Below are 121,896 nucleotides of genomic sequence, written 5' to 3' on the forward strand. Positions count from 1 at the left end.
GACACACGTCAGCTAAAAGCACAATATCACTATATTTCACCTGCTTGGCAGTAATGTTAGCTGACCAGACGAAGGTCTCTCCATGAATCAATGCTGATACTAGTGTTGGCTTTTCCTGCTTCAGCCTCCCGACTAGGCCGTAGGAAACAGGGAAAACACCGGCACCCGGTCGGAGACGATGACGTTTCTCGCTGCGGAGCCCCGTCACTTCACAAGACACGGGAAACCTCTGTTGGTCTGGAGGAGCTGCAGCAGTTATTTCTGCACAAACGTCCACTGTACATTCACTAGATATTCTCAGAGCTAAACTAACTCTTCTGTAGTGTGTAATGTGCGCGCATGAACGTGAGGTGGAGCGAGAACGCGCACGTTGTGTGAGTGAAGACAAGCAGGCAGAGTCTTGTCTGAACAGCGTAGCCACACGCGAGCACGCATGGGACACCGACCCGGTAGATTTATACCTGTAAAAAGTTATAAACAGTCCCTTTAAAGGGTTAATTATAGGCATTGGTGCACCTCCTGTATGTTGAATTATATATATTCAATACAGCTAAGTTATAATTCTTCATAAGCATTCACTATTCATACACAAGAATAAGTGTGTGACTTTCTTTCTTTCTTTCTTTCAGTCTATCTGTTATCTGTCTGGCAGATTGACCTCCAATATCATCCCCTGTCTCAGGTGTGACTTTCTCACACACTGTCTTGCACACAAATATTGTATTATACACACACACACACACTTGAGAGCTATATTGCATTAATTACTGTAATCTCACTTTACAGAGCTGACGAAATTCATCACTTTACAACTAAGTCTTCATTAAATTTTATTGGCTGCTAAGGTTGACGGAAACCCAACGGTTGTTATCAGCGGTTGCCGCTATGATTATGGGTCATCACCACACCAGGGAGCAGATAAAGAGGCCGTAAACTGACGGAGAGCAAACTCATTTTCTCTGCCTGCAGACGGACACAAAGTATGGACAGGTGACACAACATCCGGTAGCGATTGTCTGCGTTTGCTCCATCACTATACACATTATAATGAGCTTCAGACATGTGCATATAGTAGCCCATAACTTGATGAAACTGTACATTCAGCTTTGCAGAAGACATCTTCCTGTCAACCTAAGCTGAAAGATACCTCAATAAGGCTTCAGGTGGACCTATACAGTTTGACTGGCAGCGTCCAAACTGCATCTATCTGCCCCAGTTTAACCAGTGGTGATTTTCGGCTGGTTTATACAGGACTGATAAGAGACAGTCAGAGGCCTGGGAAAACAAACCGCTCTCACATCAAAGACAAACACACCAACACCTGTTCAGCTACCCAACAACATATAAACTTAACGACGACCTACGGATGTGTGTGCAGGCATGTGCGTATACGTGAAATGTATCCCGAGTATTATTATTATATGACATCGAGATTGTTCAGAAATCAAAGTTCTCCAAGTTGCAGAATAGATATTAGATAGAATTGCTGTAACGGCATGATTGTAGCACGATCAGCATTTGTAGACAAGTAGACTTTAAGAGTTTTATGAACTCCTAAGTGCTGATTTGACCAACGATAACGAGACTTTGATGTTCCATGTTTAAAGTCATCTCCCAGGAGACACACGTTAATAATTTACAAGTTCAGTCATCAATCATTACTAAGAACAATGGTGGAAGAAGTACTTAAATCCTTTACTAGAGTAAAAGTAGAAATACCATAATCCAAAAATACTCCATTACAATTAAAAGTCCTGAATTTTAACATGTTACTTAAGTACAAGTACAGAAGTATTACAAGCAAAATGTACTTAAAGTATCAAAAGTAAAAGTACTCAGTATGCAGAATGGCACCAGTGTCACCTGGGATCAACTCCAGCCCCCCTGCGACCCTGAATAGGATTAGCGGTTACAGATAATGGATGGATGGATGTTTTTATCACTAACAAATGAGAATATTTTAATGTTGCAGTTCATTAACGTGCAGCCAATTTGAGATGCTTTGTATACCACTGGGTAGATTAATAGCACTGCATCATTTCATACAAGCATTGCATGTTTTTATGAGAAAAGTAACTATGAGTGTCAGATAAATGTAGTGGAATAAAAAGTACAATATTTGCCTCTGAAGTGTAGTGGGGTAGAAGTAAAGTATGTCAAAATTGTACTGAAGTGCAGAACTGAGTAAATGTACTTAGTTATATTCCACCACTGACTAAGAATCACATAGGCCACAGTAGAGTAAAAAAGAAAAGCTATATAGAAGACATGGCTGCAGAAAGGGGTCAGACTGGATACTCTGCAAAAACACGTTTCTCATTTGTCAATCTGGTAATGTTATTATGCTGCTGTTGACATCTTTGAAATATATATTATACAATATATGGAAACAATGCATTGCTTGCTAAACAAAAAACAATAAGAAAATCTGCTTTTATCTGTCATTACACGGTGAAAGTAACTTTTGATTTACAAAGTCCATAAAGCAGCTTTTACCTACATGAAGCATACCAGTTTCTAAAATCTCTTTTCTTTTTGTTTTTTAGCTAGAACAGTGTTTCCCAAACTTTTTTTCCTGGAGACCGACTTTTTAAAAAAAATGACCCACCATTGCTATACAATCCCCAATCGTCTATAAATGTAATTTGTGCATAAATGAACGTTCCTGACCATTTTCACTACCATTTCCGCATTTCACCTTATATTACCATGAATAGGTAAAGCCACCATGTCGAAGAGATACGTTTGATAAATCAAATAAATGTATTTAGGCAGAGTTAACAGTCTCTTTCCTTCCTCTCATCAGTAAAACAAACCAAATGTACGCTAGCCTTTCATATTAAATTAAACGTTATAAGTAGGCTACGTTTATCAGAACAATACGAAGATTCAGACTCCCACATGTGGCTCAAAGGTGTACTGCAGATATTAAAAGCTCTGGAAGAAATTCTGCAAATAAAATTTCCTGCGACCCCACCTGTGGGTCGCGACCCAGTCTTTGGGAAGCTAGAGGAAGTTATTAAATTGCAAATTAAAGGTTATCAAATTCTACACGGCATTATTTAAGTAAAAATGAATGCTTTATTCGTCAGCGATCAGGCCATGTGTTTCCATGCCCTTGATAGTCAGACAGGTCACAGGGATGTGTGAAGAACCAGGTGAGGACTGAGGTTGTAAAAGCCAGCTGTAAAATAATTAATACTCTGTGATCTGTTCTCCGTTAGATAAAGGAAGACGTATCTCACCGCTTAATAACGTTTGTACAGCATATTTTGATAACCCAGCACAAATATCACATTGTTTGAGATAAGGTTCCGCGGATATAAAGGAAACAGCATTTGAAATTTCACACCACTGGGAGATGTTATGTTTGGTAATAATATATTGGAATTGTGATTTATGGTTATTACATTGCCATGTTAACAACCCTTAACAAAAGAGTCTTTGTATTCACATAACCCATGCACATAGCTTTTATCTATTCACAAATAGATAGCAGTCATAACCTGATACTTTGTACAGTAATATACTCCAGTCTGAGGATGGAACGATCAGTAGGAAGAAGTCAACATATCTATATACGTATGTCTGATTAAAATGGAAACAATATTCATCAATGGCATTCCTTCATCTACAGCAGCGCTTATTAAACCAGACGTCAGGAGTCAGGGCCCTTTTAACTAATATGTTTAAGTAAATCAACTATATTGTGGTTATTTGCAGTCTGAATGTTTTTGCTAGGTGCCTGGTGGTTCACATTATTCACGTTCATTTTGAAATCAATACGATCCATTGATTTAATCTATTAAATTGATTTACAATCTAATACATTATAGAATATGTGATTTATAGATGGCTTATACCAAGTCAAACGCTGTGACGGCAGTTACTGATGCTCTGCTCATGAGCTAGTTACGTTAGCTTTAGCAGGAGTTTAGCAAGGTTTTTATTCTTCATCTTCTTAATCTACTTGCCAACCTTGAGACCTCAAAAATAGGGAGGATTTCAAAACCAAAGTGGGGGGTCTGGGGGTCATTTTTAGACTTTGTTTCTTGCAATCAGGTGGCTTTTTATAAATGAAAATAAAAAGATAAGTGCACTGCAACAGCAATGTTTTGTTAAATAGGCCTACTTTTAATTTAATCTTTAATTTTACTTTCAATTCTCATGAAAGAAAACTGAATAATTCACCCCTCTGGCGTGAACTTGTGTAAATCTCTGGTATAAACTAGGCTAATATTCATCAGTTTTCATTCATTCATTCATTTTCTGTGGCAGACGGCTTGTAGATTACCAAACCAGATTGCAGTCAGACCTACTGCAGCCTGGGCACCAATATAAAGTCTAAATGCAGGACAAAAGTTCAGGTTATATTTCTTTCTTTCTTTTCTTCTCTTCTCTTTTTTTTTACACCGAGCATTGACGAGTATTTGAGTTTTGGTTTGATTGAAATTACTAAAAAAAAAAAAAACCTACTAAATGTCAATTAAAATAATCTTTTACAATTTGAGCACTCAGGCTACTCTATTTTTTTTGAAGATGCACACCTCTACAGTCAGGAAAGAACTCAAACACATATTTGCTTGCACACACAGACAAGAGCAACAATGCAAACCACGGAGTCAAAATAGACACAAGAGCAAGTCTGGGAGACACAGAGCAGCTACTCAGGCCAAAGCTCCTCTCTACCCTCCGCTGTAAAAGAACCATTCATGTTGCTTCTATTCATACACAAATGGACGAGAGGTTAACCCAGTGGGCGACTCTGTCAGGCCTCCCCATAGTCAAGAGGCAAAAAGGTTACGCCTCTCTGGCATGATGGTGCACATGAAGGAAGCTAAATCAGAGCTGATTTGATTTCACTGATGTGATCACAAAAGCTTGTTTTTTATGAATCACATGAATTGCATATTTCATATTTTTGGAACATTGGCTATTACTGCTCATCAGCACATATTCTGTTTATTCCTAATGTACTTTGCTGCTGCCAGACATGTACAATCAACTCCTGTTAAAGAACATTTTTCCGAAGCAAAATGTTTCAAAATGAGGTATTTAACCATGATATTGACTTTAGTGACTCCTTTTTAGCAGATGTAACAGATTAATAGGGCCAGTGGGTTAGTAAAGTCAAATATGACTACGTATCCCAGGAGACATAAAGGCCAGAAGAAAATCCCCAACAGATAGAGTATAATAAAGCCTGTTGTTCTCCTGCTGTCTGTGTCCTATTGTGCCGTCTAGTCTCATATCTGCTTTTGGTTGTTATTGTTCTATCTATTGTCGTGCCCCAGTTTGGCTCTGATTGGCCTAATGGACCGCAGGGGAATAGAACGTTTCCTGGTTGAGCAGCGGTGGGTGTTCAGGGTTGCAAGGTTCAACGTCGTTCAAAATGAGTTGATTAATGACGGCCGTCACAACTGAGACCGGATCATAATGAGGAGGACAAGAGGGAGGAGCGGAGGAGGAGAAGAGGGGAGGCAGGAGGAGGAGAGTTGAGATTGGATGATTATTACTTAGCATGGTAAACAGCGAGATGACAGTACAATGAGATGAGGCTTCAGGGGTAAAGAAGTGGAGGGGAGAGGAGAGGAGGCACAGAGCTAATTAGTCCTAAACAGAGGTGAGTGAATGAGAGGAGGAGGCAGACACACGTAGAGCTGGTTAACATACAAAGAGCGGGACAGTGACGGGGCGGCAGGGTGGTGGCTGCACAGAGTAGTTAAACATCTGTTGCTCTGTGGGACACCCAGACTGCTCTGCAGGGTCAGGCTCCCAAAATACTCATTACCCAAATATGTTCTTCCTTTAGCGCAAATACATGAAACTAGTTTGAACCCTTCTTCAAATTGGTCTTCTCTGTAAGAAGATTTGTGTGAAGATTTCTGTATATATAATGCATACCAGGGATCTCCAACAAGTAGCTCGCTACCCGTTTCTGAGTGGCTCCCTAAAGGTTCAAAGAACACATACATTTGATAACAAAGTCACTTTGTGAACATTTTTAAATTTCTATCCAACCACATTCACAGACATATCACCCCCTTCTGTCACAAAATGATTATTTAGCAGACTAGCAAGCACACACCACATTTGACAATGACCGCAGAAAATAGTCAGGCCAATAAAAAGGCAAAAAAAAGATACTATTTTCATGACGAATTGGTAAGAAAGTTGTGTTTTTCACAAACGTGAATGACAAATTGTGTGTAAGATGTAACGTTCGCTAACACATCACATCCTAACGAAACACACAAAGCCCTTCGCCTATGGCGGGGTTGTAATAGAGGCGATGACTGCGGTGGCTGAAACGTTATTAAAGGAACATAATTAAAGAGAGAAATTATGTTTGCTATAGAGCGCTCCAGGGATGACGTATTTTTGTAGGCCAACCAGGAAGTTAGATTCGCACGGGTTCCCTCAACAAAAAGCCAATGGGATTTTCCCATTGGGTTTTGGATTATTGCAAAAAAATAAACTCACATTTTGTTCAGCAAAATAATCTTCACAAGTGAACACCACTTTTATGATTTTTGAAGTGTGAATGCAATCGTCAGAAGTAAAAAGCTAACTTTAGGCTATAAACAAACTACACCACGGTCGCATGAATGTGAGTATACACAACGAGACTGTGAAGACGGGATGTGTCAGCGTGATGACGTATTGTAGTTTCATTGAGCCACTTGTTAGCAACTGCCTTTTTGAAGACATAGAAGATTAAAACATTTTTAAAAAGATGTATTTTATATCGTACAACAAAACATTAAATTCTCTTATGCTTTCAGGCATTCAACTAAAAACCTGTTCACAAAACCATTGACTTCCAGATGAGGGAAACGGAAGTGCTAAAATGTGAACTCATTTCCAGGTCTTAAGACTAATTCCTGTAGCACTCTACTCATCAAACCGTTGCTGAGATATTTCAGTGTGGACCAAAGTGGATCGACCGACCAACATTGCCTACAAGAAAATAAAATCCAACAATGTGGAATCATGTAGCATGGACACATAACAGGACAGCATTTTGTTCAGACATGACTATAAACCTCTGACAAAGGACAGACTGAATGATAACTCCTGTCCCCATCAGTTGCTTCCTTTCTATGACTATTACTCCTGCTTGTTTAATCTAGTCCTCATCATTCTCCCCATAACCCTCCATCCTGTTGGAGTGGAGACAGTTCAATTAGCCTTGTGGTCCACGGACACTCCCACCAATCCATGTTTGTGGGGTTTAATCAGATCGGTCTATGTGCGCGTGTTTGCATGCATGTGTGTGCGTAAAGGTTAGGGTTAGGTGATGAAGGGGAAACTCATAATTCTTTATCACCGCCCCACCTGACACCGCCATCATCACCTCTCATTCTCCTGTTTTTTATTTCTCCTCTCGTTGCTCCAAAACCTGAAGAATTCAGATGAAAAATAACCCACATTGTTCAAGTGAGGACGATTAAATAAAAAGGGAATGGAGGGAATGAGAGTTACAGGTTTCTAGAAGTCATTGCATTGTAGTCTGTGGTGATGTTGCTACAGCCCGTATGTAAGAGAGTACTGAAATGACCTGCATAGTGATTTATGGCTTTAAAGCAATTTGGATAAAAGAGGCAATAAGCAACATTGGTGACATTGGTGTCCTCTACAATGACATCTTTGTTCCTGGATTATATGTAAAGATATTTGGCTTATATAGTGCTTTTGTCGACTGAAAAATCAACCCAGTCTCATGTGAAGGAGTATAAATACTACAACATTAGACGTGCTTATTGAACTCTAAACGCCTTGCACATTGTCGTGGCATTTATACGCCTTTTTGTGCAAACGGGCTGGAAAAATGTCCATGCTGCTTCTGGTCATTTGAAGGGGTATAACATATAAAATAGCTGAAATTCAAGAACCCTATTCTGTATGTATTATAGCTAACGCCATCAGTTAACATCAATTCTGTCTCATAAAATGCGGAAAAACGGTTAAATTGCTTGGAGAGAAATAGTAAGAATGCCTCTTGAGCAACAAAACATGATGAGAAAACAGGAAAAACATTATTTTTTGGCCTCCATAACACAACAATTTCACTTAATGATAGAATGAAAAACAAAGTCAGTTCACTGCCAATTATTCGAACTGTTTGAGAACAGCTTGTACTGGATTAAAAAGCATAATTCAGTTTATAAAATACAGAAAACACACAGAAATAGAACTGTGTGCAGCTTACATGTGTTTGATTGACTGAGCTCTTGTATACAGGAGGAGGTTGTGTCAGAGAGGCTATCCAGGGGTTAACGGGCGGATTAGCTTTGCTTTAATTGGTCGTTTTGACTGAGGCGGGACTGACAGGCTTAGAGGCGGAGCTGTCACTGCTTGATGTATGTCGTCCCACACTGAAGATGAGATTTAATTTCCCTAATTGAGCCCCCCCTCGCCTTCACTTTACACCTTCTTGTTCTGCTCTACCTTCTGCCAGTATCCCCCCCCCCGTTTCTACTCTGCCTTCGCTTCCTTTCAATGCCCCCCTCACCCCAGATGTTGCTTGTCTAATGGCGGTCTGAACAATTTTATTAGTTACAGTGATATGCAATGAAAAAAACAGTTGTTGAACTGATTATCGTCATTACAGGCCATATGAACTGCTTAATGAAGAATAATTGTCTTTACTGTGAGAAGCCTCTGGACTAACTGTAAAAGTCTGTTTTTCACCTCTGTCGGCCAAAACATGAACAGCTATTCAGCCCCAGTGGTGGAACGTAACTAAGGACAGTGAGTTAAGTACTGTACTTAAGTACAATTTTAAGGTACTTGTACTTTGAGTATTTCCATTTTCTGGTACTTTATACTTCTATTCCCCTACGTCTCAGAGGCAAATATTGCACTGTTGACTCCACTACATTCATTTTATAACTTTACTTTGCAGATTCAGATTAATATTGCAATATATTATCAACAAATAAAGTATGATTTATTAACTTGGATAAAGTTAGGACTTTATTGATCCCTTGGTAAAAAATTACAAGCTGCCCCGCAGCGTATATGTTAAAAAATAAGCTCCACCTTTACCATCTGCAAAATTTAAGTAATGTACATTTCAATGCATCAATAATTATTATTCAATAATATATAATGTATATTATTTGCGAATGGGCCATTCTGCATAATAAGTAATTTTACAAGTATATTTTGGTGTTAATAGCTTTGACTTGAGTAACATTTAGAATTTGGGAATTCATTATTTCCGCACCGTGGTACTGCCACGTTTACTTAATTAAAACATCAGAGTACTTCTTCTACCACTGTTTCAACCCCCAAGATAATTAAGGGTGTATACACTGAAGAGCCATGACTTTTAGTCTGATTTTGGGTATTATTCCTGAAGGGTTAGCACTTGTTTTTCACAAATGAAATTTCAGGGATCTCTAAACTAACATGAAAAGAGGGTAGGTGGCCTTGGGGCTATTGGAAAACATCACATTTTCTAGCTTTTATTTAGGTTTGTTCCTGCCACGACTAGATGTACTGTAATCATGGCAAAGAGCACAAAGAGGAGAGCAGTAGAAAGCAAAGAAGAACTAGATGGGAAGAGGAAGAATTGACAACATTATGGCACATGGGATGGCAATTTCCTACATTCACAAGTCTGGGATGTTGAGCAGACATACTCACTCTCACACATGCTTGTTCAGATGCCGGCGCTCCAGCCTATAATGTCTGTAAATGAGCACCTAATGATGTGTGTGCAGCTATTTGCTTATCCATATCAGTGCCGCAGCTGCTTGTGTTCACACGTACATGCAGACGTACACACGGACTCACTCAAGCACACACAGATCCAGTCACTTCTGTTGGTGCAATGATGATTGAGCATAAAGATAGTGATGATTTATTATTTACTTGTTCAAACTTAGTGCCGCAAGTGTTCCTTCTGCAGAAAAAACATCTGTTTACTTAGCCTACTGGTGTTTCTTCATTTTTTAAAAGACGTAGAAAAGCCCTCTACTACACAAGAGTGAGGGATAGAGCAATTTCAATGAACACTTTGGTACTACAAGATTTAATTGTTAGTAGATGTGACCACCAATGCTCAGTTAATAGTTCATTTTGAAAGTTTAGGGCACAAAAACTCACACAAACTAAAGCCGGTATTATTTTAAATGCATCAGAAAAAAATCCACTGTGTCCAGTCAACGATTATTTTACATTTTTAATGATAATCATTCAACTTTATTAATTTAGCTGTGAGCTGCTCTGAAGCTCTGCAAGGGTCTTAAACGTATATCAATCTTAGCTTAAGTTGTCAAATATTTGCCATTGTATATCAGCTAAAGTAAAGTTTTGGTAATAAAATTATAGTTATAAGCACTCAAATATTCATAATGCTTTATAACAATAATCACAACACATTATAAAGCATTTTATAATGACTTATATGGTCAAGTAACATAATACTTCATAATTGCTGGTCACTTACTGACATTTTTTTTTGTTGCAAGGGACAATTCCCATTGCTGTGATTACATTATAATCTTTTTATGAAGAAAAAGCGTTCAGGAGACATGACATGTTTTGTAATATAAGCCCTGCCCGCAGCATTTTAGCAAACGTTGAAGGGCAGCTATAGCAAAACTGTATGGAACATTAAAAATCAGAAAACGCAATTATTTCCAGCTTGGTCCAGAGATGTTCTGTACCACATTTGGTGACGATTGCTCAAAATTTGTAGAAGAAGCAACGACAAAAAAAAAAACAGAACAAAAAAGAATTTTGTTTCTGAGCCTTTTTGGTTAAAAAGTTACAGGTCAAACTGTAGAGTTCATTGTTATAGCGCCACCATCTGGCCAAATTACACCATATTCGACACTGCACTCCCTTGGGTCCCCAGCAATACAACCGCCAAGTGTGAAGTAGTTCGGATGAATGGTTCTCGAGGTATGCGAAGGATATACGGAAAGACAGACAGAGATTCCTCCTTGTATATTTAGATGTGCGTCATAGAAAGTATTACCAAACTATTTTTTTCTTTTGGCAAGCAACTATGTAAAATGTGTGTAACAATTTGAGTTGGAATACAGAACAATAAGCACTGCAACATATTTATAGTTAGTTAGTAATATACCTTTGGCCACATTCATCTCCCGCTTATATTTTCACATTTTCTACATGTTGCTATATATAGGGGATTTATAAAGTGATGACTTCTTGCTTCACCCTTGCTCAGCTATCCACAGATGGCGCAGCAGAAGCCTCTTTTTTCCTCTCAATCCTTTACTCTCCTCCTCCTCCATTCTCTCCTATTGACGTGATAATGGCTACAAATTGATGAAGCCATTGAGTGTGCTGGTGACACGAGGGTGAGTGGGGACACAAACTCTCCACCACCCAGTAACCCTCATTAATCAGACCTCTTCCAGCCCCCCGTCCCCTCCCTCCAGACTGCCTGACACACTGCCAGGGGCAGTAATGGAATACTCTGGGTGTCTGTCCCCGTCTCTGGGTGTCCCTCCCTGTCTGTCTGCCTTTATGGGTACCTCCTCATTTATGTATTCTTCTTCTCTCTATGTCTTTGTGTCAGCATCAGTCACCACAGTGCAGATTCATAATATAGAGAGTGCAATTGAAAAATGATGCTTCCAGAAAACTCTGATAAATCAAAATTATTATTGTTATTAGAAACGTAAGACAAAAAGACAAAACTAATCAACTAAAACTAATCAACCATTTGGAGAAATGACCTGCAGGATGTTCTTGCAGGTCATTTCTTCTCTCAAAGATTTTTTTATGTAGACAAATATTAGATCACAGTTGCTCACAGAATGATGGAAGAAGGCCAAATGTTTCCTGACTTCTTTATTAAAACAACAATAGTTTGTTTTGCTGGTCCCAGTATTCTGAAATCTTACTTATTGCCACTTTAACTCGGTTATAAAACGACATGATTCAAGGCAAAAGAAGAAGGTGAGAAGAACACAAAAATGACCTCCTTCACCTTATTAATCCCACATGGAAGCTACACAAAATGATTTTTCAGTCCGTTTCCGCTCTTGATGGGTGGTTTCATTTAAATCACAGCATAGATTTATGTCAAAGTAAATCAGCAGCCTGGTGGCCAATGTGTTGACATCTACATCCTAAACTCCCTCACTCAATAATGAAATCAGCCTTGGCGCTGTGACAGTTCAATACAGTCAATACGGTTAACTAACCTCCAGCACAAAAGGGATGTGTCTGTAACGTATCTGACTTGCAAAAAAAAAGCTATTTTCACAGCGTGAGTCGGTGAGAAAGTAATTGATCTTTCCTCAATTTCTGAAAATGAGTGACATTCTTGCTATTGTGGAGCTGGCGTTCGCTGTCATTGCCAACCAAAGTGCTGGAAAACAAATCGAGCTCCGACTACAAACAGCATCAGAATAGATGGTTATCAGAGCAGTCAGAGAAAAGCTTCTGATCTCCCTGGAGACGTATTTCCCAGAGGCAGACGGTACGCTTATTAAATCACAACAGTAAAAACACAATATGGCAATATCTCATGGTCCTATATTTTATGTAGAAAGGACGTCACTCATGAAGATTTCATCTCTAATAATATGCAACATTAAATTAATGGCAGGAACAAAAGAAAGGAAGGTTGGGAGAAGGAGAAAGGTGGGAGGGAGGGAGGGCTGGATGTTGAATTTAGAGATTCATTAGTTCACACTGAACTTTGATCGTATTGACTCTTGACGGCAGTAAATCCAGGACTTGGAAAAACCCCTGGTAGCCAGCCAGGGGCATAAAAATGGCAGCTTCATCGGTTTAACGTTATTTGGGTTTCCTTGGTGACCCTACAGTGCAAACTGCAGTCACGATTAACATAGTTCTAGCTGTGCCTTTACACTAAAGTGGCAAGGATTAATCGATTAATCAATTAGTTGTCAACTATTAAATTAATCGCTAACTCTTTGTTCAAGAAAAACAAGTCTAAATTCTCTGGTTCCAGCTTGTTAAATGTGAATATTTTCTGGTTTCTTTACTCCTCTATGACAGTAGTCTGAATATCTTTGAGTTGTGGACAAAACAAGACATTTGAGGACGTCATCTTTGGCTTTTGGGAAACACTGATCGACATTTTTCACCATTTTCTGTCATTTTATAGACCGAAAACAACTTATCGACTAATTGAGAAAATAGATTAATCAACAATGAAAATAATTGTTATTGCAGCCCCAGTTTACACTGTTGCATTGTGGGGGAGGCCAGTAGGTGGTCTTTATTAAGCAGTGGTCCATTGCTTCTCGAGTTGAAGCAGGTCAAACATGCAAACTTCAAGCCTCCTCTGGTAAGCCTGATGAGTATTATGCATTGTTTATCCATGGACTCTTTGAGAAGATATCACATCAACATCAAATACACCTATGTAAAACTGACAATAGCAAGATCCTAACAGTTTTATTAGTGTCTTGTAGGGCTGCAAAATTAATCAATTTTATCAAAATCGTAATTTGCGTCCTGCAATTGTCAAAATGGGTGTCAAAATACCATTTTTATCAAATATTGTGGTGCTGCAAAGATGCCTACACATCATATTCTACAGACTTAAGAAAACTTTGTTTGGCACAGATTCCCGCAAAAATGACACCGCATTCTGATGTTTTTCAATGAAAATTAGAATATTAACGAAAAATTCCCTTTAATATTGCATCAAAATAATTGCAATTAGATATTTTTCTTCAAAATCATTCAGCTGTCAAAGGACCTCTGGGCCTGAAATGTCCTCCGTTCAGACCACCTCTGAAAATCAGTGCTTCCAAAGGGAAGTTATTGTTGGCTCCACAAACTGAATTTGACTGGCCCCTAGTGTCTGTGCTAGAACTACACAAATACTAAAAATCCCAGTGGCAGTGCCAGCCGCCATGTCAGGCCTGTTTATATTCAGGAGCAACAAGTGCTAAAACTCCACAGTCACAAGACCTGACTTTGAACATTTGATGATGCAAACATCACGATATATTAAAGACTCTTTAAAATTACTTCAATAAGAAATTAAATATATCCTTTCTGTTGAAATGTCTGAGAAAAAAAATTGGCAATCTTGATTGCCAGCAGCACCACAGTCCACTGCAGCCGAGTAGATTCTGGACAGGATGTGAAATCCCCTCAGAACAGTTCCTCAAACTCATCCTGTTGTCCATCTGCCTGGTCAGAACACATGAGAGGAAACTGAGGCATTTATTTGGAAAATGGTTTTGAGTCTAAACGATGATGCTTTGGTAGCAGATGTAGGATAGAGAGCACACCAGACAGAGCTGAGGTCCACAATTCTTCTTTTTTATTAAAGGTTCCATATCGTGCTCATTTTCAGGTTCATACTTGTATTTTATGTTTCTACTAGAACATGTTAACATGCTGTAATGTTCTAAAAAACATTTATTTTCCTCATACTGTCAGCCTGAATATACCTGTATTTACCCTCTGTCTGAAACGCTCCGTTTTAGCGCATTTTGACGAAATTGCAACATAATTGCGTTGCTAGGCAACAGCTTGGGTCCATGTACTTCCTGTCAGTTGATGACATTCACATCCACTGCAACCAGGAATGAACTGAGACACATTTAGAATGTTTACGTTTAAAATTGTGTCAAGGGTCTAAATATTGTATATTCATGACATCACGAATGGGCAGTAATCCTGACAGCTTGTTTCAAATGCAGAGTTTCTGAATACGGGCTGTGTGTATTTCCCTGTGGATTGAGTGTTTCGATACTTTCACAGTATTTATATAACACTTAAGCCTGCTTTATAATAATAAAAAAAACGTGAAAATCTCACTTTTTTATAATATGGGACCTTTAAAGTAATTTTGAGGAGAAATACAGTAGAAACACGTATACAGCTATAAATGTATGGAGGACCACAAGAGTCACAGAAATAGTAATAAAGCATTTAATTGATTAATAACGAATTGTACAATAAAAATAGGCATTAATACATTTGTTAACAAATTAATGAATTCATCTTTGAATAAATGGACTAAATTACAAAGTAATCATTATTTGACATTTTAATGGGCAATAAAAAATAATTATAAAAATAATTTAAAATTAAATATTAATTCATCAATAAATAGTTCACATTAAAAAGGGATTTACAAAAACACCAGATAACAGTCAGCAAGTACATCATTTAAAATTACATTAATTAATTCATAATCATACCTGCACTTAAACAGGGGACAACAGAAAATGAGAAAATACTGATGAACAACTCGACCAACTCTCTCACCTCTAACACACAACCTGGAAACAACTCTGTATTCTAGTGACATCAAAATCAGATGAAAACAAATTAAATCCACAAACTATCATAACTCAAGACAGAGAGTGATCCTTACACACATCATCTTACCTTACAGGTGAGTCCACAAATATTTGATTAAACCGGCCTCTCAGAAAGGTGCGTCACTTAATTATGTCCCACCTGCAAAAAGGTAGTGGCACTTCTTCTTCTTCTTCTTCTTCTTCTGGCATCCAGCTTATCGGTGCTTTACCGCCACCTTCTGCTCCAGAGGGTGCGTCAAATAGTAGACTTACTAGTTATGCATACCCCCTAACATGTATGTTATCCTCCATGTTTTACAATCTAATCCTCCTATAAAATCCCTATCCATGTCAGCCACCTTAGCACCCTATTCCTGCTTATCCATCATATCATATAAAACCCCAATGTGTCCCTTAAGAAAGCTAAAAGCTCTTTTACTCATCTATCTACCTATTTATTTATTTTTTATTTTTAAATATTTATTTATTCATTTATTTACCTATTATTTATTTTATTTTATTTATATGTTTTTTTATCTGTTTTTATTTGTTTTGTTTTACTCATATTTAATTTAATTTAATTTATTTTAGTTATAAGAAGAAGAAGGAAAAAAAAAAAAAACTACTCAACTGGCCGGGTATGGGATCTGCTGCCTCTCTACCGAGTGGCCTCCTCCTCCATCTCCTCTCTCCTCCCTCCATCAATGACTGCTCACTGATGGATAGAAAAGGGCAAACGCCCAGAGCTATCTACCAGGCTCACGACCTTCTACCAAGAAAGCTAAAAGCACCCTGCCCTGTGCTCTCTCATGCTCAGTAATCCTTTTAATGTGAATTCCTGTACCCCTAATTCCCTCAGATTGTCTCTCATCATCTCTCTGTGTGTCTCATATTCTCTACGACTCAAAAGTACATGCTCTACTGACTCCTCTTCCTGACATCATCACACAATCCTGCCTGGTGTTTCCCATCTTATCATTTTCAGTGTTTTGTTTAGTTTTGTTTAGAGCCCCAACCTTGTCAACACAGTTTCCTCTCTCTTGTGTCCCCCATACCTACCCTAGTATCTTTGACACTCTTTTAGGTTAGTGGAACTGCAGATTGAAATAAAATCACATACATAAAATAAATTAAATTAAATACAAGTTTGAACAGTTCTCAAACAATTAAATTAAATATTGATACATAATGAAATAACGATTGAGCTACACTTTATTCAGAAAAACATTTGTTCAAAGTTCTGGCTGGCAATATAAAAGCAAAAATATAATGTAGCATTAAAAAATAACACAGTATATCAACTTATTTACAGTTTACTTAATTCATAGTCTTACATTTTGTTTAGCATTTAAAATACAGTGAACTATGCTTAAGGGAATAGAAAACAATATTTGCTTTGCAACACATTCATTTAAAACAAGCATCACAGAAAGACTCCGCTTAACTTGTTCTTACTGCAGACCTTTAAGGTTAACTCAGTATTCCTTTATGCATTATTAGAGAAAATGTATTATTATTATTTATGTATTTATTTATTTATTCAATTATTTATTTATTTATTTACTTATTTATTTATTTATTTATCTTTTTATCAGAGTAAATGTAGTTAAGTCAGATTATTTTCATCCAGGGAATTGCAAAAGAAAAACACCTCTGTAGTTTACATAGAACTGTAGAGTAAAGTTATATGTATATAAACAAAAAAGTTGCAAGTAATGTTTTTCTAATGCTTAATTGTTCATTTATTAAGGTTTTATATATCAGTAAAAAGCCATCACTTAGGAAATTTTCTCTGTTGTGTATCCTCCTCCAGTGCCCTCTCTGTCTTTTTATTGTAATGTCATCTAATATCCATGGGATGTCACCAAAGACTACCCAATCCCAATCTCAAAAGCAGCATGGTTCTACCTCCCATATGCCCCCACTCTGTCAGATGGTACTGTATGTTGACCTCTCAGTGGAACATGTCAATATCATTAGGATCTTTCACTAATATAACTCAACTGCATGTCTCAAGTGGTCCTCCCAGTCTACATCAAATAAGATAAATAAAGGAAATTTGATAAATACTTGCTGTGATTTGAAGATATTAAAAAGTCATTAAATGACACGACTCCTTATTTTTCTGTGGATCATCTGGTGCAACAACAAGGACCTATTGCCCCGTTGTGCTGCTTTGATGCAGATCTGCATCACAGTTTGAACAGTTTTTACAGGATATGTGATTGTTCGTTGTACAATTCCAGCTCCCACTGAGGGTTGAGTATCCACTGGGAGGCTGGGACTCCTCCTTCCTTTCCCAGCCTGCAGAGTGGTGGGAACCGGGTACCGGGCAGCCCAAAATGGTATGCTATTTATACCACTCTGTGCTCAATCTGAGGGCTGCTCCCTGGAGACCTGTTGCCGGCAGCTCTCCCCAAGCCGCGGAATTTAACCCTAGGACAGCTCTCCCCAGATGTGATGGAAAACATCTGGCCAGATGCTTGACTACAAGGCCTGGCCGTCCAACCTCGATGCTAGGAACCCCCAGAAGACTTTTCAGTCCTGGCCAACCCCCCTGTTGATACTGCTGATAAAGAGCAAGCAAGTCCCTCACAGGAATGTAAGATTCAATAATCTGATGGCTGATTTCTGCCTGCACACTGAGGCTACATCTGTTAAAAAGCCTCTGAAACATCATGCATCCTTCATTCAGTATTGATTCATGGGTAGGTGTGGATGATGACAAAGTAGAATTGCTGGAATAAATGAACGTCAGCACAATAGCAATGAAAAAAAAGAGTCCCAGAATCCCAGAATAACATTTATTTATTACAGATTTTTATTTAATTTAAAAAAAACTTTTACTTGTAAATGTTACACTGAGCTCTATTGAAACATTTCCATGTTGTGTCTCTCAGCACATTTAGGCACACAAGAATGCAGACATCATTTTGCAGCTCTAGCCATTGTTCAAAATACGAAACAGAGAAGAGCAAGAGAGGGGGAGGAAGATGCCACTTTAGCAGAACTGCATTCAAACTGTGCAGCGCCAAAGGAAGAAAATACATCAAATACCGGCGTTCAGCTCGATCGTTCCCGCAGCGAGGGACAGCAACAACTGATTTCTCACGTCCCTGTGTCGTGTGTGACATTAAAAAATACAAAAAAACGTTCAAACCCAGGTACCCTGAACATGACTAGACCAAGTTTGGCTGGGTTACTCCCTCACAGTCACCAGAGAAGAATCTGGTTGACTTAGAAACCAACAGTACGAAACCCACAACCAGTACATCCAAAAAAAAAAAAAAGATTATAGTCAGTATACCTGAAGATATAGCACTCTAATCTTCTTCTTTGACAATCAAATTTGGCTTGCGTGTAAATATACGTGCACCAAACGTGTACGTGAGTGTACTAGAAGGTGTAACTGGTCGTCAGATACATCAAGAATCTATGGTCATGTGTGCTTAATATTTGGTCTTTCCCCTTGAAAAATACACATTACGTCAGAGGGGGGTCAAGCACTACGATTACTCAAAGCTGCAGTGGCAAGAACGTCTATTTCACAAACACAGCAATTAGAATTAGGATACTAAGGAAACCCTTTGTCCATGCCAGGGCTCCAGCCTACAGAGCCTATGTACAGCGTACGGTACAGTGAGGGCGACTGCTATGGGGTTCTCACTACGGTTTTGTTGGAGAATAATCGAGACAAAGCATTTTATTTATTGCACACAACAGAAAAGATCAATAGCAGGGGTTTCGCTTTGAACCTGGTGAAGACGTTACGGAAGGTAATTTTCTTCCCACTGGGATGTCTGTATTGCCTTTGTCAATAGCTTTAATCGTGTCCCTCATGAAGCTAGAGGGTCTTCTTTGATTCATACATGACATCCTAAGGATATGTATTCAGTTTACAATGACTCTTTGTAGATATAAAGCTCGGGAAATGATGGAAGTTGATCACATGTGTAGTGCTGTCAAAACTTACAAGAAAATCGCCACCACAGGTTGATAAGATCCCTCTATTCAAACATTTTTTTGGCAAGGATGTCATGAAGAACAGGGTCCATCAATCACCTACATGTTTTTTTTCTATGTTTGTATTTGTACACCGTACACGTGACAAGTCGTGGGACCTGTTCAATGGCACATACAGGAGGATACAAAAAAGTGGTTTTACAATTATCTAGCAAATTACATTTGACTTCTCAACTGCCCACTGGTTCTTTGTTTCAGAGAAAATATATATATATAGAAAATAAAACATACAATCAAATTCATTTTCAGCTCATCCTCTTTTGGTTACACCGAGGTGAAAACAAGTGCAGTATTTTAAGTTCTTCAGAGAAACTAAATCCGACGGGCCGAGCCCAAAAGTTCCCAGTTCATCTCAAAATTGTAAGCCGTCCGCTTAAAGCCGGAGGCGATTATAAATGGATGAGTCAAGGCCAGTTGAGGCTGGAGCTCGTCACAAAGTTCTCATAAATTCTCTGAAGACTAATTCAACATACAGGCAGAACAATCATTATCAACATCGCCACTGGTTTACAGAAATCTCTTGTGCTCCACCAAGATTTTTTTTTTCCAACTCTTTACAACAGTTTTACAAAACACCAGTGAAACATTTTACCAAACTTCTGTGGCATGCAACCCAGATGAGGGTTTTCTTTGCCAAAAAAAGTTGCACATGGTTACAGCTATAGTGGTGCCATAGTAAATCTGATAAAAAGAGAAAACAAAAACACAAGCCAAATAACTGCACTGTCATTTCTCGGCTCAGGGTGGGCACTGGGGTGATGGTTCTTGAGTCCAGAGATCCGGTGTTGGAGTGGGGTGGTGGTTTTCGGTGTTTTAAATCGTCCCCAGATCTGGCGAGGGAGCTGCTTTATGCTGTTGTGGGCACCGACACCTCCAGCAGGCGGTTGTTCTTGCGCTTGCAGGACACGCTGTTTCCGTTCTTGGGGGCTCCCTGGATGAATTTCACGCATACTTTGTCGTGCTTGAACTGCACCAGGAACCTGCCACACAGAAACATTATGCCTCGTCATTAAACATCATCCGGGTGAAATCGCGTCCTTTGACCTGAATAACAGGATTTAACTCGTGCGTGCAATCTTACTCGTCTGAGATGTCGATGTTGAGCTGCTCGCTGTCTGCGGCCGTGGCCCCGGTGCGGTGGAGTTTGGTGATGATTTCAATCAGGTGTTCGCTGCTGAGTAAGAAGTCTCCTTTGACGGCTGAGGCCGACCCCTGAAGCAAAATGACACGATGACAGTTGAATAAAAAAAACAACTCAAGTTCAGTCCACTGTAATCGTAAACTTTGATGCGAGTAAACTGCACACAACATTAAATAAAAAGTGTTGATTTGAACTATTATTCTTATTAGTTCATAATTTTTCTATTACTTTCTTCTCATATGTTTTGTTCCATATATCCAACTGCTTAAATTGAATGTACAGCCATCTTGGTTTGTTTTGTGTTTTCATTAGGGCTGTCAAACTTAATGTGATAATAATGTGTTAACGCAAATTCATTTTAACGCCACTCATTTCTTTAGTTAAATAGCTTAGCTTAATAGCTCGTCATGAAGGAGGATAAATAACGCTCCAAACTTGGGCTAAATTTTATCAAGGAAAAACTGTCATGTCCATTTTCAAAGGGGTTCCTTCACCTCTGACTTCAAGATATGTGAATGTAAATGGGTTCTATGGGTACCCACGAGTCTCCCCTTTACAGACATGCCCACTTTATGATAATCACATACAGTTTTGGGCAAGTCATATTCAAGTCAGCACACTGACACACTGACAGCTGTTGTTGCCTGCTGGGCTGCAGTTTGTTATGTTATGATTTGAGCATATTTCTTTATGCTAAATTCAGTACCTGTGAGGGTTTCTGGACAATATTTGTCATTGTTTTGTGTTGTTAATTGATTTTTAATAATAAATATATACATACATTTGCATAAAGTAATCATATTTGCCCACTCCCATGTTGATAAGAGTGTCAAATACTTGACTAATCTCCCTTTAAGGTACATTTTGAACAGATAAAAAATGTGCGATTAACTTGCGATTATAATGCGATTAATCACGATTAACTATTTTAATCGATTGGCAGCCCTAGTATACATGTGCAGGTATGAGCTGTAGCCTGTGTTTTGTGTCAGCCAGGTGCCTGAAGTTGGGTTAACATGAAAAACATAACTCTTGTAAAATGTGTATTAGTTGTGTTTCTCATTGATATTCGACAAAAAACAAAACCTTTGAAAGAAAGTTTTGAATCAGTACGTCCTGTAGCCAGGGATCTCCCAACAGCATTTAAACAAACAGCATAATTTCATTTAGGCAAACAGGAAATTAACTTCAGCAAGTAGAAGTTAGGCACATTACTGCAGGCTCACTTCCACTGAGTACAAAAAATGCTGTCTAGTGCAACTTCTCAGTTTAGTGTCCATGGATATTTCAATAAACCTAACAACACAAGTGCACAATTGACTGCCGTTTAACGACTTAAATGTCTCAACGGGCCTTAAAGGGGTAGTTCGACATTTTTGGAAAACCTCTTACTTGCTGAGAGCTAGATGAGAAGATCGATACTGAATCATACCAGCCCTAAAACAGGTCTCCCTCACCTCTTTGAGTTTGAGAGCAAAGAAGCCGTCGCTCTGTGTGCTGACCGACACGCTGGTGAGGTCCGGCAGGGGAACGCTGGCCTTCACCTGGCCGGTCTTCTGGTCAGCCAGGACGACGCTCTTCTTAGTCAGCAGGAAGATTCGAGCCGTACCCTGCAAACAGGAGCAGAAAACTGTCTGTCATCCTAAATATTGTGAAAGCATTTGACCAAAATGTCCTTTTTAGGTGCATTTTTTTTCTCTGGTCTTGAAACTGGGACAGCGTTAAGAGTAAAACACAATACACGTGTCCCAACGTGTCTGCTATCTGCTGGAACAAAAATAATGCCGGTTGTTAAGATGTCAGAAAACATCAGATTGCTGCACAGCGGGGTGAAATACCCATCAAAACAACTTAATAGCGTTGTGCTCCACGAGGCCTGTGTTGAAAAGTGGAGCTAAACTCTAAACGGCAGGGTCACGATGTAATCACAGCTTAGATTTTGGACTCAATGCTCCATTTAGCTTGTGTAGGAGCTGAACATATTGTAGTGTGAGTGATCTTTTCTTACCTTGCCATTGGCCCTGTTAATCTTGTTGACCACATCAGCCAGCAGAACCTTCTCATCCATGGCGGTGCTGAGTTTCTGATATTTGGGGTTCTTGCTGATCTCCAGGTAGTCTCCTATGAAGGGCTGGCTCACGCTGAGACAAAGACATTCACATCACTTAACTGAAATTAAGAGATTCACTAATCTCCTTATACATCTAGATATTACTTTCATATACCATGAAACAAAGAGCACAGTGAATGTCAGGTACCTGCTCGGGTAGAGAGCCTTCTTATCCTTGAAGATCTTACTGGCCTCCAGCTTCTCCTCATAAACCGCCTTCTTCTCCTCTGTGAACTGGCTCCTGTATTTCTTGCACTGAACACACATAATAGCAGCAGTTCAAACAAAGGCTGTAGTATCAAATATTACATATTTTGTATTGCCCCTATAGTGGAAGAAGTACTCAGATCCTTTACTTAAGTAAAAGTAGAAATACCGTTGTCTAAAAATACTCCATTACAAGTCCTGAATTCAAAATGTTACTCAAGTAACAGAAGTATTATCAGCAAAATGTATTAAAAGTATCAGAAGTAAAGGTACTCATTATGCAGAATGGCTCCTTTCAAGTGTTATGTTATTTACATATTATTTTCTATTAAATTTAGTTTCCCTTAGAGAGGTTAATTCTTCTTCTAGATTACCGGTACTCTGTTTTTATCACTAACAAATACATGTATGAGCATTTTTAATGTTGTAGTTCGTCAATGTGGAGCTACTTTTAAATACTCTGTGTACTACTGGGTATTTTTATATGTAAAAAGTAACAAGTAACTAGAACTGTCAAATACATTTAGTGGAGTAAAAAGTACAATATTTCCTTCTGAGATGCAGTGCGGTAGAAGTAGGAAGTATCAGAAAACGGAAATACTCAAGTAAAGTACTAGTATGTCAAAATTGTACTCAAGTACAGTAAATTAAGTAAATATACTTTCCACCACTGGTATTGCCTATCCAGTGGTTTCTATTTTCAGGTTTCTAGTGTGTCTCGTTCTCTGTACTGATTTGACCTTTTTTTGATTGGTTGTTGCAGCCTGTGGCTCCGATTTGGTTTTATATTGTGAGTTGAATGCTTGACTAAAGTCGATGACCATAATGCTCACATCATTCTACTACCTGTCTACCAGGTGTGCATTAGGCAATATTCACAGTATAAATCATGAAATGAGAGAATAATTAAATATGGTTGAAGGGGACAGAAAGAGGTGAGGGACTCTGGTTATTTGTGACCGACCCTCCAGAGATGGAAGATTCTCCTCAGCTCTGTGTGGACTCCCTCCAGAAAGCGGTAAGGCCTGGCGGGCCAGCTCTTGTCTATGGGTGACATGGAGGGCATGGTCTTCTTCAGGCCCAGGAAGTATTTTTGCATCTGGACAAAACGGACATAAATGCAGGTTTATAACATTCACGCAAATCTTTGATGAAAAACATCAAAAGAAATTATCCTTTATCTCATATCATGAGAACAAGTCTTTCCATTTTTACACATTTATTCAAGCAAGTAAATATTCAAGTCCTGATAGACAGGAAGGCAATCCCGGCTCTCCAAAATATTAAAAGAGGTGGCAAACAAGGAAGGAAATATATTAAAAAGCCTTTATTATAGTGACTAAATCATTGAAAAAGCAAACATGTTTAGACCTCTGTAGGTCTTCGTCAGGGCTTAAAACAAACATGTTGGCTTTTTTAATGATTTAGCAACCATAATAAAGGCTTTTTAATATTATTTCATCCTCGTTTGCCACTTGTTTTAAAATGTTGGAGTGCCTGGATTGCCTTCCTGTCTATACAGATTTTTCTCTCTTTCAAAATATTCAAGTCCTACTTACAATTCTCTGGACGGTGAAGTCATAGATCTTCTTGCCTGCGTTTGCCCGGAAGAATTTTCTGTACTCTCTGCGGACCTTTTACAGAAATAAGGGAAAGGAATAAACAAACTGTCAGTCACCTCCTGCCACCCATTAGTTTGATGTGACACAGGAAAGAAAAGGAGTACACTGATAGGAGGATGACAGTATACACAGACGGCACACTAGAACAACAGACGTTTGGTTAGTCACAAACAACGAACACCTGGAACAGACAAAGTCAACTCCAAGCTGCTGGAATTAATTAAAATTACAGCGATTACTGGATTGTAATTACTGAAGAGTCAATGATGGTTATGACAAATGACCTTCATGCTGACCTTAATTGCACAAATTGAGATGTGAACAGGTGCATTGTGGTCAATTAACACAATGAAGAGATTAACATTGAAACAAATGACCAGTGGGACGAGTAAAAACCAGAGAGACACGCAACAGATAAGCACCACAAAGTAGGACACACGTACACACTTTACACACCTAAATACAAAGAAATAACAAGTGAAACAAATACTGTTGGGTACACGAAGCGGTGCTGCTTTATATCGAATTAGTCGCACAGATGCAGAGGAAGCAGACAGAGGGAGACATTTAGAGAAGAACAGATCAGAGAGAGAGAGACAGACAGCCTCTGTCGTGTCAGTCAGGCTCTGTTGGTTTAAATCTTCAGTATTAAATACCAAAGCGAGGAAAATAGCAGCTGTCCCTAAATAATTATCTCAAATGTAACTAAAACTGTGGGATTACGGGAGGGAGTTAACCTTAAAGGTCTAATTGATAACATTTTTTTAAAATAAAATATCTACAGTGTTTAGAAAGGTGCCGAATAAAATCATGGCTTTTCCTGAAAAAAATATTATAAATGCGAATTAATCATTTAAAAAATGTTGGCAGGTTCAAAATTAATATTTTGTTTATCTCTGTGGAAGATATCGGACGTTTGGTTCCCACTTCTAACAAGGCTTGTGAGTCAATAGTAAAACAACGCTGGTGTCATTTGGTATCTCTGTCGTCAGTTAGTGTGGAAAAAACGGATAAATGGCTGACATTAACGGTAAGTGCCTGGCAGTGACTTGTTGTGAAGTAAATGCAATGGCACGGGGAGGGAGAGTGCGACATCTGGTGGCTGAATGTTATCAATTCACCTTTAAATTACCTTGTCACATCTTCACTAACTATTTCCTACTAAAGAAATGATTCTAATGAAAATTGTTGATGTGAGCGCTGTGGATTGTTTTGAGTAACCAGTGCCTGGATTCATTGTTTCAAATGCAACTTTTCAATGTGTTTGAACGCCTCGAATAATATTAATTTCACCTCCATTACACTGGAGTGGTGGAAGAAGTCTCAAAACCTCTGCAAATAAAACCATCTGCATTGCTAGAAAGATTTAGATTTAGGTGGACTACCCCTTTAAGATGAGATCACAGTTATTGCGTTAAATACATTTCTCTGTGCCGCACAGGTGATGCAGGGGGAAATGCTGAAGAACGGTAAGTCCTGCAAGTCCCGCAAGGAGTGCACTGCAATGGGGATTGGGATTTCCATATTGGAGGAAAACAGGGGAAAAAACTATTATGTGATATAATTATTCCAAATAGCAAAAATTGGATAAGAGTCTTGTGGTCTTGTAATCTTTGTAGAAGTACTATATGTTGCGGTGGTGTAGCATAATTCTCTGTTTATTATGCATAAAACCAAAAGTTGTATTGTTTTGATGGTGGGATTTGCAACAGAAGTTGATGTATAATAAACACGTCTAACCACTCATGTTCCAATGTGCATAACCTCTGGGATCTAAAACAATGTTATCGTGGATAAAGTGTGACCACAGCACTAGGGAGTGCCTGGCTTCCTGTAGAAGCTGGCATATAGCAGATGGTTGAGGAGGATGAAGAGGGTCAGGGGGTGATGAGTAGGTGGCAGACTTGGTGATGGCTGTGCCGTGGGGCTGGTAGGTACCTTGAGTCCCTGCCAGTAGGCCCAAATCACAGCGACAGCATGCTTACGCCTGGCCTCTTCCTTCAGTCTCCTCAGCTCCCTGCGAGCCTGTTCAGGGGGTTGGCGGGAAGACACACAGAGAGCGGGAACAAATGAAGCAACAGAAGATGAGAGGAAGAAGAGGGAGACACTGTTTTTTGCCTGAGGTCAGCAAACATCAAATTCACACACACACACGTACGCACTGCACACCAGCACTGTGTGACCATGGAGAGACTGTAAAAAGTACAGCTCTACTGCTCCAGACTTCAGAAACAAAATTTGGCGCACATTTATCAGAGGGGAACTTCTGGAACGGAAACAGACTTTTTTAGTGGGACTTTAAGAGCGAAAGTCACAACTCAGGCAGCAGAGGTCACCTCAAAGGATCCAAACAGTTCCATCTAAAAAAAGACAAACAGCACTGCAATGCAAAGAGTAAACATGCATTAACTACACAAGAAGGAAGAGGTCATGCAGAGGGCAGGCAGCATGCTCTGGTGAGGCATGGACCTTAGAGGAAGAAGCTGAAAACACACTCCAAACATGACCTTTCTGGCCTTGGTTTGTGTGACTGTTATCTTACTGGAAATGGGTTTGCCAATGTAACCTTGAGTCACTTACATTAGCAAAATTATAATATCACCCGTCAGACTGAGCTGTAAAGAGAGGCTTCGGTTAAAACGGCCATCGTCCTTTCACTACAGCATCCAGTGGACGAGTGTATATGTGAGAGGGTGTCTGGTAAACTGCCTTACATGGTACATGAAATGCTTGGATTGGGTTGAGCAGAATGATGGGTATGTTGAGTTTTTTTTGGGGGGGGATGGGATGGGATGGGAGGGTCGATGGAGGCGGCAAGTCACGGCAAGTCAAGTCAACAGGCTTCCTAAATACCTTGGTGCCCTGCCAGCCGGCCCAAATGACCGATACGGCATGTTTATTCCTCGCCTCCTCCTTCAGCTGACGCAGCTCTCTCCGGGCCTGATGGAAAGCGGTGGCAGTTGCGGGGGAGGTTAATTTCAGTGACAATCAAAACTTAATTGTCGCAGGAGAGGTACTGAGTAGGTGTGGAAAAAAGGCATTATGAGGAAACATTGACGGAAGACAACAAAGGATGTCAAGAGATGGGGAGGTGAACATCAACATGCGAGCAGCTTTCAGCGGCGCTCACGTTTTGTGACTCTCGTGCTTTAGAGGAAAACAGTGGGAGAGTGTGGATTATCATAACGTTATCTAGAGCTTCATAAAAGATGAAAGATTTATGTTTGCTAAGAACAAAGTCCGCACACAACACGGAATAATCTTTAACGGTATCTATAATGAGTCAGAACTGATAGTCATCGGCAGGCTGTGAAACCATGAAATAAAATATTGATCATTAACAACCAAAGATATGTCAAATGATAACGCTGTTGAGTAAATGCTGATAAGATGTTACACATGCAGACTACAAAGTCTGCAAAGTGGCTTTGATTATACACAGCCACTGAGGTTTTATAAAGTAGCAACATATGTGCCGTCGTATTGACATAATTCCCTGCTTATTCATTTTGTTGTCAGCATATCAGTATTTTAAAAAGAGACGTCACAGCTGGAGTAAACAACAGTGAAAATCATCTGCGTGGTGGGCACTGCAGGGTTGAAAAAAGATTGGGTTTCATGTGTGTAGAAATCTTGTTTTGGTTTGCAACACCATAACAGAAATAAAATATTCCACGACAACCAAAACAGAGAGACAATTGTACGTGTGAGAGCTACAAAACAGAAAACAGGACGAACAACAATGAGGCACATTAGTCAGGCCAGTGGGTAACGGAAGGACGGGGGTCGAGGTCCATTCAGAGGGGGGCTGCTACTCTATTAGGCTGTTTTCATAGTGGGAATAGGGTGGGACGGGGGACATGGTGAACAGGGATGACAAGACAGCTGGTACAGAGACACACTCCGGCTGGGTGGAAATACCTTGGTTCCCTGCCAGTATGCCCAAATTACTGTCACAGCGTGTTTATTCCGCGCTTCTTGTTTTAGACGCCTCAGCTCCATCCGAGCCTGGTGGGACGTGGTGGGCGTTAGGTACGACAGGTTGAGGATGTGAGAAGGAAAAAGAATCGAGAAAGGAAAGGAGGAGTGAGGGGGGGGGGAAAGAAAAAGAGAAGTGGCAAGTTGTGTGATCAGCAAAAGAAGCAGCACCAAAAGGGAGAAACAGCAGCAATAACATCAAGGAGAGCTTTGTTAAAGAACAGATTTTTTTTGTAATACTGGTGGGGCAATCAGGCAGGAACACTGGATAAGATGAAAAATCAAGTGTTTAAGGAAATACTGTTAAGACTTCAAGAGCAGCTTCCCCCCCCGCCAACATGAATAAAAAAGCCCTGTATCAAACCCAGGCTGATGCTGCGTGGAGGTAAAAACCTCCCTCTCTGATATCCCTCTGCACTTTCATGTGTCAGTACCTGGGTGCCGTGCCAGAAGGCTGAGATGGTGGTCACTGCCTCTTCACATCTCTTCTGATATTTCAGCTCTCTCAGAAGTTTGCGGGCCTGATGGAAATATAACAAGCAAACATTTGTGAGTTTTTTTTTTTTCTGATTTCCGCATGGCGTCCTGAGACATTTTCCTCTAAACGGAGTGAATTCACAGGGAGGTGCACACCTGCCATCCTCTGGTGTAGGACTGCACCACGGTGGTGGCGCTCTTGATCTTCTGGTATTTCTTTTGTTGCTGTGAGATGAGAAAAAGGAAAAAGAAAAATAGGGAATTAACTACACTTCACGCATCAGTGCCATCTGTCAATCTGTTTATTTTTGCTTTGTGTGTGATTTTGAGCATTTCCCCCAAAGAGCCCTCACCGCGTATCGGCGGTACCATGCTGCCACCACTATCTGACTCTTCTTCAGCAGCAGGAAGTGGCTGCGGCACTTCCAGCCACGGTAGATCTTCTGAATGAGTGTGGCCAGGTCTTGCAGGCATTGCCTCCTCCTCTCCTCCAAGGTGAAGAGCTGCATGAGGCAACAAGAAAACACCTTTACTCCACATACAGTGGTGATGTCAGTTGTTAATAATCAACATCAATTTTCTTTTGGCAAGGACAGTGTCTTTTTAACCTCTGTTATAAGGTCATAGGGGAAGCAAAGTTGTTATAAAGGAAACTTCTCCCTCTATAAGATCAATAGAAATGTTTTTTTTTATCTGAGCAAATACTGATTCAGCGATATCACGCACAAAGTCCAATCTATCTGCAGGAGGGAATGTAACCCTTTCCTGCCTGGGCTCACAGCGAGACAATAAAAAAACGACCTAAGTGAATTGACTTATCTTCAGCAGGGATGTGAGTACAACTTTTTATTGTCCTGCTGTAAGCCAATGCAATTTGTTCATTTGCAGGCTGCGTATCATGGGTCTTTTTTATATCACTGCTTTGCATAAACGTTGGAAAACCGAATTTCTCAACGCCTAACTTTTTAACTCATTAACTTTTTTTAATCATGCTTTTTATGGTTTCCTTAAGAAAAATTACTACAACAAACTAAACCATAACAAATAAAATAATACATACATATAATAACAGACAGTAACTGTAAATTAAAAAACAAAGTATTTGAAAACAAGGGAGAATTTTTTTAAATACTACTACTACTACTACTAATAATAATAATAACTACTATTAATAATAATAATAATAAAATAAAACTAATAAATAAGAATAAAAATATAAAACAATACAATTAAAATTATAATAAATTAAATGTATGTAATGTATTTTAAAAGAAAATAATAATAATAATAATAATAATAATAATAATAATAATAAAATATAAACAAATAATAAATACATGAATAAAATAAATTAACACACCAGATTCCCAACACCTACTAGTATCCCTGTGATCCCGCCCCCACGTTAATTCACCAGCACAGGACGGATACAGATGTAGGGTAAGGTTAGATAAGGTAACTTATTTATAGCACATACTATATGTATATATATAATAAATAATGTACTCCAAGAGCTTCATTATTAACACCACATCTTGTTCCACGTTTTATGACAAGAATTTCTCCAAACCTTGATAATTAAAATAGAGGCGTGGCTGCGTTGAATTAACAGCCAAAAGAAATACTGTCTGGAAACGTGGATTCAAATCTACTCAACTAGACTCTATGTAGTGATTTCGCAGCTGCAGATATATAAGGCAGATAAGTTGATCCGATAGAAAAAACGCAATTACTGAAGAAAAAAACTCTCCCACTATGAGATCATGTTATTCCAAGCTTTGTTGGTGTTTTCGCTGGGTGGGGAGAAAGACCATTGAAATGCTGCAGGCCTGAGCAGTTGAGGAGCCTAGAGTAAAGACGCTCATTTCCCATGTTAGATGGGACGACTAAGTGAAACCATGTGGGTTTTTTTCTGGTGGTTGCATGCTAATTGCTGAAGAGGGGGCTCCGAGTGCAGCCCACCGTGCTTTACAAACATGTTACTGTGAGAAAACAGGGTGGCTGAGCACGCTGGATTCAACCTTTAGACATTCAAACACAGCTTGATCTACTGAAGTACACAGCAGATGTCAAAACTGGCTACACAACATAGTTAGGTCTGTTTTCTACCGTTCTTGGGTTCCTGATGAAGATCTTGGAGCGCCCGTAGGAGAACTCCTCTACTGGGACCTGGAGGTCGGCCATCAGCACCTCCACTCCTTCCCTATGGAGAGCCAGAAGGGTCAGATGGGTCGTCCAAACCATACTTGACATTCAACTGGCCATGAACAACATAAGAGCAACTGTATAGAAGTAGTGGGAAGATTTTGGACACAAGGGAGAATAGCACTGAGGTTGTAGAGTTTGAGAAACAAAGAAACATGATTAAAAGGAGAGCAAAACAAATCCAGAGAAACATGTGGAAGGAGGGAATAAGGAAACCACACAAAGCACAAAGGGATGGCTGAACAACAAGATACCAATGCGTGGTAGAGCAGATAGGAATCAGTGCTTTTACCAGCACCGAGGATTGGGCACGCAAGTCTGGCTGATATGGAACGGAGGAGACAGATAAAGGATGAAATGTCTCAACATGTTGTGGCTCAAGGAGGGAATGGTTTATTTCTGCTCAACAACTGGTACAGTATGTGACAAGACCGCTGCTGAGAGGAGCTTCATTTGGTGTTTGCAAATACCTGAAACTGTATGTGTAGGGATGCACAATATATATATATATATATATCGATCCGATAAATCATCAGCCGATAATGGGAAATGTATATTATCATTTATTATTCCGATAATGAAATTATAGCCGATAAATCAAAGCCAAATAGGTGGTGTGCTCGCGGTCAGAAACACGGTGAAATACACTCTGGTTCACGGGAAAAAACATCTGCAGACAGCAGGTTTTAGGTTCTATAAAAGCCTTTATTTTTGTATTGACTATTAAAGACATGTCTGATTTGTCAGATTATGTCAAAGCATTTATTTGAATTGTTAGGCAAAATGCTCTATAAAAGCTAAAAAAGTATGTTTGTGAAGTTTTTAGATGTAATTTTCGAGAAAAAATAACATTTGACCATGAAGAGTCAGAACTGTTCTTTGTTTTTGTTATGCTAACAATATGAAGTCAGTTAGCTTTGGTTGGGTCAGAGCTATGAAATATTAAATCATCCACCTCAGGCGTGCATAATAAACTACAGGTTATGTAACTGTAATCTACTACTATATCTTTGAAGTAGGGCTGTCAATCGATTAAAATATTTAATTGTGATAAACGCATGATGGTCCAAAGTTAGTCGTGATTAATCACAAATTAATCGCACATGTTTTATCTGTTCAAAATGTACAGATAAAGACAAAGGGAGATTTAAAATATGCTTTCTTTATGCAGATGTGTGTATATATTTGTTATTGGAAATCAAGTCACAACTCAAAACAATGACAACTTTGACAGCCCTAATATAAAGATATACTGCATGTCAGCATGCTGAGTAAACTGTTGGCAAGTTCAGCTGATTATTTCCCCCCGTTGATCCTTTATTTATCCAGGGAAAGCTATCTAAGCCCTTTTCCAGCAATAACTTGCTGCTTCACATTCGCGCAGCTCCACACAATCACACCTGGGAGCTGACCACTCAAACTGCAGTCTATTAGTGCTGGTCACAGTCCCTCCACTGGGAGTAGTCTGAGGCTCAGTGCCTTTAGTTAAAGACGCCTATGTTTGTGTTTCTCAGTTTCCACACTCACATTTTCTCACAAATACCTATAAGAGGGTTTGTTTTGGCAACCTTCCAGTGACAAGAACCCCTTCTCGACTTCCTCTCTACCCAAACAGTGCTTCAGAATAAACACCAGCATTACCTGGCAGGTCCTCTCCAATGAGGCCAGGTCCGTTTGCAGAGCATTTTGTAGCGCTCCAGGCACGGCTCGTAGGCCTGGCGGAAAGCGTAACCCGCTCTCCTCACACGGACGTTCTCCATCAGGCCCAGGTAGCGCACCTGATGGCAGACCAGAGAATCGGTGAAGATGTGGGAGGCCTTCTTGTCATTGGGCTTGATGCACCTGGGAAGCAAAGAGAGAGGTTGTTCAACAAAATCTCAGAAAATGGTGAAACATGTCGATCAGAGTTTCCCAAAGCCCAAGATGACGTCCTCAAATGTCTTTGTTTTGTCCACAACTCAAAGCTATTCAGTTTACTGTCAAAGAGGAGTAAAGACACCAGAAAATATTCACATTTAAGAAGCTGGAATCAGAGAATTTTGACTTTTTTCTCTTCAAAAATTACTCAAACTGATTAATCGATTATCAAAATAGTTGACAACGGAGGATATTCCATTTTAGTTACTGAACATTTAAAAAAAAAAAAACAACAACACAAACTCATCACAAAATATACTGAATAGGCAGGTTAATAACTGATATAATCTCCGTATGAACGACGGGACTTTACCGGATGTAGTTTGGGTTTTTGGTCTGCAGGTTCCTCATCAGCGTCCCCACTGATGCTCTGAACTGGAATCCAGCGGTCGGCGGCCTCTTCAGGTTGACTTTGGCTGGGTTGCCCTCAGGGAACAGCTGTTTCATGAGGAGGTGGTTGGCCTTGTACATGGCCTGGGACAGGTCCCGGTATAGCAGGTCGTTGTTCTTGTCTACGAAGCCCTCGGAACGGTACAGCACCTTGATGTGAACAGGAAGAACAGACATGACTAAAAATGTGTTTTCTCCTTGTCATGCCAAGAGATACGACTAAACAAAAATCTGTAATGAATTTAATACTACTTAGTGCACGTCAAGAATGTAATTGTCTGGCCAGATGCATAAATTGATCATATTATCATATATCTCGTTGGTGTTTTCTGCATTCCTTTTACAGCACTGTATTGGTCACAAACATTATCTGCTAATGTCCCGTACCTTGCCGGCGTAGTGCTGGATGCGGAAGCAGTTGTGTGGCAGGCTGTGGTCAGTGAGGAACTTTGAACTCTTGCTGAGGCGACTCTCAAAGTGCTGGTGTTCAGCGCAGATGGTGTTCAGTTTGTCCAGGAAGGTCTCGTCGGTGACCGTCCCCGGCCTCAGGCACTCCTCGTCCAACATGGCCAAGATGCCATTTTGGTGCTGGACATAGCAAGGTAGGTAGACATTAAAGGTTGTGTGTTATATGTCATATTATTCTTTTTTTACTGTTCTCTAGCCATTGTTATGTAGTCTGCAAAATACTTGATGAAAAGTGCTACAAAAGCAGTCAGAAGCTGGTTTTGAGACTGACTTACATTCTCAATGAGGTCGCAGATAATAGCGTTGTTGAAATATTCAATGTTGGTCCACTCGATGCCCTGTAACAAAAGAAATTAAGGTCAAAGGGACAATGGCTTTTCTATCTTGAGTTAACAAGATACATCAGCTAGACTCTCACAGAATTGAGTGCTTGATGAACCTGCCTGTATTTCAACACAAACACTGAGCGCCTGGTCAAGTACCTGAAGGACAGTCACCTAATCAACGCTGCTCTCACAGCGGCCCTCACCAAGTACTGCAGTCCTTACAGTAGAGATCTAAGAGTTCATCAGACAGAACTGACAGTACTGGATGCAGCGACAACAAAGCACAAGAGCCACTGTGTCTGCCTTCCAACTTATTTAAACCTCAATACATAGCTGATGTTAAGTAGCCACAATGGATGGCAGTCACAACCAGAGTTGTCAGTGGCTCATTTCCATGCGTATACTCTGGTTCCCCTCCATTTGGTACATCCTTTTCTTCTTGTTCTCCTCAAGGCAACAGTATCTCTTCATCAAGCTTTTTAAAAATCAAAAGCTTGATGAGTGAATGGAAACAGAGACAAAGCATTTCTTGTATTCGCGTTTCTATTTCTGTTCAAATTTGTTCAGGAAATTTTGTCAATTAAAACCCAACAATGCTTGACAGACAAAAAAGTGTTCTTCGCATTGCACTAACGAGCCACATTTTGCGGTAACGATGATGAAGAATCAGTGCTAGACAGTTATTCCACTCATGGGTATGAGAACAAGAAATTTCTCGTCCACAGTCTGTTCGTTTTGGGCTGGATGACAGGAGAACGAGGCAATGTATGAATGTCGAATGTGTCTCTAACTCTAATCTAAAACCTGATACATTTTACATTGTTATAAACTGAGGTTCTACTCAGTCTAGACGCATTAATATCACTAGCACTTAACATTTACGTGGGGGATTTGGGTCTAATGAGAACAAATGACCCGGAAACACTAAATGGGCTATCTCCGTTTAAAGTTACAGTTATCAGTCCTTATTTAAGCATTCTTTGATAAACTTTAATGCAGGTTTTATTAAATCAGTCTAAATGCTGGTACATCCATCTTCATAGCCATATTTGTCCCTGCTGGGTTGATGTTATGTTCTTCTCTCCTGCTCCGTCTCTTCCCATCATCTGAGTAAATGCCTTTCTGGAGAGGAAAGGGAACATATTCTCCATCTCACCCTCTAAAAAAGGCCACTATCTCTTGAAAAAAAACCACATCGCCGCCATCTCATTCACAGCTGCTAATGGGTTGGGAACGTAGCGCCGGTTGATGTAAGCAATGTGACAGATATATTAGGGGGGGAGGGCGTAAAGAAGGCGTGGCTTAAACTGACACACTCCTGATTGGTGGTCCTCCCTCCTTTCTCCAGCGTTGTGGTATTTTCCCATGCAGTATACTGGATAGAAGCCAGCAGTGGAATATCATTGGTGGTGGTGTTAGTGGGGAAGGGGTGTGTGGGGGGGGGTCTCTCACATACATAGAGCTCTGAAAACAAACAGAGCTTAACAACGGGGAGTGTTTACTCTCGCTGGAGTGAGGGATCACTTCCGTCCCCGATACTCCGCAGAGGGGAGACGAGGAGAGAGTATAAACTCAGAGTGTGATGGACGACAGAGACGGGGACAGAAGACATACATGAAGCAGAAATGTATGTTTGGGTAAAAAGGGCAAGAATGCAGATTTTAGCCGAAATAGCACAAGAGGTTAAAGAGATGAGTGACGCGACCAGGTTGGGATCACACTGCAGGGGATTGCGATGATGAACTGTCAACACGACTAATTGAGTGCGGACATGTTGAATGATGTAGATGTACAGTTGCAGGTGAGAGAGGGTTTCCAGGGTTACAGACTGGGCATGATGGGTAATTTATCTTAGTGTCCACTATGGATTATGTGTGTGTGAACTAGGACTGTTAAAGTTAACGCAATGATAACGCGTTAATGCAAATTTGTTTTAACGCCACCTTATTTCTTTAACGCAACTTGTGATTTTTAGATTGTAGCGGGCTCAGTTTTAAAGCTAGAGGGAAGATACTGGTATCATATGAAACTAAAAAACCTAAAGAATTCATTGGTACCAACCATGTCATACTAGTTTGTCGTGAAGGAGGTTAAATAACGATCAAAACGCAGGCAAAAGTTTGGCGAGGAAAAACAGGCATAGCCATTTTCAAAGTGGTCCCTTGACCTCTGACCTCAAGATATGTGAATGAAAATGGGTTCTATGGGTACCCATGAGTCTCCCCTTTACAGACACGCCCACTTTATGATAATCACATGCAGTTTGGGGAAAGTCATAGTCAAGTCAGCACACTGACACACTGACAGCTGTTGTTGCCTGTTGGCTGCAGTTTGCCATGTTATGATTTGAGCATATTTTTTATGCTAAATGCAGTACCTGTGAGGGTTTCTGGACAATATTTATCATTGTTTTGTGGTATTAATTGATTTCCAATAATAAATATATATACATACATTTACATAAAGAAAACATATTTGTCCAGTCCCATGTTGATAAGAGTATTAAATACTTGACAAAGCTCGATTTAAGGTACATTTTGAACACATAAAAATTGAGCGATTCATTTGCGATTAACTATGGACAATCATGATTAAATATTTTAATCGATTGGCAGCCCTAGTGTGAAATAGAGTATACAAGCTTACCTCTCTGATGTACTCCTCCTGCTCCTCACGCAGGGTCAGCTCGATGAAGATCTGCTGCAGCTTCTCGTTGCAGTAGTTGATGATGAACTGCTCAAAGCTGTTTTCCTGTGGAGGCAGCGACGGGAGAAAAAACAATTAGTTCCAGTTATTGTCAACATGTCGAATCATGACGGTGCCGGTTAACTCATTGTTGCTCTATGTTGTTGTCAGTGAAATGGCTTTTTTTTTTTTTTTACTGCAATAGGGAAAAGCGAAATCTCTGTCTGTCTGTCTTTCGGTATGTCCTTCAAATATCTCGAGAACTGCTAATCTGATCGACTTCACACTTGGCGGTTGTATTGCTAGGGCCATAAGGGAGTGTAGTGTCGAATGTGGTGCAATTTGACCAGATGATGGCGCTATAACAATGAACTTTATGTTTTGGCTGACAACTTCTTGCAAACTTTGGGCTTATATTACAAAACATGTCATATCTCCTGAACTCGTTGTGCTATTGGGACCACATTTGGTGGACATGTGTAAATATGATGTCGGAGTGACCATGACAAATCTGGTGCCCTTTGGCCAATAGGTGGCGCTGTAGCAGCATCATCTATCTATCTATAAAGGATTTATTCTCTGTCTGTCTGTCTGTCAGTCTATGTATGTACTGTATGACCACCCTACGCATATCTTATCAAACTGTTCATCCAATCAACTTCACTGTTGGTGGGTACAAGCAGCCATACCGCAGTTCTCGACAACTCTGTAAGCAGCACTTCTGGGGTCAAGCAATCGGCCTGTTCTGGACAGACACGCGCTCTGAACGGAAACTGCACTAGTAACTGTTATATTACAGAACTTATTAAACTTCTGAGCTTGTTTTTTGTTGTTTCTGCTGTTCTTCATAAACCACGACTCCTGCTTCATTTTCTTTATTTCTCAAAGCTACAGCTGCATTCTTTCTTCGCAGCAAACATTCACAAGCATGGTCACATCTTCGCAAACTTTTGCCGTGTCCATCAATTTCCTGCAGTGTTTTATTAAAGAGGATGGTCGTGCCATCGATAAGGAGAGCTTACTGTAGGTGTAGACCAAAGAAGGTTGCTGGAATTTAGATTTAGTATAAAGATAAGATGTAGTGAATTGGATCTGAGAACTACATCCACAATCACATTTTCAAAACCTGCAATCTCAATTCTGACTATTTAAACTGGCCATGCAATGAATGGTGTTTGAAGTTACATCCAGTGAAGAGAAAAGGTCTTTAAAATAAAACCCTGATCTCATCTGACCTTTTGTGCTGTGGAAAAAAAGCATCGGATATATTATACGGGTAATAATAAGCTTGAACAAACTATAACCTGCAGCTCTCTCCTTCTACCTCGTCAACTTTGACAACCATCACTTGATCAAACATTTAATCAATCTGGACAGTGAACAACTGATACCGTTAAATGTTAGTGGTGCACCTCATGATGATAAACCCTTATCGGAACAAGTTCCCGTAAATTGTCACAGACTTCATTAAACATTGACGGAGTGTTAAAAAGCCTCGACCATTTTTACTCTCCGTGTTTCTCAATTATTATTGATGTCAATTATGACCATCGAGTGGTGAGTCATGCTTCTTGGCAGACGGCCCTATTACAGTATGTGCTGGGTTAGGTTAACATCCATTAGCTAAGGACACAGCAGTGGTTAGAGCAGCATGTTTAGTCTCAGAGCGAAAGACACAACAAGGTTTCTCAGTGACCAGGAAACAGAACATATAGCCTCGAGAGACATCAGTTATTAATGTTCATTTCCTTTTACTGAGAAACCAAAAGGTCGTCTTCACCCCTAATAAACACACACACGAGCACACTCAATAGCATCTCTATACCCCAGTGGCAGCAGACACCAGACTGAAATATGACTTGTAACCCTAAAAATATTTCATCTGCACCTGAGCTCCTTTATGACAAGTGGTTTATAGCAGCTTGAAGAAGCCTCCGTCTTAAAACTGTGTTTGAAGATAATGGTCCCATTTCTCAGAGGTGTTGATTCACTTGCCCCCAAGGATAGGAGAAAGTCCTTGCATTTAATATTATGTTTTACAAGATTAAATCAACAACAATTCCAGGTGAAAAAAAAGTACACTGGCTTGCCATACTTACAGGGATGACTGGCTGAAATTGTTTTGCTAAATCTTTCCTGTATATTATGGCAGAAGCTCAAGGTCATGAAATTGCCATACGCTCATCTTGTCATAATAAATTAACACCTTTAATTGTTCTCAATATAGTTAGTTTGTTAAATGACGTCTAGATTATCCAAAACATCCCAGAGCATCAGCCGAATCCTTCTCTATTAAAGTTATAGTTTGGGTAATAAGCTTATTCACTTTCTTTCACAGAGATAGATCATTGTTGTCTGAACAATAAATATGTCTATCTACAGTTAACAGACTATTATCTTAACTTAGCATTAAAACTGGAGGCAGGAAGAAACAGCTAGCCTGGATTTGCCTACGAGCGCCTCTTAAACTCACCAATTAATAGGTTATTTCTCATTTGTTTAATCTGTGTAAAAAGCCTAAGGGGGTTAATGTGCCAGATCATTTCTTGGCTGGGTGCAGTAACTCCACTGGTTGCCAGGCAACCTCACGGTGACGACGCGACTCCAGCCTTTTGCCCCCCAGCCAAGAAATAGTCCAATTTTGTTATCTTGGGACATGTTAAAGTGAGCTTCAGAGGTGCTGTAGGCAGTTCTTGTTACCTTCAGACAGAGCCAGGCTAGCTGGTTCCCCCTGTTTCTAGTCTTTATGTTAAACTAAGCTAAATGGCAGTAGCTGTTGCCAGGCTGTTGGCTGTATCTTCATATTCACCGTACAGACAGAGTGGTATCAATCTTCTCATCTAACTCTTGGAAAGAAAGACAATAAGTTCCAAAATAGTCAACTATTTCTTGAAGCTAATATCTGTTTATAACCAGAAACCACAGATATTCAATACAGCGGCAACACATTTAGTTGCCAGTTTATTAGGTACACCTCGCTAAAACTAATCCAGTCTATTACAAGAGCCTGCAATAAATCAATCCTTCTTAAACAGCGTTTAGTCTAGCGTTGTTGACATAAATGGGATGGACAAAATATTAAAAACTCCTCTCAGTATAATGCAAAACACTTCAACAGCACCGCAAACTACAGTTACCGAAATGACCATTACTCCTCTCTAAAAGCTGAGCATCATACAGCAACCTCCATGAATGTAGCGTTTATTGCGTGGCTGCTGTATTACACTGCATTGGTTGTAGCTGGGTGCACCTAATAAACTGGTAACTAAGTGTTGTGTCATGATTCAAACGATGCAAAGGCGTCTTTTGCATCGTTTCAGTCGCGTGGCTATGCTGCACACCGGGTTCCCTGAATCGTCTTTAAATGAGGAGCTGAATTAAGTCGCTTAGAGTTTAGATCACAGCATGCACACTGGCACAGCAAACAGGCCGGTGCAGGAGGTGTTACTTACTCCATCCTGGGAACCCAGATACACAACACACAACAGTGAGAGGAGAGGAAGGACTTGAGAGTGAATGGGGGTGAACAAGCAGGGATATGAAAAAGACATGAACATATGAAGGGGTAGGGGGGAGTGAAGGCATCAAGCACCAACCATTTAGTCTTAATGTGCACTCAAACTCTGCCTTGCATGTGTTTGCATGCACATGCATCCCTGTAGTTAACATAATGGAACAATACAACCCTATTGCAATGCAGCTATGGTATCTGAGACATGCTGTTTACTGTGTAATATCTTTGACAAGGTGTATTATGTGTCGTGCAGTCCCTTAATGTTGCCATTTTTCGACTTTGAAATGTAGATTTTCGTGTTGAAATCACCTTGCAACCAAAATAATTTCACCCACGGGAGCAATAAAGCTGAACTAATCTGATCTGAATGTGCTTTTATCAGCCCACGGTTCTAGTTGGTAAGCTCCTCACACAGGTACCGGGACACGCACGCAAACAGCCCGAGGCTAAATCCTTTTAAATGTAATAAAATGTTTTGGGTGGTCAGATGCTGTCCTTGTGGCTTAGAACAAAGGAGAGCGGGTTTGATCGGCCTTTTGTCTTACCTCAAATATCTCAAAGCCATAGATGTCAAGCACACCCATGACCTTGTGGCGAGCTTTAGGTTGTGCCTGCGGGGAGACAATATTGTCAATATTAAAAAAATCACAAAGCTGGTTTAACCTAGCGTGAAAAATGTTGAAAAATAAAACTGACAAAAAATAAAATATATTCTGGACACGACTTACTTTAATGCTTTCGTTGATCCTGGTAACTAGCCAGCTAAACAGACGACTGTAGAGATTTTTGGCGAGGGCGTCTCGGGCGTAGTAGGCCTGTAAATAGACACACATAACTGGTGATGAAAATACATGAATTCATTTTCACTCTACATAAATACCAGAGTCCTGGAAAAATCCGAAAGGCTAATACTTGAGTTTCCAACAGGTCAAAAAATGTAGGAAAAGAAAGACAACCTTCTCAAACATTCACTGAATCATGAAAGCAAACCGTGACTTAACATTATTCTGAGGTCAGGTTAATTCTCAGGGCCCACGTTTGCAGCATCTACGTCATATGAAAAGTCGGAGAGCGAACTCACTAACCTCTAAAACATGACCTACATTTGAATTTCCAGGAGGAATCGGGCTTATCTATAATGGAGAGGTTTTCATGTTGCATTGACATGGATGAGAGGTGGCAGCCAGCGGAGCAAGTCAGGGGGAAGAGATGGCCCTTTATCTTTTTATGCCCTTTGAGTGTGTGTGTGTGTAAGTGTGTGTGTGGGGGGGAGGGGTTAATGTCAATTCAAGTAGGACAGATACGCATTGGCATAACTGGTACAAGACATTCCCTCTGACCTGAGCCACATTCAGGGTGGTGGACACTTTCTCCTGCTTAGCCTCCACCGTACGGTAGCTGAACGCTCTCTCCAGCACCGACTGTTCAGTCCCCAGCAGCTCACACATCTCCTTCAAATCTGCAAAAGGAAAAAAAGGATATAAATTATGACTGTATGACCATTATTTTTATTCCATACTTTATGTTGCAGCGAGGGCTGTCAAAGTTAACGAGATAAAACGTTAACGCAAATTCGTTTTAACGCCACTAATTTCTTTAACGCAATCGATCTTCCGGAGGTTGTAGCGGGCTCATTTTTAAAGCTAGAGTGAAGACACTGGTATCATATGAAACTAGAAAACCTAAGGAATCCAACCATGTCATACTAGCTTGCTATTAGCAAAGGAGATTTAAATAACGCTCCAAACTTACACACACAAACACTGACACACTGACAGCTTTTGTTGCCTGTTGGGCTGCAGTTTGCCATGTTATGATTTGAGCATATTCTTTTATGCTAAATGCAGTACCTGTGAGGGTTTCTGGACAATATTTGTCATTGTTTTGTGTTGTTAATTGATTTCCAATAATAAATATATACATACATTTGCACAAAGCAAGCATATTTGTCCCTTTAAGGTACATTAATCGCACATTTTTTAAATATTTTTATCGATTGACAGCCCTAGTTGCAGCTAAACATAAAGCTGGTAGATCAAATGGATGACAACTTGTTTTGTTTTTGAAGATCATCACATATGTATTCCACAAAAATTTGCTCCCTCATTCTAGTGAAGAATTTGTTGGGGGTGATCACTGTGAGGCTTTACAGTTAATTCATTACAACTGTAAAACCTCTTGTGATGATATGCTAAATAAATATCAACATCAAACTCTCATTTTTTTATTTTCTATGAATTTTTTAAGAGAGCAAGCCATTAGCCTGACGTGTGAATATATCTATGGACTGAATAAACATGGCTCTGATGATACAGTAATCACACTGGCGGAGACGGAAGACTGCTAAAAAGTCATTTTGAAAATAGGAGCAAACAGATATATGCAATATAACCACAACAAGACAGTGATTCATATGAGAAAAAAAGGCGTGCATTTTCTCAGCAAAAGTGGCACGAAGATGAATAATGCCACTGTCGTGGAGGGAAATATGTAAATGTAATATTTGCCTATAGAGAACAGCTGTGGGAGTGATGACACAAACAGCTCTTGTCACGCAAATCATAAAATACAAATATGTATTCGGTGAGGGATGACTGCAGAGGAGATCAGAGCAGCCAATAGGGGGCAGTGGCTCAACATCAGGCCAGTACAGCATGTGGGAGAAAAAGTTTAAATGTAAAAGAAATGAACAAATTAAAATAATTATTCAGCTTGTGTAATATTTATTACATCATGCTGCCTTTATTAAAATGAAGATGGAAATGAGTTATAAAAGTATCAGAGATATTTTAATGATGGAGAGACTTCCTGTTTAACGGACCGTTTTTGTCTTTGATGCGGCTCTCGTCGGAGCCGTTACAGCGCGACTCTGGCTTGAACTCAATGTTGCCGAGCTTCAGCACGGCCGCCACCAGCTCCAGCACCGACTGCACCTCGTCCTCCATGAAGCCCACAATCTGCATGGCATTCTGGGAAGGGGGGGGCAAAAAGTCACAAATCAGCTGATGTTGTTGAACCTTATTAAGAAACATGCACAGAGGATTGCAAAGAGGAACTAAGCTATAAATGCATTGCAATGACAGTGTCTATTACTGTGCAACAGTTCTGTAATGCTGACACATTATTATTGCAGCCTGCAACTATTATTGTTATGATAATGAATTGGAAAAGTCAAATAAGAATAAAAAAAGATTGAACAAGGCAGAGCTGCACCAGCCAATAAGCTGTGCCAACCAGATCACTGTGCTTTTTTAACCTCTAATTCAAGAGAACAGTCTCTTCAGACTGAGGTCTCTATTTTGAGGGACTCCAGGCTAAACTAAGAGAGCATTCGATTTACATAATTCACGGTTGGCGAGAAGACAAGCAAAAAACACATCAGCTCAATATACTTGTGAAAAACTCCAAATTACCCAATTGAATATTTAAATGTCTTGAACTGAATCCCAGACCATCATCCAAGTGCCAAATATGAAACAACTTCCTTTACAAAGCTGACAAAACAGACAATTGATGAAGGGCTTGAGATTATTGTGTTACAGAAACCCAACGCCTTTAAGTTTCTTGCTTGCTGTGGTCAGTGGTGGAAGAAGTGCTCAGCTCTTTTTTACTTAAGTAAAAGTTGAAATACCACCGTGTAGAAATACTCCGTTACAAGTAAAAGTTCTACACTCAAAATGTTACTTAAAGGAGAAAATTCGCCCGTGTGCGAAGTGTGTAGGAGAACTACAGTGTTCGGCGCAAAAACGTTAAAGGCGCTCTCTAGAGTCAGCGTTTGGTTTGTCCGTTCTGGGCTACTGTAGAAACATGGCGGCTGGCTCCGTGAAGAGGACCCGCTCCCTATGTAGATATAAACAGCTCATTCAAAGGTAACAAAAACGCAGTGTTTACTTATTTTCAGGTGATTATACACTAAAGAAAACATACTTGTTAATATTATATTCCAATTTCTGAAAATAAATCCCCCTAAATCCTATAAAATGTTCCTTTAAGTAAAAGCAAAAAAAGGATTAGCATCAAACTATACTTAAAGTACAAAAAGTAAAAGTACTCTTATGCAGAATGGCCCATTTCAGAATAATGTTTATTATATTCTATCTATGATAACTCATTTGTTGATTATATTCTGTATTAATAAACTTAATCTGCAAAGTAATTTATCAGATAAATTAATTGTAGTAAGAAGTACAATATTTCCCTCTGAGATGATGTAGTGGGGTGGAAGTAGAAAGTAGCAGAAAATGGAAATACTCAAGTACAAGTACCTCAAAATTGTACTTACGTAGAGTACTTGAGTAAATGTACGTAGTTACTTTCCAGCACTGGCTGTGGTACTGAAGTCTATTCATATGTGTTGAAAGTAAACTCAGTACCATAGTTAAGTTTAAGGGAAGAAAGTGAGGCGATCTTTGGCTTTCTAACAGACAAGGAGGCCATGTGGAGAAACTCATTGTTTAGTGGGAATGTCCTCTTGTGTTTCCGGTGGTGAGACGCAGCTGTACGGGGGAATACTGTGAAACCTCCATGTGAGAGGAGATCAGAAGCAGGATGTGAAATGCAAGGAAACAAGTAAAGTACAGTGTGACAGAAGAGACTGCAGAGGCTTATACAGTAGCTGCTTGCAGGAGCAGGACTGATAACAATGAAAGTCTCTTATAGACACAACATCTTACAGTATGTGTCACTGTCAGTAAAGATAACAAGTAGTGGCATTGTACAAGATCTGGCATGTATGTGCACACAAACATATTTAAATAAAAGGAAGCAGCTGCCTCGTCTCCTGCGGTTTTCCCCCAAAGAAACACTGCTGTTATAAGTTGAACTATTTTTTGTTAAATGCCGCACGTGGAATTTCCCCGTGTTTAATCAATGCGAAACTAGAAGTTCAGGTTTTAGTTCACTTTCAAGTTCAAGTTCAGTTCAAGGTTCACCTGGTTTTGCAACATGTGGGAGGAGAGTGTGCTGTGGAGTGTTTTCACAATCCAAGATGATGGAGTTTTATAGTCTACCGGTATGCTCTGTTAGTTTGTTGAGTCCAGAAGATAAGGAGAAATCAGACCGCCTCTACCCTCTGTACAGGATTTAGATTATCTCGGCATGATGCAAAGGAAAGTTGGTTTTGAACGCCGGCGGAGCGTGCCGCCGCTTCTGATGAGTGTTTCTGCTTGTTTTTTTGTGGTTTAGAAAACTGTAATTAAAGATTTTCTTTTTTTTTTTTAGAAAAGTGAGATAATTTCTACCTGCTGTTATTTGGAGTTTATCCTAAAATATCAACTGGGATTATGTCTAAATTAGGGTCAAGTGTAACATGCAGGGCAGCCTATAAAACACTGCATCATGTTTTGTCAAATTTAAGGGCACCCTAGTGGGCACCCAGGGCACTTCGTCACATTTTCTCTACTGGAAGGGCACCCTAGAATGCACTTAAATGCATTTTTTTGACTGGAAGGGCACCATAGAGGGCACTTCATCATGTATTTTCGACTGTAAGGGCATCCTAGAGGGTACTTCCTCACGTTTTCTCTACTGGAAAAACACCCTAGAAAGCACTTCAATGCATTTTTTTGACTGGAAGGGCACCCTGGAGGGCACCCTGGAGGGCACTCCATCGCATTTTCTCTACTGAATGGGCACCCTAGAGGGCACTTTATGATGTTTCATCTACCATGCGGGCATCAAAGAGAAATGTATGTACTACTCACCCTGACTGTCCTGAAGTTGGCCGCATCATCCAGCCCATTGACTGCGGCAGAGTCCAGGCTCAGGTAGTTGTACTTGCTGAAGTCTCGATCCAGCTTCAGCTTCTCTGTGACAAACAAAACATGTGGTTGCTATTTAAACTACATTTGCTTACAGCAGGGTGACTACAGGCAATTTAAGCCTTATTTACATTAAATGAAAATTACACAACTACACGCTCACAGCTGGGAGGATAAAAAAACAACAACACATTCTTGCAATGATGGTTATAAGCTGCATTATTCAAGGACCATCTGGAAAGAAAGAATCACTTGAAGGTGCAAAGGTTGAAATGTGACACCCATGCCTTTAACACAAATTTGTTCAACCCACCCACTCCAAACACAATTTCTCCACAGTGAATGCTCTTAGAGTTCTCGGTGTGAACATTATTCTGGAGGATCAAATGGCCTTCTTTAAAGGCCCCCTATCTAGTAGCAAAGAAATCTATTCCTCCGGTGGGCGCATGTGTCGGATTTCATTAGTGGCTGCATTAACTACAGCTGAATCAGGCCCCTCTGATGTGTGAGTGTGCTCTAGAGTCAATGGACGTTATTTTGCTCTCCTGTGTTCCGGACATAAAACAATGCCCTCTGTACACAGAAAAGCAAATAGAGGGAACCGGTTTCACGGCTCGCCTTTGTTCTCTGTGCTGTTTGTTATGCAGGAAGATTGGGTCATTAATGCATCGGCCATGTGTTCCGTGCAGCTGCAAAACTTCTGGAAAATATTTATGTAAGATTTAACATAAGGAATGGCACGCTGGTGCTTCCAGATGACAGTTTAAGAGGTAAATAAAATGTAAATAATGAACCTCCATGCTCATGTTAACCATCCCAGTCTGGTGTATGACACCTAAATCAAAACAAACAGAAGATCCAACAATGGTGAGACTAGTTTGCTCTGGACAAGACTGCTCAGCTCGCTATGGTGACGTTTGATTTATTACTTCCTGTGAGCAGATATGTGTATATTCTGAGACCAGAAGTTATTCTAGGCTATCAGGCTGGATATATTACAACCCCAGTTTGTGGTTAAAGCTGATAAGAAGAGTGGATTTAAAGTTTGTTGTATTTAAAACTGACATTTCAACACACGTTCTCATCCCAACTCCTACCAACCTCACTTTTCGGTCGCGGTAAACACATACTTAAGGTTGTGAATTAAACAAAAACACGTGCTTAGGTTTGGGAAAAAACTAAACAGTTGAGCTTAAAATGACGACGTTTGTTCAGTGAAAATGTGACTTGACGTGAACACAGGACACGAACGAACAGCTGATTGTGAAACTTAACGCACGGGACATGAGCAGCGGTCTCCTGGATGAAAGCCATGTGTTGTCTGACCCATCCACCTCCCTTCCCGCCTGCCCGGTGTGTCTCTTTTGATCTTTAAACTACGTCACCACAGCACTTTCCCTGTGCGTTTACTGTTGCCGCAGATGGGTTTACATTGTAGTTAATGGAAAGCCCAGCGCGTCTCATTATCAGCACTTAAGGGTCGATATTTGATGCCCTGGGAATGAGAACGGACTGGTCGTTTCTCTCTCAGATCTAGGAGCACTCTAATCTTCAAGTTAAGTTTGCGCCTATCCACACACTATTCCCAGAAAACACGCTGATGCTTCCATTCAACGCATTCCAGCATTCATTTTACGACTTACTGAGTGTGTCATCGGAGGCTCCAGACAAGAGCTGATAAAAGACGTGGAAGTTCCTCTCTCCCCTCGGCTGTTTCACCACACGCGACTTCTCCAGCAGATCTAAAAGGAGTACAGGACAACAAGAGGAAACAATGACAAATGATGACAAAAATAATAGTCTTCACAGGAAAGGTTGCCATGGCGATTCACTGAGGTGTCCTTGAGTAGTGAATAAGGGGGCTGACCTGCTAGTATTAAGGATGCCCAACATCTGTATATGGAGCTCAGAGGGCGTCCTGGTTCAAACTACTGTATGTATTCAGGTTGCCATGGCGACCCAGCCACACGCACTACAGGAAGTTTACAAGGAGGTAACCACACATGGATATCAAACGTCAGCCCTTTCTCCTGGGCTGCCGACCAAGTGCAACAGTACCTGATTAAAAGGGGACCCGTCATCTGCTCACCGCATTAGGCTGAGTATGATTTAATTAAAGACCAACAGCAGAGCTCAGCGTCTGAAGCTGCTCAGAGATCGTCTTCACTGCTGGGTCTGGCTGCATAATAGCATCCAATTTGTCTGGTTAGAAAACATCTTATTTTAGGAGATTTAAGAGTTTACATTACACTGAAGTGAAAAAAAAAGATATCCACATGAACTTCCATTTCAACCACGGTCAGATTTCCAGCCATAAAAAACAAGAACTGCTCTTGGCTTTGTCAATCTTTGGACAAACTCTGACTCACCAGTCTGTGGGTGCTGAGAGGACAGAAGGGCCACTTTGCACTGCAGATCTGTGGAGCCAGCACCGAACTAGAGAGCGCTACACAGAGACCTGGGGCTGTCAAAGAGTTAGCGGTGGGTCAGGCCGAATGTGAATCTGTGGCACCCACTGGCCGTGATGAATCACTCAAGTGACTCTATAAGAGCAGGCGCATCAATAATACATCCACGACTGAGTGGCTGGCAGCAGCAATACAGAGCAGTGGTCAAAGACGCAGAGAGGGGAAGAACAATACCGCTGAGGAGCCACTTCTTCCATTCCAGCGTCTTATTCAATGTTTTTAATATATTTGATCGCATTTGTTTTACTTTTCTATTGAGTCTCTAAAAGGGAAATTTCACATTGTGTCCAGCCAAACCCTTTAGCCATCTTGTTATTGCTTTTTTTGAGCCACAGCTTCCCTTTCTCCGCAGTAAAGCCTCCTGAACAGCATCTATCGCACGCTCTGTTCACAACATGTTCCCTTTCCCTTACATAAGCAAAAAACACATTAAAGTAGCAATGTGGGAACAATAACCGGTTATGTTTTGACTGTCAAAAAGTATATCTATCAATAAAGCTACAGAGAATTGGCTTTTCAAAAAAGCTATAGCTATATGTAATCTCAGTTGTAGGAAGCACCGAGGGCTTGACGGATGTACATCTAGGGGGAAAATAATGAGCTGAGAGGTGAAGAAAAATTCATCCAGAGCTCGCCCTGCAAGAGCGTCCTCATCCATCTGTCTAGCCAGCCCAGCCAGCCCCGTCTGAAGCAGTCACATGTCAGTGGCCCTTCTTCACAGACTGTCCCTTGTGTCGGACTAACTCGAGCCAACAGACAAGAGGTTCATTTGTGCCTCGGCCATCAGCTCCCCTCTTTGTTTCCGTGACCTCTGCCGGAAAAGTCAGCGCAGACACAACAATGTGAATGGAGGCAAGATAACATAGAAAAGAGCTGAGGAGAGAGAGTCGGCGGGTGCAGGGGTGCGTTCTGAAAGGTCTGGGAGTGAGATCGGTTTCAATTAAGCATTAATCAATTTTAAGGCTTCCGTAAAATGAGCAACTGCACCTCAACAATTTGAAAACTTGAAATCCCAACCAGTCAAGTTGCAATTTACATCCATGTCTGTCCAAAATGTCATCACTTCATCATTTCATCTTATTAAATATTTTTGTGAAGTTGTCATAATTAGCATATGAATTCTTGAGTTATGGCCAAAAATGTGTTTTGTGAGGGCACAGTGACCTTTAAACCACCAAATTCTAATCAGTTCATTCTTGAGTTCAAGTGGACGTTTGTGCCAAATTTGAAGAAATTCACTCAAGGTGTTCCTGTGATATCACAAGAATGGGACGGAGAGGAGGTCGCAGTGACCTTTGACCACCAAAATCAAATCAGGTCATCGTTGAGTCCAAGTGGACGTTTGTGCCAAATTTAAAGAAATTCCCTCCAGGCATCACATTTACAAGAACGGACCGGATAGACAACCCAAAATCATAATGCTTCCGGCACAGCTGCTGTCAACGCAGAGGGATACAAATTTGACTGTATGATAACAGTAAAGGAAATATGGCGTGTGCAATTTTACCAATGATTTGAATTTGAAGGACAATACTACTCACAGTTGCTGATGACTCCACCCAGAGGATCTCCTTTGAAGTCAAACTCAATGTCCATGTACTTTCCCTGTGGATCAGAGCACAACAGTTAGAACTGAGTAACATTAATATACAGTGTACGCTGTGAGCTGGAGTCCAAAGCTCAGCTCATGAGTTCAGCTCAGGTCACACAGTGATGATCTCAGCTGCATCACATCTTCCATTCAAGTTAGAATACAGCACCAGCTGCCAATCATAAACAGCTATGAAATAAACTGGCCTCTGTGGAGGGAAAGCCCCCCACCATGCCAAACTTATTTCTACTGGAGGACTAAAACAAAGCACTTCAGGCCCTCTCTCTCTCTAACTCTCTCCTCCTTCTGTCTCAAACTTGGATGCAAGAACATAGAGTCCTGTGTGTTTTCCCCCCTCTGATGTATTAATAGCAGTCAGGTCTTCGGAGCAGGCCAAGCTGTACTGGTGAGTGGGTTCCAGCCAAACTCAATAAGCCTGCTGCACTCAGCAAAATGAAGTGACAGTTTGATTCATAGGTATCTGATAAACTGATGGAGCTCTGATGAACTGGTATCTAGTGGGGAGGCCTGAGGTTTATACCAAGGTTACCTAAATATAAACAGATCAGGGGCATACTCCTTTATAATACTCCTAAGTCCAGACATGTGTTTGTATGTACCAATGTAGGTAGATGATTGAATATACTGCGAAAAAGGAAAGAAATGGGATCGGAAAAAATACATTGGCAGTTAGCCTGCTAGCTGCTACTGGCTGGTATAACCAGTTTCCATTTAACAATGAGGCAAAAAAAATATCCCTTAAGTGTACACTTCACTTGGATGTAGTGGAAGTTTTTCAGATAAACTGACTCCCTTTTCTGGCAAATTTGCAGCTAAATAAACATTCATGTTAGAAAAATTAACATGAACACAAGTGGTAGTGTGACGGGACGAAATGATGCAACGTCATGTCATAAGGGAGGAAACTGAAGCAGGCTGCTGCTGCTGCTGCTGTATCGAGCCTCCCTGAAAATAACGAGCCAGAAAGTGGGAGAGAATGCCCTCTCGGGAAAACAAAAAGCAAAACACACCCGTCTCCTTTCATACTGCCTGGAAATAACTAATTTTCTAGATCTGTTTTTATGCTGAATCATTCTTATGATGATATCTCTGCCATAGAGATGAGCATTAGATTTGTCCAACCACAGCAGGCCGGGAGAGCGACCTGACAATTTATAAACACGTGCAATTTTGTTACATTGAGAAACTGTGCAACCGTATGAGAGTTTGGACAAACTGTACAGATAGTCCAGTGTGTTTGGACTGCCGTGGCATTTGACCACGCTCTGCAGTTGATGAACAGCAGTGTAGGTCAAAGGCCTTCTCCTGTACGCTGTATGTAAAGAGCCATTTAACATGTGCTAGAGCAATTTATCAAGCGTGCAAGGCCTGCTGTAATTGAAGCAGTGCGTGGGCTGGTGTAAGGTACAGCACCAATATGTGTCTTCTCATTATATGGGAAAGACACAAGTGACAAAATCCACTCAGAAGGACGTTATTCCCTGAATTTAATGTTGCTGTGAAACACGTACCAACATGCATCCCTTATCAGGGACATCAGCCTTGAGATTTTGTGAGTTTTAAAACCAGTTTATATGTAGAAACCCCTGAAGGCCTTTTCTCTAAACCATCAAGCCGTTAGAAAAGGCCGTTGTTACTTAACGCCAACTAGTGTCTAGACAAGAGTTACTGCCATGAGAACTGATCCAGCTCGAAAACAAGCTACGATAACATCGTAGATCTCTACTCGAAGTTCAATTTAGCGAGAGCCATGCTGACGCAAGCACATGAATGAGAAAGTGTGTGTCACTGTGTAAAAGATATTAAAAAGAAATATAGAGAGGGGACACAAAAGTAGAGTTAAGAAGCACTGTGGGGTTTATTTTGAAGGAGAGAGAAAAATGTAGATGAAAGTGGCAGATTATGCACTAACTCCAATGAAGTCTGAATGAAAAACATCCAAGCTGTGCATAATATCGAGCAAATGAGACGTCATTAGAGAAGCAAACATCCAATTAAACAACACTGGCTGGTTTATCAGTTCTGAAGAAGATACTTACAAATCTGGAGGAGTTGTCATTCCTCACTGTTTTGGCATTTCCAAAGGCTGAAAATCATAATGAGACATGATGAAAACATTGCAACCAATGCATAATTTATGCTAATCCCTCTGGTATAAAGTTATAGCCGATAATATTAAAACAAATCAAAAGCTTGTGTGTACAAATATTCCAAATAATATTAGTGATCCTTAACAGTGGGCCTCACTCCAGCTAGCTGTCAATCATATAAAGGGCTGGATGTCAAAGCTATTTGTACTGATGAAGCCCCATAATTCTGTATGGATTAAGCAAAGCACCGCGGCTTTCCAGGCTTAGGAAGGGCTGAACTTTGCTGTCACACACCACAGTCAAGTCAAAGTGCTTCAATATGTGCCAGTGCCTATAAACAAACAATAACAAACATGATGTTTAAACATAGTGTATGACTTTTTTTTTGAGTGCGATCATAAAAATGAATCACAACGCACATTTATGCACCATGTTAAGTGCATAAATTAGACTTTTAAAACAGTATTTTTCAATCCAGAGCTCTCTTAAATTGCTTCTAACCACTTTTCTACATTAAAATGCTATTAATGTGTCATGCATCACAGCGCTATTAGCATACCCGCTTAATTGCTGATAACGGCTGATTAATGTGCGTTTAAAGTCATCGTTGGTTGACAAAGAATGAAACCAATAAAGACTCTGAAAGAAAGAAAGCGAGGCAGAGGGAGTCACAGAGAGCGAGCATGACACAGACACATTGTGTGCGGCACGATAACTGCGCTCCCCTCTCCCTTTATTTCAACGTTAGGGCAATTAGATTGTCGGGAGCTAAACTCTTGCAGATGTGCAGGTTTCTCTGCAGCGACTCAACCCGGGCGGGTATACAGCTTCATCATTCACGGGCATTTCCTGTCCACTGCCCCCAATTAAAATACAGCTGTTCCTGTGCCAGCACTGAGCTGTGGGATTGAGACAGTATGTGTGTGTGGTGTACTGAGGAGAAGTAGAGGAAATAAAAAGAGTGTGTTACGCAGTATTCATAGAACCCCTGAAGTTATTTTGCTGATCAGCTTACTTGTCTGTGACAGTACAATTTCCATGTTTGTGTGTGTGTGTCAGTGTCTGCGTGATTTATCTAAAAAGTTGTGCTTTCCAGTTGCTGTGTGACTTATTGTGTTGGTTAAAACTATCAGGAGTTGTGCGGTGATGAAATTAGGGATGTCACGATACCAGAAATTTAGTTGTCGAATCCAGGCAGTGAAATTCCACTATACTCGATACCCAATTCAACAAAAACTAAACAATAAATCCCTTGTACTTCAACATACGCTCCTTTATCACCGTTTGAATACTGTCTTTTGCAAATGTATTAATAATCCCTGATGCTGCCTCAAGTTTCTCGCCAAAAACTAAACTAAATTTTCCAATTACATTTGAACACATCATGATAACGTTATGATTCACCTTTTCCCAATACTCATTTTTACTGAATAGAGTTTGACTGCATCACAAAGTAACTCGATGCAACCTCCGTTAACGTTAGCTGTTAGCTCTGTTATTAGCCAAGCAGGGCTGTAATGCCCACAGGCTGCTAACAGCTAACGTTAACTAGCTCTGCTTCTGACTATTTCAACACGGATGTGTTGTTCACAATGAAGCATTATCAGGGAAATTTTCTATCGCCCCCCGGGACAACGAGGCAACGTTAGTCTCGAGCCCTGATCCCCAGTACCTACGGTACCGGCAGTACTGTAGAAAAACGAGTACTGTCACTTTTCCAGAATTTTGGGAACGACTTAGTACCGAAGTATCTGTTCTCGTGACATCCTAAAATTAAATGTATTGTTCTGGTCATTACGTAATTCAAAACCAAGCTTTATTAAACAACTAACTAATGCAGGGTGGTTGACAGGTAGCCGAGTGCTGCAAATATATAATATAATATCATTTTTGTCTTCCAAATTCTGTCAAAAGAAGGCCGCATTGGGGAGCCTTTGAAACGAGACAGTGTTGTCGACCTGTTAACACAGATTCAGTCTCCACATGTGAACTTCAGATGATCCAGCCTCTGGATTAGCTTTGAGTTGTGAATGGCGCTCACTCACCCTCCAGCACGGGATTGGACTGCAGCAGCTGTTCCTTGACCTTATTCACCTCCTGGCCCTTCCCACACACCGCCGCCACGTATGACATCACCAGCTTACTGGCCTCTGGAACACACATAACCAGACACGATAAATAAATATTAGGTCAAAGCCTTTCGCTAGACATGACTGAGGAACAAGTGCGACGTGCCCACCCTTCACACCATTCCCCATGAAAATTCCCCTTACCTCATCCCCCCTGACACCCATCAGGGAAGGGTGTTGGTCATTCATTAGTCTGGGGTACAGAGCAGAGGAGGAGGAGGCCTCAGAATGGAGACCCACTGTGTATAGTTAGACGCTGACCAATATTGCATCATGTTATCATCATTCAAATGATTGATTTCACTGTGGGAACCAAGAAAGAATGCACTGAGGACACGTCGTTTGGATCGACAGAGATGATCCCCGTTCATCCACTTCATCCAGAGAGTGTCTTGTGAGAGCAGTGTGTTCCCAAAAATAATTTTCTGGACGACAAATGGGCTCAACAGGCATCTTGTGCTGTCTGAAACAAGTAGCATGCCATGTAAGATGACTGCTGGCATCGAGATCATCTCTCCTGTCCTGTGAGATGACAGTGACCCAGAACTGATGATGTGTGTGATGTGCCAAGCAGGGATAGAGAAGGGCTTGACAGTAGCTGCTGGTACAGACTGCTGATGAGCCTGGCATACAAACAGCTCCAGACACGCTCAAACATTTTTGCTTAGGTAGAGAGGAAGAGGTGTGCAAAAAGAAAAAAAAAGCAGAGATAAAGAGTCCCTGCTCTGCTGAGTAACAAGCTACACACTGCGTAATCGTCACATTTTTATGTCTCAGGGTAGCGAAATAAACTTCTTCAGTCATGTCTCGTAGATAATAGAACTGTGTTATGTCTCCTGTACGCAGTTGCTGCCATCTGATAATAATGTTCGTCACAGCTCCTTGCTCCTATAGGAGCCACAGCAAGACCGAGCACAGGAAACAGACATGAAAGTCAATGACCCATATCGATGGGGTAGGCACGTTTTTGATGGCCTTATTCCACTACAAAGCTCCGGGGCCGATGAGATTACTGAAATCCAAATTTATCTCCTTGACTTGGCTGAACAGCTTCTTGGGAGTGGGGTTTTTAATATCCATGAGAGGCTGAGAGAACCCAAATAAAAAGGCTAGCGCATAGTGCAAAACATGATCTGTCAAACTGTGCTGTGCTTTCCATTTGCTTTGTCCTGGGTCTGTTTTATTGTTGGATCACTGCATTTCCCTACTGAAATGATTATGATTATTGTGGATGACAGTGTTGACAGGAGCTTTTTGTTAAAATGGTGTTGTGTGACTCCATGGCTCCTGATGTTTGCTGCCAAAGTGCTACGGGGGAAAGTTATGTTGTTAAATCTGAGCTCCAGCCAGAGATCAATGTGCAAAGAGCGATGAAAACAGTTTGTCACATTATCAATACAGGCAATGGATATTACGGCATCAGTGCAGTAGGTGACAAAGAGACAAAAGTAGGGCTGCGTGATAGATTCAATTTATAGCAAGGAGGGGACAGCTGTACATACATGAAGAACCATAACTCTGAAGGAGTGTTTTTGTTATGAATCAACATTTTGGCATCTATCTCGCCTCCAGTGCCTTTCTGTCTAATTGAGTGAAAAGTTAATGGGAGAACAAGTTTGAACTCTGTGCTGTATGATGTTCAGGACATTAGTGAATATTCCCACATAGAGATAATTCTGTGATAGTTAACGTTAATTATATTGCTGCTCACGCCGTTGATTAAAGCCACATGGCCAGATTTAATTGGAACCAAATGGACATTACGAATCACTCCCACACTTAAAAGCCTGTAACACACATGCTACATCCAGTGTGAACAGTGAGATTCCCATCAACATCAAGTCTGGGCACTAGTACAGTGCTATAAATGCTTTTGGAGAGAGCTGAAATGCCCCGAGTCATTAGTATATACTGGAATCAGTCAAGCAATAAGTGCAAGGGTCAAAATGTAAGTATGAATGTATGGTATGTCTGTGTCTTTACTCTACAGGAAAGTATTTTATGAGTAGATTGCGACGGCTTTCCAACATTTTTGTGCTCAGCCAACTCAATATGGCTTTTACCTGCGACACAGCGCTGCCAACAGAAACCAGGAAATTCCATTCCTCTTGGGTTTCTGTAAGGTATGTGATACTGCTCTCGACCCGAACATGGCCACACTATTATAATCACCAACAGAAATAAAGGACCAGCGGGGACGTGAACACTGCGGCCTCTATAGCATCAGCAGGCTCCATGTTTCTAGTCCAAGTAAACCATCTGTATGCCGCTGGTCTACTTTGCTTTGTCTACCTGTATCGTTTTACACCCACTTCACATACAGGTCATCACAGAGCTACAGTCATGTTTCATGTACCAACATGATGTTCTCAAAAAAACTGGCATCAAGCTGTTTTTTTTTTAAAAAGGGTACATCTGATCTAAATCTGCACCGTGGCTTTATACATAACAACCCTTATCTTACAGCAGCCTTTACAAAAAACTGCTTGACTACACTTTAAACAAACTTCTAAACAGCACTACAAACAAGAAGAGCTGAACAGATGAGAAGGCCTGACGGTACATTTTTAACTCTCCTGGGATCTATTAGCTAAGATGCTCAGCTCTTGGATCGTTTAAAAGTGTTTTTTTCATTGATTTTTGACAAACTAGTGCAGTGCCCGTTCAAAACATGCCTGTTCTGAACGGGTCGATTGCCGGTGTTGCTGCTTGCAACTTTCTCAAGAACCGCTCCTCCAAACAACTTCACGCTCGACACTGCCCTTCCTTTGGTCTCTCTCACACACACACACACACAAACACACCACACTCTCTCACTCTCAGATAACAGACTACACACTCCGACACAGTAAGTGGTGGTACTATGCACCTTTAAAGATTGTTTGGGAATGCGATCCTCCAATAAACACAAAGAAAGAAGAACCTTACTCTGATTGGTCGAGATTGAAGATACAGAGTTGTGTCTAGAAGGTAACCCCTAAGTTGTCATTGACCTTGAATGCTTAAGGTTAGTCTTGCGAGTTTTATTTTACTTCATCAACTTTTACTTGACAGTAGTAATAGGCTAGTAAGTGACACCACTATTCCACCCGGTGCAGCTGCACCTCGTTCCGACTGCGACGCGACCGCCAGAGCTGATTGCGGCCACTCTATGCTTGTGATTCCACCAGACGCGCTGCAGCATGTTTCAGAAGCATCTCTCTGCTCTGCTCCGTAGGGCGCCTCACAATTGAGTTGACTTTTTCATGGAATTATTCAATCGTTTGTTAAATGCCCCCATTGTTTACCCGCCACCATGACTAGTAGGCTGATCAAATTCACCAACATTTGGCCTGTGACAGGTGCTAATTTCTAACCCTGTGTAGCAAGCAACAGAGAGCGACCCAGCATGCCGTTCAGCGGTGTAACAGTTAACATGGGTCCCCTCTCAATACACTACACAGTGTGTACATAACACACAACTAATGAATATGTGCCGTAGATCTCTTTCCTTGGGTCCTCGGCAAAACACCCACAAAGTGTGAAGTCGATCAGATGAATGGTTGTCAATAAAATCGAAGGACAGACAGACAGACAGAGACTCTTTCCATTTTAGTTACATAAAGAACTTTTCATGTTCATACTGGGAACAGATGCATACATTGAGAGTTAAATCTCACCTGGAAGGAACAGACATTAAGATAAAAAGGAGTTAGCATTTGGTTACATACCGGTTTTCCCAGCCCCACTCTCCCCTGTGATGAGGATGCACTGGTCCTTGTCCTGGTCCCTCAGTGAACGGTAGGCCTCATCTGCCAACGCATAGCTGGAAGACAAAAGGCACAAAGTCATAAGCTTTTCACATCACAATAACATGCCCTCATTTCACATACAGTAACGTATGCTTATTTTCCAGGATATTTTAGGGGGGCTGATGTAGAGATAGTGGGGTAAAAGGAGTTCAGAGGAATAAACACAACTACTGTGCCAGGCCGCATGGCGTCCATCCTAATCGATAGCACGTGGCTTTGTTGGAAATTAGGTCGCATCTGTAGAACAGCCACAGGACCGGAGTGACTCGCAGCTTTATTTAGCTACACCGGCTGGTTCACATTTGGGATTTGGCTTTGACATTTGGAATATTGACCATTTCCTGCTCTTTTTCCTAAACTTAACTACTACACTAATGCTGCTTAAGCTCCCGCTGCACCCAGACACAAAACAAGAACAGCCCCTTATGTAAACTAATTGTTTTGATTGTCATATAACTTTAGGATTTTTTTTCCTGCTGCTATAAAGAAGAAATAATGAATCAGCTTTAATTGTACCCTGGCAGGTGTTTGAATAATGCAATTAGTCATCGAGAATGTAAAAGAACCCCTTGGTGGATTAGTGAATGATAAAAGTGGAGCGCCTATTATAACGTGAAGCCTATTGTTATACATTCCAGGACAGTGACACAATGGGAAAGTAGGACTGATTATTGCAGTTTCACCCCCCACTGAATGCCAGAACAATTTATGATTTGTTCTCTTTATGTGCAGACGATCCCTTATGATGGTTCCAGAGAAGGGTGTGAGGGCCATATCACAATGACAAACTTTTTTATCTTGTGTGGCACAGTGGTCTGTAATTTCAATATGATACACCCACAAAGAAGGAACACTATAGGGTGAGGCTGCGGCAATAGCTTTTTACAGCTTCCATTTGGCAAGCAAACAGTCATGTACAGTGCTGCGAGGAGGGTGTTCCAACTTTCTCCTCCAACAGGACACGAGACTGCAAATTAGCTTTTCTTCGTCTCCGATCCCCTCCCCCGTACTTTCACATTCATTACTTAGGAATTTTTTCCAAAGCCACGACTGGTAATAGCTGTGATTGTGACTTATAGGCTGTTGAGAATTGGTTGAGTTAGTTTGAGACAACGTTAAGTGGAGTTGGAAGAATACTATCATCTACGACCTCCGTGATGAGCTCTGCCAGGTTTAAGGAGTCTCTTTGAGTCTGACTGTACTGGTGGACCATAACAGGAGGCGAAAAGCTACCGGGAAGACAGTAGCTACAGTCAGAACAGTTTGTTTCAAGCTGATAAACTGAGCATCTGCCCTGCTGGAGTGCCCCTGAGCAAGATGATGACTCCCTACCATAGACTGTATAAAATAAGTGGATGTTGTCGCTGTGACGTCACTCATTGGTTTGCGGACTGACATTTTGAAGCCTTGAGTTTGGCATTTTGGCCGTCGCAATCTTGTTTTTTTGCAACCAAAAGTGACACTAGAGGGTGGAGCTAAGTACAACCGAACGCATAATAAAACATTTTTAGGCGACCAAAACGTTACAATTAACTTTCATGAACTGAAAACACAGATTAAAGTTGTAAGACAAAAACACGGACAACTCCCAGACCGGACAACGCCGTGGTCGCGACCTGTCAATCACAAGGTAGCCACGCCCTAAAGCATCCCCTGCTTTATGGTCTATTTGACTCTAAATGGGACCATCATTTACTAAATGAACATCATGCTGTATTGAAGAAGACTTGAAACTAGTGATTGAGACCATAAACTCATGTTTACTGGTGAATCAGGTGAGAAGTAGGGTCATTTTCTCAAAGACTTCTATACAGTCAGACTTCTTCTTGCAACCAGAGGATTCGCCCCCTGCTGGCTATTAGAGAAAATGCAATTTTAAGGCGCTTCCACATTGGCTTCACATTTCAGATCTGGAGTTGCTGACTGATTCCTACCATCTCTACAGGATACAGGTCAATGCTACAGACTTCAAAAACCATCAGGGGTGTAATGTCCCAGCTTTTTTAATATCCAGCTAAGATCAACATCTTTAAGTCGTATGTTTCACATTGAGTTCAGGGTAAATATAGCTTGAGGTAATTTTGGAGGAATGCATCAAAATAGTCTCTCCCTAGTGTCTAATTTGGTCTAATTCCTTGCCTGGAGGGTAGGGACAATCCCAAGTCTCCCAGGGCTGAGTAATATCACTAATCGAGTATTTATATGCACTAGGAGTGCTAGACATGAACGCGGGAAGGAATGTCTGACATTCACAGATGCTGACAGGGGGTTTTCATACAGCACTCACAATGGGTTGTCTGAAATGGGATATGGAGCTCTGAGCATTGGTTGCTGAGGTTTAGATTTACTTGTAGAGGCAAAGCTGTTGTCAGATTCAAGCACACTGCATATTAGAACATAGCGTGGGACCAACCAGCGGGCTCAAAAACTGGTTAGACAGGGTTCAAAGTGAGCTCTAAGGGAAATGTTCAGACTGCTTTTGCTAAACAGTAATGCAGCATCACTCTGCAATTTATTATCTAGTCCAACTTCCACAAATACACCGAGACATGGAAAAAGAAGGTAATGTCTAAAAATCTAATTTGGTGTACAGCAACGAAAGTATTAGTGGAGTCCGTGCGGTGAGGAGCAGAACTCAGAGCATATAATCACACGCTGAACTGACACTGACCTCCAATTTGAAAAGTAGCTGATTGCTAGTAAGAAGCCATGACAGAGAGGGGGCCCGGAGATGGATAGCCAGATGAATGCATTCCAGGCCACAATACAAAAGTTAAAGCTCAGGCCGCCTAATGGAGCTTAGGGTTCTGCACCATCACACATCGCTTTGGACCAGAGCCCATGCAGCCCGGCAACCGGTCCTCTCCCTCGTCAACCCCCATGTGTAGGCTGTCCACCGGCAAACCCTTAGGAAAAGGGGGTACGCTGATGCAGAAGCAAGTTCCTTTGAGTCAAGTTGGTGCAGTGAGCTCTTGGGAAGTTACTCAAAAGGTGTTTTTTTAAAACACTGGAGGTGCTGTGCTGCGGGCTTTACATCATGTCACACACATAGTTTCGCAAGTATAAAACCTTCATGGTTCAAAACGTCGTAGGAACGAAGAGTAAAGACTGAGGTTGTTTGCAGCTGGAAGTGTCCCGTCAACAGTTTTACAGAGGTTTATTTTATAATGGTCTATAGGGAAATGCTTTTTGGGACTGAGGCTACATTCCAAATCGCATCATTTTTCTTTTTACTTTTGGTACATACTGCAGCTGCCCTTACAAAGAACATACTGTTTCATGCAGTATGTATACAATTGGGACATATCCTTTCTCCATAACATTGTGTCTTGAACTTTGACCCTCTGCTGGCTTGCAGACTGCAAAATGTGACCGGATGTATGGGTATTGGAACACAGAGCAAGTGTTGTTCGTTTCAGTACCGCAGTTGGCCACTGGAGCTGACTGATTGCTGACTGCCGTATCCAGCTCTCTTAACACATTAGTGGTGTAATACAGATGAGCAAAACAGGTGAAGCAATACTTATCCCTCCCGACTGCACAGGGCAGCAAAAATTTGTATTGCATGACAGTTACGTATACAATGTCATCACATATTTTCCACTGATCAGCATTAGCCAAGAAACTAAGCGATACCCAAGCAAAATCAGGGAGGAAGACAATTTGTTCTGGTGAGAAACACTGAAACTGTTAGAACTTTACAAAGAACCTTTAATGCAAATTTTTGGTGCACTCGGGCTCCATCAAATGTTTTTTTGTTCTGTCTGGCACAAGCCTCTCACTCCAAAATCCCCACCCCCACAATCTGTAATCACAGCCCGGCCCCTACCCTCTCCTCCTGTGCACCACGTTTGTATGGACGAGACTCGCCACAGGACATTACGTCACTGTTGAAAAGGGCAGCACAGCGCAGCAGATGTCTGCTTTGTGAAAACACTCCTGTTGCCTGACCTGATCCCGACAATGAGCAAACCATCACACAATTATGTCACCCCCAGAGGAGGCCGGTGGGAGGGGGAGTGTACCAGGAGAAGGTGAGGGGTGTAAAATGGGAGTGGGAGGTCCTTTGCCAAACACAGCTAGTCATATGAATATGAATGGCCATCACATAATCACAATATGAATAGAAGTCAGCACAGGCGAGGGGGCCACGCCCCAAAATTGTACAAGTCCAGATGATGATGATGAGAAAAAAAGTCACATCTGACTGCTCACAAGAAACTAATCTGTAGTTTTTTTATCCCACATACAAAAGCTAGAAAAACAAGGCAGAATTATAATTAATGTTCATCCCTGTGGCAAGAACATTGTGCTATCATTAGGGCCGCAGCAACAGGCTGGTACCACTTCACAAACGTGGAAGTTAAAATGATGATGAAGCACCAAGGTCACCATCAAAGGCAGAGGAAGCAGTGAGTGAGGCACCGAAATCCCTAAGGCCGCCCTGATCAGTGTGTGGAGCTGTGTGTGTGTGTGTGTGTGTGTGTGTCGGGGGGGTTAGCCTGGGAGGAGGGCCTTCCTTTTGGTTCATAAGTGCTGCTTGGTACCTCCCCTTCACATCTGCCTGCAGGCTGTAATTTGGACTTGCACGTGGCAGCGGTGAACACAAAGCCACACTGGCATGAGGTAAGCAGTAGAAAATAGTCTAGTCAGTTGTTTTTACTACCAACCTCCTGGTAACTGGGGCACAGGAGGAGATGATGGGCTGGCAGTGTGTGACCTGAATCTTAAAAAGGGTGGAGTACTCCGCGGGCAGATTCAGCACACTTTAAAGTCCTGATTTATAGATGCTAATGAAGCTGTAATATATGAGCTACTGGGAGATGACAGGACATTTGCAAACAATAATAATCTGTCTCAGAGGCGGTTAGCCATGTCTTCATACTGACATGCAGCACATTAGAGGAAAGTACAACTTGGTTCATTTTCCAGCCCTAAAATGGATAAACCCTGTTCAGTACTTTGATGCTAAATCCAGTTCTATTATGTGTTTGTAAGCATGGGGGGTGGGCCTGTGATCTCAGTTAGATCTGGCTTCTCCAGAGGCCACAGGAAATCCGCCCAGCTCCGACGGAGAAGCCAAGGAAGCAACGCTTTCCTGATGCTTTATGGCCAGGTGGAAGAGCGGGTACACACATTCAGAGTACAGTGGCATGCATTCAGAAGATTGCTGGCGAAACACGCTGGTGTGTTTCAGACAGATGTGGCACATCTGCGTATTGGTTACGACAACGTGTCGCTGTAAAAACAGGTGGTAAGGAAAAAGCTCAGCACGCAGGGCAAAAACATCTGACACAAGATCACGATAACAGTCTCATGTTGAAAAGAGCACTCTAATTGTGCGACCTACGAGGTGCAATAATGAATACCTCCGACTCTCTAAATTAAAAGCTCAGAGTGAAGTGGTGCTGCCACAGATCTCTAATTTATTCAACACTCGCTCCGGGTTGCCCGAGACCTCTGCTAAATTACTCATTGATACTCCCCCCCCACCCATACATCAAAGTTCGAGGGGGGTCCAGGGCTTTAATTTACTTTACTACACAGCAATTTAGTGTTCCACAGCAGGGGAAAACACAGATTCATATTGTTTGTCTGATCCTTGGAAAAGCAGGAAATAAGCCCGCTGAGTAAGTTAGCAAAACATCCTCAAAGTCAAACTCAAACAAAGACTCTTCTGAGCCTCTTTTGAGCGGGTTTGGAGAGAAGAAGCATATTTAAAAAAAGAAAGAAAAAGATATTCAAATGGTTCCCAATTATCGGGTGTTTAAAAGGGCTAAAAGAGTTGACCGGATTGTCTGAGTCATGAGATTTCATACAATGATAAATGAAGGCCTTGTGCCTTTGGCGAGAAGATATAGAAAAACACACTTAAAGGGAAAAAAAATACATGGCCACATGTGCGCAGCCACAGACAGGATGATGGAAACAGAAGAGCAAGATGTCTTTTTATAGCCCAGAAAGCACCAGCTCTGTCAGGTTTGAGGACTTCCTCTCTTCATCCTGCTCTCCGTGTCTCAGCCTTCCACTGTGGCAGAGTTTTCGGTCACTTCAGGCTCTCAGAGACCCTTGCAATGTAAAACACATCTCGACACTGAAGCATACATAGTCCTGCTGACAGACCAACTGACCTTCTGTGAAACAAACTAGGCTAGTAGTTAACTCTTCTGCAGCTGCATTGGAATGATCTCATCTCAACATTATTTGTGGATGACCTATGACCCGATCTGAAAAGCGGATGATATCTTATCTACTACGTTTGATGTGTCTTTCACAATGAGAAATAAATCGTGTAATCTTTGAGCCCTAGAGGCATCGCAGCACCGCCTGCACAGTATACACACACACACTCGCACGCACACAAAGGCGGCATAGAAATAAACGGTTATGCCTAATTTAGTACAAGATCACTTGGCATGTCCTCAAAGAAGCAACAAGGCCTCAGGGTGACCATGTGACCCACTGAGCCCATTCAGACAACAGACCGAGTCATTGTGGGTCTAACCGACAGTGTGATGTTGGTTCCACATCAGCACCGCAGCGGTGGGTGACAACTTCTCCCGCTCCACACTAGGAAATGAGGAGGCCACAGACTGAGAGGTTTTGGTAGAAGCAGGGATTCAAGTTGTCAAGGGGTTCTTTTTCCAGAGCCAAAATAAAGTTTACAATGAAATATTACAGTTAAAAAGGTAAGAGGGACATGACCCTGCTGCATACACGGTGGGTTGATTTAACACATGTAAGCTGGTTGAGTAAAACTGATTTGTTGCACCGGCAGTAGGCTATTGCAGGATCTTTGTGTAAAAGGGGCTACGGACTCCTGCTGCATTGTATAGCAGAGGTGAGCTGCCTTAGCTGAACTGAAGACCAGCGTTCAGTTGCAATTATCTCCGCCCTCTCATGTCACTTCAGGTCATTGCAAAAAACTAAGATGATGACGGCCAAAATGTCATACTCAAGGCTTCAAAATGGCAGTCCAAAAAATCAATGGGTGACGTCACAGTATTTTTTTCCCCTAATTTATCATCTTTTCATCTTTTTATAATATAAATTGTCCAAGCTCCCATGCAAAAAGCTAGCTTGGAAGTGGACATCGCTTGACACAAGCTTAACCCCGCTACGATGTGCGTTTACAGTTTCTCTGTGTAATGGAAGCATGACCCTTATGGTCCATAGTCGGGCCCTTTGGGAGGTCTTTCCACAACCAACCGAATCTTCAATACGCACAAATCACTTCTACATCGGTTTGACAGCTTGTTTGATTTCATGTGACCAATCACACGCTGCCCCACCATGACTGTGCACCAGCTGCACAGTGAAAGCAGCACTGCAGCCGTTCAACAGCGGGAGCTGCAGTCATCCATCAATAACTGATGTTTCACTGTCTACATCGAGGACTGCTGTGTACGGCCAAATGCACAAAAAAGTTGATTCGAATGCACTTATAAAAAGAGATTTAGTCACAGTTAGACCCAAAAAATGTGTCCTAACATAATGATAAAACTTTGGTCTTTTTGTGCAGATAATAGTTTCATAGCATCTTCAACGAATGAATGGAAATATGTGTGCCTCTTGATGACTGCCACTAAAAAATAAAAAAATATATATGTGTTATTATTGTCAAAGATATAAGGTTCCATGGCAGAACAATATTCTACACCGCTGATATGAGTCTTATCTATTTGCCTCCATTTCGGTATGCCTCTCACGTGTTGTTATGCAAGCTGTGTACACAGATACAAAGCTCAATACCCATTGTTCTGGCTATGAATGGAGAGAGTTTACAATGGGTTTTGGACAGTCACATATAAAATAAAATCTATAAAATAAAATCTTAAGCTCACATAAGCAATGAATGACAGCGCGGGCAATGTTTAATCAGTATTGTGTGAACCTATCAGCAGGTAGGGGCATTATCTTTGAAAACAACAGAGGAATTCATAACCTTTCGCTATTAATGATTACCACCGGGCTTAGTAACCTCAGATACGATATGCTACCAAACAGAACCTGGTTCACACAGTAGGAGAAACACAATATGCAAAATGGCACAACCACTGAGGTAGAACTACAAGCCTGTATTATAATATATACAGGATTATAATATTTGCACTGCTCACTGGCATTTTGCCTTTTGTCACAGCTTGAAAGTGTAGCGGCAGGCTACATGGGGAGAGAAGGGGATGACATACAAATAAAGTCCAACACCAAACCTGAACCAGGGACACTGTGGTTACTGTATGTGGTAAGGGACAGCTCTCCTAAGTGCCAAGGGAAAGCTATTAACAACATACTGGAAGATTAATCGCCAATCGATTTCAGTATTTTTTAAAGAACAAAAAGTCAAAATTCTCAGATTCCAGCTTCTTAAAAGTGAATATTTTCTGGTTTCGTTACTCCTCTATGACAGTAAAGGGAATATCTTGGAGTTATAGACAAGACAACACATTTGAGGACGTCATCTTGGGCTTTAGGAAACACTGATTGACATTTTATAGATCAAACAACTAATCGATTAATCAAGAAGATAATCAACGATGAAAATAATCCTTAGTTGCAGTCATATTTGTGGGTATCTAATAAAACTGCTGCCTGTATGCACAAATGAAGCAGTTGTTTAGAAACGGTTTCAATATCCAATTTAATACATTTGCATCTTATTATTGGGTTGAAGAAGTGGGTGGAAAAAAACAACACACACACACACACACACACACACACACACACACACACACACACACACACTTTCCCAGTCACGTCTCTCTAGGTTCACCGAGCTCACCACCATTACGCCAACACACATGCTGGAGAGGACTCGCTCTGCCCACCTGAGTCAAAATGCCATTTCGACAAGTGCCCACTTAAATCTACCTACGTACAGGTTCTGTGCTGCAGCTCATGTGGGTCTCCTTGAACACAGTCTTTCTTATATAACACCAAAACAGTGTGCACATGGCCTAAGCTCGTTACCGAATATCTGCAGCTCTGATGGATAAGAAAATAAGAGGAAGAAAGCACAGATCAAAAAAGATATGTACTCTTTCACAGAGATGTGTCTTGTCGATGGTATCTTTCTTTTATGTGACAGTAAGAAACAAGGACATCAAACAGACACTTGTGTCTGCTGCAAAACAAAACTGTACTCACACAGCTCAACTTGGGGAGTTTAAACAGCATATAATACAAGGTAAGGGGCAAATTGTGAATCCCGGAGAAGGCATTACACGCTCTATGCAGCCTCCGATTGGCTCGTACTCGTTACCTTCGATGGTTTTGATTGGTTAGGTTTAGGCATGAGGAGTGAGATTGATCGGGTTAGGGTAAGAGTATCAGGGTAAGCCAATCGGAGGCAGAGTAGGGTGCGTCATGCCTTCACTATAGTAGTAGATTCATATTATCGCACGATGGAAAGGTAAACACAGGTACCATGATGCAGTAAATGGCTCCAAAGTCCACCCTAGCCACGGATAGAGCGGTAGGTTACCATGGATCTTTTATCTTAATCCAACATCCTGCATGTAAAACAACACCGAGGCTCATGCCTATTGATCAAATGAATCCTAAAACAAATGGGGCAGTTTTGTGTTCCACAATATAGCCTCATCAATTTGCTCTCGCAAACTTGGCAGCAATTTGATGGAAAGAAGTCTGTGATGCCAGGGCTTTTATAACGGCAAAGGATCTAATGTAGCTAAATAGAGGATTACTACAAAAGCCAGATGAACAGTTCTGTGCAGTCGTAATGAACATACACATCACGTATAGGTCGAGATCGCATAGAAGGAATGCTTCTATTGTGATCCTGGTCAGGCAGGCACTCAGTACAAGTAGCGTACTCCCCCACATGCGATCTCTGGTCTTCATCAGTGCCTTTGACATGGATGGCACAGGCCTCTCACTGGAAACTGCAGCTACTGCAATGAATGATTCAATGTGCGTCATGTTGTTGGCTAAGAATGTGTACACTGCAGTTTTATTCATTTAGTGTTTTATTATAGTTGGGACAATCAAGGGTTTTAACGTCATACTCATTCTAGAGATAATGACAAACTTATTTATTGTGTGGAGTAATATTGTAGTTGTACAAGAGCAAAGGTAAAATCTTTACCAAACTGAGTGAAAAGTGACCTGGGTATCATCATGCTATGATGAGGCATTGCAAGAACACACACCTTAAGAATAAATGATATGAATAAACAACTTACAGAGAGATAATATTCCTAGATGCCTCTACAACAAAGCAGATTTCATAGTCAAGCTGGCATGATAACAGCTGAAACCCCGACATACGCCTTGCACGGGGCCTCTTTGCTCCATTAGCCAGTCGTGATGCCCCCCTGTAGCCAACGCTCTAGTGGCACCGAGCGCCGAAAGCATCGGGGGTCTCAATAGCTCATTAAACATTTGGGAAATCCGATCCTACCCTAGAGACATGCCCGTCCACACACACACACACACACACACACACACACACACACACACACGCACACACACACACACACACACACGCTTCTCTCAATCTGTGTCTGGCTTGGGCGGCACGGGACACACAAAAGATGCCTCCAGGCCATCTGTAATGCTGCTGTGCATGGAGAAAGGCCACTGATTAGTTCATCTCTAATGCTTCGACTTTGTGTAGAGGGGAGGGAAACACCTGCCAGTTAATTATGAGGCGCCTCATCTGGGCAGAGAAGCATTTTGCTAAATTGGCCGGCAGAGGAAATGATGGACACATGAGTGGTCGTCTGTAAACCCAGCTGGAGAGTTCATTCTCATTTCCAGAGACACACATGCACAGCCACATGCAGTTCTTCTTACATCGAGGTATTTTTGTTTTGATACAATTTCCTGACATAAATTTGTCTATATGTGGATTTTCTGTTTTAGCATACTGTAAATCACAAGTTTCATCACGATACAATATTATAGCCTATTGATTCTTTGCACAACAATACAATATTTGCTGATATCACAATGTCTGCCACGATAGGATTGCGATTCGATTAAATTCAGGGGCAAGCGATCGATATGAGACAATACCCTATGCCCATTTAACACAATCACATTTATATCAACTCACAAAAAGCAACTAAAATATCATCTGACAATTTTATTACTGGATTCTTTCAGACATTTTAATGAAAATCAATCAATGCTTTTTAATAAAAAGTATAAAAATAGACCTCCTGTTCACTATAAAGTGCCACATTTCTCATATTTAAGCACTGTTTGAATTTCAAAATAAAGGCGTGTCTTAAAGAGGACGATATGTATATCGATGTTTCGACTTTGCATCGATGATATTGGATCGTTGATCATTAAATCAATATATTGATCTATATTGATGTATCACCCTTAGATACTATATCTGTCACTATCTCCAGAAATGAGATCATTCCTGTCTACGTTTATGACATGCTTCCTGTAGCTGGTACATGCATTCTCACTGATCCATGCATTTGTTTTGTTTTTCCTGTAATATAACTTATTTGCTTCAATTCAGTTGAAGAAAGTGTACCTGAATTACAATCTGTATATTGTGACAGGCTTGGTAAACTTCACTTGACATCTGCCCGGAAACATCTCCCGTCTTTTCCTTAATTGATCGAGATATATATACCGTACTGGTCTCTAGCCTGGGCAAGAGCAGTGTTTATCTGCGGTAACTCTAATTAAGATGGAACGTAACAGGCAATTAGTCTATAACAACTTTAGAGCTAGAGAGCAGCTGCAGTTCTTCTCCCTCCAGCTGATGTGCACACACACAAACACATTCCTCTATTTGTCTGGGGATTACAAGAGCAGGTGTGAAATGAGTGAGCACCTGCACACACTCACCGTTTCCTTACTTGTGCTCAGACAAAAGACACAAAAACACTGCCACTCATGCAGACGGTATTTCAGACACCCATTAGAGATGCAGACAAACACACGATGAGCAAATGATGATGCAACGGCATTCATTAAAAGCAGCACGTTTTACAAAGCTAATCCTGCTCGGGCACCTTTAATCAATAACCTTAAGATTAATCTTTCATCTCATTCACTATCCAGGATGCTTAAGACAATTCCCACAACACCAAGTTAGACAATGAATGAACTTTCCTACACAGACTATGTGTTCTGACAAAGGAGAGGACCAGTTGTTATATTTAGTTAATGTGCACGGCTTTGTACAGTGGGACGTTGGTGATGTCTAAGGTTATATACAAAATGTTAAACCTCAGCCTCTGAGTGGGTTGATGCTGACCAACATGGCAGTGTTATTTACACTGTGTGTGTGGGTGTGTGCTGCTTCTGAAGGGGGTTTAACTGTTGAGTAGTTATCTGTTGCTTGTTATTTGTTCTGTAAAATATCTCTGCAGTGACAGTGAGGTGAGAAATTCAATGGAGCCAGTAGCTTCATTAAATAAACACTAAAAATGTACCATTAGGAGTAATGACATGACTTATTTTGCTCTTGAATATGTTCAGTAAAAAAATTCCCCAAAGTTTCCATCAGGCTGCAAATAATCATGTGACAAAATGTTCTTTTTGTTGTAGAAAATTAACGTTCATTTTGTCCATCAAGCTTTCGACAACATAAATACAACATGATAATCACCAATGCATGCTTTTAAAGTTTCATACTTCAAACACTTTCTTTCAGTTGATCATGCAATGCTAATTTAGTACAAGAAGGCAATTATAGTTAAAATATAGTCATCATTATCTATTCATTGTAAAATAAGTGAAATTGTAATGGCTGTTTTGCCTTGTTGCCTAGCCATACATCAGAAGAAGAAAAAACTACTGGTGAATAGGGCTGGGCAATATGATGATATACAATATATAGTCAAAACGATTATATTGTATTTACTATTCTCTTTAATTTCACTTAAAACAGATATGTTCATTTTGCACTCAACTTCTTAAAATGAGAAAATACTCAGTATGAAATGACCTATATCAAGAAGATTTAGTCTATATCGCCCAGCCCTACTGGTGAAAACTTTTGGTGACACGGTGTGACTTTGCACCACTTGAACAGAACAGTCAGTCAGTGCAAACACCCCAGTGAACTACTTTGGCCTTGACTGATGCAACCTATTCTGAGCTGCTGACTTTATACTGTTCCAAGTGTGTGATGAGGATCAAAGACAGGAAGAGGAAGATTCCTGGGACCCCCTGTTGTTACCTTAATTAAAGCTCAACACTGATCCCCTTCAGTCACTGCAGTAATAATGCCCCTCAGCCAGCTGAAGCTCAGCCAGGCAAAAAACAGGGTCATGAAAAACAGAAACTTTTTGTATTTTGGAAACATCACCAGGAATTGGAAGTCATTTTTGATTCAACAACATTGACTGTACACTATATTTCTCTGTTTTCTTTCTAAAAAAAAAAAGGTATGCCAACTAACTGTTCTGTCATCTCAGCAGGCCAGATATCCATGCATTGATTTTTTCCTCTGCCTTGTTCAAAAGTCAAATATAGCAGTCTTGGCTGCAAAACTGTATGACTGCAGAGCTATAGCTGAAGCAAATAATACAATACTAATATAATATTAAGGCTACATTTTTACAGGCACCGTATGGCGAGGCGGATTCTCATAAAATCTTTTTTGGTTTCAGTTTTTTTTAACTGATTTACAGAACTCTAATGCGTTGTCCAATAAAGGCATTTACTGTTCTCTTTGCATTTTCTGTGGCCTTAAAAAAAAACTTAGCCAAATTACTGTGAAGATGTGAGCTCTAATAGGGGAAAAAATATGATTTGCCTTGTGTTTAAGGCATGAAACACGATGCATTTAAATCACATGTAGTGATGCTTACTCTCTGCTCTGCTTTGAATACCAGTCAAGTCAAATTTAGTCAAATTGCAACATCCAAATGTGTTTCTAAACTACAACTATCCATGTATGTGCTATACATGTGTCCATAAGTCCATCAGTTTGACAATATTTATAATAGCCTATATTACAAAATCAAATTACAAGACAGAACGACTGGAAGCCAGTTCATATTCTGCATGGTAACAGTTAAGGACATAAATAAATAACTGGGCTTACTGGTGCATTCAAAGCTATCGCCCGTGCAAACTCTCTTCAAATGAGAGTCAAGCAGCCGTGCTCGCGAGTCACGCTCATCAACATCATAGCCTACACCTAGCGTGATCGGCAGGAAAGAGGTCATGTGAGAAATGATGCGTAAACACAGACGTTGGATTCATCTGGAAATGACTTAAAATTAAACTGTGCAGACTTAAACTAACTACTAATTGTAAATGTCACAAAATGATCAAATTATCATACATGATGGCACTTTTGGGTATTATTGATCGTACAAAGGGCAAAATTATCATACAAATATGATAATTATCGTACATCTGGCAACGCTGCTCCACCTCCAGTGTTTGCACCTCAAACATCAATTTGCGTCGACCCCGAATGCTTGTTTACTGTGTGAAAGAATATCCACATTGAAAGCACAGAGATGAAAATTGCCATCTCTCTTCTCATCTTTTAATAAGACAGCTTATATCTCCAGACAGAATAAATACATTAATCAAAATTAAATAGATGACACAATGGTATAGTGTAAGAGCTCAAGCAGCCTACATGGAGCGGTGGCATGAACTGTGGTAACAATATAGAGACTTTTTGCTAAAAATGACATGGAGTTGAGAGTAACTGTGCTGATGCTTTTGACAGGACTCAGGGTTTTAACATTACTTGAGGTCGATCAATGCAAAGCCACAAAGCTTGGTCCAGATGGCCTGACCGGAGGATTAAGATCAATTTATGTAGCATGTTGAAACAACCTGCCTTTGACTGGCATTTGAGGTCTCGTACAAGAGTCTGTCCTATTAAACTGGGCTTTAATCTTCTTTACTTAAAGACTAATGGTAAGATGATTTCCAGCGTGTTTAGAGGATGTGCATTTCAGTCAATAGAAAGCATTTATTTTTGCCAGTGCAACCAAGTCATCCATCACTAGAGATGCAGAAGTAGGGAACAGAGAAGGACGTTGCAGTCTTCTTTCTATTTGACAATGCTTCTAGTTTGGACAGTTTTCTGGTTGTTTATTCTACTGCAGCTGGTTCAGCTTTATTAGGAGATGGATGGTAGACACATTTCATTATAGGCTATCATGATATCTCTGGTTACACAGATGGCTTAGACATGGTCTTGGTTTTTAAATTTCCAGCCAGATCAGTTGGAACGGCTCAGAGAGACACCAGAGAAGTCATTTAGTCTCATGCAAATGACAACAAAACCGATTTTCCTGAAACAGGCAACAAGCATTTCATCTGTCGCCTGTTTTTAAGTTAGCAGCTTTAAGCATCATACCAATGTTTTGCATGTTTAGCTCATACAAATCCTTCTTCACTGCCTTTCTAACACAGCCACTGGTTTCGGTTCATGTCGGTATGGAAATTATCTTTCAAAGACTTTGACAAATGGTTTGCTATTTAGCCTTAAAGGCCTAACTATCTACATTATCTTGAAAATACTTTTCCACGGCCCAACTGCACGGTTGTTTAAATGCCCCAGTATTAACATTCTTTGGGTTATCCTTGTAGCAACGTACATGTTTGGTTATTGTCAGATTTCACAGAAGTGCATAATCGGTTTGGGACATTGGTGGGAAATTTGGGCATTTGTTTTTTTCACAAAATTGGCTCAATGGCAGATTTCACAGATAAAATAAAAAGACATTCTTTATCCACTTCCAGTGCAACATCTCTGTTTAAGGTGTTAACTAGCAAGCTGGTCTGTCTGATGAGCTGTGTTTACATGGCCTGTGTATTGGCAAGAATCTGGCGATACGATACGTATCATGATACAGGGGTTACGATTCAATATATTGTGGTAAGCAGGGCGACATATTGCTATTTTGTAAATCTAATTTTAGGTAAACTGTCATAGTATAAAGAACACACCACCATATGCATAAAACATGTGTAAAAAAGTTAACATTTTTTATGCAATCCCTGTAACATCCAACATCATAGCACTACTTTGGGAGGGCACATACACTGAGAGGGGGCTTTATCTCTTTGCAGATAAAGTATTGACTTATTAGTTTATCTTTGTTTGCATGTAAACTATGAATTAAAAATCAATAGTGTTTTTGAGAATCGATACGGTATCACAAAACATAATATCGCAATACTCAATATGTTCTTATACCCCTAGTGTTTACCAGAGCAGCATGTCCCAGCTTTAAGCCAACAACAGCCAGCAAGGACAGAACTTTTTATGTTCAATAAGGAATTTCTTGTAAAGTCATCATCTCTCGACGGGTAAATCGGGACACCTCCTAAAAACTTGATGGATTGCTCTATAACAGTGCACTGAGTAGCTGAAAACCTCCGTCTACTCCACACCAGCAGTCCCTACGAGTAAAGAAAAGAGCGGAGAGATGGGCTCTGTAAAACTAAAAGGGAGAAAAAAGGGAGGCAAAACAGCCTGAAACTGTCTCATGTCAGTTCTGTATAGCTGGCTGTAAAGTAAAGCCAGGGAGCTTGCTTTTGTCCACAGGGAGCATGTCTGTTCTGGGACAAGGGCACTCTCGCTCTTTCAGTCTGTCTCTCGGAGGGGTTTTGCTGCAGCCTAGAGACACAGCCGGCTAATTGACGAGTGCCGGGCTTTGTTTTATCTTGGCAGCCTCACAGCAATGCTGACTTAGTGTAGCCAGTGGACAGATGGCATGCCACGCTGCTGAATGGCCAGCAAGAGCCCCAGACTGACTCTTCGTGCAAGAGCCAGTGTCCCTCTGATCTCGGCACCCCTCCCCCTCATTAATCACTGGCTCCAAATTGATAATCCTTACAGAGGTTTGCTGTATCTTCAGCAGACAGATGCCAGTTCCTGCTCAAAAACATTCACACTAACAAAGCGTTTGAAAAAAAAACGTGTGTGAAGTGTTATCCTCACCAGTTCTTTGTTACAGCGACAAAAAAAAGATTCACATGAAATTGAAAACCTCACTGTCAAACTCTAAGTGCTTGAGCTTTAAGCAGGACATTTATATAGATACTAGTTTCGGAGGAGACCTGGGAGGCGGACTCACATGTGTGGACTGAGTTCATAGAAGTTCCTGTTGCGATACTCCTCCACTTTGTCTGGCGTGAAGATGGGCAGGGACCTGTAGGGGTTCATGGAGATCACCACACTGCCAATGTATGTCTGGAGGGAGAAGAACAAATGAAACGGTTAGCGTGGATCCAACATTTTTTTCAGTTTTACACAGACTGGTTCCAACAACTTTTCCTCCCCTCCGTCCCTTTGGGTGTTAATTGTTAAGTCCAGGTGGGAAGAATTCTGTCAGCTTTTGCCAGCTGGGTTTTATTAATGCATTGCCGAGGCACGCAACGCCTGAAGTGAAAGTGAAGACACGTAAAAACTAGGAAAGGTTTATGGAATCTGTAGGCTGGGTAGTAAACACAGACTGCAAAGAGGTCAAGGTGCTGAAGGAGGGTTTTAGTAAGTGTATGTGTCCATGTGTGCAAGTATTCATTCTGCCGTACCAATGCCTGACAGGCCTAGACATTAGGTAACTTCTTCAATCTTTTAAAAAGAATCCATTTAGGTTACGTCCATCGAGACCAAATCCTAAAGCAGACGAGACCAAGTCAAGACCGAGTCCAGAGCAAATTGAGTCCTGCTCAAGACCTTAATAGGCAATATTGTCTCTCCAATGCTAATATAGTGATTAATGTGTTAGGATGGACAGAAATAATCTATAAACAATATCGATCTATCTTCTAACATCGAACAAATCAATGCATAGAATGTAAGTCTGAGGACCATTAGAGTCTAACGTTACAGTCATAAACCTTGAATTTGATACGATATGTGCTACTGACGTCTCTACCCTGGGACAACCCCCAATATGCCCACAAGCAGGGACATTACATTTTCATTTTCAATTTATTTATTGCGATTATTCTGTACAACTGATCCCAAATCAGCAGCCAGGAACAACTTGATCAGTTCTCAATAGCCGAGCCCGGGACCAAGACAAGTCCGAGTCCAACGAGGCACGAGTCCAAGACGAGTGCAAGACTTTAAAAAAGTGGACTCGAGACCGGACTCCTGCGTCCATCCCATTAAAAACATTGATTAAATTACATAATAGTCAATTACCTAATAGTACTTAAAATGCAAGATATATCCAACATGTCAGCAGTGGGTTTTTAATCAAACATCAGCAAACATAAAAAAACTGGCTCTCTGTCTCACATTTCCACATAAAAGAACACCTTTATGTAACATTCACACAGGTCCTATTCAACAGATAACACTTGTCAGATATTTCTGAAAGCGAAATGTAACCAGCCATCATCTTCCTCATCCTCCTACGCTCACAACAAGCGAGCCCAGAGAGCACTTTGAAACCGCAACCTGAAACATTTTCCTTGCTTTCCATGGTAATGGCTGTTGCGTAACCCACTCTGACAAGAGTGGAGCATGGCCTTCCCCGTGGCAACACCACAACCTCCCACCGCCTCTCGTTCAATAGCCCACTGGGGGCAAAATGAGGCCTTTTCAAGTGCAGAGAGGACAGGTAACAAAGGGAAAGAGAGGGTGCAATGTAAACACAGTATCACGTGTTCATGTGGGGTTCTCTTAACCAAAAGCACAAAGCACACTAGAAATGTTTTTTTTATTATTTCAGCCTCTGCAGATCATTAAGAAAATCACAACTTGCATTGACTTCCTGATTATTTCATGAATCCTCTGATGGATCACATCAGAACATACTATTATTAGCTACCATAGAAACAGCTACAGGATGAACTGAGGGCTTTTAACCCTTTCCACACCAATTCCAGAAGAAATGTATAGTCTATAAACTAAAAATGAAAATGCATATTAACATTTCCGATCAAAAGCAGTGCCTTTTTTTTCAGATTCAAAGCTGAAAAAAGTTAAACTTTTCTCAGCAAAAAAAAGGTTGGACAGGATTTTACTCAAAGGGGTACCATGTCTATCATCAGAGGTCGATGATGTACGCAGACGCTGTCCGTATTGTCCAAGTAGTTGGACATTTTATTTTGAATGATTTCCTTCTTTGGCATTTCTACATCCGCTGTCCTGCTTGTTATAAAATGCCATCTGTTCAGGCACCAGAATCATAGCTGCTTGGATGATGCATCAATTGCCCAACAGCTACATAAATTAATCATTATCTTTCTTTGTCACTCACAATGTTGGAAATCCATTGCTTCAGCATGACAGTTCGGAAATCTGTGTACAAGGCAGCTTAGATATGACTTCTGTTAATTTAAAGATCATTATCATTTGAAAAATTGGGACTTGGTGTGAAAAGGCCTTTAGGAACTAAAGGGTTATGGCTAATTAAAAATGGGTGGGATTGAAAAGATTTCCATAGATGCTAGTTAGTTACACTTTTAGAGAATCAATTTAGTATGAAGATTGGGGCTGATCCTCCTGCTACAGTTTACAGGAAAAGAGGACATCATGCAACTCACAGTGCAAGAGCTAATGGTTAAAACAAAGAGCGTTTCAGGAATTAAATAAACACTCATTAATTCTTCTTTCTCAGAAGAAAAGAGGAAGAGCCAGACATAAGAAGCAGGGCATCAGTTAACAGGGAGATTTTCATTCTCTTTGATTTTCCACTGAGTTATTGGATACATGATGCTCCGGCCCTCTGGGAAACAAAGCCATGTTTCTTCTGCTGTGAGCTGTCATATGATAGTTTGGGAGTGGGGGGTTGGGTACCATTTGTAAGGAATGATGCCACATGAGGGAAAAATACATTCACATGCAAGGGTTGCACACCACAGATTTATTGGATAAGTATAGGCTTCAGTGCTTTCCCTGGTCATCACTCTTGAGGTGCAGCTTATGCCACCGAAAAGCTTCCATCATAAACTTCCAGCCGTGTGATTTACCTTTCCATGAAAATGTCATTTCTACCTTCTAGGCAGTCAGTAGTACACTAAAAAGGTAATATCAGACAGATTTTCCAGCTCTTGGAGGAGCGTTTATTACATAAGTATTTTTTTTTTTTTTTTTTTTTTTTTAAAATGGCACAACTGTGTGTTTAACTAGTTCCACAACATTTAGGTCAGCACCACACAGGAAATCAAAAAGCTCTGAGCTTATAGTTTAGAACAGAAAATTGAGGGCATCAGAAAATGTGAAAGCGCCATTCCCATTCCTCAGCAGGATGTGGGCTGCATCTCGGCGAAATATCTAGCGCGCCGCTAAGGCAATCATCGCTATATGAGGTGACATCATCCCTTGGGCCCTGAGCCCTGTGAGCCAACAGCAACCAGAGCAGAGCTGTAATCATCTTGGCTGACGGCAAGAGCAGCGAAACCTGCAGAGAAGAGTCGTGGAGTGCCGCAGCACAAAGCCCACAACCATTTGTCTGATGCGGGGATGATAGGCCAACAACCCCCTGTCTTCTACAGCCTGTCAGTCCCTTCTTGTCCCTGAGCTCTGGATTACATGCCTCATTTAAAAAGGCATCATCTACATTCCTCGGTGATGTGATTTATTGATTGGTTGGTTACTGTGGCCGAGACTAAAACGAGTGAGGGAACGAAAGAACAATGGAGTTATGAAAAGTATCTTTCCTAAGGGAAGCCATCTATATCCGTCTTTGGAGGCTGGGACAAGCAGAAGAGTCTGGTACGACACACTGAGGTTCAGTTATACTGATACAATCATGTCGGTAGACTTACGTAGATCTCATTGTGGTCAAAGCGGTTCCTCAGGTTCTCGATGAACGAGTCTTCAGACAGGGGTTCTAGGAGGACCATGTCGCCAACCCCGATCATGTTGTCTAGAAGTGACGTCTTCACCTCCATCTTGGCTGCAGGTGTCCCCCCCTGCACAGAAACACAGTGGAAGGAAGAGACACATCACACATAATGTAAGTTAAAAAGGTACCATGTGGAGTTTTTCACCTATAGTAGAAAGGGATATCACGAGAACCGATACTTCGGTACTAAGTCGATGCCAAAATTCTGAAAACGAGGGTACTTATTTTATTACAGTACAAGACTAACAGCGTCCCATCGTCCCTGGGACGATAGACAATGTGTTTGGGATGCAGTAAACTCACACATTTTCTCCCTGATAAAGCTACATTGTAGACAACAAATCCGTGTTGAAATCGACAGGATGAGAGCTAGTTAACGTCAGCCGTTTGCTCCGTGCAGGACTGTGCTGCGCTCTCGTCCCGCCGATTTCAACGTGAGATGTGACATTGATCAATATTATGATGCGTTCAGGCTCTATTCAGTAAAGTGGGCAAAGGTAAATTCTAACATTATCATGATGTGTTCAAATGTAATCTTGTAAAATTTAGTTTTCGGCGAGAAACTTGAATAAATCCAGTTGTTTGAAGGAGATGTTTTCACAGCAATATAAAATAGATAATAGAGAGGGAATTATGACCTGTTAACTTCTTAACAAAAAACAGTATGCAAACGGTAATAAAGGAGTGTATGTTGAAGTACATGGGATTTATTGTTTCACTTTTGTTTTTACCCTGGTATCAAATTGTTATCGTGGAATTTCACTGGTATTGGCATCGACTACTTAATGTCTGGTATTGTGACATCCCTACCGGTAGCGCTATAGAGCAATGTTTCTATGTGTGGGCCCCATGAAGCACACATGCAAGTACTCGAGCGGCGTGATTTCGTACTATCATGCTGATCAACAGGCGGTGTCGGTGATGTGCAGACAAACATAACAGTGAAGTCAGTGAAGAAAGAAAACTGCCAGCAGCAAGCAAACACGGATATAAACAATGCATGACTTCAAATATATCTTTTAAAAAAAATCAGCTTTGCATGTGTTTTGAGGAATAAAATGCTCATAACTAATTTGTTGGACCTCAATATGTTTTATCACTTTATTGCACCCATTAGGCCATTATTGTACGTTTGTTGTCCATTATTTGTGAGGTCTCCGACAAAGTTTTATAAGAGGCATTCTCTGATCAGAAAATAAACAGTCCTAAACTTAGCCAATGCAAATAAACTCCGGGGTGGACGTGTTTGTACAGCAGTGGTTTGACTCCAGGGGAGGAGCGGGGCCTTTTGATTGGCTATTCCGTCCCGTGGCATGTGAGAATGTCCCATAGGCTATTACATAACTGAGGGAACTTTGCCCTTGACCTCTGGGCGTCCGCTCAGCTGGAATCTGCTCCTGTTTTCGGGGCTTCTTATAAATCAAAGAAATAAAACTGCTTCATAGCTTTTGTCTGCAGCCCTCTCGCTCGTCTGCAGCAGTGTAATATTTGTGGCCGGTAAAGGATCTGGGCTGGAGGGCACCGTGACAAAGACACTGCTGGGGGTGGCAGTTTTCAGTCCAGCGTTGCCTCCCGTCTCCTTTGGGACAGTAATCCCAACGCTATAGGGCTGGAGATAAAAGAGGGGCCTGGGACACATTCAGGGCCTTGATACAGGGCTTTGCTGCACTAAAAACCCAAAGTCTGCTGTTGTGACAGGCCGTCCACAACAGGCTACTAGCTGAGGCCATGTCGTCATCTATTGTTCAATACTCATCTTTTTTTTTTGCATAACCAGAAACAGAAAATAGCTGGTACAGAATAAAAATATGGCAATAATGCACTCTGTTTCAGATATGCTTAGAAGAAGCCCCAAAATTAGCTGACACATAACACTCTGTAGGGGGGGAATAAAATGTTCTGCATGGATTAATGTCACAACTAATATCTGATAATGCAGCCACAGATGTGGCGTGTGAAGTTGGTGTTTGGGGATTAAACAACTGGATCAGGAGGATAATACAGTATGTGATCCAAAACAATTGGCCGGCAGCCAAAACACGACGACTCGAAGCTCCAACACTTCAGCACAAAACCTCTCACTCTGTCTACAAGACATAACCCTCTATCAGATGTCAAATCAACTTTTAGCAGCAACTTCGGAACAGCATGACATTCCTGGAAAAAAATGAAAAATGGATTCCCTGCATAGATTTCCACTTCACTTTTCCCCTGGCTTCTGTTCCCCTGCAGGGCACAATGTTATTGGCCCATAAAGAAGTTGCCCAGCTCTTAGTGGGAGGCAAGACTCAGTTCCAAATCTACTCTCACTCTCACTCTCAGCGTGAAGAAATCTTTGAAAGGTGGGCCGAGACATAGCGGGGGGAGGAATGTTGAAAAGTGATTGATGCCCTTTTGAAATTAAGACATTTAATAAAAGGGCTGTAACAGCTCGATCTCGACTCGGAGGCATCATGTACGAAGCAGGGGGGAGAAATATTTGCTTACAAGTCAACCCACAGTCCAGCGAGGTCTGTTACTTTGTGCCTGCCGACTAGTCTGATGGCATTGTGCCAAAACATCCCCAGCGACGGCTCATGTCTACCAGCTGCTCCGGTTGTCTGCGACGCAGTTTTAAATCAAGATATTTCCTTTTTGCATAGTTGCTGATCCGCTGGAGGGATGAAATCACCTGCTCTGTGATCTCACGACATGTGTTGTCTGCAGGGCTTCATAAAGCTGCGGCTTTGCTGGAGCATTATGAAGCCCACAACAGAGCCGAACAACAGAGTATTACATTAGGTTAAAGTTTCAATCCTCAAGATTTCCAGTCCTGGTTGATTTAGAATTTCTCTTTGAGTGAAAACAAAGGGAAAGTTTTTGTTGATACATGAGCTTCAAGTTTTCAGGATTGTGTGCATAGATCCATTTGTTGTGTGTATACAATGGAAAAAAACTGTATACAACATTTTTTTTCCAGGAATGTCGACACCAGGGCTGTCCTCGACCAAAGAAACTCTTAGTCGACAACACTCATACCATACAGATCTGTAAAGCTGAGTTTCTCCACAAACAAATCACACAAAAGCACCACTTTAAATCTTGTGTTTACCAGAGATGTGCTTATATGTTTCTAGGAAATAAGTCATTCCACATTAAAAAAGCATAAAAAAACAACTAATCGGCTGAAGAAATATTAGTCGATTAGGACCAAAACGACAGATTAGACGACTAATCGGCCCTAGTTGCCACAGACTCCCAGATCATAATACTGCAAATATATAAATACTGCAATACTTTCATCAGTGAGTCATAGTAAGGCTGCCCCCGCTTAGTTGATTAGTCAACTAATCGTCATTTTGGTCTTAATAGACTAAGATTTCTTAAGACATAAGTCGTTTTTTATGCTTTTTTCATGCTGAATGCTTTATTTTCAAGAAACTTGTGAGCAAATCTCTAGTAAACACAAGATTTATCTGGTAAAATAAAAGTAAAATAAAAAATCGTAGGAGTGCTAGTCGAATAAGAATTTCTTTGATCGACGGCAGCCCTAGGCCATAGGCTCAATCACCATTGTGTTACCTCCTTTGGCAATAGATAATGACTTAACAGACATTTATTTAAATGAAAATCTTCGAGAATGGCGCTTTAAATATATAGATTCCTTGAGTAAGAATTCCAAACAAACATTTATATACTTTACATATAAATACTGTACACTCGAACTCACAAACAATTCATGACCATTATTGAATATTGGTCATCCAGAGCATCTGTTGACGTAAGCCCTCCACAATCAATACTGGTGGTCAAACCACAATTACTGCAAAGTAGTTCACTTCCCAGCTACTGCAAAGCCTGACACAGTAAGTGCATAGACATGCTACAGTGGAAGTGCTGAGTCTAGTCTGGTATGAACAAACAGGAGTTTAAAGGACAGTGAACACAGATGCTGAAGCTCCTAACGACCCGGGGGAGGACAGTACGGGTCCATGTCGCCGGAGTGCCTGTGCCATCCTGACCAACAACATATTGCATCTGTCTGCAGCCTGGATGCTGTTGCTGCGTGCCCTCAGCTACTCTGCTGATAACCCACTACCCCACATTTGGAACTGGCTTCTAGGCAGCCAGTGACACAATCCCATTAATAAGAGTTGCTGCCTGTTGTTAACTGTTGTACTGGATCCAAAAGAGAAAACCTGACGGCCTTGATTAAACTCAGGGGATTATCCTCACTGCTGAGGGGTGGAGAGATGACAAATACAACCAGTCTATGTTGGGAAAAACTGATTTTTGTTTTCATGCTTTGCCTCAATACACACAAAAAATGAAAAAAACTACCAGTTACTATGATTTTAGTTTTTTTAATACACTCGTGTTATCCGTCTAAATCAAAGTGACCCTACTATGAACCTTTGGCGAATGCCTCTAACTAACTGGATTAGAAGTGTCCCGCTTTATCAATCTCTCTGATGCATTTTGCATCAGAGAGATTGATTAAATCTCTTTGATGCATGTTAAGGAGGTAAGCATCACATGGTTTAGCTGCTATTAATCTCAAATCTAAATCTCATGAAATCAGTGATGTAGCGAAACTTGTGGTCAAAATGTCCTCGTCTGGATGCGCATCTCCAAAAACCCTGCCTGGCGCGGCGCCTGTGTGGTGGCAGATGGACGTTTGACACATCATTTAAGTTTGGCACATTAAATGCTGACCTCATGCGTCAAAAACATTAGATTCTGTTAGAAAAAAAAATCTTTCAAATGGCTAGATCTGGATCTGGAGAGAGCTTCTCTAATAATTACTTTTTGCTAGGACATCCTGGTACAACTCTGCCATTAGTCATCCTCCGCTATCCGCAATATAAATTCAACAGAACACCCGCTGCTGGCACTACACAGTCCCCCTCCCTCCTCTTGATGTCACGCAATGTGCAGCATGCTGGCTAAATCAACTACAGCACCTTGAATGTCAGGAGAAGGACACTACTGAGTCACTGTTTTGATCATACATATATGACATATAGTACAAGTTACAGAATTTAATCTTAAATTGGAGTTTGATCTATAATTCCCACAGATTAAAGTGTTGTATTTAGAAGCAAAATAAAGCATGCGTGAGAGATTTGATGTGATGGGTGGGCTGGACCTGGCATTTCAATGCATACCACCAATATTGAGACACACTTCGCTTCCTGACGCTGACCTACATTTCCCAGATCAAGCTACGAGGACATGAAAAAACACTATTAAATGTACATATATTATTTACAGGCCCTCGTCTGAGGCCACTTGTTTTGTTCTGTCCTTTAGCGAGGAGGAAAGTCTCTCAACCACAGGTCAACGACCGCGCAGGCATCCACATGCATGCAAAAACACACAAGTACTAGAGAAAATACAAAAAGTGGAGCCAATAAACCAGCTGTTACGGGCGCAGCTCAGAGTGGCTATCAATTTTGAAATGTTCATTTTTGATCAACAAAGCAAGCTCACATGCGGTCTGTGAGAAAGCAAACTGGGTATTGTGCGAGAGAGAGAGATGATTGGCGTCATTCTACCTTGGGAGCGGTTGTTTGAGAACACAGGGGGCGTCTATGTGCAAACAAATGATAATAAAACGCATTATGCGGCGTAATAGTCTGTGAAATTCCCCACAGGTCGAGCCGGCCTTGTCGGGTGGTGGGGGCAGGAGCGTCACAACATCACAGGCTGCTGGCAATGATGGAGATTAGAGCCCTCCCTAATGGAGCAGCGGCGGGGCATGGGGCTGTGCCAGAGAGCGGGCCAGAACAGAGAGGACAGAGGTTTTTAGAGGGGCAGAGAGCGAGCTGCTGCCTGAGAGAGTGACCTGGAATCCTCAACATCGCTCCAGGTGTATATATCTGTGTGTGCGTGTGAGCGAAGGCTGGCACACACACACACGAACAAACTGGCACTCCTCATGCCGGCACACTAAAAGACTGAACAAACTGAAAAACCTCTTGGAACAACTTGCACTTAACGACTGCTGAGTTGATGATTTTTATCTTCCCTGTCAAAAGCTCACGCATTTGCGAGTGGCGAATGGAGTTTTCATGCCGCCCAACCTCCCAGTCTGGTTAAACATAAACCTGTAACCCAAACAAACACCGCGCTTTATTTACAATACAGCTCAAACAGCAGGGAGACGGGTAGACCTGCAGAATATGAGACTACAGCTGGTGATCAAAATGACAAAGGATCAAACAACCACACCATTATTATGGTTATACAGAACCTTGATAGGAACAACTGTCTGATGTCTTAGCTTTCTTTATTAGCTTCTTACAATGAGCAAAGAGGTCCTACATGATCACAGAATAATCTGCCAATGTTGGAACAGTTCTGGTAACGTCACGAGAGACTTAGTTTTTATTGTTGGTCTGTGTGCTTGTTTTGCTAATTTGAAGTGGGCGGGGCTCAGTTGGAAAATGGTGATGCACCAATCAGGTTTCAGCAACATTTGAATCAAAATGTGGTGATCAGAGGCCTTTTCAACAGCAGACATTTTTACTAAAAGGCATGATCACATCCTGTCACATGATTGTCTGAGTTAGGTTTAGGAAAAGAACTATGGTTGGGCTTAAAACTACTACGTTTGTAAAGTGAAAATGAAACTGAACGTTGTGAACACGGGGCATGAACGAACAGCTGTAACATGAAAGTGAAACGTAACGCACGGGACACGAACAGCGGTCTCCCGACCTGGATGAAAGTCTTGTGTTTGTTGGACCCATCCACCTCCCTTTCCGCCCTCCCTGTGTGTGTGTGTGTGTGTCTTTTTGCTCTTTAAACTACATCCCCACACTTCCGGAGCACTTTCTCAGAGTGTTAACTGTTTCTGCGAATGGGTTTTACATTGTAGTTAATGGAAAGCCTGGCGTGTGTCATACAGGTACATCCGTCGGCCTATAGTTTTTTAGGTGTGTCCCGCACCGTCGGCTCTAGTCTGCCCGTGTCAGAGGTTTTTCAGCCTATTCAGCATGTTGAATTTGAATTTGATTGGCTGTTCAGCTTAAAGGAATAATTTTCATCTCATCTGATCATTCCAATACAAGGATATTTTCACAACAACATGGCCATCTGGGATGAAGCTAAGCGTTGAGTGAGAGTGGTGTGAAAATGGTCGTCAAACGCCTGCTTTATTTCATGTACGTATCATAACAACGGCTCGTATATCCGCAGTCTTCGGTCTCCCGGTTTCCCTTTTTAAATGACAAATACAGACTACCGGGACATGCTGGTGTAGAGAGTTATTTAATCTCACGCAGGCGCAGAACGTACGTGGTAGTTGGCCGTCGGCTGTAGTCTTTGCGGTGTGTTCAAGTGCAACTTTTTGGACAAGACGTGTGGCGACGCAACTGGTGGCCTTCGTCGCCGCTGGTTCTTTGATGTCGGGTTGGTGTGTCTGGGCCTTTATGCATACTTATTTCCCTTTGTAGTAGAAACACACTGCAAAAACCAAGAGTAATTTATATACTATGGATAGACTAGACCAGGTGAAAGCTAAGAGCCTTTACCACGGACTCGCAGCTCCAAATGGCTCCAACGTCAGGCAACTGTCTGAATCTGTAAAATACCATTACCTGCAGAACATAAAGCATGCTCGTATCTATACGACACAGTCCACTTTAAGAGGAGAGAGTTATATAAAACCCCTGCTCGTGGACTTTCTAGTTTGCACAAATAATATGGTCGACACTCTTCTTTTCGCCCCTCAAGGTCCAAGCTGTTGCACTTTACGAGGAACAATAGCTCTAAAGTGGCCGAACCACTTATCAGCTATCAAATAAACGCACACAGGAGAACCCTGCATGGTTACCATTTCTCACTGTGTTATAGTACATGACTACACTCAAATGTTCCCCTGACTACTCTGCATTAGCAGCTCCGGCGTCGTCTGCACAACATGCTGTCAAACACTTGGTCTGGCTCGGTTTGCCATAAGTGAATGGAGAAAGCAGCTGTAGTGGACTTAACAAAGCGGCAGTGAGCAGAATGAAAATGTACAGTGTTATTACTCCAGCTCCACGGGGAGACGGAGGACGGAGAGTTTAAGCAGTTAAATTGAATGGGTGGAAAATGTTCCGAGTAAAACGGCACATGGGGAAAAGTCTTTGTTAGGATGGTGGACTTGAAGACTATGTGTGATTTGTACACTTTCAACACTATAAAGTAACACAAATGGGATCTGGTGTGTCACACAGTTGATGAGGCAACAACATATCAGTCACAGGACTTTGGATGCTCCGTGGCGTCAGAAAATCCTCCTTTACCAGAGGCTGCTGAAGGCTTTTCATGGTCCAGTCAGTCACCGGTCCACCTCTGTTGATGCAGGGCTAACACAAGACGCACGCCTCACTACGCTAAGCTGCACGGGCAGACAAGTGCAAACACTATTCATCACCATGGCACTAGCTGGGGGACTTTGGTCCTCTATACACACCACATTAGACCACTGCATCTCCCCCGACAGTGTTCATGAAGGAGGCTTTTTTGGCACATTAAAAAACACACACTGATGCAACCGAAAGCCGGCCGGCCAACAAGCTCACGCTGAGGAGAGCTACTAGAGAAGCCAACAGTCCCACACACTGACGCCTTCCAAGTCTGAGCTAAACGCTTGTTACTTTTTCCAGGAGTCTCTCGTGTGCAACTGTGAGAGCTTACCACACACACTACCTTTCACAGTCATCTTACATCACTGTTTGTTTGATCAGCGCGGGTAATAAAGTTCCCATCTGGCTTCCCGACTGAGACTCTGGCCAACAGAGGCGGCACATATTTGTGGAAAACCACAAAAGAGAAAGACACAATCCTTTAAAAAAAAAAAAAAAAAGGTCTTATCTGATCCTCCTCTTGGGATTTCAAGTTCACAGATGGAATTAGAAGTTGAAAAGATGCAGTCGTGCCAAGCATGGAAAACAAACTTCCATCATAAAGGCAAGCGACGAGCAAGAACATTTAAAGCACAACATGACATGTGAGTTTTAAAGATTTCCACTGAATTCATGTTTTGAATCAGTTATGGACCAGTACTTTAAAAGCATTCATGTTTTTATACTGGAAATGTGTGGAAATTCTCATTTGGACTAAACTGCTTCATGCTAAAAAAAAGTCAAGGTAAAACTTGTGTTTAGACTGAGTACAATCAGCAGTTTCTTTCTGCAGACCTTGACTCACATTTGGGAAACTCAACAGTCGCTGTTTCCAATTAGAAAATGCAGACACATTCAATTTATTCTGCATTACATGCATCCATTGTGATTTCACAGCAGCATGTCTCCAATTTTACAGTCTATTTTTATCTGAAGCAACCACAGTGTTAATACTGTAGTGTGATGTAGCATTTTCCTACATCTACTACACTTTTTTTTCCTTCCCCCATAAGGCATTCCTCTCCTATGATTTGTATAAGTTCCCGGCTGGATCCCACAGGGGGATCCCAGCAGAAAGAAAGCAGGTCAACTCTGACAAGGAGGAACTTTGGGGATGTTTCTCAGAGAGGTGAATAGTTTTATTCATGCAGTCCATGCTGAGCAGTAATTTATTCCAGTCAGCAGCAGCATTAAGAGATCTCTTAAAACCAGGGGGGCGACTGCAGGGTAAACCCACCTTCACTCAGTTTTAAAAGCTGACATTGATCTTTTCTTTTCTGTATAGATATCCACAGATCGCAGGGCACACTATGTAAGGATATCATTTTAATTAAATAGGAGTGGAGGTCAGAGTTTGCTGTTTTCATTTAACCCTGCACAACTGATGAAAAGAGAGAGATTTCCATTCACATCACAGATAGTTCAGGTGCCATCTGAAAAAGACTGAGTGAGTTGTGAGAGTTGACACATCTGCTGCTGCTGCTTGCTGTCCTCTGAGTTGCTCTGCAGCAGTTTGACTCTCCAGTATAACAAAGATGGTGCGTAAAAGCTCACAGATGTATGCAATTAACGATCACACTTGGGTTTGAGTTAAGAAAGAAAGACAAAAAGCGAAGCTTAAACTCTGTCCTAATAACAGTTTTATCCTGCAACCATTGCAACTATCGTGCACAAAGAAAAAAGAAAGATAAACAAAAACCCAACCCCCCTTCCTGCCTGCCTGCACGAAGTGAGGAGGAATGAATGAGTTGGGAAGCAGCAGACAATGCAAAGTTAACTTTGGAGAAAAAGTTGCAACAAATGGACTCGCAGTTTGTTGCATTTCTCAGCACTTATATGTAGCAGAATGTGTCAAACTTGCCTCTTTATCTCTTGCAAAAGAGTTGCTCCCCTCTCTCGTCTTTAATCCACTCTGCAGACTAAAGTAGGATCCCAGAGGTTGGTTGTCCCAGTGTGGAGCAGCTCTTCCCCGCTGCTGCCTGGTTACTTTAACTCGTGTCCTCTGTGCTGGATGAGGCTGAACGTGGCTCTCATCTGGCTCTCAGCACTTTGAATGGAGCTTCTGGATGGACTTGAGAGAGAGAGCAGTAGGGAGGGAGTGGCTGGAGCAGGCTGGAGAGGAGCAGCGTCTCTCTGGGCTCGTCCAGCGTCCCCTAATCACCTCCAGCGAGGAGGGGGGGTTGTGATGCATTCAAATGTTGTCGGACATAATAGAGTTTCTTTTTGTTTTTTTGTTTTTTTAGCCACATGAAGCACTCTTTATGACTCCCCTTTATGAGAATTGCCTTTTCTGTGATTTTATTTATGTTTTATGACACTTTAGTTGTTTTACTATTTTGGTTTTCATGTGTTTAGTTATTGACTTTTAGTACATTTTGTTATCTTTGTGTTTTAAATGTGTTCTGTTTTTATTGTAAAGCACTTTGTAACTGTGTTTTGAAAGATGCTATATAAATAAAGATTATTATTATTATATTATATTATATCATATTGTATTATATTATATTATTATCATTATCATTATTATTATTATTATCATCATTGTTATTATTAATATTATTATTATTATTATTATTTAAATGTATTTGTTTCTACTTATTTTATTTTTAATTTTTTTTAATAATTTCTAATGCTGATGTTTTCTTTTGTGTACAGTTTGTTCATAATCTTTTGTAAGTATGATTATATTATTATTATTATTATTATTATTATTAGTGGTGGTAGTAGTAGAAGTAGTAGTAGTAGTAGTATTTATTTTTAATTTAATTTTTTTCTACTTATTGTTTTATTTTATTTTTTTATAATTTCTAATGATGATGTTGTTTTATTTTGTGTACAGTTTGTTTATAAACTTTTGTAAGAATGAACTGTAAATTACATATATGACAACAATCTTGAACAAAAATAAAGTTTAAAAAAAAAGGATTACTGGAAAATTAATGAATAAATTATAGATGTGGGATGGATAAATGGACTGATAACTTGTTGTTAAGTCGAAAGTTAAATTTTTTAAATTAGATTGTCTAGCATATGTATGCAAAACAATAACAATTATAGGGCAAACATTTTCATCTTATTCCAAAATTAATTAATCAAACCAAACATGTTTAAACTTGGAATCAGAAGCAAGATTTACGAGGTGAATGCCAACGCAACATTAAAGTTTTTCCCATCATCCCATAGACAGATAGCCATCCACCCGACAGCACAACACCCCCCTCCTGTGTCTTAATGCTAGATAGCAACAACTTTATTGACCCATTATTTAATAATAGCCTATTGGTGTGTCTTATTGGATTATTGATTAGGCTAAAACCATAGTGTGTATAAATAGATACATATATACTTTATATATAAAAAATATATGCTTTATACACAGTTTATGTGTTAAATGCATTTCTGATGGCCAGAATAGTGACCCAGTGCAGTTTTTCGGGTGTGAAACCTCCATTCACTATTATTAGTGATGTGTCGTCACGAACGAGCCGGTTCAAAGAGCCGGCTATTTTAAGTGAACAATAAGAGCCGGCTCCCGTCCGAGGGCCTTTTTTTTCGTTTTTTGTTGTTGTTTTTTTATTAATTCAAGGCAGAATGATAGGACGATCTTCTCCGCGCCACGGGCACTCCATGCACTGACTGTGACTCATGGTACGTGTCCACAGGGGCGTTTTGTATCACGAGGCTACGCGACGCTTCCCAGCATTGGACGCTTGGTGGGCTGTCTCTAGAAACAACGCACTAGGCTCCTGATTGGACAAACGCTTTCCCTCTGTGGGCTGCTGCTCCCAGCTTTCAAACCGGAAACAGTATGGAGGCTCGTTTGGAAACTTTCTTTCTCTTATTTCACGAAAATAGTTCACCGGAATGTGTTTCTGAAAACATTTGAGGCGAGAAATAAGCCATGCAGTTGCTGAATCTATCTTTATTTTGGATCGACAACATTTATTTTAAAAGATTCTCGGGAGTTTCGAGAGGCAGCGAGTCGCGTCGTGACGCTCCGTTTCTCGAATCACGACGCCACGCTACCAGAATGCATTGTGCGGCTGCTTACATAGACAATGAATGGGGAGCGTGGAAAGCACGGAGCCTGTGGACACGTACCATGAATGTTGTGTTAATGACGTCCGTGCGATCAATCAGGTGATGACAGACAAGGATCATAACATCAAAGCAGGGAGGAGCGGGGGTGCACGGCGCGCTGAAGGCCTACAGGTACAGAGCAGGAGGGAGAGGAGGAGAGGAAGAGAGAGAGAGGAGTGCGTTGCGCGAATAGCAGACGAGATGAGTGACAGTCGGAAACGAAGCAGCATGTAAAATTATGGTATTCTGGAAATTATAGGGTTTAGTATAATTAAATTGAATAATTTAAGTGATATATATGTGCACACATGCTAATCATAGGTCAAAACAGCTAAAGCTAAATTTGGCTGAATTATATAAAAGGCAGAAGTGATAAAATGAAGAGCCGTTAGGGAGCCGAAAGAGCCGGCTCTTCTTCTTGGTGAGCTGAGCCAAATGAACCGGCTCACTAAAAAGAGCCTAAATTCCCATCACTAGCTGACACAGCTGCTGGTCTGTCTGGCTCTATGCGTATCCATTGACCCGTTAACTACAGACTTCCAACTGTACGGGGGGATTCTTTACAAGGAGTTACGTTTTAATACTTAATTATGCATAATAGGCAGAGATTAAATTCAACCATATTATATTAAGGAATAAAAACAAAACAAATTAATATGTTTGTTGAATTTTAACAATATTTTTTAAAGATTTTAACAATTTATGAACTGTACTCCCCCCCTCATACACACACAAGTGTAATGACCCACTTCTTACACTGTTAACGCGCATGCGCAGTTGCTGTCTACTCTCTTCCTTCTACCTCTGCAGCTGATTGATTGTAACCTTTATTATTAAGCGTTACTGGGGCAACAGTGGTATTAGTTTTTATATATTACGGACTGTTTTTGCTCAATAAGAGGATTTCGGTGAGTTGTTATGTGTTTTTATTGCATGTAAATGCAGCGGTCGTGATATATTGAAGCTTTATTGTGGCACTGCGTCAGGCTGATCGCAGTTAGCTAACACCCGTCCCTTTAACATGTTCAGCTCGCTAGTGTCACAGTTTAATGCGTTATATGTAGACAATTAGTATCATAAGACTGAACACTGATAGACAAACATCCAAGTGTTGTTGTTACACAGTTATTATCATGTTGCTATGAGTGATTTATACCCAGCTAGCAGTGAAGCATCATTACCGTTATATGCACCTCTGGCCCACATCTGCCAGGCTGCACTGTTTCTTTATTTTTGCACAATTTAAGACTATACAACATATATATAAAAAAATAAATTGAATGATATACAGTGCAGCCTCCACCTAGAGACAAGATTAATATAAAGAAATAACATGACTGCATAATAGTGATAACAAACAATATATTTAATAACCAAAATAACAATACAGTAAATATATAAAAAAAGCAGAAGGTCGTTTTCAGTTGTTAAATATGCTAATGTAATAGGTGATGGCTGGAATAGTTTGTTTTCAGCCAAGTGCATAGCCTAACCCTTTTTCCCCAAATGCATCATAGATAGAAATAATTAGATTCCCATTTGTATGTCCTATTCCTGATCTTATTTTCTTTCCCCCTTTGTCTTCCAGAGTGTCTTTTATGAGTAATCAAAGGCAGCAGAAGCCTACGCTAACAGGCCAGCGTTTCAAAACCAGAAAAAGAGGTGAGGAACTTTAAAGGTCCCACAGCCTGCTGTCCTGCGCCGCGAAGCTTCGAATATACCTTCAAATATTCCTCTGGACATGTCTCTTATAAAGTCATAAGGTCATAAGTAAGTGGCAGGAATAAACTCAAGTAAATATCTGTCTTTTCCCCAGATGAAAAGGAGAGGTTTGACCCTACCCAGTTTCAGGAAAGTATCGTACAAGGTCTGAACCAATCTGGATCTGATTTGGAGGCTGTCGCAAAGTTCCTTGACGCCTCTGGCGCCAAGCTCGACTACCGACGCTATGCTGAGACTCTGTTCGACATCCTGGTGGCTGGTGGAATGCTTGGTAAGAGGCGGGACTCTTTCTAACATTTGTTTCATACATTAAACAGCTGAACACGATATGTGCCATGAGACTGATAGTAGCCAGGAAAGCTTTTATATTCTTCATCTGTCAACATACAAAATAAGACTCACAAAATTAAGAAAATGTGTCTCTTTTCAGCCCCAGGTGGAACCTTGTCAGATGAGGTAACTCGCACGGATTTCTGTCTCTTCAAAGCACAAGAGGACATGGAGACCATGCAGGCATATGCCCAGGTGAATACCATTAAATTCCTGCTCAATGTTCACTGTCATAGCAGGGAAGTTAAAGGGTAACTTTGTTTTGTTTTTTCAAACTGGACCCTATTTTCCCATGTTTTTGTGTCCAAGTATTGAGGGAGAGCGCTGTAGACGGCAGCTGCTCAGAGGCTGCACTATGGTGCTATTGGGGCAAGCTGGCACTGTCATTTACGCCCACTAAAAGTGCTTGTTTTTGCCATGACAGACTTGGATTGTTATTATAAGTGTCTGACAACATTATGGAAAGAGTCTCGTTCAAGGAGAAGTCTAAAATCAGGCGAGGTGACGTGTTGCCGGAAGACAACGGTGGAATAGTGGAATACATCCATGGTGGAAAACGCAGCCGGTGTTGTCAGAGTTTGTTGTGTTGGAGTTCAGAAAGCGTAGCTTAGCGCTATCTAATAGATTTTCAATGTCATGTCATGGCTAAATATTTACATGATTTCAACAATGTGGACGAGGTCTTTGAATTCGATGGCCCCCCCGATGTTCAGATTTCACAACGAGACTTCTCATTGAGACTTGGACACAATAACAAACAGATGGATCAAGCGAAAGGTAAAGAAAACCGTTTTATTTCTCTGTTTATTTCCTAACACAAAAACATGGGAAAATAGGGTCCATGTTGAAAAATACCAAAGTTACTCTTTAAAGAATCGTGCAAATAATGAAACGTGTTTTATGTCTCCTTTAGGTCTTTAACAAGCTCATCAGGCGTTACAAATACCTGGAGAAAGGCTTTCAGGAGGAGATTAAAAAGGTTTGTCTTTACAGGAACACACAGTACCCGTCCAGGTCCAGTTTCTGAATTCACAACCATGTTACTCCAACTCAAATGTAAAACAATAAAAAAAGAAATTGAATGTTTATCTGACTCAATTCAGCCTACGGGTTTGTGTTTATGTGTTTTCTCTTTGGCAGCTGCTGTTGTTTCTCAAGGGCTTCACAGAGTCTGAGCGCAACAAGCTAGCCATGCTAACAGGAATTCTGCTGGCCAACGGCAATCTCTCCGCAGCCATTCTCAGCAGCCTCTTCAATGAGAACCTAGTCAAAGAAGGTACTTACTTCTCTGCCTCGTAGGTGAGCCCAGTAGTTGTGTTGTTCATTGTTTCTCAGATAAGGTCCGCAGGTAATATAAACCAGGGTTTTTGTTTTTTTTTTTTAATTCCCCTTATGTCTCTAGAACCTGGGATGGATTTTTTGTTGTTGTTAAAAACAGTTTCCTCTGTTGCTTTTGCTTTTTATCTCACTCTCCCTTTCCTTCCCAACGTCTGTGTTCTCTGTGATTTCCTAACAGTTTAAGGATAAAAGGAAAAACAACATAAATTTACGTCCTTAGGCGCGGCTAAATGCTTTACAGTTATTAGTCTATAACTAGCAGAGGGATACGCAATCATGCCAAACAAGTGCTGAGACACTGACCAGGCACTACCCAGGAACAGTTCATGAATCACTTTCACATATTTGGAATTAAGGAGTGAAATCCTTGTTTATTGTTGAAAAAGCTGCAAACTGGACAGCCCACAATATCACATCCCAGATCTAGTGCCGACATAATGGAGCAATGAAACAACCAATTTATGTTTCGAAGTTGTTTGGTTTAGTTTATTAAGATCCCCATTAGCTACGGCACTGCAGCAGCTATTCGTCCTGGGGTCCACAAACACACTCACAATGTGACAGTGCAGGAATATACAGGACAAGACAAAAACACACACACACAGAGTAAAAAATAACATAACGTTACAGATTAAAATAGCATAAGACTAAAACACAGACACAGTTGAGTATAATGGAAAAGCAGTAGACGCCTACAGTCATGTCTGATATCCGTGGCAACTGAGAAAGATGCATCAAGAATATAAAATGCTGTTTAACTCTCAGGATTTCTAAGTCATTCAATCAAGGAATCTGAACTGATTCTTGCACTGCATAATCATTATTAAAATCATATTCTTCAATATGAGTTGGTAAATGTGAGAGGTGACTAATGACGTTGCTTGCACTCTCACTAAGCCACGTTGTACATTTAATGATAGCTAGATGTTTATCTAGTCTTTTTGTCTGTTTGTTTTGCTCTTGTTAATTTAATATCTTACATCAAAATCAACACACGTTGTGTGCATTACTGTATTTTTCTGAAACACAAGTATAGAAAGCATTTTTCTTTGCAGTTCCAATGACGAGCCCATTACTACACAAATTAAACATTTGGGGAAATTAGTTAGTTGGCATTCACAAATGCACGCAGCTTGATTCCATACACAGACATGCAAACTGGCTTACATACTGACACGCCGAGCTCAAAGAACCAGCGCCAACGAAGGGCAGCTGATCAAACTGTAGTCCAACTAATGCTGGATTTATGAGGCCAATACTGATATAGATTGAGTTTTTGTTCATTTTTTAATTCTTTTCTTACATAAATGCATAACTAAACAAACATTTTTGTGAACCAACGTACCAACGTACTGAGTGGTATATTAGATAAACATCGTCATTGCTTTCTGGTTGACAAATCATGAAATGGAGACAATGTTTCTATACACCCTTTTCTGTACTGCAACGTCTTGTTATTTATCGGTCAACATGCGCTGAATATCACTATGTCTGCAGTCAACTTGCATGCTTTGTTGCTTAATTAATAGTCTGCATCCCTAATCCCAAAAAAAGAAAGCCCTGAAGACTCAGCATTATGGAAAGACAAGATAGCCCATCATTTGTGTGAATATGTTTAAATGGTCTTGTTACATGCTTGGAGTATGAATTTATAATGTCTGAAAAAAAGATGCAGATGGCACTGTGAAGTTTTGCTTTGCTTTGACCCGGTGTCGTCTGTCTTTTGCTCGTCAAAGAAGCAACTGTTGTCTGGAATGCTTCAGTTGGTCTAGGACCATAAAGATACTGTAGATAGAAGGGAGATGTTGAATATTTGAAAGCGGTGTCACTGAAATCATATAATATATTTTTAGATATATACTAGGGCTGTCAATCGATTAAAATATTTGCTTAATGCAAATGTATTTATGTATTTATTATAAGAAATCAATTAAAGACACAAAACAATGACAAATATTTTCCAGAAACCCTCACAGGTACTGCATTTAGCATAAAAAATATGCTCTAATCATAACATGGCAAACTGCAGCCCAACAGGCAACAACAGCTGTCAGTGTGTCAGTGTGCTGACTTGACTATGACTTGCCCCAAAACTGCATGTGATTATATGCATATGATGCCAGGATCTATCTTTAAAACTGAGCCCCCTACAACCTTAAAATCGTGAGATGTGTTAAAGAAATAGGAGCATTAAAAAGAATATGCGTTATTATCCTGTTAACTTTGACAGCCCTAATATACATATTTAATACACCTGGGGTCCAAACTAATTTAGTTGAAGCACCCTCATTGTTTGAGGCAGTGTTCAAGTTAAAACCTCTCTAATCGCATCCTGTGGAGTTGTTTACCAACGTATTACTCAAACCTAACTTTATCCCGGCAGGTCTGTTAGCAACAGCTGACTCACATCTTTATGCATTTGTTCAGGTGTCTCAGCGTGCTTCGCTGTAAAACTCTTCAAATCCTGGCTTTCCGAAAAGGACATCAACTCTGTTTCTGCCAGTCTCCGAAAGGTTGGCATGGACAGCAGGCTCATGGTGAGAACGGCACCTCTAATACAAAATCTTTTACAAGACTCAGACGCAGTGAGGGTCAGCAGTCTGTCTGTGCACTCTAAATAAGGTTGTTTGATGAAAATAAAGTGAATAATCTGCATGACTTTAACAGAGTTCCAAGCTATTGTGGCGTCCACCACTCAGGCAATTAATGAACAAAGGCATCTGATTTGCTGAAGAGGGCTTGTCTGGCTGAACAACGTTATATTTGACTGTGTGCTTTTTTTCAGGAGCTGTTCCCTGCCAACAAGCGAAGTTGTGAGCATTTCTCAAAGTACTTCTCAGACGCCGGACTGAAGGAGCTTTCAGACTTTGCCAGAAACCAGCAGTCCATGGGTGCTCGCAAGGAGCTGCAGAAAGAGCTCGAGGAGCAGATGTCACGCGGGGACCCCCTCAAAGATGTAAGCCTTGTTTGTTTTTCAGCTGCTTTTTACATTAACTGAGTCCCATTTTTGTGCATCACACCACTTAGGATGGCACTTAAGATTGCTTTCTTCTTAACCTCTGCTCCCCCCCGTTTGTCTCGAGGAGTGCTGGAGAAAAGCACGCAGTGAATCAATGACTAGTTGCCGAAATCCACTCAACCTCAACATATTATCTGCTCCTGCAAGCCTCCGTATCCTGCCAGGGGTTCGCATACCTCAGACTTCTGCAGGGTTTGATAAGCAATAAGCCTCCGCATATGCCGGCCAGGGTTTGCCTGCTTTGCCAATAATGTGGTGTTCCATCTCTGGGCTTCCGGTCTTACAGATCATCCTCTACGTCCGAGAGGAAATCAAGAAGAACAACATCTCCGAGCAGACGATGATTGCACTAATTTGGTTCAGTGTAATGAGCTCCGTGGAGTGGAACAAGAAGGAGGAGCTGGTCACAGAACAAGCCATCAAACTTTTAAAGGTGACAACTCTTGTTATATACTGTAGCTCTGCTCTTCCACGACTCTGTGGCAGTCATAATAACGCACTCGGAAACGAGAGATCTAAAGAAACATACGGATGTTACTCTTAAATTGTGATGGTGACGGCTGCTGTAGGATTTGAATGAAGCAGAGAAGATAATTGATTTACTAAGCCTAATCCATTTCACCGGCAAAGTAGAAGTAATGTAAGAATTCAGAATCAGATCTCTGCATAACTCTAATTTTCCCTGTTTTACATTCTCAGCAATACAGCCCACTGTTGAAGGCGTTCACCTCCCAGGGCCTCTCTGAACTCACTCTCCTGCTGAAGATCCAGGAGTACTGCTACGACAACATCCACTTCATGAAGGCCTTCCAGAAAATTGTTGTGCTGCTCTACAAAGGTACGTTATTCGTGTCCATAAAGCTCCTTTTTTCCCATCCTCACATTTGTAGGAGAATAAAAAACAAGTTATTTTTATAGTGGGAAGCTATGAAGCCATGTGTGAATGATGCCAGATGGCCAGAGATTATCGGCAAAAAGTTTGTCTTAAATTGCTGTCGTCGACCTGCCGGTGCGACATTTGTTTTTCAAACACCTGTGAAAATATTTGCGCTGTAGGCATCATGTTGAATATCATTTCTTTTTTTTTATATTGAATGTTGTTTGTTTGTTTCTTTTTATAGCGGACGTATTGAGTGAGGAGGCAATTCTGAAGTGGTACAACGAAGCCCACGTTGCCAAAGGAAAGAGCGTTTTCCTTGAACAGATGAAAAAGTTTGTTGAATGGCTCAAGAATGCAGAGGAAGGTAAAGCACATCACGGTCTCCTTTTTTCTGCCTGCCAGTTGCTGTTTTTGGTTCTACCTCCCACTAGGGCTGGGCAATATCATATAATAATATATATATTGAATAAAAATGTGTATTGTATATATTTTTCTATATCGTTTCTATTGTGATATAGGCTTATAGGCCTATATTTATTTATTTTTTCTCTATAATTTCACTTAAAACTGTTTATTTTGCACTCAACTTCTTCAACTGAGAAAACACCCTACTTTTCATTTGTCAAGTATTTAATTCACACAGGAGTATACAAAAATAGGCTTTACCATATGGTTATTTCATATAGACTATATATTGAGTTACAAGAGAACATGTTGTATCGCGATATATATCGTTATCGAGATATGAAATGACCTATATATCGTGATATATATCGTTATCGAGATATGAAATGACCTATATATCATGATATATATCGTTATCAAGATATGAAATGACCTATATCGTGATATATCGTGATATATCGAGTTATGAAATTACCTATATATCGTGATATATATTGTTATCAAGAGATGAATGACTATATATCTTTATCAAGATATGAAATGGCCTATATATCATGATATATATCGTTATAGAGCTATGAAATGACCTATATCGTGATAGAAGTTTTTTGGCCATATCGCCCAGCCCTACCTCCGACAGCCATAGGTTGCAAAAGCATGCCATTGGTTTGTGCTTTATCTCATTTATGCTGAATAACAAACGGATGTAACTGATTTATCCCCGTGTATTCTGCTCCTTTTTTTCTGTCCCACCACCGTGCTGACCGATGTTTTCTTTTTTTCCAGAATCCGAGTCTGAGGAAGAGGAGGCGGACTGAGGACCTCTAGCTATAACTACCATCTTGATTTGTACTTTTACCTTAACATAGATGCAGTAGAGGGACTTGTTCCAGAAGTCTGCCTGTATTTTGTTTTTTCCTTCTCTCTTCCCTACCTCCTAATATCTAGTTCAACTGTACTGTAAGGGCTTTAATGTTTCTTTACTTTCCATCATGTTTTCTGTCTCAATCAATACTTGTCCTCTTCTTTTTACTCCTCCAGGAGCCGGTCACAGTGCCACATTTAGCTAAATAGATTGAAAAACCCCTTCCATGTAACAAAGGGGGACATTTTTTTGGACAGATGGTTCCCTTTAAAATTAGCCAGTTTGGAGGCATATTTCACAGCTATTATATTTAGTCATGGAACTCATTCTTAATTGCCAGAGGTCCATCTGTGTAGCCATGATATCTGGGTCCTCTGAAAGGCAAACTGTTTTTGTAATCTCGTTTTACATTTCTGCCAATTTTGTGACAACTTTGAATTTTTTGCCATTTCTTTTGGATTCTGTCTGGATTATTATAAGTGATGGAGATGTGCCATTTCCAAACAGCAGCGGTCATGGCTGCAATGCCCCATACTTTTATTGTTCTCTACATCTTGAACCATGCAATTATTGTATTCTTTTCCTTTACCATACAGTTTGACTTTTTAAAATAAAGGGAAATTAATGGTTTTCATTACTGCTGAATTTACTGTTACATACAGTCATATCAAATAACTATTATAGCGCATAACACACATAATAGAAATATTATGAGCAATTAGAAGAAATTAGCTGAATATATATACACAGCCAATGGTGTGGAAAGGCTCTTGCATAAATTCAGGGAAATCCATCTGTTGTGTCACAGATCAGCCCGTGTTTCCCTCCAAATTTCCGATAGTTTGATCTCTAGCTTCACCTAATCGAGTAATGAAGAAAGGCAGCCCGGCATGCGTGAGGTGAGGTGCAAACAACCATCTCATCCAGCTCACTTCTATCCCACATTAAGTGGTAATTATGGCTCAGTCAAGCATGCAAAAGTGAGAGTGAGATGGTGATTTGAGTTGAGCATTCATCGCGACAAGTCATTTTACAAAGTCTGAGAAACAGACCGCTCATTTCGATGCCGTGTCGCGAAACGAATTCGGAATTTTGACAGCGTATTTAACCCCAATGCGTGGCAGGTGATATTAAAGGTGCTACTGATAACATTTAGCCATTGCCCTTTACTTCACAACAAGTCGTTGCCAGGCACTTACCGTCCATTTCAGACATTTATCTGTGTTTTCCACACTAACTGACGACCCAGAGATACCACGTGATACCAACGTTGTTTTACTATCGGCTCACAAGCCTTGTTAGAAGTGGGAACCAAACGTCAGATATCTTCCACAGAGATAAACAAAACATTCATTTTGGAGCCGCCAAAATTCATTAAATTATTAAAGTCATACTTTCTAAAGATTCTGTGGGTCTATTGTTTTCTTTTTTTTCGTCTACATAAAAATGTTATCAACAAGACCTTTAAAGCGTCAGGAAACTAAGTTTTGATTTCCCGAACCAAGCTAAAATTCTATAATTCGGTAGCGTTGAATCGAGACCATTATCTCTTCCTCTGGAGAGGATCTATTCATGCATGGCTTGACCATTTTTCTGTATCTTCCAGAGGGAAATTATTCACTTTAGCACTTGCTATCATATCAGACAGTTACCCCTTGACTTGAATGCACTGGAGTGGCTATGGTAGAAGTATTGTAAGTAAAAGCGAAGCTGAATGACTGAATAGGAATTGTGTAGACCCCTGGTCACATTTTCTCAAGTGTCTTTTCACAATGGCCTTGCTACACAGATACGGTAATATATTCTAATCCAAGTCAGCGTGCATATTGCAAAGGAATACTGTACAGTGGAGTCGAGCACATTATTGACTGATTATCAGTTTCACTGAGTACCAACAGATGGCAGTAAGTCCTTAAGAGATGCCTCCTCCTTCCATTAAAGCCCCTCCACAGTTTAAGAGTCAAGCTCAAATAGAAAAAGCCATTTTGAAGAAAAGCAGACTAGAAAGTATTAGACACAGGCAGAACTACAAAGTATCCGACACCAGTGTTTTCTCTGCCTCTCTGTCCCAGGAGGATCTGTTTGCCTTTTGGTTTTATTTAGTCACTCTAAAGAACATGAAACAATTTGGCAGAGTGACGTGCAGGGAAAGGGGGGGAAAAAACGCGGCTGCTTTTGAGATTTGGGTGTGAGAGCGTGCCCACACTTGAGTGTGTGCAGCGCTGAATGGCAATGATGCTCCTCATCCCCTTTCCACTGGCAATAGCGTTTTGGTGGGACTGTTATCTGCTTGTTACCAGCAATGCCTCACTTCACACCTCACACAGAGAGCTCCTCCCTGCATGTCATTTTGTACAGCCACCGAGCATCGCCGCGTACTGATGAAAGGTCTGGTATAATGAGCTGCATGTGCACACTGCGCCCCTGACACATCTGTTTGTTCTGCTCCCATTTTTAAGCAATTACATATACTGCTGTATATACAGTAGCTATCCCAAGGCTTGCCTTTTTCACAGTTGCGTCTCAGGGTGTGAGAATTGGTGGCACTGAACATACTGAGCGAGACAGACTTGTCTCTTTAGTGAGAGGGAGGCCGTAGGTGTCTGCATCCCCTTCTGTGACTTCTTATACATGTTTTTATCTCATTATCCTGCGGCATTCATAACAAAAGAAAAATTGTTTTATTTTTGTAATAATCTTTTTCAATGATGTGAAATGTGTGTCAGAGAAAAATAGGAGAACAGAACTTGTTTTATTTTTGGAAAAAATAGTGTCTCAGTTGGACTTCCTGCTTGAACTGAACAGCCCAGCACAATGTGCCAGGGAATGCCAGGGGAGTTTGTTGAGAGCAATTATTCTGGATTTCACACTGCGGCTTTGGTCAGTAAACACGACTCAGACTGCAATGCACAACTCATCTGAATAATGCTGTCAGAAAACAGAGGGAGACGGGGCAATGGTTCGTTTGAATGAGAAGAGAAAGACTTGAGATAATTACTCTGCTTTCCGACAAAAAAAAAAAAAAAACACTACCCGCCTCCGACCATGCCATGATGTGCTGAGCACAAAAGATGCACTGTTTTTTTGTTTTGGGCAAATTGTAAGCGATATCTGTTTGCTTTGCATTTCAAACAGCATTTTGTCGCAGGCCAGTGTTTTTTTCCGCTCTGCTGCTTTTGTATTTATGAAAGACCACTCTAATGCCGGGCTTAGCACCCAGGTGAAATATGGAAATGAGGATCAACATGTTGACTCACTAAATGCTGCCAATTTGTCCTCGGATCAACTTCTGCCCAACATCCTAAAGCAGTGCAGCCTCCTGACTCAATGTAGTCATATTATGGACAGCTGAGCACCTCTGTGACAGGAAGTAGCCGCTAAGCTCTTAAAACCAAGAGGGCTGAGGAGGTTTTTTTTGGGTTACAGGCTGACAGCCGCGGTTGTCTGTCAGCTGGTGTTGGTCTTTGTCCCTGGAGGTAACACTGCTACCCTCAGCAGCTTTGTCTCCTGGAGGCAGGTTGCTCACAGCTGCCTTTTTAATGTTGTGGCCTCAAGGTTATTCATCATACTCCTGTTTCAGAGGCAGCTTAATTAAAGATGACAACTAGGTTTGAACCGTTTAGACCGTGGCTACTGCCTGACTGAAAGTACGGTCTCTATAATACCTTAACCTCTGGCTTTTATTAGCCTTGGACATAATTTGTTATGGTTTTACTTTGTGAAAATCTGAATCAGAAATACTTTATTGAAATTGGGGTGTTGCAGTTGCTCTTGCATAAGAAATGTAAGAAAATTAAAATAAAGGAGTAAGTAACATGTAAATCTGTATGTACATAATGCTACAATATAAATATATGTAAAGAAATATAACTACTAAAATTAAAAATAAGAAAATGAGAATATAAGAAATATGAAATATATACAAATATTTGCATTAAGACATGCAATATATATAAAAAGTAAATACAAAATGCTTATAAATGAGTACAAAATGCTGAGAAGTGGGTTCTATTAATTGTGTTAAATATAAATGCCAGAATGGTATGAATTAAAAATGAATAAGAATATTTCTTGAATGTGCAGTATAAATGCAGTATTAATGACAGTATTGCACAAATGATTGTACAGCTAAGTCAGTACCTTTATAAAATGAAGGTAATAATCATAATAAATGCTAGTGCTGGGCAGTATATCGATATTATATTGATATCATTATATGAGACTAGATATTATTTTAGATTTTGGATATTATAATAGGGCATGAGTGTTGTCTTTTCCTGGTAATAAATGCTGCATTACAGTAAAGTGATGTCATTTTCTGAACTTACCAGACTGTTCTAGCTGTTCTATTATTTTCCTTTACCCACTTATTCATTATATCCACATTACTGATGATTATTTATCAAAAATCTAATTGTGTAAATATTTTGTGAAAGCACCAAGAGTCAACCCTATAATATTGTCACAATATTGATATTGAGGTATTTGGTAAAAAATATCATGATATTTGATTTTCTCCACATCGCCCAGCCCAAAAAATGCTCAAATAACAGTATCTAATGTACAGGCAGTACAGTGGATAGTGCACAAGTGGGTGTTTTTTAGTTCATCCATGTAGTTTTCACATTTGTTGGTTTGGCAGACAATGCTGGCAGGATAAATTCTAATCAAACCTTTCCACAGAGAGTGAGTTAGAATCCCATCCGTTATGCCAAACTGGATGGAGCCAGACAGGAAAGCAACTTGTTAACAACACATTTATTGTGTTGGGTAAAGAGGGCACAGGGCCAGAGACATATAGGTGCAGCTGCTACAAGAGTGGGTGTGTTGTAATACACCGAAAAGGCTACTACTACTAATTTCAACCACCTGAATACCTCAACTCAGATAATCGTGACTTTATCCCTACTTTTTTATTTGTATTTCACTTTTTTTCTGTCTCAAAAAGCTGTCTGCTGGTCCCAGTAATGTCAGATATATGTTTCTTTTAAAGGACCAGTGTGTAACATTTAGGGGGATCCATTGGCAGAAATGGAATATAATATTAATAAGTATATTTTCATTAGTGTATAATCACCTAATAATAAGAATTGTTGTGTTTTCGTTAGCTTAGAATGAGCCGTTTATATCTACATAGGGAGCAGGTCCTCTCTACGGAGTGTGCCATATTGCACCACCATGTTAGCCCAGAACGGACAAACCAAACTCTGTTAACTTTTCCTGCTTGTGCCGGAGTCAATAACGTTACTCGCTCCCGTCGTTGCCGCTGCTCTCTCTCTCTCTTGCTTCACCATTCACTTCCAAGTACACATACACTCTAAGCACTCTACTCTAACAACTCGCTCTAGAGAGAGCCATTTGAGTGTTTGCATCGGCTACTGTAGCAATCCTAAATCTACAACTTCACAGCTAGATACCTCCAGATCCTACACATTGTTCCTTTAATCAACATCAACATCAACAGGAATCTGAACAGTGAGTGGAAGATAATTTCAAAACGCCCAACTGTGGCTATTGTGCTCCTCCAAAGGTCATCCAACTGAGGGGTTGAAGCCAGAGATGCTGCAAGAAAATGGCTTTGCTTTCCTTTAATTAAAAAAACAAGACAGCAGACAGCTGATTCATAAAGGTGTGCACTACAACATTGGATGAGTTATAATTGAAAGGATGAAACGTGCAAGTTGTGCAGACAGGGATCATTGATCTGGCGGTCACAACAGCCTGAAATAAGAGCATCCTCGCCCCCTTAAAGCCCCTCTGCCGGCTTATGGGGACCACACTGAGTGTGTGTAATGGCCTGGCTGTGAGAGTCTGGGGGATTTAGCAGCTAGACTTGAGTCAACACTGGGGCTCATCACAAACATCATTACTTTCCTGGCTTGTCCTTTTTCCCTCTCCAGTGGCCCAGGTCTCATAGCTGTGTACAAACGACTGGGAGCAAAGGGATGGATGGCCTACATTGATAAAGAATGATTTACTCAAGGGTTGCTGTTTAACGGGTACGTGCTCGTCTCTGGCTCCGTATCCACAGGAAAAAATCTCTTAAAAGGAGTCTTGAAGAGCACTCATTATCACTAGCTCACCTTCTCCAGCTGCTTATTCAAGAGTTTCCACTGATTATTCATACATCTAATCATTGTCATCACGGCTAAACAGGCCACTGCTGGTGGGTACAGTAAGTGCATTCAGTCAGAGCTGTGCAAGACGTGAAAGGGAAGGGGTGGGCACTTTGACAGAGACCTCATGGGAACACCAAAGCTACATCACAACACTTTGGCTGTGACAAACTGCTCTGATAACTTGCAAATGGAATGAAAGTTTGCATCTCCAGAATGTTTTTAACGAGACTCCCTGGAGTGTGGCATAATGACTGTGGAACTCTGCAATGGGGAAAGAGAGAGAGAGAGAGAGAGAGAGAAAGTGCGAGTGTTCGGTCTGCATGCAGCTCTCAGCTTTCTTTTGCCCGTTTATGCACCAGCGGCTCTAGGGACTCAGACTGGCTGCGGAAAGACATGAAAAAGCCTCTACAAAACTGTTTGTTTTTGTAAGGAATGGCAGAGTAGGGAGGAGGAATTCACTTAATATTAAATAACTTCTTATTTATTTATTTTTTGAGAAAATATAGCAGATATTCAATAAAACTCACACAAACATGAAGAATATTGGCATTTTCAAAAATGTAATTAGCAAAACCTCTCCAAAGACACATTAGGTAAGCAACAGGAGAAGCTCTTTACTGACTCACTTTTCATGGTTCTGAGTCTTTTGCAATTATGTATATGTAAAATCCTACATAATTAATATATCAATTTAATTTTACGGCAATACGTATTTTAATATTTTTTTCTCTCAATACAAAATTGCTGAAAATAATAATAATACTTTTAATTTGAATAGCGTTTTTCAAGAACTCAAAGTTGCTTTAGACTAAGGAGTGGTGATGAGACAAACAACAGACAACGTGACTCAGACACACAATGATGAATGGGAAGGAGAGATAATGCTCCCTACGGAGGAGAATAGCTCACACTGAAGCAATGACATTAAATTTGACATCACTAGGTAATTACTCTTTTTCAAGACTCCCATTTTCCAACGTATAAAGGAGTTCTTTTTTTCAATATCACCCAATGAGGCACGGAAGAATCAATAATAGTCGGAAAAAATAAAGTAGATTTGAATATATTTGGGATAAATCTACCCAACAGCTTTTGTTTGATCCAGTTCCCTTCTGTCATCTTCATTTATTTATTTTTTTTTTAACATGAATTATGTTAAGAGAATAGCAGAGACCTTGTAAGGATATAATGTTGAGGATACATTGAAATAATTATTTCACATTTGGACCATGCGATCTAATGAGCAGTGGGGACGCACAATTAAAACGATAACTCATTAGGTCAATATGGCCATTTCAGTCAGATCATCAAACAGATTAATGAGACATGGACAGGAAACAGATGGGTTTCAATGATAAATTTGTGATTAGCTCCTTTTTGTCATTACAGATCATTTATCTTTTTTTCACAGAAATTATGTAAAAAATCACAGTTTTGTCCAAATATGTAAGCCTAGTTACTTTTAGCTTATAAGGCAACCACAAAGAGGAGGTGGTATGAATTTATTCAGCTTGTCAACATCAACATTACGGTCATGTTATAGGCTAATATAGACAGCTCAGTGGGAAACTCTGGGTCTGAATAGTGAAGCCAATGCTGAAGTGCCTCAAACTTGCATTCTTTCTAATAGCCAGCAGGGGGCGACTCCTCTGGTTGCAAAAAGAAGTTTGATTGTATAGAAGCCTATGAGAAAATGAGTCTACTTCTCACTTGATTTATTACCTCAGTAAACATTGTAAACATGAGTTTATGGTCTCAATCACTAGTTTCAAATCTTCTTCAATACAGCATGATGTTCATTTAGTAAATGATGGTCCCATTTAGAGTCAAATAGACCATAAAGCAGGGGATGCTATCTTGTGATTGACAGGTTGCTACCATGGCGTTGTCCGGTGTGGGTGTTGTCCGTGTTTTCGTCTTACAACTTTAACCCTTTGACAGTGTGTTTTCAGTTCATGAAAGTTAATTGTAACATTTTGGTCGCCTAAAAATGTCTTAATAAGCGTTTGGTTGTACTTAGCTCCACCCTCTCATGTCACTTCTGGTTGCAAATAGCCAAGATGGTGAAGGCCAAAAACAAAGATGGCAACGGGCAAAAACAAAAATGGCAAGATGGCAACGGGCAAAACAAAGATGGAAACAGCCCAAAACAAAGATGGCAACGATCAAAACAAAGATGGCAATGACCAAAATGTCGAACTCGAGGCTTCAAAACGGCAGTTCACAAACCAATGGGTGACGTCACAGTGACTACGTCAACTTCTTATATACAGTCTAGGAGACAGCTAGATCAGCGTCTTTATTTGTATTCTAGTCTAGTTAGATAGCCTCTTCAGAAAAATCTAAATCTAAACGAAATGCAGGTTCTGCTGACTCACACGGCGTCATGTCTCCAAAGATGTGTTTGCAAAAACTCTGAGTTCATCTGAGAAGCTTGATCAGTAGGGATTATTCAGCATTTAAGCCTGTGTGGTCACACCCTTGTGTAAGTGTTGCTTGAGTTATGTAAGGGTATGAATTGCTGTGAAATTCCAGAGCAAAGATATTATTACAAAGCTTTAAAAAACGTAGAGGTGAAGTCACAGTCCTTCCCGTCTGCTGAGGGATGACTGTGGCATCCTGACAGTAATAGATTCCTCACCACACTTCTGTTAAACCATCAGTCTTCTGCTCCCAAAAATGTACTATTTGGCCTTGGCATGTGATGTTGAGTGACTGTTTAGTGTAGCTCTTCTGTACAAGTTTAAATATGGCATCCGTAATCAATATGTTGGAAATACTGTGTACATATACTGTATAGTGTGAAGTATACACAGCACGCCTGCAGCTTCAAGTTGGATTTAGATTAGACATGCTCTTCATATTGTGCTACTGAAAAATAAAAAACTTTTTATGTTGCATTTGGCAGGGCTGACAATGGCATTGTCAAAGCATTTCCATGTAGCACATACACTATATACAGTGGTGAATACTCAAAGGGTTTTTCATGAAATAAAAAATGAAGGAAAGCAGGGAAAAAAGATGCATTTATAACCACAAGCGGAAGAGACATCATACACATACTGTATATATTCAATAAGAGACTCTAACAGACTTATTGAAAGGTGAGTGACATCTCAAGGCTATTCTTACAACGAGAAGCATAAAAACTGTGACTCTCGTACAGCAAGAATGCCAGTGCCATGACCTGAGACTTCTACAGTGCTCATAGCCTCTACGCATTTTCCATTATGGACCAAGGTTGCTTCATAGCCAAGCAAAATAATCGAACTGTTAATTCTAGTGGGGGCTGAAAGCTGCAGCCATCCTACAATATCCAGACCACAGTGAAGGCCATTACAGTCTCCATCCTGTTCAAAACTGAGCCAGCAAGCTGGGAATGAATATTTTACATCATTCATTTTAATGTTGTTTTAACTGAATAAATCCAATTGTGAATATCACACTTAACTAGTTGGGTATCTTTCATGCTTTGCAATACCAGATTCAAATAAACAGCAGGTTTCCACTCAAACCTTGAAAACAACTCCATGGTCGTTGCTGTAGTTTGAACAGCTTTTACCTCTTGCTGCTAAAGAGGAATAGTTTGGAGAATGTTAAAAATGTTTAATCCTTAAATCTGGTAAACCTTTCATAGAACAAAGCCTGCTGGTTAAGTGGTGAAAAGTCCTCAAGGTTGGACATATTTTATTATTATTTTAGCAAAAAGAAATAGTTCAACATTTTGGGAAATATGCTTATTCGCTTTCTTGCAGAGAGAAGACTGATACCACTCTCATGTGTGTACAACATGTAGCTGGAGCCAGCTGCCAGTTAGTTTGGCTTAGCATAAAGACTGGAAACAGAGGCTAGCTTGACTCTGTCTATAGGTAACACAGCACCTCTACAGCTCACTAATTAACACGGTATATCTCCTTTGTTTAATCCATACAAAAACCAAAAAGTAAAAATGACACGTTGTGGTTTGTAAGGGGGAGTTAAGTGCCGAACTATTTCTAAGCTAACCATCTGCTGGCGGCAACTTGATGTTTACTGCACAGATGATATCAATCTTCTCATCTAACTCTCTGCAAGAAAGTAAATAAGCGTATTTCACAAAATGTAGAACTTTTTCTTTAGTGAAAACTGACATATAGACATTGTGAATGGAAGTATGAGAAATGATTTCCAGTGTTTAGAAGCCCATCCTGCATCCTACAACAGACTGTATATAAGAAGTGGACGTAGTCACCGTGACGTCACCCATTGGTTTGTGGACTGCTGTTTTGAAGCCTCGAGTTTGGCATTTTGCCTGTCTGGCATTGTCGCCATCTCGTTTTTTTGCAACCAAAAGTAACACGAGAGGGTGGAGCTAAGAGCAACCAAACGCACTGTGAAAGGGTTAAAGTTGTAGGACGAAAACACTGACAACTCCCAGACCGGACAACGCCGTGGTAGTGGCCTGTCAATCACAAGATAGCCACGCCCTAAAGCATCCCCTGCTTTATGGTCTATTTGACTCTAAATGGGACCATCATTTACTAAATGAACATCATGCTGTATTGAAGAAGACTTGAAACTAGCGACTGAGACCATAAACTCATGTTTACAATATTTACTGAGGTAATAAATCAAGAGAGAAGTAGGCTCATTTTCTCATAGACTTCTATACAATCAGACTTCTTTTTGCAGACAGAGGAGTCGCCCCCTGCTGGCTGTTAGAAATAATGCAAGTTTAAGGCACTTCAGCATTGTCTTCACCTTTCAGACCCGAAGTTTGCCCACTGGGTAAAACATGGATTTTCCACCAGCCCTTTTGGTGCTGTTACCTGACGCTGACCTTGACCTGTGACATCCAACCTCCTTGTGGAAATGCCCACAAGAGAAAATCATTTTTTTGTAAATAATTATATTTCCTAACTTGCGATATGGAAAGCTTTCCTGCACTGAACAAAAAATACACTGACCTGGTCAGATTTATTACTTGTGCAGTGCACAAGCTGTCATGTCATGTCAGACAAACATCAGAAACTGACTTTGGCAGTAAACCAGCACATTTGGCAACTCTGCCTCCAAAAAGTTACAGTAGCCTACTAAATTGTTTTCCCCCAATTACGTTGTGGTGACAAACATAATCACTTCCTGGATTATGTTCAGAGGCGTGTGCAGTCACAACATCTGAAATGTAACCAGGCTCATTCTGAGCTTTGAAAGCAAAGACTAAGATCCTGAAATCACTTCTGAAATTAACCAGTGAAGTAAAGTATAAGGACTGGTGTATTTCTTTTCCGATTGTGTTGTGGAGAGAGACATTTTACTGCTCACAGAGTGTAAAGAACAGCGATAGTCTTAAATAGAACATAATGACGGTATATAACAGCAACACCATTTTTTAGGGCAAATCATTGGGATTTGTCTGAGATGATGGAAACATAATTGCACATCTAATCTAAGCCTTTGCTTATTCAAGCTGAGGTCGCAATCACAAATAGCAGGAAGCTTAAGCGACATTGTGATCGAAAGAGGTGACTATTATACTGAAATCGCAGGACCTTTTAGCTCCCACACAGAGGAGAGATTGTTTGGTATGATTTCTTACCCACCATCTTTACTCTCTATCTTAAGAAACACACGAGCAGAATGTTTATTGCTAATATCACCTTTTCCTGTGGACATTGCTGTGATATGTATTACTTTCATAACACACAACACAGTTATTCTAAACTCTAAAGCAACCCTCCTTCCAAAAAAAAGTAAAGAAAAAAAGTAGGGCTGTCAATCGATTCAAATATTTAAACGTAAATTAATCACATCTTTTTTTTTATCTGCTCAAAATGTATCTTAAAGGGAGATTTGTCAAGTATTTAAAACTCTTATCAACATGGGAATGGGCAAATATGCTTGGTTTATGCAAAAGTATGTATATATTTATATTGGAAATCAATTAATAACACAAAACAATGACAAATATTACCCAGAAACCCTCACAGGTACTGCATTTAGTATAAAAAATATGCTCAAATCATAACATGGCAAACTCAAGCAAGACAGGCAACAACAGCTGTCAGTGTGTCAGTGTGTTGACTTGACTATGACTTGCCCCAAACTGCATGTGATTATCATAAAGTGGGCATGGCTGTAAAGGGGAGACTCTTGGGTACCCATAGAACCCATTTTCATTCATATATCTTGAGGTCAGAGGTCAAGGGACCCCTTTGAAAATGGCTTTTCCCCGCCAAAATTTAGCATAACTTTGGAGCGTTATTTAGCCTCCTTCACGACAATTGGATACCAATGGATTCCTTAGGTTTTCTAGTTTCATATGATGCCAGTATCTTCACTCTAGCTTTAAAACTGAGCCCTCTACAACCTAAAATTTGAGTTAACACGTTATTATCGCGTTAACTTTGGCGGAATCCCAAAAAAGGCATGGTTAAGAGAACACATGTACAAATCATACCAGAAACCAATTTGCTTGGAAGCAGAGTATTGTATGATATTGATCGATGAAACAACTCTATGTTACACATATACTGTATGTACTGTATAGAGAGATGCTGCTATGACTTGCCTTCACATGATGCTCCAGGGTTGAGTTATTGTTACATATTTGCACAGAGTACATACAATAAGGATATTTTGTCTTTGTCACTGATGAGATGAAAGTCAGGTGAAAGCCATCATGCCGTATTGATTTTGCCTTCCAAAGCAGGAGATGAAGAGAAATAAACCAGGCAGAGAGATTTTTAAGAGACAAGCGGGATTGTGGGGCTGCAGCTCAATAGCAGGATCACACCCATAATTGTACATTCGGTGTATTTTAGCACGTTCGGTTTTGTGCAACGCATAAATTTCAGTGTGCACTTTTTGAGCTGGATCTAACGAGTCAGTATATGATTTTTATTTAGTGAATAAAAATGATTTCACAACAAAGTCATGGTCGTATAACCTGCACTGCTGTTTTGTGGCTTCGAACTGAATTGTGTAAGGCGTTTACTTCATTACTCAATTAAAAAAATAATGTGGTCGTAGCATGTTTGCACAGTCTGTTCCCTGTAGTACTGTACACATGAAATATGCAGGTTCTCTCTTATCTTTGCATTATTACACACCACTGGGCACACAGGTCAAAAGCATCCCAATTAAACCAGCTTCATGCTGACATCGTATGTCTGAGTAGACATGTTTTTATGACCAACAAGTAATTAATCATGCAGTAAAATATGCTGTAACATGGAACAGTGTTAGCTTTCTCTTATTACAGTTTCCAATTCTACAGAGCAACCAGAGGAGAAGAAACATGTTTCAAACTGAAGGTCTTGACCTCTCCCAGCTTTGATATGTGCTCATCCCACGGTTATCCAAGTCAAAGTAGATTTGCAAAGGTAATGCAGTGCACTCGTAGTCACAGCCACGGATGGATTACAGGGACCCAAAGTGTCAGGGGCCACTCCTGACCTTCACCTACACAATGCCACTCAAGTAGACACACACCAACTTGGAGGAGACCATAATTGACCACAAAGAAACATAAAATGACTACAAAGAGACTCAAAATGACCACAAAGTGACTGACAATGACTATGAAAAGACCCAAAATAACCACAAAGTGACTGACAATGACTATGAAAAGACCCAAAATGACCACAAAGAGACTCACAATGACTATGAAAAGACCCACAATGACCACAAAGAGACTCACAATGACTATGAAAAGGGGCAAAACAACTACAAAGAGACTAAAGATGACCACAAAGAGACTCAAAATGACTACACAGACTCTCAAAATTACTTTAAAAATATTCAAAATGACCCCAGAGACGCAAAACAACTACAAAGATACTCTAAATGACTACAAAGAGACTCAAAATGACTACAAAAAGAAACTTAACAACTATGAAGTCTGTGTGTCCATTGTCTCAATATGCCCATAGACACCCAGCCAGCACTTCAATTTGCATTGATCTGACCGTAACATCGTTCCTCAGACCCTGATAGTTTAAGAATCTTTCCAGGGTCATTGAGGAGGCGGTACAGTTCAGGGTTTCAACCGTTAGTGGCCTTCAGGCATCAGAAAATGACTCACAAACATAATTCAGGGAGTCTCTCACAGCCGAGTAGAAAGCCTTTAGAAACTGTTTGCTGAATGTTTTCCCCAGCCTAACTTAAGATGAACACGACTCAGTAAAAAGAGTGCACCTCTCTAGTTGCAAGGTCATTTTTTTGGTTATTTTGATTTGCCAAATGGTTCCCTATTTACTTTTCTTACTTACCATATTCATTTGAAATACACAGCATTTTGAGGCATTGTTGTGGTGAAACATTGCTAATCCACTGTTGAATGTAACAAGGGCTCTCATTGGCTCTCATTTGAATTATTGCGGTGTGCGCCTTTGAAATTTTGAAAATGTCCAAGATGAATCACGTCTGAGGAGCGGAGGCCACCCCGGAGCGTGACTCCTCCTCTGCCATCCTGGAAGTGTAACAGATACTGAAGAGCTCTTCTGAGGGCACAAGTGGCTGTTTATCAGTAAAATAGGGGCACACATTGAAACATGCAGTCATCAGTCACCAGCACAACATGGACTTCCGCCAACAAACTATCATCTTTTTGTATAGGTTACTAGAGAAGTCTTTATGGAAGATGCTTAATTGTTGTTTGATGCAGCTCCAGAGATCCTTTGTGGTGCACTAAATCCTGCTGCATTAACACAGAGAGCAGTTACCACATTACAAATGTATTTGATTAGTGGTGAATTTACCATTCTGAAAATTCAAGGTAACACAAGGTGAGTAATTGACATACAAATGGTCATTTGGTGGGTGAAGTATTCCTTTAAGCAGCTGCTGAAATGCTAAATTGTTCCTGATTATATCTTGCGTCTAAAAGCACACAGGGTGCACTGATAGTATGAAAAGACTGAAACCGGAACCAAAGATTTAAAATATGAGAAAAAAACAGTATAGCTGTTCAAGTCTGACAGCAGTATTTGCTTTTCATTGTCACTTTTTTTAAAAGAACATGGAGCATGAAAGCGTGATGTTTTCTCAAAACCGTCCTTTATTCACTGGTGTACCTAAACACTGTAGGCAAGCCTTTTTTCCATATCAGCTGCAGCACAGAGGGCCTGACTCAGCCGAACAAAGATGTCAGAAAATCTTATGTTTCTTCACCCATAGGATGAGGGATTTAAATTAGAATAACTGCTACAGCTTGTAAACTGGGTAAATGTATTGAGAATCAGAATACCCGGCACAGTTAGTGCCTCGGCAAGCACCCGGCAAGCCCTGATTCATCTCTGTTGGCTGATAGGAGACACTGGGACTAAGTCATGCAGACGGTGAGTATTAAAGCAGCCGCATTGTAACTCCATAAACCACACAAGGAGCATCAGTGGAACTGTAACACACACACACATAGGAATGCATTGAAGCTCAAGCACCAACACACTCATCAGCAAAGTCATTCATTTTCAGAGTAAACACAACAGCGGACATTTTATCATGATATGTTTGCCGTAAAGCAAACATTTGTCAGATTTATTCTCTACCAAAAAGAATTACACTGCAACTCGACTGTTATGAATTGTTGTGTTCAGTTGAACCACGCTCTGTGTGAAAACTATATTCTATTCAAATGCTGTCAGAAATGTAAGGTCTTTTCTTTGCTTCAAATTCTGAACACTATGAATCCAAGGTTGTTGTTTTTTTTGTGTTCCTATATTGTTGGCTGCTGAGATGGAAATACCTTTTCACACATATGTGTCACCTCAGTGACATTAGCAAGTTTAGAGGTGTAATGAATTGGAAGGTGAACTCTGTTTTATGTCCAAGGTGAGAGCAGGCAGAATGTGAGACTGTTATGAAAGCACGGATGTCTGGGTAATTATGGTGTTATATTTGTGCCTCGTTCCTGAGGAAGCAATTCGGAGCACAGAAAAATATATTTTGCAAGCACATTTTCAAGAGAAATTATACGTAAGCAAAAGATGATTCTTTGTTCAATAAATGCTGGCCAATGCTGTGTTTGCTATTATCCATACGCAACACATTCTCATCCCAACTTGTCACATACTGACGCTTTGTCAGACCCCTTGGCGTCATTTCTGGGTTGCATTAAACACATGCTTGATGTTGTGAATTAAACAAAAACACTTGCTTAGGTTTAGGCAACAAAACCACTTAGTTAGGTTTAGGAAAAAACAACATAGTTGGGCTTATAATTACTTTGTTTGTACAGTGAAAATGAAACTTGATGTTGCGAACACGGGACACGAACAAACAGCTGATTGTAAAGTGAAAGTGAGACTTAACACACGGGACACAAAGAGCGGTCTCCTGGATGAAAGCCCTGTGTTTGCTGGAGTGAATGTCCCCACAGCATACGCTGTTTACATGATCTGTATTAAAATCTGAATATTGTCATGATCTGAATAATAGTGGAATATTAGTGTGCATGTAAATGTAGTCAATGTGAGCTGTAGTAGTAATAGTAGTCTGCCAGCACACTGAGCAAGAGTTTGTGAGAGGGCATATGAGTTAAACTGAGTGACCGGGGATGTTATTACATGTTAAAATGGATAATAGCAAACATACAAACTCATTTCTTGAGCACAGAATATATTTTTGTTTGCTCTAACAATTTTTTTTTTTGCTTGAGTGTAATTTCAATCTTCAAAATATAATTTATGTGCTTGCAAAATATATTTTTCTGTGCTCCAAATCTCCCATTGCTCGCTCAGGAATGAGGTAATGATGTCATTACCAGCTCTGCAGAAAGGCAGTCTTTTTCGTGAGAGCCTGGCAGCTGGATGATATGAATAGAAGGGAAAATACCATGGCAAAAGATGAAGAATGAGATGGAGATATAAAAGATACATGTAGTGCATACCCACATCAGCCAGCCTCCATGACTATAAAGGTGAGACTCTTTGAATAAAACATTCTCTTTCTTCCATGTGCGCTTGGACCAGCATCAATGAATGTATCAGGCTTGGGTAAAAAGTTTTAAAATGTATACACCCTGCACTCCGCTGTGGCTTTCTGATCTCCATCAGACAGGAGAGAGGAAATACATTTATACATTTTTACCGGTCAAGCAATTAATACATGGAACCAAGAGAAGAGTTTGAGTGAATACACAAGCTGACCTTGCTGTGTAGCTCTTGGTGCAAATTCCTTTATGTGGAAAGAGAGTCTTCATTTCAAATGATGATCTTGGACACTTGACCTTTAGCTGCTGTCTGTTTAAGTGGTTTCAGAAATATTAGATTTTAAATAGAGTCATTATAACAATATAGACAGGTCTTGGCTAGTGACATACGGTAATTGGTCCAAATAATAAAAAAAATACTGAGTGAGCCTGTGTCCCACCTGCAATCAATGGTTGCCATGGTGATGGTAACTGTTAAGTGACTCCTGAGTCAGTTTATTTTACAGAGATTACAATTGCTTATATTTTATATCATGAGAGAGAGTGGAATCTGCTGAACGCATTGCTGTAAAATATGCGTTTGTGGTGTCAAAAATGTTTGAAATATAGTGAGCTAAAAAAGTCCCTTTTTCTGTTTTGCTCCAGAAACGTATGGTCTCAGTTAACATTGCACTCAATGGGGAAGTTGGACGGCACTCCGGTCACTTTGAGAGTGCAAAATGTGTAAGACAGTTTGGTTAGATGGTTATATTGTTTTAAAGAGGACAAAATCTTCTATTTTTTAAAAAAACAAAAAGTTGTGAGCGTGAAAATTGTGGGAGTAAGAGGAAGCTGAAGAGAAACTCTTTGGGAGCGTTCAACAGCTTGTTGCTGTGTGTGATGTCACCCACTCTGACTCTGAACACTCAGTCCATTCATTTGAAAAAAATACCAAAAAACTTTAAATATTTTGGAAAGTTTGAAAGATACAAACAATACTAAAAGTTATTATGTCCTCAATAATCTTAACATTGAACTGTGTTGAAGTGGCTAAGTACCGAAAAACGAGGAAGAATACGAATAGTTGGAGAACATCAACAACAGCAATCCCACCAATTATCTGCTGTGAAACAGGCCACGTTGTCATATGACCTACATTTCATATAAAAAACAATGCATCTTTAACTTTGAAGTAAATAAATCCCAATTTCAAACACTGCATTAAAAGTAGCGCGGTCATATTGTGTCTTCATTAGTCTGTTGTCAGGCTATTAAATAGGCGTTATCAGTCGCTATAAGCCCCATAGATGCAGGTCAATAGGGGCCTACTAAGCCCACTAGTAGGTTCTATCATCTATTCACATGGTAAATCACCAGAAGAAGGTATAAAAGAACACAACAGCGACCTCTAGCAACCGTAGCAATTATGACAGGAGCAGAAGCAGAAGTCAGGTGCAGTAGTATAGACAGTGTGAAACTCCATATGGACCGGAGTTTGCATTCGAAACTAACAACATGTATTTTGTCTCTGTTTTCACAAGCTTTAAGTTTCACTTTTGAAACATATAGCCAAAACACAATGTTTTTCCCTAAAAAAAATGTTTTTATTGCCTGAACCTAAAGAAGCCTTTTTGTTTGTGTTAAAAACGTAACGATTCATTCAGTTTTACAACATATTAGAACGTGTTGCTTTTAAGTTTCACTTTCACATTTACAGCGTAATAGTTGTAGTAGGCCCCTACTGTATTGTCTTTATAGCGACTGATACAGTCAAATCGGGTGCAGCATATGCATATGTACAACATGAGACACCTGGCAGAGCTTTTCAGTAAGAACAGTGATCACACTTTGAAACTATGATAAGAGTTGGATTAATACATACTAATAATTAGAAATTCCTTTTTTACATTAAGTGTTTTTATTATTTTTTTTCGCAACCCTAATAGCTGACAGCATTGTGGTTTAATGTTATAATATTTTTTAAACCTCTTAGTGCGAATGCTGTGAGCAGCGTGACATCTCCCAGCACCATGCTGCTAAAAGCTCTGGCTTATAAATTCAGCGGACTGTCACAAGTCCTGTTTATGTGCTGCGACCACCGACTATCGCTCTGTCATTCCTTTCAGAACACATTCTGGCACCGCGGCCGAGAAGCCACGGTGTGCAGCCAAACATTTGATTGTTTATAACAGCAGCCAGTGACATCAAGCCCACAAGCTGACCGCCATCAAGTTAGCCAATGTTTTTCTATGAGGGTGGCAGCAAAGAGAAAAAAAAATATGAAAGTATAAAAATAGATGTGATGAAAATGCCACTGCACTGTAGATGAAACGCACAGTTTTATAATTCCAGTGTTAAATCTGCACTGGGAACCATTACACTTTAATGACCTCAAGAGCAGTGACTGTTAACTGGTTTAAATTTGAAAGTCTGAGGAACTTTTTTACCATCGGAAGTATCAGTAGGGGTCAAGATGGTAAAACAGCAATAACACTATTAATAATAATAATGATTCATAGCTGGCCAATTCTCAGTTTAGTAAGCGATGTAGCAGGGCGGGAATTTCACAGAGGCCATGGCCAGCACGCCAGTTCAGTTTGGCCTTCTGCTCCTCAAAAAATGAAATGCCCTGCAGCCAGAGTGGCCTGAGCTGATTTTGCCGGTCTCTCCTCTGCCTCTGTCCTGTCAATAAGGTTTTTAGACAATGTCTTTTGTGGTGATTCTAAATTCAGGCAACAAGTGAACCGATGCGCACATAACCTGTGTTGGGTTCGCTTTCGGGCATGGTATGAATCGCTGGCTATTTATGACGATAGTTTGACACAAATGTTACCCCTGCGTCGCGGCCGCCGAAGCTGATTGCTACAACACTAGCTCTAGGCTACAGCACAGCAAAGTAGGACAAATCAACAATAAACACAATTAAAACTGACTAAAAAAAGAAAGCGTTTAACTATGTACTGTTACGGCTCCGGCAGTATATTTAAATGTGTTTGTGTTTTGTGTGAGAGTGAGTGTCTGTCTGTCTTGTGAGGATTTTTGTCACCAATTTAGCCGCCTCTCTCTGACTTGCTGTAGTTGTGGGTTCAGTCTTCAGCGTGTCCATCCATCATGTCCTGCTGTTTAAAAGTGCTCCGGTGCCCAGCAGTCTAGTGACAGCAGTTTGACAGCAGCCTCGTTCTGTCCTCGGCCTCCAAACCTTTGTGTTGAAATCTGTGATCTAGCTTTGAATTCGTGGACTTAGTTGGCTTTGAAACTGTGTAACTTGTGGTTTTCTATTTTTCTGGGGTGAACTGCTAGTTTCTTTTATAATCTTTTCTCCTGTTTTCTGCTGTATCCTAGGGAGCAAGATCTAGTAGGCCTGTCTTTTTGCTTGTATATTTTGTTTAGGGTTAGCCAGCTTGTTTGAGCAGATAGATTATTTTGTTTGTTGTTTTGAGTTATATTGTTTCAGTTTATCGTTGGTTTAACGTGAGTTGAAGTAATAAATCTTCTTTTTACTAAACTTCAATTTAGTCCTGAGACTGTGGTTTCGGGACCGTGGAGGGAACGACATTTGTACTTTTATGTTGCGTTCCTGCCCCGCCTGGACGGAGACATAACAGTGTCCTACTTAGGCACAAATATCAAGGAGAAATGACCAAATCAACACAATTTGCAAGTCAACAGACTTCTGAAATGTAAATACCAATGCATTATTTTGTGAAATAAACAGCTTTTTAATTAATTTTATTTTACTGATAGTTATGTCATGTATTAAAAATAAAATCATCTTTAACCTTTAAGTTAAATTAATTAATTCTGTTAAAATCATTATTTTATTTGATGGTCTTGCTGCCCTGTTATCAAAATAATAACTCAAAAAATTGACAACACCAAAGGACAAGTGGCCTTACTCATAAAATGATGAAATTCCAGGCCTGCTATGTAATAAAGGAATAGAGAGATAGATCCACGGAGTGTATCCAACACTGGTGTATGGAAATCAAAGCTTAACCTAAAGTCCACACTGTAATCCCTCTGTCTTGATTAATAGCGGGCGTGTGAGACAGCTCATTGTTTATAAGACAACAGATGAGAAATGTCTTGCCATGTCAAATAATTACCTGTAACAGCCTTGCGATACTGTGTGTGTATTTATGCATATCCATGTCAACAACAGCTATCACTGACAGTGCAGGCTCATTAAACATTTGGAGGTAGCCCTTCGGCTGTCAGGTTCAGTTTTCATCGTTTTAATAGCGCTCTGCAACGCATAAATTATTGATATTTCTGACTGCATTTGGTCTGCAGTCCAGTGAACCCTGTTGTTTTCAGAATTAAAAGCATCTCTAATAAACATGTGAATAAAAAGCTGACTGAATCGCTGTGTACTGAACGGAAGAACAAAATGATGTGGATTTTAATCTCAAAGTGAATTATTTAAGAGCGCGGGGGGGCTTTAAATGTATAGTATAATATTGTAAAACATTATATAGAGAAGATGATTTAAAGATGTGGGAGTGGACAATATAAAGAAGAGTTGATATACTGTGTCCAGCATGCATGCATGCATATACAGCTCTAAGGCACTCTGAAATGAGGTTCTCACCTGCAAATTCCCCCTGGAAGTTGAAAGGAAAATAGACCACACATCAGCGTTATGGAGCGTGACAGCAGAGTCATGGTCCTACACTTATTTATGCTCTTAATTTAGTTGGACTGAAGCAGCCTGAGGTAAGAATCTCACAAACATCATTTACAAATAATGCCGTGTTTACTATGCAGCCGTCAATAACAATGATAATGAATGTCGATGTTTTTGAGAATATATTTACTCAATAATGGAAACTAAAGATTTTTATCTGAACAGTGTATGAATAATATGTTGGGAAGCTGGATGGATTATGATAA

General features: G+C 40.5%; 2 protein-coding genes across 7 annotated transcripts; one reads left to right on the forward strand and one right to left on the reverse strand.

The window, feature by feature from the left end:
* Positions 1–18,074: 18,074 nt before the first annotated feature.
* myo1b (myosin IB) lies at positions 18,075–89,518 on the reverse strand. 6 transcript variants are annotated; one of them, XM_037788965.1, is made up of 33 exons: positions 89,216–89,518; positions 78,900–79,046; positions 75,251–75,366; positions 58,116–58,210; positions 54,322–54,426; positions 52,226–52,272; positions 50,116–50,179; positions 47,750–47,848; positions 46,050–46,153; positions 43,169–43,316; positions 41,688–41,806; positions 41,076–41,162; positions 40,893–40,958; positions 40,286–40,291; positions 36,795–36,899; positions 34,098–34,160; positions 33,742–33,942; positions 33,278–33,504; positions 32,689–32,889; positions 30,952–31,045; positions 29,196–29,345; positions 28,999–29,067; positions 28,800–28,886; positions 28,309–28,395; positions 27,241–27,327; positions 26,326–26,412; positions 24,325–24,399; positions 23,730–23,864; positions 22,707–22,813; positions 22,457–22,589; positions 21,906–22,058; positions 20,389–20,519; positions 18,075–20,287 (listed from the first exon to the last, which is right to left on the reverse strand). In XM_037788965.1, exons 2-33 carry the CDS (start codon positions 79,023–79,025, stop codon positions 20,155–20,157), a joined length of 3,507 nt encoding a protein of 1,168 aa, XP_037644893.1. In that variant the 5' UTR covers positions 79,026–79,046; positions 89,216–89,518; the 3' UTR covers positions 18,075–20,154. The 6 variants fall into 6 exon arrangements, with proteins under 6 accessions (XP_037644893.1, XP_037644894.1, XP_037644896.1 ...); XM_037788966.1 differs by lacking the exon at positions 40,286–40,291; XM_037788968.1 differs by lacking the exons at positions 27,241–27,327; positions 28,309–28,395.
* A 2,678-nt stretch (positions 89,519–92,196) lies between these two features.
* LOC119499788 (basic leucine zipper and W2 domain-containing protein 1-A-like) lies at positions 92,197–100,627 on the forward strand. The gene is made up of 12 exons (XM_037788972.1): positions 92,197–92,342; positions 93,023–93,096; positions 93,251–93,427; positions 93,587–93,681; positions 94,400–94,465; positions 94,627–94,762; positions 97,252–97,361; positions 97,610–97,780; positions 98,130–98,276; positions 98,543–98,681; positions 98,965–99,087; positions 99,915–100,627. The coding sequence occupies exons 2-12, from the start codon at positions 93,033–93,035 to the stop codon at positions 99,944–99,946; spliced, it is 1,260 nt and encodes a 419-aa protein (XP_037644900.1). The 5' UTR covers positions 92,197–92,342; positions 93,023–93,032; the 3' UTR covers positions 99,947–100,627.
* The last annotated feature ends 21,269 nt before the right edge of the window (positions 100,628–121,896 follow it).

The sequence above is a fragment of the Sebastes umbrosus genome, chromosome 13 (assembly GCF_015220745.1).
Source record: "Sebastes umbrosus isolate fSebUmb1 chromosome 13, fSebUmb1.pri, whole genome shotgun sequence".
Taxonomy (NCBI): Eukaryota; Metazoa; Chordata; class Actinopteri; order Perciformes; family Sebastidae; genus Sebastes; species Sebastes umbrosus.

What these genes read in the sequence shown, in the direction of transcription:
- myo1b (XM_037788965.1), bottom strand. Translation starts at nt 79,025, where the DNA reads ATGGAGGTGAAGACGTCACTTCTAGACAACATGATCGGGGTTGGCGAC. An exon ending in TTGACCACAATGAGATCTAC is followed by an intron (nt 75,367 to 78,899) that starts GTAAGTCTACCG and finishes TTCTCCCTCCAG; the next exon opens with ACATACATTGGCAGTGTGGT. An exon ending in CATGGTACCGCCGATACGCG is followed by an intron (nt 29,068 to 29,195) that starts GTGAGGGCTCTT and finishes CTCATCTCACAG; the next exon opens with CAACAAAAGAAATACCAGAA.
- LOC119499788 (XM_037788972.1), top strand. Translation starts at nt 93,033, where the DNA reads ATGAGTAATCAAAGGCAGCAGAAGCCTACGCTAACAGGCCAGCGTTTC. An exon ending in TTCAGGAGGAGATTAAAAAG is followed by an intron (nt 94,466 to 94,626) that starts GTTTGTCTTTAC and finishes TCTCTTTGGCAG; the next exon opens with CTGCTGTTGTTTCTCAAGGG. An exon ending in TGTTGTGCTGCTCTACAAAG is followed by an intron (nt 98,682 to 98,964) that starts GTACGTTATTCG and finishes TTCTTTTTATAG; the next exon opens with CGGACGTATTGAGTGAGGAG.